Below are 144,179 nucleotides of genomic sequence, written 5' to 3'. Positions count from 1 at the left end.
CTGAAATGAAGCAACATAATGTTTTTTGAGAACAGGGTGAATTCTAGATGCTGCTCTGCGTCACTGGAATCCCGGTAGCTGTTGCAAACTTGCATCACTTCAGACAAATCTATTTGCATTAAAAGTTTTTATTGAACAAGTGTTGCAACTGCAAATTGGAATTGCTGTGGTATGAAATATTTCACAATATGTCTTTAATTCATGACGCCCCTGGTGTGTGCCTTAAGGTCTAGCAAATGGTCAATTACTAATGCATCAGTTAACATCAGTCATTTGGAACAGTTTATAGATAACATTAAAAGCTGGTGTTTTGTGAATGAGATTTTGCATCTCCACTGGAGGATGGAGGGAGGACTACCTGGCAGATTTTGTGTATGTGGACAGTAAAAGACCCTCTTTGTGATGTAATGCATGCACACTCCTATGTATGCGCACACACACACACCCACGCCACCATCCCCCTCCCTTTGAATTCACCATGCTCTGGCCTTAAGAGGAGTTCTGTTGTCGTGTATAATGAAGAGGAGGGAGGCGGCGAGGCAGGTGCTGCTGCTGGGGGAACAGTGGGCCACTTGTGGCTCTTTTGAGTGTCTCTCCACACTCGTCCATCTCTGTGGTTCCCCCCCACCCCCAACCTCCTCCACATTCACTTCATCTCACATGGTTCACCCCCACCATCATCACAAACAGGTGTGAGTGTCATTCCTCCTGCCTGTCAGTTCTCCCACTCATCTTCATCATTTTCTTTTTTTAACCTTTACCTACAGAGTCTATCTACGACTGAACACATCTGAATTCTGATTAGCACATTTACATACAAGACAAAGACAGTCTAATTTCAGTCCCTGGACCACGTGGCTAGGTCAGATCCTGAGGTGTGCAACCTGTGTGCAACTCAGCTTATGTTCTAATGTTACATTGTTTTTACAGCCGGCTATATTTTCATGCCCACTGCTTGGCTGTTTTCTTGGAGGATTATGGAAAATGCAAAGAAAAGGAAGCTAATAAAATCTTTAGAAATAGTTGGCAGTCATAGTTTTTAGCTCTTAAAGTATGCACCGATTCAGCACAGACTAGAAATCATTAAGCTTCACAGACACTAAGCAAGATTCCCTCAGAGACTTGACTTTATTTGAATTTTTTACCGCTGCATTGTATTCTCTCTCGGTCAATGTGAGCAACACCTGCTCTGCAGATGAGCCTTTCACCACCATGACAATTCTCTCAAGGGTAATGGGCTCTGAAAGAGGCGATGAACTATTAAGAAGTGATCAAACTCCCATTTAGACCATCAGTACAGCTCATTTCTCTGTGCTTTGTCTCACCACAGATGGATAGCTCTGCCAAAACAAAACCCATGTCACATTTTGACTGGCGCATGAAGTCTTCTTTTTTTTTCTCTCAAAGATGCCATTTGACATTTTAACGTCAGCAAATCAATATCACATCCATTCTGTGTAGTAAGGTCATCCCGTGTGGAGTATTTATTTGATTATAATTTATATTAAATTGTCGACCTTCATACACTGTAAACACAATAACAATGACCTATACACCAATTATACCATATCTGCTTATGCATAAATAATGCAGTGTTAAAGGAGCACTTTGGGATTTTAAGAAAATGTCACACTATTCCTTTCAACAATGGAGGTACATTGTTTTATCTGCATATTAAGCCTCTGTTGTGTATCATTACACCTGATCAATGAACTGTGTTGAAACTGATTATCTCTATGTGTTGTGGAACTGTGTAAAACATCTACGCGGTTCACTTGTCTTTAAAAACAACTGAATGTCACTGAATATCTTTTACAGCTTATAATGCTTCATGAGAAAACACATTTAATGTCTAGATGTAATTTAGTGACATAGAAAACTGTGCTAACAGTTTCCACTAGATGAACCAAGAAGCCTGGAGAGAAATCTTTACATATTCATGAAGTTAAAAAATTGATAAGCACATTTTTATCACCTACTGCTGCGCTTGAAATTTGATGGCATTATCAATATTAATATATTTACAGACTGCTGGTACTTATATTTGCATTATCCTATCACTCTCACAGGGTGGTATCAGATAATTTTAAACCAAGTTTAAGACAGATTATTGGACAACTCATCTTTTTCTTATTCAAGCATTGCAGGTTAGTGTAAAAGTAAGTAGTAAGCTATATATGTAGTACATGCAGAGGTAGGTTTTATGTAGTAATATCATTACTGGAGTGAGTCAGGTTAATCTATATTTTGCCAACAGATAAGTAAAGGTATAAAGATAAAATACCATATTTCAGTCAGGACTTAAGCCACTTTAGTCAAAGAAAGCGTTATTTCCATTTGTAGTATTATATTTGGCAGTATGGCTCTGTTCTGGGGCCTTTCTTCTTTTAATCGGGCCTACACAGAAAGCCTCTTCCACGCACCTACTGTACATGGAAAGCCTAAGGGCACACCTCTCTGCCCTTCCACACGCAAACGAGGAAAGCCTGAGGCAGAGGGAGCAAACCTCCCTGCCCTTTCATGTGCCTATGCGGAAAGCCTAAGGTAGGGAGAGCAGCAACAAAGACTCAGTTCATGATTTTTGTGATTATTAGAATTATTTTCTATTGAAGAGATCATGACCTGTTTAGGACTCATAACCTAAAGTTTAGGACTTGGGACTTGAGTGCAAGGACCTGAGACTTACTTGTGACTTGCAAAATAATAACTTAGTCCCACCTTTGGTTCTCTGCCTCCATAGTTTTAGCTTTGGCAGATAATTTTCTGTCCATGTAAAACTGCATTGCTCATAGTAAAAAGATAATTGAACAAACAGATTTTTGGGGCCTTTTTGGACCTGTATTTCCATAAGATTTGCAAAAAAGAGGAAAAAAACTACACCATGACCATAACACAACCCTCCAAAACTTTTTAATTCATGCCGCAGCACACACCGATAATTAATGTGTCATCGTCCATCCAGGATGTTCAATTAAGGCCCTTCCACTCTCCAGCCAATAGAGAGTTGTCTTGATTGTATTTTCCCATGGCTAACACTTGAGATGACTCACACTACAGTAATTTCAAGGTCGTTTGCCATTGCGGGGATATGACAATTATCGGTGTGACATATACAGAAAAGAGCACGTCCGTGAACGCTGCTCTGAACAGTCTGAACCTCGAGCCCAGCGAGGAGCTCTCACTCACAGGGCGGCCTTGAATCAAATGCCCTCTCATCTCCAGCGACCAGGCAGCAATCTATTTCTCATTCTCTTCTCATTGTTGACACACTGTCATTGCGGGGTCTTGCTGCCTAGCAACAAAATCCGGGCGGACGTTTTTCCAATCTTCTGTCAGGGGGAAGCTCCGCCTCTCTCCGTCCCTGGAGGAATGATTGAAAGGTCACTTCACTCCTCGCCTTGTCTGACAGAGCACAGATTGTCTTTCCTGAAAACACTGAGGAGTATGTGTGTATGTTGGTGGTGGTGGTGGAGGGGGGGCACTTCACTGTGGGTACAAAACACTCAGTGATGATGAGTGGGCAGAGCGGCAGTGGTTTGCTCCCCCCCCCCCCCCCCCCCACAGGCCCGCTGATCGAAGTGCTGAAGGGGGGTTTGCGACCAGATCGATGATGCCACACTTTCCTCATCACAGACTGAATGTGACCCCCATCGGATTGCCCCATTGTTGTTCTTGGAGAGGTCAGAGGCCCCGTGGAGTGGCATTAAAGGAAAAGTCTGTTTCTGTTTTTTGTGTGGTTGTTACAAACTGAGTCATAGTATTGTATTTTTGGCCATCTTTTATATCAGCTATAGGAACGTTTTACTCACCTCCTTCATGCTGAGATGTGAGAACACGCTGACTACTCTTGAAACAGCTTTACAGTGGAGCCCACGGAACTACCCACACGAGAGATCAGGCAGGTTTGAAGGGAAAATATAGAATCTGCTCACTGTTTTATGCTCTCAAAATAACTGTCAGTATATATTATAGATGCTATGTTTGTCATAGATCTTCATCCAGCTCAAAACATTGTATTTCATGAAGGACACATGGATAGTAAGGCAGGTAGTCAGGAGTAGTAGTATAGCAGGATTTATACTTTTGCATTAAATCAATGCCATACCCACGGCGTAGACTCTGCACCTCCCCAGAGATTTAATTACACATTGTGGCAATGCAGGCCTCTTATTTATTTTTGTAAACTAAAAAAAACATTTTCCTCAATGGAAACAAAACTTGTATTTTCTTTGATTTCACAGATAAAAAACAATAAATTGTGAAGACAAGAAAGCCCCCGCGAAATAGGATTTTAAGTCTTGAATGTGATTCATATGAGCTGAAGAAAGTCCACTAGCCACTAGGCTAGTTTATGCGATGTAAAATGTTACAGGTGCATGCTAATAATGTTAGCGGAAAACAAGTCTAGTATAAGGCCGTTGTTTTTTATGGTGAAGCATATGAGCAGCGTCTGAAATTAACTTTTTGACTCATCGACCAAGGGGGTCGGTAGATGAAAAAATCCATCAGCCATCATATTTTTTTTTCACAGAGTAAAATAATATATCGTGCCTTTTTGTGTCACATATACATTTGTTTCGGTGCATTTAACTGATATAATTAAGTATTATGTTGAATACAAAAACCTTCCATACTGACAGCGGCAATGCATTAGCTTCACTTCTTCTGTTTTTACCTTTCACAATAAAAGCCCTAGACATATACACTGCTTCACTGCTTCACAGAGGGAACTCATTCACATTCTGAGGCTGTGGTGATGAGCTGTTCAGTATGTCATATTCATTTTGCTTCAGATTGTGCTCAGGCCTCTTCTGTAAGTTTGTTTTCATGCTAAGGTTGTTAGCATAAGCCTATGACATTTTACATTGCATAAATTAGCCTAGTGGCTAGTGGACTTTCTTTTGTTCACTTTCTTCTGTTTCATTCTTAATTCTTCATACTTCTTCATTCATATGCATTTTCAAGCAGTTATTTTAATATTGCAACAATGTATTAAAAAGGAAAATATACTTTTGCATATTAAAGTGAAAATTTGTTAAATGAAGTAATATTTGACCAGGAGTATCTACACTTTGACTCAAGTAATGAAGGTGTGTACTTTTTTCACCACTGCAGGTAGTAAATAACAGAGATGGGGACTCGAGTCATTGTGACTTGGACTCGAGTCGACTCGAGTCACTGTTTTGATGACTTGTGACTTGACTTGACTTGAAACACAGTTTGGTGGAACTTGTTTTTAATTTATTTGCTAACATTAACCCCAGAAAACGTGAGCGAACATTCCGGCCGGTTCATCACAAGACCGGCTGTACGTTTTATGAACGAGCAACACAGGGTTATATGAGCTAAATGGGTGATTTTGGCCACTGCCTTGGTTAGTGTGTGTGTGTGTGTGTGTGTGTATGTGTGTGTGTGTGCGCGCACACGCATGGGGGTCATCCCTGCAAAGTAAACATTGCAGCGATGAAGTCAATGTTTACTGACAGTTACTTATATCTTGTCTTTTCACTTTATTAAGATCAGATTCCACAGGTAAAATTACGATAATAAGGTGACTTGACTTGGACTTGACTTGACCTATTACAGGACTTGACTTGACTTGACTTGACATAACCTGTGACTTGACTTGACTTGACTTGCCCAAGAAAAAATGACTTGAGACTTACTTGAGACTTGCACGTGTGACTTGGTCCCATCTCTGGTAAATAATGATGCTTTACTGCTACCTGCCACATGTTGATGACAGAAACCGTCTTACTGATCATGTGTAAAGGTCCTAGCAGCATGTGTCCACTCTGAAAAGCCATTAGCTGCAACAAAAAATAACCATGAATTAATTTTCACCAGACAATGACTCATGATTGCTCGGTTGCCAATTAGACAGATTTTAAACTACAAACTCTTACCATGTTCTTTAAACCACTTATTTCAAGGACAACATAAATGTGAATCTTAATGTTGATGATGAAAGAAAAGGGCTGCACTCAGCATGAAGCAGGAGCTGCTTTCCGGCATCAGGCCTTAATAAATGCACATCCTCATTTTGAAGCATTTACTGAACAAGTCAGGCAGACACGTGCACAGATAGACCCCAGGTGGTCCTCAAGCACCTTACCCTCTGTCTGGATAAGTGCCCTTTTTGTAAGATGGGTTTTTTTTTCTTTTCCTTTTAATAATTTTAGTTTTTATTTTTTGAATTTGGCCCATGGCATCAATTCTTAGTTAAAACTTTGTTGTATGCCCGACAACTGCATTTGAGCCAAGCCCCTACCCATTCCTGTTCAACTTCCCTTGTGGCAGCTGCACACAAATCAAGCGACCTGCCTTCATAGACAGCCAGGTAATGATACTGTTTGCCCTAAGCCTCAGCTTTGTTTGTCACTATTGTGAAATTAAACTACAATTAAAACCTCCCAGTACAGCCAGACTAATTTAGGCAATAACCCACTATTAACAACAAGCAAACCAGTCTGGCATAAAATCACAAAGTCTCCCTCCAACTCTGCCAGATTCGGGTTCACCAACTGCCCTCTGCAAGCATAGACTGACGCCGAATTGCATTCCCACTTCCACATGTCTTTTTAAACTAAAACTCAGTTTGAAATGTAGTTTTATATCTCCCATGTTGCATCTCTGATAATTAATTTTCAATAAAATGACACGCGGTTTGGGGCTGCGGTGCGTAAAGAGCGCAGAGGAGGAGAGGAGGAGCTGTACACATCCATTCTGTGGGACTCTTCAAGGATATTTAAAGCTTATTTAGAAGATTATTATAAGAACAAAAGTGGGACTATTTAAGACAAAAAAGAGGAAAAGAGACAGAGGAGAGGAGAGGAGAGGAGAAGAGAGGAGAGAACACCCTTAGCCTGTTGCAGCTGAACACAGGCCTGCCTTGTGGTTTGGAGGGTACATTGGTTGGTTTATTTCATTAATTCAGAGAAAAGCGTTTTTCAGTTTTGTGTAAAGATCTGTTGACTGTAATAGTTTTTATATCGACCACACAAGTGTACACAATGTGGCATTGTTTTCTTTGTTGTTGCCTGCTATAAATAAATGATACATGTAGAGAGTAAGCTAGACAGACATTTCCCTGCTCATTACTGTGCACAAATGTATTGTATATACTGAGGCCTCAAGCTGAAGAAACTCTCTGGTGCTGGCAGAAAAAAACCTCCTGGCAAGGTGCACGTAGTGTACACACACACTTGTTCATATGTGCACAGCACTAGTCAGGTGCTTGCAATCAAGTGAGTAGCCTCTGGTATAGAACTGGATCATCTGGAGTCAGTAGATTAACATCCCTTTCAGAATGACAATCAGTGTATACATACATAAACACAAAAATAGTGTGTTCAAGACCAGGAAAATATCTTTATAACTGCTTGTTTGTTTACTGTTTGATCCACAACAGCTAAGGTGGTAAATGTTGAGGGGAAAAAAATAATTTTCCTGAGGTTTTACATCAATACCTCAATTTCATATTTTTGGAACAAGAGTGGAATGACTCACGTGTGAAAATGATGAGGCGGAAATTAAAACAAAATGAGATTTATCTTTGTCTGTGGTGCTGCGGTACAATCTGACCCACACCATTAACTGCACTGTGTTTTCTCTGAAACAGCAGTGACGTGAACATACAGCAGTGAGGGTCACGATGAAGGGAAAAAGAAGGACGGGTCTGTGGAGGTGGAGAGCTACATGTTTATTCAACAGCAACAGAGTGACTGTATGATAGGAGACGTGATGTGACTGAACTTCCAACCATGTGCTTATTGCTGGCAGGGAACACAGATTGATACGGTTTGACTTTCTGCTCGGGGAGTTAAGTTATGTACTATAATTTATGTCCACAATTCTTTTCCATTACAGTAGATTATTGACCAATTATTGACCAAAACTGGTTTAATAAAGTTGCAGTTTGTGTCAGATGATGCAATGAATGTCAGATAAATTGTAGAACTAAAATGTGAGTAGAAAAAAAAGATGCAAGCAGAGAGAGATTTATTCATTTGTAGCAAAACAATTATGTTTAATAGTGGCCAAACTGCAGAATTACAACTTCTGGATCTGTAATGTGATGCCATTGCACCCCACACATTTTCCACACTAATGGATCATTTATTTTAGGTGGATCAGCTTCCCAGTGAAACAGCCCTTATTTAAATTAGTATGTCCTAAAAAGTTACTGTCACACATGTGAACAAGCCCAAAACAGTGGTTGGGAGGTGGAATGACAGAAAATGCTAACGCGTTAGCTCTATGGGCCCAGCGATGTGGAAGATCTGGATAATTTTATGCCTGCAAGTCAAACATTTTTGGCTTCATGCGCCACTGAGGAACTTTCATAGAAATTTGGGCCCTGCCTCCAACGCTGTATCCAGTTCTCTTTATACATCCATGTTTACGGCCAGGGAAAAGAGGGCAACATGAAATGCAGATTCTGCAAAGCAAGTTTGAGGTAAAAGTGTTTTAGCAGTAGCATTATGCTAGCTCGCCAGTGTGTTCCAAGAGTACCCAGCTGCAGACAAGATGGCGGACAAGGGCACCGCCATATATCCAATCCATACCGGAAGTCCATACCGGAAGTTAATCTTTTTCGTGTCTACGATCCTGGAAGTCCATACCGGAAGTTGCATACTGGAAGTCAGGGGGGGTTTTTTCTCCTCAGAAGTCGGTTTTTAAGTCTGTCTTTTTAATATTATTTATGTTAGCAATACATTTACAAACTTTGAAGCAGTCAACAATTATAAATATATTGACCTCAACAAGTTAAACCTACAAAAATGGCAGAAAATCAGCAAACATGAATTTTAGTTGAATTAATTTTTAACAAAGATTAAATAATATGAGCACTTTCATTTATTGGGCTACAGTTGCAACATGCAGATTATTATCAGGTCATTCAAAACAACTGAAAACCATGGACACCACAAATGTCATACTTACTCTTACATCAGTATGGTTAATTGTTTATTTAACTATTAAATGAACGTAATAATTAGATTGTCATATTGTCAGATGTATTCTATTATATTTCAGGAACACGTAAACAGAATATTACACTGTTGTACTGGCAACATAAAGAAGTAGACTGGGAGTTATCTTTTTTATGAACAAGTTTTTATTCCAGATATTTAATTTTTGGTCTATAAAATGTAAGAAAATGGTATAAAATGTCAACCACTGTTCCAGAAATCACAAGATCCCAAGATGCAGCCTAAAATGTCTTGTTTTGTCCCAGACAAATATCATTAAACATTACTGCTATATGTAGAAGTATATGATCTCAAACAGATACTTCTCATCAACATACCATGGAAATGAACTGCATTTTCCATATGGTTTTTCAGGTGCCTCTGGATCGCGCTCTCGTTTTTGGTTTTAAATTTGGGGCAGAGAGGACACCCAAACTCAGATGGTGAAAGGGTTGTGTGCCCCAGACTGGCTGCGTCACTCAAAATAGAGGGGTGCATCTAAAAAAAGGAGAAGTCAATCAACATTGATAGCTGGAAAACATACTGAACATCAACCATATTTTACCGATCTAAAGGACTTATGGTGGAGGAAGCACTACAGCTATTTATGTATCCACACGTGTATGTGTATTAGTGCTCTGCATTACTAAAACATAATACAAATGCATTTTTCGCAGACACCCAGGGCTATGTATATGTTATTTATCTGACGCGGTTAACCCTCGGGGGTCGCTCATGTCGAATACCACATGAGACGACTCTTGTTACTATTTTTAGAATATCTCCGGAAAAAAAAGATGTATAGGACTTGATCGAGCAGTGCAGGGTTGTGGTTATACAAGCATTAATACACAAGGTGACCAGGCGAACCAAAAATTGGGAAAAAAATGTCTTGTGTGCAGTGAGTGTGTGCACAGATGTTTTACACCACAACACACCAAAAAGCAGAGGAACACACATTAACCCCGCTGCAAACTACACATCTAAATTAACCAACACATCAAGTGAGGGCAGTGATAGTCTCTGGCCAACATTAACACTGTTTACACACAGACATTGATGAAAGGGAGCACACAGACCTTGAGCAGCTAACGTTAAGTTAATACCAATCATGCCCTCGTTTTTACACAACAAATGTAGCTAAACCCACCATCCGGTGGTAGTAATTTGTGCATGCCGAGATTCCCCACATAGACGTCCCCCTAATGATTCGATACATTGCGTAGAATTGCATCTTAGAGAACATAACACATGTGTAAAAATATAATGAAGATGACAGCGTTTATAAACGCAGCAGCTTGGTACTCTATGCTAGTGCTAGCTACTAGCTAGTACTGCTAGTGCTAAGTGCCGAACAGAATTTTGTTGTACAATGTACAATGACAATAAAGTTGTCTAATTCTAATAATTAAAAGACTCGTTCCCTTACCGCTCTTCTCTTAGTCGTGCGTGTATTGTTTGCATTCTTCTCTTCGTCTTCTCCGTTGTCTTCTTCCTCTTCTTCTTCGGCGAATAATACACACACAGGCCAACTTCCAGTATGGACTTCTGGTATGGATTGGATATATGGTGGCGCTCATGTCCGCCATCATGTCTGCAGCTGGGTCCCTCTCATGTGTTCTGGGGCATTTAATGTTATATTCTGATTAGTTGGTTTGTAAACCTTGGTTGTAGCAACATTTACATTTTAGGAATTTAGTCCTAAATTTTGGACATCATCAAAATTTAAAATCATTTGAAGGACTAAGCTTTGTGCAAAAAAATAAGAATAAAAAAATAAATAACAGAAGCTCTCTGAAGCCCCTCTCACCCCTTAGAAGGTGCAAAATGGTTTAGTCCGCCCCTGCAATAGGATTCATCTCTAAACACAGCTAAAGCAGAGTGAGTGACATGTTGCTGGAACATGAACCTACACTGTCATGTTGTTCCCCAAGAAAGGGAAAAATATGTTCCAAAATAGAAAGGAAAGGAAAGGAAAGGAAAGCATAGTGACTGTATGGATCAATAGAGAAGGGGCTGGGGGCCCACAGAGACTGCCCAGAATTTGATGCTACACCCCTGTTTGTAAAGCCCAGTTCAGACCAAAGATTCACAACAAAAGAAGTTGAAACAGGCAACTACTTGCAATGTGTCATTCTACAATGTTCCAAAAACCTGCCGGTTCACACCAATGTAACTAGATGAGACGGTGTATCATCTCCATGCAGCAACTCTCTGCACCTCCGCTCTGTTTGCAGCTTTTCGGGATTATTTTGTGGCTGAATATAATTAGTAGCTTCTTAAAATATGAATGAGGATAGTGATAGTGAGATGCTGGCTACAGTTGCATTTGTAGTAGTGATGGAACAGCAATAAACAAACTAAACAAGCATCAAATGGACTGTGTTCATAATAGATATGCCACAATAACATAAATAACCAGCGCCAATTAATCAGTCAGTGAGAATGTGTGTGTGTGTGAGGGGGCATCAGTACATACAGCGAGCAGGAGCAATCAACTGTCCAACACCAGCTCACCCTGAGGACAGAAACAGAGGGCTTGGCGGGTGAGCACCTGCCGCAGCAAGCACACACGCCAACTGCGGTCACTTTGGCATGACCGGCGGACTACACTACAAGCCAACTGGCTGTTGAAAGAGTTTGTGAGCTTTATGTTCAAACACCAGCCAATTTGACGAGTTGCAGATGACACCATTAGCTGGCTTGAGTCGAGCTCAGACCGGCCAGTTCACACCACTTAACTTAAGACTTAACATAAGACTTAAGACAAAACATGCTAAGATTTGGTCAAAATATAATGAAACAGTAAAAGTTGCCAAAAAAATCCAGAAGCAAACAATGCATACTTTTTATTCACTATGTCTAAATCCAGTCTTTTTACTCTAAATCATTCTATTCAGTAGGAGTAGCGAATGATTCTTCCCAAAGTTCAAATGGTTGCACAGCTTTTTATATTATACACGTTCAATGTATTAAAAACACTTAATACATATTATTTGCACTATACATAAAAAATGGTTAGAAAAGAAGTTATAAATGTCACGCAAGTTACAGACTTAAGCATCTTTGCTGAAAATAGACCTTTTTCACAGCACTCATTTGGCCATATCATAGTACAGGTAGTTGTAGTAGTAGTACAGGTGGTGAGCCATTGTTTATGTTACCTGTTTCACCTGTTCTTCTCCTACTATGACAAGTCAAAAGGTCTGCTATGAAAAAGGTCCATTTCACTTGACTTGGACCAGTGAAATATGTTAGGTAAGGAATGTCATAAAAAATAAAAAACATCATGACATCAAACACTTTAGCGATTTTGGCCACTGGTTTAGTGCTCCTGCTGCATCACCACTCAACTAGGTAGAACATTTTTTAATGTAAAAGTTCTATCGTCAAAAAGAAAACATCAGTGTTATGAAAAAGTTTAATTCAAAACTACTTCTGTGAATGTTCTTCTATCTTTAGATCCACTTTTCTGCTTTTCTGACCTGATCAATAAAACCTCACATAATTACCAGACGAAGAACGCTAAGTCCCCTGGATGTATAATGGAAGAGAACTAAAGAGCCCGTCTCTCATTAACATTCCCCACAGTCACCTTCAACAATACATTCGCCTTACTGCGAGTGGCCGTGCTCAGCAGGGAGATGAATTTCTCACTTCTCATGTCAGAATATTTTAATGTGTCATCAAAGTGGCAGCTCATTTCTGGCACGGCGAAACACTAAGCCCGAGCCAAACACTGGAACGAGAAGTCTGTCTGTGGGATAATATTAGCATACTGCCTCCGCGGCTTGATACGAGAACCAATTCAGACACGACTTTCATTTATGGTGCAGTGATTGTGGACCTTTGTGTCACTGGCATGAAATAGAGATTGCAGCACAGGGTGCGGATGCATGTAGTGCATGTGAGAAACAGGGTGGATTCTTTTTTCTTCTGATTCAAGCAGAGCACTGTGACAAGTCTCTTAAATCCCAGTTCTGTTTAAACGCACCTGGCTTATCAGGCCTGTATTCCTCAGAGCATTCAAGAAACAGGCCTTTTCTCATATTTCAATCTGAGCACGAAAAAGTGCAAACTCAGAGAGCATTTAGATGCAAAAGTTAAAAGAACAATTTGACATTTTGGGGAACATGTCAGAGTGAGATAAGGAGATCGATATTCATTTAATCTTTGTGCTCCTTTTAAAGAAATCAGTTTGGGGGGGTTAGCACAAAGACCAGAGGGAAACATTTCAAAAAGTTGCAGAGAAATAAACTTGTCAGACATTCCTAATTTGTCCCATTCACATTAATCAGTGTCTGAAAACGTAAACATGGCACTGTGGTTTTAGCAGTAGGCAGTTTGTGCAGTATGTTTTCCTCTTGTACGTGGCAAATCAGAAGTACAAAAAAAAAAAGTTATTTCCTCATCTAAGTTTTCCTCCTTTAAACCAATCCCACAGAAAAGGACTCTAATCTCAGAAAAGTTTTTAACTTTTTTTGGACTGTGTAACAATTTTGGCTCGGTGGCCAGAGCTGGAACTGCTAGCTGTGTGACACCCTGAGGCACCAAAGCATTTTGCCAAACATATCCGTTACAAAATTCATGGTAATAAAAATAAATTTTACTCTCTGTCTGAAATTTTAAACAAGCATATTATTTATTTTAAAATTGTTCATTTATTTCAACCCACAAAATTAATGATTGCGTGTTCATAGTGTAGGTATAACTCGTGACCTGCCCTCTAGCTACATGACTCGCCCACCATACCTACACGTCAGTCCACGATCAGCTCCCTTCCCTCCTTGGTCTGGAAGTCCCAAGGAAATTGCTAAGTTAGCAATTAGCTAGCTATGACATGTAATGTTATAAGAGAGGCAGTTAAGGTTAGGAAAGGGGAAATGGGAAAGCTACATCTTGTCACTTATGCTAATGCTAAGCTACCAAGTAGCTAGCTATGAAGTGTATATTTAAAAGAGAGTTAAGGGTAAGGCGCATAGGAAGGCTACATCTCGTGACTTATGCTAATGCTATCTTAGCAATTAGCTAGCTATGAAGTGTAATGTTAAGAGAGGCGGTTGAGGTTAGGGTAAGGCTAATGGGAAGGCTTCATGTCGTTACTTATACTAATGCTAAGTTAGCGATTTGCTAGCCATGAAGTGTGATGTTAAAATAGAGGCAGCTAAGGGTAAGGCTAATGGGAAGGCTACATCTCGTTACTTATGCTAATGTTAAGGTAGCAAATAGCTAGCTATAAAGTTTAACATTAAAAGATAAGCACTTAAGGTTAGGGTAAGGCTAATGGGAAGGCTACATCTCGTTACTTATGCTAATGTTAAGGTAGTGAATAGCTAGCTATAAAGTTTAACATTAAAAGATAAGCGGTTAAGGTTGGGGTAAGGCTAATGGGAAGGCTTTATCTCGTTACTTATGCTAATACTAAGTTAGCGATTAGCTAGCCATGAAGTGTGATGTTAAAATAGAGGCAGTTTAGGGTAAGGCTAATGGGAAGGCTACATCTCGTTACTTATCTAATGTTAAGTAAGCAATTAGCTAGCTATGAAGTTTAACATTAAAAGAGAAGCGGTTAAGGTTAGGGTAAGGCTAATGGGAAGGCAACATCTTCTTACTTATTAAGTAAATCACACCTCATTGATTATGAATTATTACGTGGATTATTGCTACATTTGGTCTCATAGTACGTCAGACAGTGTTGCATTGTAGCACAGTTCAGATAACTGTCGTGTTGGGGGGTTGTCTTGCACTAGTGGTTGGCACAGTTTGTGGGAATGTGTCATGTACGCTTCAAACAATGTGTCTGGAGCTGTCTATGGAAAGTTGGAGGAACCTCACCAACACCGACCTCAAAATCCAAAATGGCTACTCCTCACATCAACAGTGCTGAAAGCTGTAATAATTTACTGTTTATCAGCCCTTCTGTCTTATTTGTGTGCACAAAATACTGATATTGCTAACAATGGCTTACCTGGTCAGAACTGGTATCACTAACAACATCTTGGTTTGCCTGCTTGTTGTACTGGAAGGCCAAGGTAAAAGGAACGCAGCATGATCCAAGTCTCAACAATGCAGGGCTGCGTGTCGAGTTTAGGCCTAAGTTGGAAGTGCAGGTCATGTGACACCCTGGGATCTGTGTTTTGCATGTGTTTTTGCTGTACAACCATTACACAACATACTGTAACTAAGAACAAAGATTACTGGCATTTAAAAAAAATGTTCACTATGTCTAAAATTAGGTAAGCCTGTCTGCAGAGGGTGCAGATCAACATGCAGTCTAACCTGTTAGAGAGCCATGTGGCAAAAAAAAGAAAAGAAAAATGCTTATTGGTGTTCACCCCCCTTTCGTGCATCATGTTCTGTATGTACCCTGTACACTCTTAAAACTATAACATTACACATGGCAGACTATGATTAAAGCTGCTTGTCATGAACTGGCTCATGGTCCAGACAAAAGAAGGGGGACCACACAGAAGGGTGGAGGTCAGAAATAAAACTATTTATTACATAATGTTATTTACAAAACAAATAAATGAGATGTGAATTATCAGTAACAGCAGTGCTGTGTGTGAGTGCCAGGGTGAGTGAAATGTATGACAGTGTTGCATGCCAAAAGAAAAGACAAAACAAAGGACCATGTGGGAGCTGAGAGAACTGCCAACCAGCTTGCTTGCTTATTAGCCCAGGTGAGCCAGCTCCCTAATTGTGAAAGAACGTTAGTAATTGTCATCTGACTCTGCAGCAAAACTGCTCTGATAAACCCACTACATATACCCTACTTACTGGTAGAGAAAACTGAGTATTTAGCAGCTAAATAACCAGATATTTCCTTTGGGAGTTGGCGGAGACCAAACAAGAGGGTAAATATTGAGCTTATATTCCTCAGGTGACCAAAAAGGAGACTCCAAATGAATGCTAATGTTGCTACGTGTCTGCTGAATGTATAAATAGGCAACTCTGTTAAAGGAATACTTCAACCACAACATGACATTGTATAGCAATTTCAATCAGGAGAGACATAAGAATTAAGTAAAGATACTATTTGATACGGAATATGAGCGTGCAGATTAACAGATGATTTGCGCTGAATAAAATTTAACAGGAGTCTTTGGCGCTTGGACACCAGAGGGAGATATTTTGTGATCGAGAGCGGCAGCAAGATAAATCCCCCCATGTAGGGGTGCTGAGGCAGATGAGGCTGAAGAATCCGTGAATACTAGATGGTGATGGGGAGGTGGAGGGCGTGCATGACTGCAGCAAGAAAGAACTACGGCAGAGAAAGAACCATATTTAAAATGAGGAGCAGTGAGAAAATAAGGCTGACACAGAAGTTGTGTCGCTGTGCTGTTAGTTGATTGCGAACCAGCTGAAAACAGCTGATGACTCGATTGAAAGACACAGACAATGACACCTGGAGATAGTGAGTGAGCATGCGTGCAGAGTGGATGGCAGGGTGAGAAAAAGAACTTTCAGCTTAAGCATGGTCTTCATTACTCACTGTTTTACATTAAATTCTTGAAGAAAACTTTGTTTTCCTCAGTCATGATGAACAGAAGTAATCAGCGGCTGAGTTTAACAACAGAAAAACTAAATTGAAACATCTGTTAACAAACTCACACAACTCATGCAATATAATCCAAGTCCCATTTATCCAGTCTTGTGCTTAGTACTTCCCAAGCACATGCACTTTTACTAAAATATTAGGATTTAAAACACGGTAGTAGAAACAGTCTCATGCAGGCCGAGTGGCGTGCCTTGGCACATGCATACATTTGATCTCTGTTCAAGCAGCGCTTATTGTTCGCAAGTTTTCAGCCAGGCTCAGGACATGCTACTCCTAGGAGGAAGTGTTTAAATTGTTAAATTTTTAACGAATGTGTCTGGGAAGTACTGAGCATACCAGTGGATAAATGAGACTTCAATTATACTGCACGAGTTGCGTGTGTATTTGATATAGATTTTGTTAAATGTGGCCCCTAACAATTTTGATTTGTGAAGAATGTTCACGTATTTTGGATTCTCCATTCTTGGTGGAGGCATGTGACAAGAACAATGTTTTCTTTACAAACTGAACTTAACATGCGAGTGACTGAACTACAAATTATCAGTTTGAAGGTGAAATATCTTTTTAACATTTTTCGCAACCCTATAAAGTGATAATATGTCAGTGTTGTGTTGAAGGTCTAAAGGCCCGGACTCACCAAACCAACTTCATAGATCTAGCAGCGACGACAGCCTCCACTGCATTGCCTCACGTCATCTGAGTCTTCGCCAAAGATTTGCACATGAACACACCACAAAGACTTCAGATGATGGCCAACCAGTACATTTTGCACCTGCGTGAGAGGAAATAACTCTCCACAACAGCAGACAGCGGTCACCCGTAATCGTCATACAAAAAGGGAAACGGGAAGACCATCTCGATGCTAGTTAGCCAGTTAGCATTTTAACAACACAAGCCAATGCTGACAGAACAAAGGCTATTTACCGTGCGCTAGTGAACAATCATGCAAACCATCAGGAAACGTTTCTGCTTAAGAATAATCTTACATTATACAACAAGTTTGTGTTGGTTTCACTCCCTCTTGACACTAGTTGTTTGTTTACTTTCCTCACTTCCATTTCTCTTCTCTTACACTGAGCTGAACTGCCAATCAGAGTGATTTCATTTACCGACGGGCGCCGCAGTCATTGATGCTGATGAATCGGTGGGAAAAAGCTAACTACCGCTGATGAGGGCCACGGATGCTCACCAAAGGTCCAACGCTGACAAACAGCTGACCTTCGGCTTGGTGTGTCAGGGCCTTAAAAGGAACCCTGACAACTTTTGAGGCATGTAACCTGGATAGGTAACTTTCTGTGGAATCAATGATTTAGATTTTCGTATATCGAGGTATAGAAGTGCTGGCAGGCAGATTTTGACATTTTTTCACCACCCAAGCAAAGCTAATTGCAACTGACAAATGTGAGAGGTATCAATGTTCTCATCTAATTCTTGGCAAGAAACCCAAATGTCACAGTTTCTTTCACACGTATGTATTAAGAAAGTAAACACATGGGATTCTCATCTAGGCGCTGCAGTGGTACATTATCTCTCATATCACAGCATTCAGACTGAAACCATCTCACCTGTGGTTAACAGTCAGCACTAGCAGCTCGTCACCCTCTCATTTCCCTGAACTGCTGTGTGAGAAAAAGCTTCACTTTTGCTGCCACTGCTTCAAACCTCACTGTCCACACAGCCTGTGTGACTCATTTCCTTTGCAGAAGGTTTGAGCACTACAAAGCCTGCACGGGGCCACAGCCAATGCCACTGCACTGCCTCCAGTATTTTCACAGCAGCAGACAGGAAAAATCAAATTCAACATGCTTGGCAGTGTCTATCTAAAAATCCAAATTCTGCTCCCCTTGTCCTGACTTGTAATTAAGTGTGCATGTCAATTCCTGTTCTTGAAAGTGGAGTCACCTTGCACAGAACCAGGGTGTCAGTCGCCACTGCCTGAACCGCTGCCTCCGGCCTCACACCTGTTGTCTGAGACCGCAGGGAGCGTGAGCGCTGTTTACAGGTCTGCCTCTCCGCCTGTCCAATCACAACCCAGATTGCGACATCTGATCCAGTGGTGGCCAACAGCTGCACCATGTTTTTGGCACCACCATGCCTGTCAGGCCTTTATATCCCCCTGCTTGAATGCGTCATGGATGCAGAGGAATCTGTTTGCAAAAGCCAAAAGACTTTTTTCTTTTTTTAGGTAAACATGCAACTTTGAATAAACTCTCCTGCTGAGAACGTGACCCGAGATGACAAGTTACTCAACAGTGAAAAAAATAAAACCTGGTCGCCTTCTGGTCTGCAAGAGTGGACATTAACCTTCACACGTGCTTAGTTTCCATTACAGACCAAATTATAGCTGAGAGAAAGAGAAAGAAGCTGCAGACTCTTGTTTGCACACACATAAGTCATTTCAGGAGAAAAAAAATTGTGTAGTGAGTTTAATGGAAAAATACCAAGATATGAGCAACAGTTCCCCAGAAGACATCAGTGATTTATTTCCTCCACAAAGCTACTGTTAACACCCAGAAAAGTTGATGAGAAAAACAACTTTATTTCAGGTCTGCACCAAAATCCCTCAGTCTGGTAATGAGGAAGCATGTGGCAGGGTTAACGCCCACCCTGCAGATTGCGAGGTGGGCCAGTTGTCTTACTGCTGACTGATTTCTCTTCTCCAACATAAATAATCTGAGGCTGAATAATGCTGGCAGTGCTCCAGCAGAGCGAAATTGGAAAACTTGGTAGTAATTTGGCCTCTGATGGGAAAGTGATATCTATACAGCTGAGTTGCTACAGGGAATTTGTGTTGGTTTGTTCTTCCTGAGACACTGATGCAGAACAAACTGTAAAGTGTTTCAGATGTGCAGCTCCACCTTACAGGACCACCGCTGTGACTAATTAACACATTACATCCAGTTGTTTTTTAATACATACAGAAACAGAATAATAACTGGGGTTTATGTGCTAGACTAGCCAGCCATAGCTAGTTAATGGTTTCCCTCTGCTTCCAATATTTATTCTAAGCTAAGCTAACTGACTGCTGACTGTAGCCTACACCTTGCTAGTACTGGGTTGGACCCCTTTTGCCTTCAAAACCACTCATAGAGTGGCATAGATTCAACAAGGTGCTGGAAACATTCCTCCGAGATTTTGGTCCATATTGACATGATAGCAAGTTGCTGCAGATTTGTCAGCAAAAATACTCAGGTAGGCTGTGGTGTTTAAATGAGTGAGTGAGTGTATATTTACAGGACTGATTTGGGAGTGGTATCTTCTCTTCAAACTATCAGTAAAAGTGAATATGTAGGTTTCCTAAAATGTTGGGCTATGCTTTTTTTTAAGATATTTTTTTGGGCATTTTTTGCCTTTAATGGACAGGACAGTTAAGTGCGAAATGGGGAGAGAGAGAGAGAGAGAGGGGATGACATGCAGCAAACTGCCACAGGCTGGACTGGAACCTGGGCCGCTGCGGCAACAGCCTTGTACATGGGGCGCCTGCTCTACCACTAAGCCACCGACGCCCCGGGCTATGCTTTTAAACATATTTTTGAGAGCTGTGATCTCCACGAACCAAATAGCATTGAGGTGAAGAGAAAAATCTCAGAGATGGATACTATGGTCAGGGCTCCCACACATTTATGCCAATGGATTTTCCAAGCCCCATCTCAATTACTTTTATGTAAATACTACAATGGCCTGGAGTGCTACAGTGATGGCTTTTTTTTTGTAGGCTGACGTGAAAGTTAACATTGCCCAGGGTCCTTTGGCCTATAGGATCTTTCCATTGGATTTTGGATTATTGCAGATAATAAGCTCTGTGGCAACCAATAGTTTATGACACCTACACATTTGTTTAGCAAGCTGATCTTCACAAATAAACACCACTTTTATGAGGCAAGACAAGACCAAAACATCAAAGTCTCTTTAGCTTGTGTGTGACCTTTTTCAGCCATCTAATCAAAAACCCATTAAAAAAAAAAATCTATTGACTGACGAGAGAACTAGGAGTGCTAAAATGCTAACTCATTTCTGGGTTTTAGGACTCATTCCTGCTCGACTTTACAACAGTGAAGCCATAAATGATTAAACACACTCCAGGACTTAACAGATAGCGCTTGCTAACTTTACTCACTCGTTAGACATTCCTGCCACCAACTAGCTGCGTTTGCCCACAGATGAGATCTGCACATACAGTCACTTTGCAAAACAGCCAGGCCACGCCACTTTTTGGGGGATAGAAGTTGAGATGCGTTTGGATTGTAAGTTGTATGCACTTATTTGTTAAACATATTTATGGACTTGTCTAATGATTTTATTGTGACCTTGTCTGAACAGAAACACTCAGGTTCAGCACAGTGGCCGGACATGGACAATACCAGGTGATTCAATCAAATATGTAGATTTGATTAAATCACCGGTATGGTTAGACTAAGTGTTGTCTGTAATTAACCAACCTGTTAACAGCCAACTGTTTGATCTACAGGCTGAGATTTAGCTGTGAAGTCTGATGTTCTGTACTTCTGTACCCCACTCAAGCTAATGTTAGCTCTCCATCAGTAGTAACTCTCACCAGCATCATTAAGTGATATACCACACTGACAATGAATATTCACAGATATTATGTGGCTAAAATCTTACAGTGAAGGCCTCAGTTAACCAGTTAACAGGTTTTCACATTTTGTGGTCTTGGCGATGATGCGAGGCCAGTCTAGTCTATGTGTATCATGTGATATGAGTTTCCACTGTCATACAGCGCAGCGCTAGACTGTAAATTAGCAATACTGGACCGGATTTCATTTCACGTGTTTTGGGATTTTTATGAACAGATTTTAGACAACAGCCAAAACAAAGTAAATTCAAAACTTTTCCAAAACATTCTGTTACCATAACACTTCAATTAAATGCCTAGTCCCTATTACTACCCCGGTGTGGCTACATATTTGACAAATAAACACCTGTCTCAGGGTGCTTTCAGACCTAGAGTTTGCTTGCTTTGGTCTGAATCAGGGACTAATTTTGTTACAAAGTTGCCTAGAGTTGGTTTGTGTTCTCACGGCAGCATTTACAAGCTGACCAGATCAAATGCCTGCGTGAGAAAGCTGCTCTTGATTGGTCAGAATATCCATGCGGGAAAAATGTAGGAAGTAAACAAAATCTTGAAAAAGAGTACTCTCGAAAATTGAAGACTCTCAAAATTTAATTTGTCCAACAAAACATTACAGCGGTTTCAATCTGCTTGACCAAGAACAGTGATTTATCAATGACGAGAAATCTTCTTTTCTACAGACTAGAACAGGAGTACCTCAGGGTTCTGTTCTTGGTCCACTCCTTCTTAGCTTGTACATTAATGACTTACCACAATCATGTGTTGGAGCAGGTTTTCAGATGTATGCAGATGATACAGTCATACATGTCTGTGAAAACTGCTCTGGCAGCTTCCAAACAGCTGTTATGTCATTTAGAGTCCATAGCAGCGTGGTTTGAAAAGTCACATCTTTAACTTAATATTAAGAAAACAGTGTCAGTTTGCTTTTCTATCAGGGCAAACTCATCAGCAGAAGCTGATGTGTTAAATCTAAATATTAATGGACAACATATCAAACAGGTCTCAGAGGTAAAATACCTTGGCCTCATGTTAGATTCACAGCTAAAATTCGAGAAGCACGTTAAGATGGTGAGCAGGGTGGCAAAAGCAAACTTACATACATTTAGACTTATCAGGGACTGTCTGCCATTTCACACTGCAAACAGTTTCATGCATGCTATGATTTTTTCACATTTAAGTTACTGTGTAACCTCTTGGTCACAAGCAGCATCAACAAAAATTTAGCCTCTTATGATAACATATAATCGAGAAATTCAAATTTTCCTGATTTCAATCACTTTAAACTCAAACTAAAACACTTTTTGAATAGGAATCAGTCATGCAGTCATAAATAATTTGGTGCTTCCTATTCTATGGGGCTAATTATGTATTGCAGTTTGTGTCTTTTAGTGTTCCATCTGTATTTTTATGTGTGTGTACTTTACACCGTCACTTGTGTTTTTGTTGCTGAGTCTTTTGGATTTTAAGGCCCAGCTCGGGATGGGCATTCCAAATTAGCCTAGGCTATAAATGATGTAGTGTGTGGCATTTATGTATGCTATATACTTGTCCCTATACAAATAAACATTAAATAAATAAATAAAATAGTCTGTAAGAGTCCTCTGATCAAAATAATCTATAGGGTTTTTCATAAAAATTTATTCAAATTGTGAGTATTGTTTGAACAGGACAAAGTGGTGTGTTTGTGTGTCAGGGGCCATAATCCTGGAGTGCCATAACTTTCTCTGTTGCACTGTCACAGTAATGACTGATTCATAACTGATGTTATCAGAAGCCAATTTTTTATACAAGTAATATTCATACTGCTTTAAAAGAACAATTAGATTGTAATTCCTAATCTTTGCTGAGCAACAGTTTTTGTGTGAAAGGAATTAAAGGCCTGTCCCAAATAGACACCTGTCCTTAATACAGGCCTGTTGATTTCAGTGATTTAAGCAAATAATAGCCTGGGCTATTAATTGAAGTTTTACGGTAATTTCCAACCATTTCCAGGTGTGGAAGACAAGTTTTCCAGGACAGTGGTAACCCTGTATAGTGCACCTAGTTTCAGATCTGTGTGGACACTCTCTCACAGACACACACCCACACACAAACACACGCATAAATGACACAGAGTCCGAATGATTCACATTTAATGCCCTGGGCTTTATTGTCTTATTTTAGTGAGAGTTCTGTCACATTTTTTTTAGTCTTTTCAGCCTCCAGGTGGGACAAGTAAACCTCAAGGATATATCCTGCCATTGGACTGGGCATTCAGATTCTGACAAAGACGAGAAGCACTACTAAGTAATGCTGCCTTTGTGCCTAACTCTTCACAGAAGAGAGTACATAAAATTCCCCAAAGGAAGGCACCCAAATACTTGTGGTTTTTGGCCTTGCAGCCGTCTGGAGATTATTTTTTCAAAGAAAAAAAGAACAAAGAAAAAGGGGAAGAGAGAGGAGAAAACATGTTTTCCCAACACCCCTCCGTCCCCTCATTAGCATTTTTTTTTTTGTTATTAAAAACTGGAATGATGAAACACGTACAGCGATTACTGCCCATTCACCTCCCTTATCACCTATGCATGAACAAGTAACAAAAGAACCAAAGAATGAAGTCTTTCATTGAACAAAAAGCAAGTTACAATCAAGTTTACCACAAGGAAAAAAAAAAAAAAAAAAAAAAAAAAAAAACTGAATTTTTGTTTTACAAAAATGTTTGTGGGATAAAACAAATACAAAGGGGACTCCGCTTGCATGAAAATGAAGAACCCTTTTAAAAACAAACAAAATACAAAAGCAGCATTAATATTTTATCAAAACCATGGAAAAAAAAAAAAAAAAAAAAAAAACACATCACAAAAAAATAGTGCTTTAATCAGAAGCAGAAGAGGCTTCTGGGAAGAGACTTCATCCCTGTTTTGTTACTTGTGTTTGGGACAATGTTAATGGAAGCTCCCAGGAAGAGAGGAGCGCCTCTCTTCAAGTGAACTGCAGTCACCCGCCAACACACTGCCTCATCTTCTTCATCCTCCTCCTCCTCCTGGTTCTCCTGGCCTCCCGGTCTGTATGTATGTCACCATTGATTTTCACATGATCCACAGAGAGAAGCACAGGGACCCAAAATAAATGTGGGGGGGAACCTGCTTGGTGTTCACAATATACAAAAATACCCAGGAGTCCGTAGCTACCTAACATTTACTACAGCACAGGAACCAACAAAGGTACAGTGTACAAATAAAAAAACAAAACAAAACCAAAAACAAAACAAAAAAACTGTAAACACAGCACAATAAATAGATAAAAACAGCAGGCTCCGCACCATGCACATGATGTGATAAAACTCTTCTCTATACAACTCCCACATCTCTCACACTCGCCACAAGTTACTTGGCTTACTTTTTTTTCCTTTAAGTTTGACTCCCAAGTGCAAAACATCACAAATGGACAGTTCTGTATTCAAGTAATATATACAAGGGGGATATTACAAATATGTAGTTACTGTACAGATACTAATTTTGCCATATTCATAATTTACAGATGTCATCTTTTACTTTTAACAGTAACAAAAAAAAAAAAGGTTTAAAAAGTATGAGAGATGAGAATTGCAAGCGAGCGGCCGCGGCCACTCGTCATTCTGTCAGTCTGCATCAGAGTCCTGCTGTCCCTTTTGCATTCCCGATGCTACGATGCACAGCACCTAAAGAGCGGACTCTTCACTGCACCGCTACTACGTCACCTCCATGGCCACTGTGTTATCTGCTATACTGTTCAGTGCTGGCTTGTCTTCGTCATGATTATCCCTGTGGAGGAGAGCAGAGCCAAGATTAGCGCTGATGTTCTTTCATGTTTTATCTCCTGTGTGCCGTTACTTTGTCAAAACTATATCTTTAACTGTCCCAGATCTCACTCAACACATCTCCTCTGTGTGTGTGAATAGTGAAGAGCTGTGACGTAACATTATTTCAGCTCCTCTTTCAGGCAGATTTATGTGGATCCTCAGTTATCTCTGGCAGACACCGCTTTGGCAATATTTAGGTCCAACTGAATACTCCAACCAGGGATTGCATGTTGATGCAAAGGCTTAACTCTTACTTATCCACAAACAAACATTACATAAAATGTAATCTGTTACTGCTACAACAAAGTTCTCTTCTTCTGCATATTTAAATATATATATATATATATATATATATATATATATATATATATATATATATATATATATATATTCTTGTTTTTCTTTATTAATGTGTGTCTTCTGTTGTGTCTGGGACACGGAGGCGTTGTTTGAGACAATGCCATAAGGAACTATCGTCTCATCGCCCACAACTGTGTGGAGGATTTAAGTCTTTGCAGCTTTAGTTTTAGTGTGAACTAATTACAGCCTGCGGCCAAACGTCTGTTTATTCTACATCAGTATGAAGTCAATCAAAACAAATATCTCGTTTTGTCATTTCACATAGCCGGGGCGCTATGATGCAGTAAACACAGGACCTGTGGTATCTGGTAATAAAAATGGAACCCACTGTAATACCTGGAATATTGTGCTATTTGCCAAAATGTGGATGAAATAAAAAAACAAAACAAAAAAAAAACAAAAAAAAAAACCACACACACAGGGTTTTCCTGACCATAAGTGTTCTTTCACAGCACCTACAAAAAAAGGACTATGCTGCTATATTTTGGTGTCATATTCAGGCTTGCTGCTTCTGACCTCTGCTCCATGTTAAGCAGGATTTAGTTTCTGCTTCGAATCGACCCTGTACCTATGGCACAGACTCTTTAACCACGTCAACGCGATGCAGACCTGCTGTTGATTTTGTAGAGTTCAGCTTTGGTTTATACAATCAGCAAGCTGATTGGGCCAATGCATGAAAAAATTATAAAAATTTAATTTGAATAATTTCAAGGCATTGCTTCATGATTTAACGTTACTGCTTTACTCTGCGAGACTTCTGTGTCTGTCTCCAATTTGAGTGACAGCTAGCTTGACTGCAGTATTTTGGTTAGCCAAATCCTGTTTTCCGTGATTCTCATGTCACCTCGAGGCAGCATCTGATGTTTCTGCATCAAGCTAGCTGTCACTTGCATCTCCATGGTCAAACTGACCACTGCTAAATTCGGAGTGCCCCTGTATTCTGACCTGTAAATGTACTGAAACGTCTTGGCATACCCATGACTACCTCGTTCTGATGAAAGAATTCAGGAGTCTGGAAAAAATTAAAATGGATTACACAGGGCCTGACTCATGGCGATGCCATACTGGTGTAACAAAGGCTCACCTTGAGCCCATGTCCATAGACGATGCTCCGGAGACTTTGGGCATCTGCAGGTTGGTGGTGGCGGACAGCTTTAAGGCAGAGGGTGGCACGTTGCCGAGGGTCCGGGGAATGTGGCGTCCGGCCAGGCTGGCGGCTGACGGCACGCTCAGACAGATGTTGTTCCCGATGAGGACCTGAGTGGTGGCGGGGGTGGCGTTGGCGGCGCTGCATCCTAGGATCCCCAGCGCTGCTGCTGCATGGGCGCTGGGGGTGGAGGTGAGGGAGGCGGGGACGGCGTTGGCGGGTGAAGGGGTGGCCGAGTTGGAGGAGGGCTGGAGGAAGGTCGGGGCCATGGAGGTGGTAGTGTGTGTCGACTGGTTGGTCTGGTGAAGAGCTGTGGTGGTGCTGGAGAGGTGCAAGCCTTTGAAAACACCTGACGAACAGAGAAACAGGGAAAAGCTCCCATTAATGCAAATGAAAACAAGAACACCACATGAATATGAATGTAGTAAAACCAACTTACGGCATATTCAGTGATAACACATGAGTTTGAGGGGCGCCTGTACAAGCTAATGCAATCTAATATAACTGCCAAACAATAAATCCTATCTTTGCGAAAGTTATTATGGTCAGTTTTTGTTGATTCTGAGGTAAATCTGAAGACATTTACTAATGGTGCTAGCTGCAAAAGTGTTTTTAGTTTAGGTTTTTCCAAAAACTAGGCCACTAAGATACATTTTCCTCCTATTATTTTCCCTCAAGTTGCTTTCAGGATCTTTTAATTAGTAGTTCCAGGCTGTTTTTCCTTGTGATAATGTGTAATTATCACAAGTTAAAGGATAAGTTTGACTAAGTGACTTTTGCACTGCAGCAAAACAGGCCGCATTGTAATTTTTTTTTTTTACTTAAAGAACGTGGTTTTGCCACTGACAGGCTCAGAGTGTTATTTAGGTGTCTGATAACATTTGGAAAGCATCCCTACAGAGATAGAGCATTTTGTTTCAGAGCAAGATTTTTATAACAACAACAAAAGCCCAAAGGTCACCATTACCAGCTCCACCAGTCTCCATTTAAATAAACATTTATTTTAGTGTGTATAGAGCCAGTATATTTTCACATCTAACCAGGTAAATTGAAGGTTTATTTCAAGCAAACCAGAGTTGGTGATTGTTAAACACTGGGAAGATGACACAAGATGGGGTTTGTGAGTTTAATTTTGTTTCTGTCAACTGTGAATGAAGTGTGCATCACAATGATAAAATTACTGTTTATTCGAATGGAGTCTGGTGGGATTGGTCATGGTGATTTTGGGACTGTTTCTGGTTAAGCAAAAAGGATGTTACTCTTTAAAAAAACTGAAAGCATTATGGAAAGGACCCCTACAGAGAGACACTTAAAATAATAATCTGAGCCAGTTGGTGGCAAAAACAAGCACTTTCAGTGGACGTAAACTGACAGTGTAAACATGCCCCGAGTGGTGACACTGCAGCCTGTTTTGTGGCTGCCTGCTGCAGCCTTCTGGCTGAATCTTGGATCACTTTCAAAAAGCACTGTTCCCATTAGTCACTTAGACAAAAAGAAACATGAGCAAATAGGGTCCAGGTTGGAAAATACTGAACTTAGCCTTTCTGGCCTCATTGTGAACATGAGTTGAGGGAGTTAAACTATAAACTATAAACTATATACTAGAGTGACTTTTTTAGAAGCCTCAAAAGGCAAAAATAATTAAGAAAAACAAAAGGAGACAAGGGATAAAAAAAAAAAATCACTTCATGTAAGAGAAATATTTTCATTAATAAAATAAATGACACTCACCTGCACCTGCCAGGACCCCGTTGACTCCACTTGCCAGCACCAGCTCCTCTTTGGACTTGAAGGCCAGCAGCTGGTCCGTGGTGACGAGAGCCGAAGCAGCGAACTGGGCGCTGGCCTGGTCCAGCGTCTTGGACACGAGTGCCTAGATGGAACCACATAAAAAACATGTGGGTCCGTGCCAAAGACTTGACCGCTCTGCAAAAATGTATGAAAACTGCTGAAAGTACCGAGTCAGCACTGCTGCTGCCTGACAGGAACTGAGCCAGTGGCATTAATACTGCTCATGGGAATGAGGATGTGTCCCATTTCCTAAGGATGGGTGCACCGACCTTCAACTGTAAATGATTTCCATATTGGAAGAACTCTGGCTGATTCAGTTTAACAAAGCTCCCATTAACCTCCAATTGGTCATAACAACACACTTGTCATGCACAAAAAAGGCCTTTCAACACCTGCTGGATAAAACCTTTGACAAAACATTTACACCTGATATCGATCTGCTTTTTGGTTTTCAGTAAGTTTCCCTGTGAGCGCAGGTGGAGTGAGGGCTCTCAGTTGTGTGTCCATCCCTACTGACCTGTGTGTTGGTATTTGTTGCAGGGTTGTTGGCTTGTTGCTGCTGTTGACTCTGCTCCAGCTGCTGTTTCTGCATGAGGGCCAGCTGCTCCTGGTGCTGCTGGTACTGCTCTGCTGTGTACACTGTGGACAGAAAAGAGAAGATGGCACCGCTCAAAACCAGAATTTAGACACTGTTTTTATTTGTTGGTTTACTTGGCATTCAGCTGAGACTGACCCAGAGAAAACAACACTGACAACAGACAAAACAAGCAGGGTATTTGATGTGTATGAATTTTACACAGCCAATAGAAGAACTTTTGTTCAGATATTTAGCAACTTTTCAGGAGGGAAAAACCTCTGACATAGATCAGTAATACAGTAAAGCAGTAACTGTGAAGCTGGCAGCTTTTTAAGACAGGACAACCTCTATTTGAAAATGTGAGAAACATCTGGCGACATTTAGCTGTATCAAACTGCATTCCTAATCAACATGCTCCCAGGATGCTTGTCAATTCAAACAGCAGTCACTGACACAAACTGATTTTCTGTGTGGATACAACAGCGATGCCTCAGTGGGCTTTAGACAGAAAGAGCACCGTGGCACAACAACACATGGGTCTGGTTGATGTGGGCGTGTTGCCACGGGGTTCACGGTAAAGAAAATACAACACGAGCAGGAAATTCGAGTTTGCAGGCTTATCAAACACAAAGTCACAAACACACGGCGGTTTATGCTCCTGAGGCCTAATTGTACAGCCGTCAATCAAATTTGAACAATGGTGCAAAGTAAATGGTACGAGGTATTTTACCTGTAGGGTTATCTTGAGTGGTCAAAACTAAGTGTTGCTTTGTGTCGGGGAGGAGTTAAGCCAGAGCCAAACAACAAATGGGATGGGAGCATGTTTCATGTGTATTTCACTATCAGAAATAGAACTCCTATACTGTGTCCACACAGTGAGCAACACAGCAACAGGCTCATGAAACAACAAACTCACACCAAACACTTCAACTCACCTCACCTCAACTTTTTTCAGCACTCCAATAACGTGGTGATGCATCGACCAACCATGTTTTTGTTTCTAGCTGTGCCACTGTGTTATTTAGCTAAGTTAGGTGATGCTATGCTAGCTTTCTGTGAATTGCTCAACACATGGGGATGCAATGGGTGAATGAAATGTAATGTAACGTTAAAATGAGAATCAGTCATTGATCAAAAGCTTAGATAAGTTTAAAAGTTGATACAAAATTAAGATGAAAAATCATTCTGGGGCTTTGTCGCAAGGAGCACACACACACACACACACACACACAGACACACAGACACACAGACACAGACACAGACACACACACAAGCTATAAGTGACACTTCAACAGCGACTCTGCAATAATGTAGTTTGCCATGCTGTTCTGATGTGACACAGCATTAGGCTAGAGCAATAAACTAATAACAAATCACCAATCTGACATTACTACAAATGTGAACATCTACACAAAGAGATTTCAAAATGGTATCAGAATCAGGGCTGGGTATTAAACCTCAGTAAACGAGCCTGTTTGTCTTTTTGTATCATTCTGTGTCCTGTGTCTAAATTCTGTTCTGTGCGTCCACGAACGCAGCACAGCACAATGTAGTGCCACAAATAATCGCACAGTTAATATATTCCAACAGTGCTGTTAATTAGGGATGTCCCGATCACAATTTTTTATTTTTTTTTCTATCTGATCCGATACTGAGTCCTTTATATTGAAACCGAGTCCGATACGGAGTCTGATCCGATACTTTGCAAAGCATTAAGAAAGAAAGAAAGAAAAAAAAAAAAGATTGTCCCATAAGGTTTGTTTTTTATTTAAATAGTATCCAAAAAGCTTATCGGTGGTTCAGCAGCACAAAATGTAAACAAATTCAATATCTTCTTCTTGTCTTCAACAAACAAAATAGGCCTATATTTTTATACATTGGAAAGCGGAGGCAACAATGAACAACATAGATGAAAAACTTGGCCATTTTTGTTGTTTTGATTCCTCCGATCTTTTATTACCAATTCCGATTTTGTAAAAATAAAGTGATCAGAGCCGATACCCGATCCGACATCCCTACTGTTAATGAATGGTCCACCTCCAACAATTCATGGATGTTTTAATCGTGGCAAGCTGCAACAAATAAATTAATGTGTGGGAAACCTTGTTATGTGACAGTAAGCGAGCTTGCACAATAATTAATTACATTAATTTTATCACTTAGCCTGCATCCATTTTCCCCTTATGTTGCATGTCAACTTGTCTTTCACAAAAGGCATAAAAATACCCAGTTATCAATTTCAGAACCCATTGGCTATCATCTGACGAAGCTAAAGCCTCTGGGGGCAATGGACAATATTTCCAGACATCTGGTGTAGCCAGCAGATATCCAGGCCAGCAATTCCTCTTCGGTGCACCAGTCATTGTTTACAGTTTGATAAGCATCTTGAGACAGGTCCAGACAAACATTTCAGTTAGTCACAACATGGAGATAAATTGGAAAAAAAAAGCTAATAAAAACCCAGATCTTCATCAGATGATAGCCGATGGGTTTCAAGATTGCATTCTGACCGATGTGTTCCGCCTCTTTTGCTCTCCACCGTTTACCTGCAGGCAAACAAAGCCCACTCAAACTTGAATGTTCAATACTACTTGGACTACGAACAGAAACCACAAAGCTTCCAATACCAGAATCTTGTACCATTGCCTCAACATGTCAGAGGAAATCTTTCAGTGCACTCTGAGGAAAATACTAGCCAGTAGTTTTTCAAATTATTCAAAAAACAATAGGCTGAAATCCACTGTTGTTAACAACATGGACAAGGACCAACCAAAAGCATGATGCAACAGAGAAGTCTTCACTGACAGCTAGAATTCACCTGCTCCAACCAAGGGAGGAAAGGAAGAAAAATACTTCATTCCTACATCAGTATGTGATAAAATTAGGCCTGAGATAAATGGCTCTCTTTAGAAAACCTCCGAAACAAAGCAACACCCACTCATGACTCCATGCTGTGGGCTTAATCTACAACAAATTATATATTTTCAACCCCATTTCACTTTAATTACTGAAATAACCCTCAAGGCAGCAACTATTTATTATTTCTCTAAATGCAGACATTGATCACAAAGATGAAAAACATAAATAAGTTGCCTTCTAATCCTTAACACTTATTCCTAAACTTGATACCTTTAGCAGCAAACAATTTCATAACTTTATCGCAAAGTGAAATACGTTAGCAGCAATACAAAATAACTGGGAAAACAAATTCTACACATATTCCTCACTTATTACACTATGAAGATTTATGTAGAAAACCCATAATGTCTGACTGCACTGACACCAAGGGAATAATGAAACCTAAACAAAAGTAAATGTAAAAGTATCCAGAGACTAAAAAGTTATGGGCCACGTTTTAGATAACTTAATGTCCCTTGAAATTGCTCGACATCCTGCTATTGTCCTGAACCAGCCCAGTGTGGTTCAAATATTCACTAAGTTACCCTTTCTACAGCCACCAGCCCAGACTCACACCAGCGCACTCATGAATCTATTTATACACAACCATTTCTAATTGACTCCCCCAAGCCATGGGAGCAGGAATTAATGTATTATAATATGGAGAGAGGGCTGAAAGCAAAGAGTTCATGTGATTTACCAGCAGCATGGGAGCCCGGCTGGAGCACAGCAATCTACCTTTGAGGTGCCTCATCAAAATGTGTTGCACAAGAGCAGCAGCAAGCCTCAACTAGACAACAACTGAGCTGGATTTTAAATCAAACATTTTTTTTTTCTAACCATTGAATATTCACATGCAGAAAATCAATAAAACAATAGCACCTCACATAATTTTATGCATGGAGAATTTTTTCAATTACAGCCCTCCACATGCACACCACAAAGGCAGTTCCCTGTGTTTTCTGTTCTCTGTACAAAGAGATGAAGAGCTGAAGTCCTACAGAGAGGATCCTCTAATGGTCAGAGCAGGCAGCCTGTCCTGCCACACCATCTGACTGCGCTCTTAACAGTCTATATACCTGACACTATGAGGCTGTCATTATTTATTCATTGAGCCTCTATAAGTGTTGGCTGTTATGACAATATGTCCCATGAGACGTTAGAGGTTTTGCTATGTCATTCGTACTGAGGCAGTTACACCTTTTAAGGGGTATACTGTGGAGTTTTTGACTATTAGCAGCGCTATGGAGCAATGTTTTTACAAGTGGATGCACTCATACAATGAAGCACAAGCACACAGGTGATGCAATATAAATTCCTGCGGCCGTTTCACACAGTTCTGCCAATGACAGTTGCTTTGCTATGCAGCGAAGCATATCAATACGTCAAAGGCAAAGAAGAAAAGGAGGAAGAGAGCTAGTAAACATGTGTTAACAACGCAGGATTTTATATATTCAAAGCACTGGGATTACCACCTCACGGTTGTATACCTTTGCCAACAAGTTAAGTTGCAGTTGCAGTTACAGTTTACATCCATGTGTGTCCAGACTCATACGTACAGTAGACAATGCTTCAAATATGGATGTTTCTGCAAAGAAACTACAAATTCTACAACATGGTTGCTTCCACATATCTTCAACCAAACACTATACAATCAGCACAGTTCCAAAGTGGATACCCAAGATTAGTGTCACCAATTAATTAATTAATTAATCTGTCCAAATGTCTCCCCTTCTGCTCCTGAGTTATGACGTTGAATAATGACCAAAGACGTGCAGAACATTATGATGTCACAGAGAAGCTGACCTTTTGCATATTAAAATGTCATCACTTTATCGTTTTATCATATTAGACATTTGTGTGAAATTTTGCCATGATTACCGTATGAATTACTGAGTTCTGGCCGACAACATGCTCTGTGAGACCACAATGACCCTTGACTCCCATGATCTAATGAGTTCATCTTTGAGCTCAGGTGGAAGTATGTACCCAATCTGAGGAATCCCCTATAAACTGTTCTTGAGATGTTGAGCTCACAAGGATAGGGTGCTCAAAGGAACATATGACTGTACGAATACATAACCCAATAATATAAGGCTTCGGGCCACAGCTGTGCAGAGGCAAAGAACCCCAGCTTTGCAAGGAAATACATTTATCACATGTGTAAGGCCTTGAGGATACACACAACGCATTTGGTAAGAAACGCTGAATGTAAACACAACGTCTGTTGGCTTGGAAGAAAACTCCATTGAGCACCTTTAATCTGTCTGGTTTTACTAGGCTATTGTAGACATTGTTGCTAATTAGTGAGCAGGCAACTTCTTTTCCAAGCGTGTAGGCCAATATAGGCAGCAATATTACAAGTTCCCATAACAGATCACACTCTAAAACAAACTATAAGACAACCTGAAAGCGCTCTAAAACAATATAAAATCAATAAAAATTAGCAAGGCTCATCTAATCCTCCATACAATAAATAAAGAAGACAGAATCCAGAGTCATAACATGGCCTAAAGTGTACTGGACCACAGGCCCTGAGAAAGCACCTTGAGTTCAAAGAGATTGATGTTGACATCTGATAGCAGCAGTTGCAAAACGAACTGAAGACAAACTGTATTTCTGACTGGTGTTCAGACTGATTCAGCTACTTTAATTACAGCATAGAGTGCACAAAGGGCGATCAGGCTTTGCTAAATTTACTCCCAGAAAGTGCTGCCAGAATCACCAACCTCAAAGACTGACAGCTTATCAACACTATATTAAATTCGATCCTTGTGATGCCAAGCCGCCTTTGCTTACATCGCAATAAAGCAACAAAATTAACTGTTCCACTTGGTGTTCAGACCAATGAAAACATTTAGCTGTACAACTTCAGGACGTACAATGCCAAAGTAAAAGAAAACAGTGAGCAGCATGGCAGAGGAAACAACTGACTCACCATTGACAGGGGTGGGGGCTGGGCCGGTGCGGTTCTGGGAGCTGGCTCCTCCAGACAGGGTCCGGGTTAGTCCTGACGCTGTCCGGCTAAAATCCCTAAATCCTCTGCGAGACAAGTCTCCTCCACCCAAGGGGTGATGGGATAGCGTCCGTGGTCTGAAGTGCCTCCAGCGGCAAGATTTAATGTTCAAAAGAATCTGGCTGAGGTCCATAGGTGTTGGCGATGATGACGACAGGGGTGATGAGGAGGAGGGAAGGTGGGAGGAGCTGGTTGGGTCCGAGGTATTGGTTTCTGAGGTACTGGCGTTGGAGTTGCGGAGCGGAGAACTTGGAAGTGGTGAGGCAAGTGGTTCGGGCTCCGGGTCAGAGTCCAGGCTCTGACAGATGCTGTCGAGATCTGTGTGCGCTCTGTCCAACAAGATCCTGAAACAAACCCAAAACTCATTAAAATAAATCCCCATCAGCGAGCTGTTAAAAACCATTAGAGTCATCTGAGGTCAGATACAATGGAAAACATGCTGTAGTCATTATCAGCACATAACAACATCCTCATCCTTTGGTTATGGAGTATTGCACAAGTGTAGCTATTTCCTGCATACCATTCATGTAATTATAACGTCCACTGGGCCAGTACCAAGTATAGCTGGGTATTGCACAAAAAAAAAAAAAAAAAAAAACAGGACAAAAACATGCAGTTCTGCCATGAGTACAGAACACTTATGTAAGGGAACAAGACAAAGATTACAGCTGCACTGATGTGCTTTGTAAAATCCAGAAAAAACAGCCAACATTGCTGAGGGGGGCAGTTCTGCAAACATGCACTTGCAAAGCTCAGTACCGGGACCAACCTGATACCCGTTACTATGACTAAGACAAATCAAGACCAGCCCTGACATGTTGATAAAATTTCCGTAAGCCGACACGTGATTAGATACACTGCTGTGCCATTACAATATTTTGCGAAAGACACTATCGCATTCAGACATGAAAAGCACACTCTCAATGAGCTCCAACTTGTTGCTGACATAATGCAAAGTAACACACACTTCGAAAAGAAATAATAATTTTGCTGCTGTGTCTAAAGTAAACTTCTGGCCTCATCGGCCAAGGGGATCGGTAGGTGAAAAAAATCCACGTGCCAAGTGCCTGTGAATCTATATAAATGCATTTTGTACTTGTTACACAACTTTTGTGGACACCTGACCCGGTGAAGGACTCTGTAGTCTGGCTAAAATCTTTTTCAGTTAGGCATGAGACTGGTACCTTAGCAAAACTGTCCAGTAAGATTTTTAGGTGTTGAACAATTGTAAATTGTGCAGTGCTGGCTGAAACCTCAGGGAATAACTAAAGCCATAAGAATGTCTGTGCTAGATTTTATGGAGATCTGTGTTAAGATATTTAACTCTGGACCCATGTTGGAAAGAACAACAAATAGAACAACCAATAGAGCACAGACACACTGCTCCTTTGCCTAACCAAACATACCAAGCTCCCTGTATTCTAACATTATCAAGTATTGCTATCATAAGTACACCTCATATTGAAGTGGACTTTTAAATTCAGAGATAGACCAGTCCATCAGTCTCCCTAAGGGCAGGTGAGAAAGTTGACTGCAGAGAGAAGCAGAACATTGCTAATCTCATGTGCGCCTGTGAAACAGATACTGCCTCGACAACACCTGGCACCGTGGAAGCCGCTGGCTAACTCCTCCAGTCAGTGTGTTTTATTCAATCGTCTGTGTAATTACTGAGGAGATATGAGACAAAGCTGCAGGACGTGCTGCTGCTTGAACTCAGCGGTAGCAAAGTTTTCTGATTTGTCTGCAGGCCACAGTGACAGGTGAATCCCAAAATGGGACTGTCATGTTCATCACTTTACCAGCCAGCTTGATATTCATAAAAGAATGTGCCCGCCAAATGATCGCTGGTAACCTGCCAAAGAGCTGGTATGGTAAACAACCGCAGCAGATACAGCCAACGCTTGGCTGAATTTCCCCTGCTCAGTATTGGTACTGGCAGCATTCCTACACACATTTCATTTCAAATTTCAACATTTTCTCAGACTTCATTTTCTTCACTGAAATTGTAGTTTTCATGAATGTAATGAATACATAGTGACAGAGGTACATGCTGATTATATCATACTTAATCTTTACATCACAAATGACAAAAATGTGAAAGAGTGGATTTAAAGCTCCACTAAATATAAAGTCTTGCACACATCAGAATTTTCAATTGAGCCAAACTTCCACGATTTGGAAACAATCCACTTTTAATCTGCTTCTGTACCTGTGGAGGAATCCAAGCATTACTAATCAAATCAAGTGTGAGGAAGCCAAAACAGCCACATGGAACTCACCTGCCCCCTCTGCCCACACGGCGCCGTGCCAAACCTATGCAGCGCCGTGGCATGTTCAGCGAGGTCAGACAGAAGCGGAAGCGTGGGTCGCCAAGCCCACCCTCTGACGGGCTTACCCAGGGCCAGTTGCCATTCTTGTCTGGACGAGACTGTGGGAAGATGAAGAGGAGATGCAGGGAGAGAAAACAGGGGAGAGAAGATGTCACATATTTAAACAGAGAGAAAGGAGAGACATTGGGAAGAGAAAAAGGGGAGTCTTTGTTATTGCATTGTTGTGTCCAGCAGAGTGTGGAAGACTAACAGCCAGGGCAGCCAGACTGGCCAGCCTGCTGTTGGCACTATAAATAGAAGCACGGGGAGTCACAGGAGGGCACTCACAGCATAGTACTGACAGCCGGCCTTCCTCCTAAACGCATAGCAGCCATCTGGGTCATTCTCCTCTTCTGCCTCTGAGGAACCTGAATGGATCTATACAAGAAAAACAAAATAAATGAATATTTTAGGATGTGAAATTACACCCTTTTAATGCTTGACAAAATCAGCATGATGTTTAGAGTTGCTTTACAACAAATAGTTTTTGGGTGGGTGATGGCAGCTCTTGTTTTCTGTTCCTTGTTTGTTCATTTTTGATATTAGTACCCACATGAAAAGTGAAACCATGTCATAACAAAATCAACTCACACTCATCTGAAAATAATTACCTGTGAGAAGGGTTCTTCATCTGAGCTGGGGAAATCATACTGGTTGAGGTCCTTGGGATTAAACACCGAGGGCCCTGAATGTTGAGGTGCCGACAAAGGAGGGATCTTGGGTTTCTTTACATATTGCCTTTTGGTTCGTACTGCCTCCGTCTTCTCCGGCTGTGAGGACAAGTGGGAAACCGTGCTTAGTGTTTATACTACAGTCCGCGTAATCAGAAAGGCATTTCAAGATGCAGAGCAATACTGTTAGTGGCAGCGTGGTGTTGGTGGTCTATGCACAGGCGAGGAGTGTGTGCAGAAACAACAGTGAGTAAAAGAGGCATTGATATGCAGATGGCAGCATGTGCCAGATGCCGCTGCTGAGCCAGATGGCTGCCCCCCCCCCCCCCCCCCCCAATCCAACCCGTGCCACCGTTCACCCCAACTTCCCCAGTGGGACGACCCCTCCCTGTCTGAACAGACTCCAACTCTACGAGGATTAGTCAAATCCTATTCAGTCCTTAGACGAAGGGGACAAAGCAAACACAGAGGCAGGGACTCTACAGCGTAGAACTGCTGTGTCAAATCAGCGCAAGGAGTGAGGGTTAGAGTGATGAGTGAGGAGGGGGCAGAGTTAAACCAAATCTGAGCGTCAGTAAACAAAAGGGAAAAGTCAACCAGCTGGTAGAGGAAAAGGGGGTGGAATGAAAAAGGGAGAAATAGTTGCCTCCCTGCAGGGCGGGGGGAGGGTTGTTGGACACAGGAGCTAATGAAGTTATAATGAGAAGAGGTGACGCAGAGTTCACAGTACTGCTGTGTAATGAAGTGCTACATTGTCGAAGCATATGGCAACTTAACATGAAATGTTTCGAGTTTGAAGGAGTCAGCAGATTAAGTATGTACCCTACTGCCTCAATGACATAACTCTGATTATCAGAATGTACATAACTTCATGCACAACTGTCAGTCTTTTTGTCCGAGGGGCCTGATAAAACTAATTCGTCATAAATGTGCACTACTATATCTAAAAAAAGTGAAAAAAAGTGAAACCATTTTCCTGAGGAAATTTACACATACATGAGAAAACTTGAACTGTACATGGTGAGGCATACAGTAACATTTATTTCTATATATATATATATATATATATATATATATATATATATATATATATACACACACACACACACAAAAAACTATGTATCCCAATGACTCTCAGTGTAGCAATGGTTTTCAATAATTTGTATCTAGCTGCTGTTTAAAAGGGTCCTATTATGCAAATTTTCAGGTTTATACTTGTATTTTGGGCCTCTACTGGAAATGTTTACATGCTTTAGTGTTCAAAAACCACTTCATTTTCCTCATACTGTCTGTGCTACAACACCTGTATTCATCCACTGTCTGAGACGCTGTTTAACACCCTTCTCTTTATGTTCTTCCTGGAAAAGCCCAGCCTGCTCTGATTGGTTTCTACCGTATAAAAAACAGTGTGTGTTGCAGCAAGATGATCCTGTGATGATCCTAAATCAAGGAGATATTAACATCGGCAACCAAGATTACACGTTTCCCTGACGCTAGCATGTAGCTTCATGTAGCAGTTTTGGCTACATAATGTAAACACTTGCAGTAACTTGTTAGAGCAGGTGACAATATAAAGAAATCTGTCAAAAGCTGATGTAATTTGGTAGGCAAAGTGGAAAAAACAGACAGACAGAGTATTCAGAGCAGGCTGAAACTTGAGGTTTCTGCTCACAGGGATTACATTTACATACCATTACCTCATTATTTGAAACTTTGCCCACATTTACTATGAGCATCTGACAAAGGAAAAGCATAATAGGCCCCTATAAATTATCCATCTTGCCAACAATGACAATGTCAAGATCTCCTGTGAGTCAGTGCTCAATGACAAGTACAGTTTACAGCATTATACAGCTCCCCACTTCAATCCATCATCAACGTGTGAATTGAATCAAGTGAAGGACAAATGTGAAGTCAATAATATTTTCTCTGGAAATCATTTCCCATTCTCTTCCTGACATTATTAGGAGGGAGCCACTGTGTTGTGAATGCAGGCGGCCTTACTTTCTTGTAGTCCTTCATATCCAAGTGGTCCTGGTGTCTGTACTGGTTACTGCTGGACGGGGGAATGATGGGGATGGTGTAGACAGGCTTCACCAGAGCTCGCTGTGCAAGTGCCTCTGCCATCACCTCGCTGCCAAAGTCTGGCATTGCATTCCTGGGGGACACAGAGAAAAGGAGTGATACTTACAAATCAACTGCAGGACGGATTTAGAGATTATTTCATGGTTAAATTTAACCACTACTTATGAATTCACAGAAACAGGTCCCAGTACTATAAGTACAGGTACAAAAATACCTTTTACATTAACAGTCCAGTATGAAATCTGGACTAAAACTTGTGCATACTGTATTGTGATTCATACTGCAACTGACAAAAAGTACCCCAAAAGTACCCCAACGTCAGTGCGTAGGGACATGGCAAAACACGCTACTGTCAGGCTACATACACACCATGCTGTACACCTGGGTCACTATCTACACCAGCATAATATCATGAAGTGGGCTGGAGAAGCTATCTATTGAGAATAGAGTGGTCCAATCTGGGAGTGAACACTGGCAGTGATGCGCAGGCAGAAACCAGGCTGGGATAACAAGAGGAAATTGAAATGTCACTACAAATCAAAAGCACTTCAAGGAGAGGGGTCCAATTTAAGCTCACACTGACAGCTACTTTCAGAGCAAATTCATTCTATTCGCATGTCATGTTTAGATGGCTCACAAAGGCTCCACTGGGGGAAACAAAGAACAATTCATAGAGGAGCTTGGAAAAGGAAAGGAAAGAAAATGATTACAACACAAAATAATACAAACATGTAGTCTAGTGTACTTCTGAACAGACTGGGAGGAAAGATTCCAGCAGCCGCAGAGAAGTCAATAAGCTAATTTGCTCCTGACACTACTGAATAAAACAGGGTGAACTCTAAATTGATAATGCATGCAAAACAGTGTGTGCATAACTGTGCCCCTAATTAACACAAGCAGCAGAGCCTGACTTTACAGAAAATATGTGGTTGACTCTTTTACACTATCAATCTTGCAGACAAGTGTCCTAATGGCCTCTACTTGGGATTTCAGCTTGACGAGTAAACAAAAGCCTAATCAAACATGAAGGTTAACCACATAAGCCATCCAAAACACCGCACGCAGTTAAAGGTCTGACACAGTCACCTTCTCAGCTTTCTGGAGTTGAACAATTAGTGCTTTAAAACCTTATCAGAAACCATTTCCAAAACACTGCTGGGGAGAACAGGAGCACAGCTGCATCAAACAATATTATATCAAAAAAAAAGGATATCTGTTCATGAACATCTGTCATCTAATCAGACAAGTGAAGCATGCCTTTATCACACTCTTGCATTATAAATCCCAGTGAAAAAGCCTCCTAATAGCAACTACTTGCCTAACAAGGTAGCTGATGCAGTTCAGACAACCCTAACAACCGCTGCCAAACTCTCTCTGGGCCAATTTCACTCGCTGGTCTTTCTTACCTCTTCTCCACTATCTCCAGTGTGAGGTGCAGCAGTTCCCTCTTGCTCTTTTCCCTCCTCTTGATCATCTCCAGGATGGTGACAGCTCGGCTCAGGTCCCTGCGCAGTTTCAGCATCTTCTCATATGACGCCTCGTCATTCTTTCGGTTCTGAAAATGGAACAGTGATAATTCAGGCATAAAGTGATCCCATTGATGCTGAAACTTTTTCAGACATCAAGTTACAGAGTCTCCTGCTACTAGGCCACCAAGACAGCACAATTTCCCCTATATGCCTTGTTGTCTGCCTCATTATCCTGGCTGCTGATTCCTACCTTCCTAGTCTGCATCTTCTCCGTCCGTCGGCGGAAGGCCACATAGGGGTCGCTGGTGCTAGAGCCATCCCGCTTCTCCTGCTTGACGTTGGGGATGAGGGAGCCACCCTTGCAGGTTTTCCTCTTTCGGCTCCAGTAGTCAAACACCTCCTTGATCAGCTCGTCGTCCTCCTTCAGCAGCAGTTTGGCCTCCTGGAGACTGACGAGCTGCAGAGTAACACAGGAGAGACCAAGTCAGTGCAACGCTCAGAGCCTCAGAACTGTGACGATTGATGGGACTCATTTGTTGCATGTATAATAACATAATAAACAGTACAGAGGAACCCAGCATTTTAAACAAGCTGCAGTCATTTCAAACAGCCATAAATACTACAAAACAATCCTTTTTTGGCTTTCAGCAGTGTGGAGGAGTTGCGTTGCCTTCAGGCACATGTCATAAACTCATACTTCTAAGTTTGACAGTTGTATGACTTTAAGTAGCCTACGTATTAGTCAGAGATGACAAGAACTCCATGCAACAGCTCAGTGCACAAATGCAGTAGCTTTTCATAACTATTAAAGAAACCAACCACTAAGGCAATGACCCACCTCTTGAATTACTAAATTACAGGGTCAAAACCAGAGAGTAAAGCACAGTCTGACTCAGTTAGCTTACTTAGTCTGTGTAAAAGCAAAACCAGAGATGTGTTTGTGCAAATACCGTGCAAACCAGTTCCTTCCCCCACACAGACTGACAAATACCTGCTGTCCGCTGCCTTTCTCCAGTCGGTCGATCATTTCTTCAAACTGCAGCGCCGTGATTTCCATTTTCTTCTTCAGCTTATTCACAAACGTCTCATCCTCTGAATCTAGGTCGTAGTCTGGCTGCTCTGTATCCAAACTGAAAGCTGTGAGATGGAGAGGAGTTTGTTACTAAAGAGACAGACACAGACACATTAATTCAAAGGCATTGCCAGGAACAGGACTGCCTGAAGTAGACACAACAGCGCTTCTGTAAACAATGCCTGAGCAGGCTGCACTGTGCATGAACCTGATGATGTATTACTAAATAATTATGACATATTGAAGCATATTTAACATACTTCATTACTCAGCTCTTTACCTTACACGGACAAATTCACAATGTGCAGAAATTCTGTAGCATTTGTTGAATAAGATGAGTTGGATGGAAATAAATAAAAAAGTGTGTTTTGAGAACAAAAGTGAAAAAGTGCCATGTCATGATTTCATAATGCATAGTCATTTTGGACTTAAGAAGCAGTACATTTCAGGCAAAGTCAATAAACACAGGCCACTGGGTATGAAATGCAGACGCCTTTATCTTCAGACTACTGCCAACCTTCAAAAAATAAGCACACTATTTTAATCATGACAAAGCACTGTGCCTGTGCATGGTCATGTGCCCTCACCAACGCAATGAAGCAGTGCTTCAGGACAAACACCAGGATCCAGGCCGGGAACTTAACCAGCCACTTGCTCATAAATACTGCCTGTGGCTAAGGTTTTCTGCCCTACCAGTCAGTCTTGCCAGAATTTCCAGCCATGGCCTGGAGATTCTCCAGACCGTAACATATTAGCCTGATATAATGTGGAAAATGACTGTCTGTTGTAATCCATCAGCTATTGTGATCACTGGACAAAAAGCATATGTTTACTGCACTGTCACTCTCAGAGCTGCACTCTAATAAACACATTAACCTGTCAAAACCTGAAGCATTTGGAAAGGTATGCATTCCCTCTCACCACCCCATATTTAAACTGTTAGATAACAGAAAGAGTGAGTGAGCTGAAAATTATAGTGAAAATATCTGCTAGAGCAGTCCCTGGGTTTACATGTTGCGAAATCAGACACAGCGCATTTAATGGCTGCAGTATACAGCAAAACACACCGGATTTGTTCTCATATGTAGAATACATCTTTGTTTAATGCCATCCCTGCAGATGAGGGAACTTTTGTAATCATTGTAGGAACCAGAAAACAAACCACTCTTGCACAAACTGCCACGAGTATCATGTCACTGTTGACCAGATGCTGGTAACAGCATTTGAGTGTGTGTAAAATATTTGCACAGACGGATGTGTCAAGTATTAGGCAGTAACACTGGTGATAGACAGCACACGCAGCACTTCATTTTGGTTGCAAACGTATTATTTCGCCTGTGCCAATATGCCAAATTCATTTTTGAACAGGGCGTTCTGTTGGTGCACTTCTCCTTTCAATCTCCCCCAATAACCTACTGACCTTTAATTTGTCTCACCCGTGGAGACTGCTCAAACACATTCAAACATTTTCTGAAATCACAGATCTGCTATCATACTCTCTGGGGACAACAACAGTTCCAATGTAGCACACGGTTGTGTGTCGAGACTAGGGTTGGGACTCGTTAGGATTTTAACGATTCCGATTCCTTACCGATTCCTTCTTAACGGTCCAATTCCTTACCGATTCCTTCTTAACGCTCCAAATTCTTAGCGATTCCTCTTACCGATTCCTACATTATATTCATTATACGTGCTAAGTATATAAGAAACACAAATGCAATCATACAAATACAAAAACTTTATTCTAACTGATGCACAGTACAATTAGATGAAAATAGGCTACAGATTTGTGTGTGGTGTGTATTTCAGATTTAGAGCTTGTATCATCTCCCTGAGAATATATAACAACAAAAAGTGATTCTCTGATTTCTACAGTAACACTATTAAAATTAACCACAACAATGTAATAAAAAATAGCCTACTTATATGCATTCATGCTTTGGCACTGTTATTTACGTGACAACACCTGAACATAACACACACAGACACACACTGGCTGTTTGTTTCTACCGCTCCCCTCGCTGGAAGCGGATCTCCAGCCGCCCGCCTCCGCTTTGATTAAACGCTGAAAATTAAATAAAAGAGGGAGACAGGTGTCTCCTATTTTATCTTATTTTGTTATATTCCTCCCTCTCCCCACGCTGGAAGTGTCGGACCTCCCACCGCCCGCTCCCGTCTCAAACACGGAGGTCTCTCTCTGCTGAGCACCCACGGTACACGCCTGGCCTGTTAAATAGCCTGTAACCATGACAACTGTGTAACACAAACTCAGTGCTTTAGTGATTAGATAATGTTGCGCTTGGTCGGGTTCGGACAGAAATATGCGGCCCGTGCCGCACTCTAATGGAAATGCACGTGACGTTTTTTGTTTTTTTTTGTTTTTTTTTAAAACAATCTAGGAACCGTTTGCAGGAACCGTTACGCCAAATGTGATGGAACCGGTTCCGGAACTTTTGACCCGGTTCCAAAAAAGAACCAGATCCGGATCCCAACCCTAGTCGAGACAGACATGCAGATGTCCCTTTCCCACATGAAATCTGCAACACTGCTGTGTTTGATTACCCACACATGCTAGTGATATCCACAAGTGTCCACACTGAGACTCTATATGACAGCTCTACTTCTTTTTTTTTTTAAGCACATGATCTGACACAAATGCTGCATTTAGCAGCCAGGTGCACTGACCTCACAACCACAATAACTAACTGCTCTACAAACCCCAAACTCAAACACAAATCTCTCCATCAGCAGCACAAACCCCCTGAAACCATCTCCCAGTGCATCCAAACAGCAACAACATCACCACGTGCTCACAGGCCACTAACACAGCTAAGAGGATAATCCTGTTGCAAGCGGCCCGCTACTCACGCTGTATGTGAATAAGCTGCTTTGGCATCTTGAACTCCCCGGGGTAGAGGGACTCGTAGTGCGTGATGTTGCGCTCTGCCTCGGGGACGGGGATAACCATGTTGTCCCGCTTCTCGCCATATACCTGCTGCGCCGAGATGGCCCGCTGGAGATGGTGCTCCTGCAAGAGAGACAGAAAACAGCTGTTTACAATAGACTGCTATTTAAGGAGCTCTGCAGACTTTGCTAATTTAGTCTTATAGTGTTCTTTTTCTCCCAGAGACATCCTCACACTCCCAAGGCAAAATGAACATCAGATTTATCAACCAGTAGACCAAGACTGTTTTTGATAAATATTGCTTCATTACACGGATATGTATTGAGGAATAAAACACTGGTGTATGATGGGAATAAAAAGGAACAAGACTGATTTAGCTGGTGAAAAAATACAGCTGGAGTTTAATACATGCTTTATTTGTTTCCAGATGTTTTGAATACCCAGTCTCACTCAGAGAGGACCATCAACCACAGAACAACCCAATATTCCATATTACAAACATTAAAGTACAGGATTTAACAGCACAGGTTTGCCGTTTTAGTAATGTGGGTCTTCCACACAAATTTCAGCACAATCACAAATGACATCTCACAACAGGAGGGATTACAATCCCAAACTCTCATTGGACTTGCAGGATAGTTTATGAGCACAATATGTTGCAGAAGCTATGAGGAAATAGTTGCACAATGTTTAAGAAATATAAATCATAAATAACTGATTAAAAAAACCCATGAATTTCCTTTCTTTGCAGTTTTTTTTTTTAACTTCCCAGTATGAGTCCTGAAGCCTGCTAAAACGAGTGCAAAACGTGCTGGCAATTATCCAAAAAGCAAGCATTGCAAAACAGGATCAGGCTGCCACAGTCACATATCATCCTAAATCCTTTTCCCTTCCTTTACTAATCATCTTCGCAATGTTTTTCCTGGCATTTCTTAGCTCTTATTTTTCAACCCTATCTCTAATCATTTGTCTAGGCTTGTCTAACCAGGCAGAACACACTATTTGTCACAATATGATATGCTTCTATATACCATCAGATCTCAGTGCTGTTTCTCAGGAGAAATGAGTCACTGGAAGAAAAATCGTGTAGGATTTGGGGAGCTGAGGGGGGCCTGTGAGATACAAGGAGCATCAGCAAGTGCACTGGTGTGTCAATCCACTGCCAACACACAGAAGTGAGATTCACTCAGCGTAGTTGTACTTCAAAGCATGTGCTTTCTGGCAAAGACGTCATTTGGAGCCCTGCACAGGTAACCCTACTATCACAACAGTGACTCACTGTTTTCATTTGCTGCAACTGCCAGCTCGAGCCAGTCGCGAAGTTAGTTGAAGAAGTAAAAAAGTTTATGAAAATGCTGTTGCGCATTCTGAGCCACAGGATCATAGATTAAATACCTGCAACTTTCTCCAGCAGCAAATCTGGTACTTTAACTAACTTGGCAACACAAGCAAGGACGTTGGCAAATGAGTCACATAGTTTGACTCTTGAACTTGGCGAGCACAGAATGTTTTTACATTATGCAATCTGATACGAACACCTAAAAAATGTGCTGCTGAGAGAAATCCCACACCATTAAATCACATACTGTTGAAATATGCCTGAATAGCATATTACTTGAGGGTCTTTAAAAGCACCCTTATTATTGAGTGATGAGAATGTAATGGTTGACTTTCATTAAAGAGACAGCTCATCCCAAAATCAAAAATACATTTTTTCCCCTCTTACCTACTTTTCAGTCTAGACTGTTTTGGTGTGATATGCTGAGCGTTGGGGATATTGGCCATCAAGATGTCTGCCTTCTCTCAAATATAGTAAAACTAGATGGCACTTGGCTTGTGGAGCTCAAAGTGCCCAAAAAATATATTTGAGAAACACAACAGCAATGTCTTCTTCCAAAAAACATGATCTCATTACTCAAGACAAATCACAGACCTTGTTGTGAGCAGTTGCATACAGGAACTGTTTTTATTCCCCTGAACAACAGCTGTATCATGAGTATAAAGAGTGCTTATTAGCGCAATACTGCTAGCTCACCTGAGCTAGCTAAGGTTACAGCTAAGCTGTGGATTACTCCATAAATGTTCACACTGTGCAATGCTATGAACACAAGCCTCTTATCCATTAGTAGTGTGTGGTGATATGGAAGAAGGGTGAAGTTTGGCAGAAAGAAAACAGCTCCTACATGACACTGCTGACAACGAGGTCTGTGGATTATCTTGAGTAACTGGGAGGTGATTTCTGTAGGGGGGCAGAGTGGACGAGTGACATCTTGTTCCATTATTACGGGTGTGTATCACTAGTTTCATCCTGATGTGAAATGATGTTGATTTCCTTGGACAAAGGTACGATATTTGGAGATATCAGAAAGTCTGCCACAATACAATTTTGATTCTAATCAATTCAGGGGTCTACAATTGATTTGATTATGACAGTCAGTATCCTTATTATATATATATATATTTTTTTTTTTTTGGCTGCTTACCATTATCTGCCTGGCACTAGGCTGCTAGCACTAATTAAATGTTTAGGAGGGAGGTTTTGCTTGGACAGAAGTGGTGACAATTTCAAAAATAAAGACGTATCTTAAAAGACAACATTAGGGGTGGGGGAAAAACGATTTTTAGATGCATCAAGATTCTGTCTTGAACGATGCAAGCATCGATGTGGAAAACTCATAAATCGATTTTAATTTTATTTTTGTATTTATTTTTCAAATTACTGCAACTCCTCGACCATTCACGCTATCAACGTAATTCCAACAGATTCTGAAAGCTGAGAAGTGGTGATATACGGTACATTACAGTAGTGATGTCATTACCTGTGGAGCAGGGGAGGGAAGTGAGCACAGCAGGAGGAGAGTTTGGGTGGCGTTTTCTTTGTAAATAATATTTAGTGTTGGAAATAATAGTATTTGTGGTTTTTTGAGAGGTTTTGAGTTTTTTATGCCGTGTTTTTTGACGTGTTTTCGTCATGTTTTCACCATAGTCCGTAGTTTTGCCATCGTTCGTCTTTTTGCAATAGTTCGTTTTTTTATAGTTCATAGATAGTTATAGTCAGGTATAGTTTTGTAAATACTGGAGGAGAAATGTCGAGGAGGTCGACGAGGGACAGGAGAGTCCTGTTGAGATTTGTGGATGAGGAGGATGGACCGGAGGAGACTGGTGGAGTGTAGTCATCTCAACCACAGTAAGTAATACAGTTTGTATGCACTGGATATGTATTCCCAGCTTTATTACAATAATGTTTTTCTGTTTTATAATCTAAATCGTTGCCCTTGGAATCGGAATTGAATCGAATTGTGAGCTGCCTAGAGATTCCCACCCCTAAACAACATGTATTGACGTTTTCACTTTGCATCAACAATACTGGATTGTTAATTATTTCATTGATATATTGGTCCAGATTGATAAAACGCTGTAGCACTATCCAGTATATTATGGAAAAGGCAGCCGTCTCTGCAGCCAATATCTCCAATACTTGGCAACTCACACCAACACAGTATGGATTGATAAGAGGCACCACAGGTAAAAGGAAAATATTTTTATGATTCGGGGTAAACCACGTAAACCCTAGTAACATTTCCATCAAATAAATTGCAGCTTATTACAAATGTATGCTCACTCTGTAGAGCACAATCTTTGAAGGCCTTCTCTTGGTGGTTGATGCAACAGATGGCCAATCCAGTCAAACTAACAGACCCATCTTGCTCTAACAAGTATTTTAACAGGGCTCCTACTCACTTTACACGTTACACACTTTCTTTTCACAGCCACAGTTTATTGGGTGGATTCTGAGATATGGGTCAGTGTTCAGTGACATACCAATTGAGGCTGGCAAATATGGCCATCGACGAAACCGCGTCTGTGCATGGCTAATTTTCATTACCCGGAAACCATTCAATTTTAGACACTTCCACACTTGCGTGGGAGCTTTAAGTGGTTAGGGCCTTAAGTATAATCCAAAGCCATGAGGAGCTCTGCATGGAGTAACAGGAGAACCATATCAGCGCTGTGAGCTGGCATGAAAGGACACAGCGTGTGTCCAGAGCTGAACCATCTGCCCCTGGTAAGCTTATCAACAAGCCGAGCGTTGTACACTTTCTCTGCAACCAATGCACAAAGAAAACAGCTTATTGCGTGATCCAGACTATTTTAAGTTTACCTCGAGGAGCTTGGGACTTAAGTGAAAGTGTTCACTCAAGAGGTTTCAGGCAGCATCCATCACCAAATGCCTGCTTGTTAAAGGCTGTAAATGATTTGGGATGTAAACCACAAACAAAACAGCCATCTATTCACAAATCACTAGTAAATTGTCACCAATGTGAGCTGGCGTGTTACTTTAAACACAACTGAATTTGGCATGTTCACACATGCAAATCACAGGTTTTGGAGGAAAGAAAGTGCCTCATTTGGCTTCGATTGTTGCAGTGTGTGCAGACAGTCAAGCCAAGCTCACTGAAACTTTCGCACAGCCCTGTTCACTGCCCACAAACACACAACCACCCGCAATAAGCCAACAGTTTCGTGTGATCCTACATTTGACAACCCCTTGCTTAGCCAGTATAAAACTGCAGCCACTGTGGTTCTCTGTCCCCACATCTCAGCAACTTTTGACTTTAAATGTAAAAAATATATAAATATATATATTTTAAAAAACAAACTCTGAACACTTAGTTGGGACTGCATTTTTGCAGTTCCTTCAGCTCTTTATTTAATGGCACTTTGACAACTGAGAACACAGCAAAATCAATTTTATTTATTTTTTTAATTATTGTTTGTGGGCTTTTTGCCTTTAATGACAGGACAGTTAGTGAACGGGGGAGACAGAGAGAGAGTGGGGGCTGACATGCAGCAAAGGGCCGTGAGCCGGATTCGAACCCACAGCCGCTGCAGTGCAATGCCTCTGTACATGGGGCGCCGGCACTATCCTCTACGCTACCGACACCCCAGCAACAGTACACCGTCAGCCTTAACCAATGACTACAAGCAAAAGCTACTGTACATCTATGTTGACAGCAATTGCTACTTTTAATAGAGAAACATTTAAATGGCATGTATGTATGGGTCAGTACTGACATAATAACATGGTTTATTATGAGTAAAGATTACATTGTGTACATAAAAATAATAGCCCTGGTTTAGCTTCACATTATATAATGAGGCAGAAGTCTAAACAGGAGCATCCAAAGGAAACCAACCATATTTTGAAAGCCTAAATGTAAAATATGTTTCTTCCAAAACATCCATAAATATTGTATGCGCCATTACTCAGCGACAGCCACCTGGCATGACTGTGTGGACAGTAGTTACAGAGCTCTGATGACAAACAGACGCTGGCAAACACAAGGACAGATTCCTGCTTCATTAAGGAGTTGTCAGCCGATATGACATGACCTTATGTAAACTCTGTGAACCGACGCTTAACCGACACGGCGCTGGGGTTTGTTCTCTCATGTAGCTTGTCAAACACATCCTCAGACCTCGCCCTCTGTGAACCCCACTGTCTGACACGCTGATGAACCTTGAGATTTGTGAGTTAAGGAACCTGCATAAAGAGTGAGCGTAAGGAACCAATTAAACCTGAGCCTGGCCCAGACTTCCTTTCGCATACTTCTGTAGAGGATATCAGCCTGGCAGATTTGCAGCAGGCTACCCTGAGCTGCCTCTGACTTAAAGATATCCTGATCTTTCGCAGCTGTGATCCTCACAACCAAGGTGCACAGCCTGGGATTTCCTCTGTTGAGAAATTGGGTGAGTAGGGATAAAAGGGCTTTTGAGAATGGCACATGGGAAATAGTACACTAGGCTATTCTAGGACCTCTAGCAACTGTCTGTTTTAATCGAATTAAAAGCTGACAAGTCACTACTGTATGTTTGTTTCTGAAAAAATCTACATTTTAAGATTGTTCAGGCTGAAACGCTGACTTCTCTTTATTCTCATTCTCCCCAAACAAACAAAAAACAGGAGGCAAGAGTTCAAGGACACTTCCAAGAGAAAACGCAACTGAGTGTTAATGCTGGCCAGATACACAGCGGGCACAAATGTTACAACGCCTCAGCAACAGAGTAGTTCCTAACTGCTCTGCCTCTCACCCCAGAAAACACAAATTAATATCGAACCTACAATTCTCTCTTCTTTCTACACAAAATGTTCTGGGACTGTGGAGACTTCACAGTGGCAGTGCTGCTTTCTGTCACGGCCACAGATGCAGATAGAGGAGAGACAAATGAAAATCTATTTTTCACAGCACCACGCGTTCCTTCCATTAAATGTTCCCAAGAAAAATAGATGACTCCAACAAAAGTTGCCATGGCAACAAAAGTGTGGCCTCCAGCAGGTGTTTTCAGCTCATGCTGACCAGAGGAAGGCAATCTGCTCAGTGAGTCAAGGCATAAACCCTATCTAAAATCCACAAAGCACAGCCACGCATGCCATGACACTATCAGGCAGCCAAAACACAAGACAGGCTACCACTACATTCTTTCACAGCAAAATCAGAAGACATGTCTGATGTTTTACATTATCTATAATTAAAATGTAATGTAATGTTTAATAAACCACCACAAAACACCAAAATGACATAATCTAAGTAGCAAAACATGCATCACACTGTTGCTGGGGCATGAGAGCTACGCAACTTTAATAAGGGTGTGTTCCTTCATAAGCTCATGCAGTCGCTGTGGCAAGTTGTCGCTATTTTGAGCACTAAAATGATTTTATAATTTAGATCACATATATGCATGTTTTCATCTAATTACCAGAGGATAGCTAGCATATATCTGAGCGACAATTTGTGTGAAACAGAGTTCATCTTCGCTGTTTGCGTTTTCTGATCTCTATTAGATCATGGAGAGCTAGGACTGCAGCAATAACCAAAATACTGCAACACTGCGCCACTGACAAGCCAACCAGAGGGTATGGCAAGCAACCATCACGACCATTATGTTCATCTTATTTTTTTCCATGGGACTGCTGAATATTTACACTATGCAATTAATGTCAGTGGCGTGATGAGGCACTGAGCGTCTATCCACTGAACACTTGCATTTTGTTTTCTGGTTGCCAAAAGTTGAAAAATATTAACTTTGGGTAACACGCTGCAGCTGCTTGTCACTGTCGCTTTTTACCTAGCCCTCCAATCCCAGTGGCGAAGAGGCGAGGGACCAGGGTTTACGTACCAGGCATATGCAGGCTTTTTGTTGGTATCACATGCAGCTGTCCGACAAAGAAAATATCAACGGCCTTTTAGAAGCTAAATCATTTATGCTGTTTGCAAAATTGTATCGCGCTTGATGTGAATTAAACAGGCAGTTACGTCGAAATTACGTCTCTGGGCAAGCATGTCATCATTGAAATGGATCATATAATGTTGTGGTGGTGACTTTAAAACTTCAGCATAGAGGACTTTTATTGCAACTTTCGTTTCTGTCTGGTTTCTGTTACCTTACCTTCAAAATTACCGCTGGCTTACCGGAGCCTCTCCTGCTCCATCTGAGCTCTGAGTCTCAATGTGACATGATGTGAAAGCATGCACAGGCATCAGTGTTGATTGGCTATCACTTGTGCCGTGTAACCAATCAGAGGGGGCTGTAGGCGGGACATTGTTACAAAGCCCAGTGAAGCGGGGACTGCAGGCAGGAAGCGAGACGGCTGTATCAGAGCCAAAGGAGGGAGTTTCAAAATACATTTATTTGATTGGTTATCGATGAAAAAAACGTCCGATGCCAATTACGGTAAACAGTAGGTTGTGTTTACTCGCACACTGTGCGCCTAAATCATTTTCCCGGTTCACACATATATTTTTAGGGGCTCGCACTGCAGAGCACTTCTGCCCGTGCCGGACAGAAACTTCGCCACGCCGGAAATCCGGCGCTGTGCGGGAGAACTTTAATCCCTGATTATATCGAATGAGCTATAATAAATTTGGGCAATACAGCTCAAATATAAACCCAGATAATGCAGATCAGATTTTAGGATGTTAATTACAGACTCATCTATTTATCCACCAAAGCTGTAGAGAGTGCCTCCTTGCCTCTTCAGAGCACACACCATACTCACAACAGTCACAGTCTCCCTTTTAGAGTTCTCTGTGCGGTTAGGTGGCGGCATCAGGGATAAATTCTCCACAAAGACCTTTAACACACCGCAAGTCTCCTCGTAGAACACACTGGCGATACACTTCACTCTACCACAGCAAGCCCGACAGTGGATAGTGGGGTGATTTACAATAATGACGCGATTAGTCACTTTGCTCAATAGGCTGCTTCTTAATTAAACTTGTATTTAAGTAATTTAATTTGAAGTGATTTATTGCTGTTTAAATGTAACCATAGGCTTTTAAATGGCTATTTAAAACATTTGTCCGGTAGCTGTTCAATATGGCGGGAATATTAAGGACCACATTGGCCATCACAAAAAACAAAACAAAAGTCTAATGTAAATCCCAGGTGGGACTAAAAGTCTACCACAAAGACCAACCATCACAGCACTGAACTCTACCTTGTACAGACAGTTTAACTAATGTGGATATTTTGTATCATAGCAACCAGACGCAACCAAAGCGTCTCAGCTGGAAAAACACTGCGCCCCTTAACAAGTGTTTACTTTGTTTTACAACTTATCTTTTTTATTTAAAAAGCATTAATACACCTCTTAACAGCCTCACAATAAAGCTTATTTATAAAGCACTAAACTCAGGATAAACTAAATAATTTACAACAACAAAAAATATAGGTAATGCCACATTTTGCGCTATTGAGCCACCCTTAATCACTGCAACAACCCCGACAACAGCAGTTAATATTGTAATCAACATACTTATTTATGACATACTTTATTTCTTCTTGTGCCCTTCCTAAACTGCACATTGTAAGACTTTGCTGAGACCACGGTGACCCTTGTAATTCCTGACACGCTACATCTGCTCCTCTGAACATGACTTGATGAATATCTGCATATCTACGAGTGCAATTGTAACAATCACAGACTCCCTGATTAGGCGATGGGACAAAATGTCCTTGTTGGCTATTGTCTTGGCGATGCATGTACTAACTCTACTGCTTCTATAAACTGCAACATAGCACTGACAAACAAAGCCTTACAACAGAAAATAAACCCATGTGATGTCTGTGAAGGAGCCACTGTGGAGCTCAGCAGGTGAATTGTTTTATGCTGAGCAGAACATTGTGTAAGTACAGATTAATAGTGAATGAAGTGCAATATTTCCAGTTTCACTGCAGCTACTGATGGCGCACAAATTGTGCTTTTAGAGGTTAATTATTTCTGTCAGCTTTGACACCATGAATGCTGATGAGGCACACATACAAAGGCACTTATTTTGGTGATTCAAATGAGCCTAAAAAGCAGCCTGTAAGCTATAGATTCAGCTTATCGCTGACACCAGGTGTATTCTGTCACCAAACTGTATACCCCGAAGAGGACAACCTGTCAGCACCATTAGTGTGAAACAAAAAGATGTTACTTCCTATGTGTGAGAGCACCTCATCAACATCACAACATGTGCTTACTCGCTTCATAAATAGACATTCTCAGGTCAGCATGTGGTCACTCAGTCAGTTCAGCACAGCAAGAATCCATTGTTGCTGGACAGGAAGTGGGTCAGGGAGCTAAGCCATGCACAGCCTTGTAGTAAAACTGTCCTCTTTATCTCTTCCGTCACTCTGTTATGTAATGCCGCTGTGTGTATGTGTACAGTAGGTGGGGGAGGGCCGGCAGGGGGGCAGGATTTCTGCTGACTTTGCGGGCCCCCGTATGTGCTTTCCTAGTGTTTGTGTCTGCTGAGGCATCTCGGCGGCATAGAGGGGCTCTCCTGCTGATCCGGTGACAGTGAGAAATTCAGCAGAGCGGGCCAGGAGGGGTAATAAACACTGGCCAATACACTATTTTTTTTTTTTTTAGTTACAACCAGATATGTACTACAACAACATCTTGGTTCAAACAAATCTTAAGGCAGAACAAGTATGAAGTCTAAACATAGAGGGCTAGTTGGACAGGTTTTTCTACAGTGTGTTCAGCAAGTAAGAGTGAATTGAAAGGACTGACCCTGTTTGACTTGTGCTGCAAATTCAGTATCTGAGCTGTAGCCAAAGTAACAAGCTGTGATCCCAACGGGTTATACTTATGTGGCTTTGCATGATCCATCTACAGGCACAATGCAAATCATGACTATATTTAGACATGATTTGAATGTGAGTAATGTATAATACAGACCTACCCTACTACACACAAGAGTAAACAACCTAGAAAGACAGCACAGATTCAACGAAAAATTCTGACCAGCTAAAACACACTGTAGATAACAGGAATACTATCTGAAAAAACGACCTGAAAAGTAATTAAAGTCAAGCTTTAAGTGACGATCTGAGCACCCAGAGTGTTGCAGAACACCTGAATTATGTTGCAGATAAACAAATAAACTCTATGTGACAGTGAGACGACATTCTGCAAATGCCTGAAAACAGCAAATAAAGCCCTTGATTCATATGCCATCAGCACTACAAAATAAATTCCCTAATTTTACAATTGTTTACACACCACACATTGAATAACACACCCTGAACTGTTACATGTTGCAATTAGGTGACCCTCCTCAATTTTCAATAATGCATACACATTTGAAAATATGGCTACATCAGTCGAGACTCCTATCACCATCAGTCCAGAGACCAAAACAGATGTCATGCTGAAAACACGAATACAGCCGCCTCTAGGATAACACCATCATCGCCATACCGTGCATGTCAGAACACATTATGCTCCCAAGACACTGTGCAACTCTGCAAGTGTGTGTTATGATTAAATACAGGGCAGGATCTGCAGGATTCTTCCCCCCTCTGCGTTCTCCGCCAAACTAGCGGCGGCAAGTGCAGGCAGTGTGCAGCACACATGGCAGAGCTGGAGCTGTCAACACGCAACACCTAGCTGTCAAACCGGGCTGGGGGGCTCACTGTCTCCCCCTGGCATTTGTTCACGGAAAGTACACCACGTCCAAGGCCTGTCCCCGCTTGCCTTTACCAAAGAGAAAGTCAACAAAATGGTGGAACAGATACAAGTCACGTGACTTCTTTGTGCTTTCGGGTGCAACTTGAAGTGAAACAAACGGACACAACACGGCTTACGAATACAATATCGCACCGCTGCGACCTTATGATAACACCTGTGGTGGAGCGGGGTCGTAATATTCAGTATTCGTCGAGATCCGTCGTGTGCACTAAAGAGAAGACATGGCGGCCATTTTGCACAAGCTTGCGCAGGCAACATAGTGGCGCCCCTCGATATGAAAACACAGCCAAAGTGATCCAGCACCAGTCGGACAGCAATAAAAAAACATACCGATTCCTCCTCTTTTTCCATCCCAGTCGGCATCTGCGGCACTGCCCGGTTGATTGAGGCATACTCGTGCAGGTCCGGCAAATCCTCGCAGCGGAAGACGGGTAGAGGCTTACTAGCATCCAGCGCCCGTGCCCGAAACGACAATTTACTCATTTTTATAGTAAAAGATGCAGCATAAATCTATTCGATCTGCTCGGAATAACAGCAGGTTTGCCTCGAGTTCTCATGGATGAATCTGTGACGGTCTCTAGGAGTCAGCCGGTCGATTGAGGGCAGGCTTGGGTCCGTAGCAGCGCGAACAGAGCCGGGCAGGCCCGGGTCTCGGTCGCTCTCTGTCGGTCTCTTTTTTTCGTAGGCTCCGCTGTTCCTCCCCGGTTCAATACGCCATGGCCAACATGGCGGACATTACAAACTCATGCAGCTCTCAGCTCGCTCCAAGCGGCCCAACCCCCTCGATCACACAAACAGCCATTCCCACGCAGTTTCGCACGCGTGCGCGCTCGCGAGACCCTTGGGGTACGGGGGAAGGAGGGAGGGGTGTACCCGACGGTGGGGGCAAGATGCTGGATGCTGATGAAGGGATGTGAACTTCCCAGGCTCGGGATGTTCTCATCCTGTAATACGCCAGGCTGATGCTGACGTACGAAAACATATTTATTCTCGGTGTTAAATAAATAAATAATAAAAAAAAATAGCAATAAAAAAAATAAAAACTGAACACCTGTGGGCAGCACCACAGCAATAAAACAGATGACATTTATGAGTTAAACACAATCACCACAAGTTATGTTAGATTGCTTTTTAACCTTGAAAGGACACAAAATAATTAACTTCCATCGTGTGTTAAAATTAACATGCAACCAAAAATAGGACACGTTCTGCCGGTTAGGTTCAATTGTTTTGCAAATAGCGCCACCCTATGGTACAAGCTCTAACACACTATAACGCTCTATTATGATTACAGGAGAGCTGTCTCTGCTTTCCTTTTCTGTTAATGCAAAACACATATTAACAGGGTCAGACAGAGCTAGAAACGTGGGCAAACATTTCCCTCTTCACAACTGTGCTGTCATCACTACCGTTTTTTAAACAAATAAATACAAAGATTGTTTACTCACACACTGTACATGCACCTGCTGAGGCTGGACACTAACAGAAACACACCACAATAACAGGCTGAGCAATAAATACTAATCTAGTGAGGCTATGTAATTTAAATTTTGGATAATATCATATATATTGGCCACATCCAAGTTAATTTATTTTAATTATACCTCTACTCAAACAGCACCATAAAACAGTATTGCAAATTGTAAACATAATGTGCTTGCAGTTAAGAAATTGATTGTTCACATACAGCAAGGCTGAAAATACTTAAGTTGATTTATTCTTTAATTTACTTAACAGTACAAACGATGTGGAAATCTCCAGGCACTTCATAATTTGATTTAGAGGGCAAAGATTCAATTGCAAAATGATTATCAATGCATCAAAATTTTTCTCACTGTGACTACTTTTAAAACATAGCATATTGTATTTGAGATGACCCATATTTAAACAAAGTGATGAGTTTACGTGCATACAGTATAGCTCTTGTCCAGGTCTCTTTTCCATTCAACTTCATAGAAGCCAAAATGCTTCCATACCCTAGCTTTTGAACCAGAGGTGTCAGTCAGGTTGTATCCCTGTGCAGTTGCTTGTGCTAACCTTTTGTCGGATATTTATGCCGGCGTAGTGTCCAGAGTTTGCATACTGTAATACTTTACTGGCAACATTATGCAATTTACATACTGTTGAATAATAAATGGTCCACAGCCTTTTTATTTTAACACATGAAGTGCATTAATGACACACTAAGAAAGCCAGAAGCAGGGTTTTTGAGGTGAACAGACTAAGCATAGTTATTTCTTCACCACAGAGGTGTTTGAAGTTGGTTAATGCTACAGTGTCTGTTGGTCAGCTGGTCACATTCGTTTACTTACTGTCGACCGCTGCAGCGCTCAGTTAACATTGGTCTCTATTAGGGTTGGGCCGATGTCAAAATGTTCAGACCGGTTTGAAATAAAGCCAAACACCTGACCAGACTGGCATAACCCAATTTTACAGGTGTCACCGCTCCCAAGTGGAACATAATGACACTGTGGGCAGCAGACTGTCGTCTCACATCATGCAACATCAGAGCTCTCTGTCCATACTAAATCCATTAAATATGCACTTCTGTTACTTCATGTTAACAAACCATTTGAATATCAGCTATTTGCTTGAGATCAGACTAGAGATATAACCACTTAAAAGATGACTTGCTATCCTTGTACATTACTTTTTAAACAGAAAACACACATTATGTTGTGATATTTAATGGAAATGACAAATGATATAGCCAGCAGCAAGTTGCCTAGCTTGCAAGGGTCATTTAGCTCATCAGGAACTTTCCTCTCCCTGGTGATCTTCGTCCATCCAGCCTCCACCTGATGTAGGTTTTTGTAGTGAAGTTACCTTAACTTCATGATTCAGCTGTTCTTGTCCACTGCAGTGCTTTCAAAGTGAGCGACAGATATAAATGAAAAACACACCTACCAACAAAAGTTCAGCTGACAACAGCAGCACTGTGTCACTTGCATGTACTTAGGACACCTCTCATGTCAGCTTCAAACCCCAAACGTTGCCATATTAGTGCAGTTTAATTTTTTTTTGCCGCATCTTCTCTCGTCACCCCAAAAAACCCACAAATTTTGTTGTAAACAAACACAGCCTGTGCTGCTCTGCCCCTGCAATCTCTTAAATTGTGATCTCCTTCATGTTGCTGACACTGGCCAATCAGATACTGTTAGCTCCATTTATAAACATAATATTAAGTTGATAACATTGTTATATTGCTTGTTATTGATGCAATACATGTTGAATTTAGCGCAGTGAAGCCATCAGCAAAGGTTGCAGATGTACACTACTTTTCAATTAGCCATTAGGCGTTATAGTAACAAATGCCATTTCGCATAAAATCAATCCGGTTTAAGCTCGTACAGCAGGCCGGACAGGACCAGCAAAACCTGAGATCGTCCCAACTCTAGTCTCTAGGTAATGGCGTAGAAAAGTATTCACAATATACTTCACATTCACCTCGCAAATGTAATCATTTAGACATTAAATTAAAACCTAGTTGCGACCTCTGCCTTTTGGATCGATAAATTATAATGAAAATACACTCTAGCGTGTTCACTCTGTAGACTGTCTGGGGGATGCACTGCCCACACAGTTGAGCTGCATCTCTTCATTCTGTCTGTTAACAAACATTTAGATTTGTAAACTGATGCTGAATTGTCCATGTCCACTTGCAATGCATCTATGAATCAATTATTTCCCCAACCCCTACTCACATAAAATTACTGATTCTGTTTTGTAATTCTTGACAATGTGCTTGGCCGATAACAAATTGTGTGCTATTGTGGTGGTTCTAATGGTCCTTGAAGGATATTATGACCACAAAAAGAGCAGAATAGATCCATGGATTCACACCTTGTCAAGCAACAGTAATCAAGATTCGCTCAGACTGGCAACACTGTTTAATTTATCAGCTGTCAACAAGTGTTGGTTCATCCCAGTGTAGCTTCATCTTCTTGTTCGTAACTGTCAGATGTGGAAACCAGCACAGTCTTCTGCTGCTGTAGCCCAAAAGTGTCAAGGATGGGCACTGCATGTCTTGATGGGTCCTTCTGCACATTACTGATGAACTGTCATGTTATTTACATATGATCGCTCATTAGATGATGTATGTCTTGCCTTTCTCAGCTGACATCTTTTGACAATGTGCCATTTTTTTTAGTCACAGGAGTGCAACTGCAGGGCTTGATGCTACCTTTTTTCCCAAGGAGCACATGTGCTCCTAAGTTTAAAAAGTAAGGAGCGCATAATGAATTTGTATACAAAATGTACAGAAAGGTAAAATCATCAAGTTTTGAAAAAGTATTGCAATTTAATTTTGTCTTTACTGTTATTATCTCATATATATTATCTTTGCAATATGATTATCTTATATAATGTTACTACTATCCTTAAACATTCTCCAGGTCCTCTGAAACTCTGCAGGACTTATTTCCACCCTGCCCAGTGGTGGTACCGTGGCGAACGGTCCCTAACTGTGGGGAGAACGGAGCAGGCTTCCCCGGAGGTCCGCCGCTTTTCCGCCACACTTTGACTTATTCCCACCCAGCCGACAGCCTGGCCATGGAGAACAGTCCCTAACTGCGGGGAGAACGGAGCAGGCTTCCCCGGAGGTCCGTCACTTAACCCGGTCCGTCTCCTCCGCCACACTTTGACTTATTTCCACCCGGCCGACAGTGGGACTTATATTCATTGTGCCGACAGTGGCTTGGAAAACCACCCATAACCGTGTCACACGGGAAAGAGGGAAGGCGGCTGGAGTTCCTCCCACATTTGCGGTTAGATTATCATATTTTTTTATTGACAAAAATATAGGCTGCTTCGGCTGATTTTTTTTATGCGCACATGTGCCCCTAAATATTTTTTACAGTTCGCACACACCTATTTTTAGTCGCAAATGCGAGTGAAACGCTCGCACTGTCGAGCGCTGAACTGCCTGTCTTTCAATCAAATCATTCTTGGTTATATTACATCAATCACAGTAGTCACTAAACTCAAATGTTTAAAAGGTGATGTGTTTTGCACAAATGATCTAACGACACTCTAAGTCACCAAAATCATATGCTTTGTCCATTTGTGCGATCTAGGCCAACAGCTGCTTAACATCTTCACACAAAACTTAATATTTATGTTTGATTTAAATTAGGCCCTAACGAGTGTCAAGAAGACCCTAAGACACATGACTATACACACATAAGTGCAATTACTGTCACATTAGTGTTACAGTTCAAAGCTCCTTTCTTCAGATGTAAAAGTAAAAAGCCTTATTATGTCATTATAGTAACTCTAAAACCTCACTCAAGGCAAACTTCCTTCTGCAGGACAAGAGCAAGCCTCATTATAAATGTTTCAAAGTATAATAATTTGCATTCTCGGGCTTTACCACTAACTATCTAACTGTTTGCACGCTACCCCTGTCTACACACATTTTGTGCTTATGATGCAAGTCAGCTCAAGTGTTTATGTCCACACAGACAAACTCATTGGATATATTCATCTTTACAACACGTGCGTAAAGATTGACATTGCAGCACATACTGTTAGTGCCACATGATTGTGTAAATACTGGTTTTCTCCATATGCAACACTGAGAAATAAGAAATGCACATGCAGACATTTTTAAGGCGGATCCTGAACACCACCCTGATTTTTACATTGTGATATATAAGAGTACAAAAAAAACCTAAATTATATATATTTCACTGTGTTATCAAAAAAGAATTAGAAAGATAAGAAATGCAAATAACCTGTAGGGGTGGATGAGAATTCCTGTAAGTGAGTGATACAGATGTGGGAGGCTGACATGATAATCATCATCCATTTGGGAGCAATAGGCTCGCAGCTGTAGACCATAATGGAGACCTGTGAAACAGAGAGTTGCAAGAAAGACATACTAATATAAAACACATCATTAACAGACTCTAATGTGTTAAAAAAAACAGGGTTAATATGATTTATTAGCCAGATAAATGCACCATGTCTTAGCAATTACTGTCTAATTGTTATTTTCTTCTCTGTTGGGCAATAATTACAATGATAAACTGAAATATGTGGGATCACTGGGGGGGGGCAAGACATGACAATTATCAACACACACCCACAATAGCGTTCACAAATCAGCATTGGCTCTTTTTATGTTCAAATGACAGTATGAATTAGTCAGGGAGGCGACTGCCTTTGGACTGTCTTTAATAATGTAGAACAAGTTTTGTTGCTACAACACCAGAGTGCCCATTAGTGCAAACCCATACATGGTAGAGTGGAGGGGTAAATACAACAGGACACGACAGGAAAAGAGAGTCAAAAACCATCTTAGCAAATGTGGACGACAACCATGCGCCGCTACGAAGCCGATTACCAAGCAGCTTTTAACGGGTTTGTAATTTGCTTCGAGCCCAAAGATCACACACAGCTGTGTTTGCACAAGGAACAGCGACACCGAGGCTAGCTGACAGGCTGCTAACGCTAGCTTAGCCCAGTTACCCTGACCCTGCGCCATTTACCAGCCAGCTAACAGTTTGCGGACAGGCTGCCAACAGTTTCATTTCAACTCGCAACTTACTTGTCCGCAACTGAAACGCGACACGCTCGATTTCCACGGAGACAACATGGGGAAAACTAGCTTGAGCCGGAGTTACAACTTACCTGCTGCTAGCAAAGCCACAGGGGAGGATGATGATGGCAGTTCTTCTTCGGGTTGTCATGCTAGCTCGATGCTAACGCTGGTTAGCTCCCTTCAGGACGCCTCAGAGGAAAACGATTTTAGAGGTTTTGTGTTTCAAAGTGCGGTGAACTCGCGGTGAGAGGTCGCTGGAGACAAAAGCTGCGGCGGAGAACGTGTTATCCTGGCGGCGACGGTAAACTTGGAGAGTTCGCTAAGGTTACTTCGACAAAAAAAAAAGATCCAAACTGACCACCAAGCCACTTTGCAGGCGAATTGTGATTGGAGGGTGAATGCCACCAATCACCTGTGGAGAGCTCGGGGAGGATGAGCTCACTGGTCCCCCGCCCACCATGAACAATAATAATAATAATAATAATAATGATGATAATAATCATAATAATGAGTACATAATTATGATATGGTTAATCTTCTATAATATTCTTTGTTCAAATTATGTATTCAAGTAACTAGAAGATGGTTACACATAAAAAATAAGTGGTACAGAGGCACTTAAAAGGCAGCCACAGACAAAATGTCACTAATTTATTTAAACCACTCACACACCAACAAGTGATGAGATGCAACAGCTTCAGTGTTTTTCCAACATGATTGCAGTATTTGTTATGTAACTGTCTCCAGGGCTGGTCCCCCCCCGCCCCCCCCCCCCCCCCCCCCAATCTCTGCCCCCTTAACACGAGCCTTGTCGCAGGGCAGGGCTGCCTCTGCTGCCTCCTCTGAAGCAGGGATATTTCCTATTTCCACTGCACATTTTTTATGATCAGACACAGATGAAAGAGAATGCTGCATAGTGGAAGCATATGGAGTCATTTTCTCTGATGCTCCACCACCACTACCTCCCACTGGCTGTTAAAGCTGCATGCACGCCTGCCCAGTGGCTCTGGGAGTGGAGGAGGCACCGCTATGATTAATATCGCTTTGCTCAACTCTCCCAGCAAGGTCATCAGCAGCCATCTGTAGGCAGTGGAAAAACCCTAATATCCATTTAGATTTGAACATCCCATTGTTTCTCTGCGCTTACACGATTCAGCCCAGTGCACTGGCAAAGTGGCTGGCACGTACACTGGCTGCTCTTTTTAAAGTTGTACAGTACACTGCACCACATGAAGCCTGCAGAGTTCCACGTGATGAATTCACAGGTGTCTGCTGGAATACAAAAGCACCCAGGAGTCTGGGTTGCATGTTGGTGTCCAAAATAGCATCCTCTCCGATTATGCTTAACTGTAAATGAATGTGAAGCTGCTTCATCATTTCCAGCAGGATGTCAGTTTCTTCCCCTCTCGTCTAGAGGGCAGTGGAGACCCACGTAAAGACCCGTGTCTCCACTGGGATTACAGTGCATAATGCAGAATGCTCACCTCACTATCTCTTTGCCTTCTGAGACCCAAGTTACACAGCTGAGCCAACCAGTCAGCATGTATAGGAGAGCTTCATTGCATATGCCTTGCAAAATATTACACTGTATGTAATTAGCTTTTGTGGATTTAATGTTAATAATATATAGTAAAGTGAGGACATTAACTTTGCATGCATCCCACAGACAACCTTGTGTAAGAAGCAGCTTATATAGGGGATGCTGTTTGAGTTTGTGTGCATGCAGTGCATGCAGGGCAAGGCAAGGTTGGCGACTAGCAGTCCAGGGTTGCATATTGAGATCAAAGGACAGCAAGTCAGACATCAACATCCATCCCCCAATCTCCCTCGCCAAACAAGTTCGACCAACTGCTGACAACAATTCAGATGAAGGATGTTGTTGCATTGTGCTTCACAACAGGGATCCTGATTGAAAAGTAGATCTGTTTCCGGGGCTATTACTGATCTTTATATTCCGTGCTGACAGTTGTGATGGCACTCTTGGAGATGGGGTTGTCCCTCTGCAACAGAGTGGGAACAACATAGTTATTCTTAGACACATATTATGTGTCACGTTACCACTGATGACTTGCTATTTTAATGTATTTTTTCCATCAGAGTTGTTATGACATGTATGCAAACAATGCTGCATGTTTATTTTTTAAAGAATATGTATATGTCGCGATCTTTAAAATATGTCTTGTGCCTTTCCACAGCTCTTACTGTAATTTCCTGTTCCCTCTGTACCACGTTTACCTCTATGCTCTTGTTCTACTCTGTTAGTTGTCAAAATGTCCCTGCAGCAATGTCACCAAGACAAATTCCTGCATTTATTGTACAGCCTCTGACTGACAGCTACTGACAGAAGGGTTTGTTTGGGCAGGGCTCACCCTGTTCCAGTGTCTCGGCTCCAGTTCTCTGTGGAAACGGCAAACTCCCTCCGGTCATGGATGCTGGTGAGTAGTTTCCATAGCAGCAAACCAAGCCACACCCAGAACCACAACAGAGGCTGATAGCACTGCAGTGATCAAGATCACGTTCGGACCTGATGGGTATTCTTGAGAGACAGAGGAGGCGGTATCTCTTTATTGGAAACAGATTGTCGTTATTCATTCCAAACATTTAGTTCAGATTAAATTAATACGTTTATTAAATTTCACGGTGGTGAGCGAGCACAGCATTAAATAACTTTTTGAGAAAAAAAAGTGGATTAATATATACAGATTAATTTGCACTGCACATGATACACCAATCCAATCTGCCCAAAAACTGATGAGACAGGCAGATGGATCAAATAATGCTCACTCTATTCTCTGAACAGACTGCAGTTTGCGCTTTTATTCAATTTCACAATTTGTGTGGGTGTAGAAGGAACCATACCTGAGCAAAAAGGGGACTGAGAGGTTTAGTCTAAAAAATAAATTCAGATGATTCACAGAGCTCTTCTTTGTGATTCGTCATTATGACATACAGAAGATACATTTTTACATTAGGATATAAAATCACTAGTGCTGCTTTAACTGACAAAATATATAGAATTGTTCTATTGTTGTAGATATATTGGTGCAGTCATAAAAAATATAAAATCTGGTTCTCAAACCTTGTTCAAGAGCTACATCGTTGTGAACATAGTATCCTTTTTGTCCAGTCCACAGCAGGAAGTGTACTCTCCAGCCCTCTGTGTTCACTTCCATAAAGGTGTGAAGGCCTGAAGAAATGGGCACAGTTGCTAAGACACCAGTCTCAGAGAGGTTCAGGTGGGGACACCTCGTCTCGCACTCCTTTGGATTGAAGCCTGTTGAGAAGGCCCTGTACAAGATGAATTCTCTGTGGAAAAGAAACATCACTGTAATCAGAACTGAAGCAGTATTTGGTAAGGTGGTAAAGGAAAGACTTCTCTTGTACCTTTTTGTCATATATCCAGTACATACTTTCATACTCCATTTGAGTTTTCACCCAATTTGTAAGGATTAAAAAGGTCATGGTACCTGTGCAAGGTGCAGAGGCTGGGGCAAGGAGGGCAAAGCTCATAAGGTGGGCCTTGAAAGTGGTTGTCATGGCAAATGCAGGTGCCACGGTGACAGTCCCCTCTGCCTGCACACATCTTTTTTATCCTGAGACAGACAAGACTCCAAGCTGAGAGGGCACTAACATGCTTGACCAGTGACCGCTGGGAAACATATACACACCATAGGCTGTATAAAGATAATGGACGTAGCCTCCGTGATGCCATCCCTTGGTTTGTGGACTCCTGTCTTGAAGCCTCAAGTTTGGAATTTTCACCATCACTATCTTGGATTTTTGGAGAAAGAAGTGACAAGAAAAGACCATATTTGGATGAGAGGGTTGAACTAATGCTGCGTTACATTTACCTTGGAAGTCAGAAGTTGCAGCTGGGAATGACGTCACCCCCAAGTAGACTGTTTTTCACTACAACAAATTGAAAAACTACGATTTCTTTTCATTAGGGTGACCATATTTTGATTTTCAAAAAAGAGGACACTCGGCCGGCCACGACATAGCCTACTTAAATGATACTCACAGTTTACTCAAAGATGCCTTATAATTTTAATATATTTAAAATGTATATACAGATAGAAAATTCAGTTATATTACAAAATAATATCTCTCAAAGACAGAAATTCAGATAGGCCCCAACAGGGGACACATACACACACTAGAGTGTGGTGATCTGAGCCCGACGGTACCCGACGGGTCGGCTGGGTTTGGTCAGAAATGTAGCTATAAATTGTATTCGTGCTCGAGTCGGATTCGGTCAGCTTTCAGTGAAAATGTAGTGTAAAAATAAATAAAATCCTATTGTCTGTCCTGTTTATTGCTTGGGCACTGTTATTTATGTGACAACACCTGAACATAACACACACAGACACACATTGGCTGTTTGTTTCTACCTCTCCCCTCTCTGGAAGCCTCGGACCTCCAGCCGCCCGCCTCCACCTTGATTAAACGCTGAAAATAAAATAAAAGAGGGAGACAGGTTTTTCCTATTTTATCTTATTTTGTTTTATTTCTCCCTCTCCTCTCGCTAGAAGCGTCGGACATCCCGCCTCCCGCTCCTGTCTCAAACATGGAGGTTTCCCTCTCTGCTGAGCACGCCCGGCCTGTTAAATAGCCTGTAACCGTAACCACTGTGTGACACAAACTCAGTGCTTTGGTCATTAAATAATGTCGGGCTCGGTTCGGGTTCGAACAGAAATATGCTGCCCGTGCCGCACTCTAACACACACACACACACAAACACACGGAAAACCGGACATTATCATCAGTTTGTAAAAACCCCCCGGATGCCCCGGACGGGACGTGAAAAGTGGACGTGTCCGGGCAAAAGAGGACGTTTAGTCAGCCTACATAATACCAATTCAAGCCAGGCTGACCATTGTTAGCAATACCAGTTGATAACAATGCATCACTGTGTATTAACACTTTAGCATCATGTACACAGATAGATGTTGGACAGTACTGTGTGTACAACTGTTTGAATTACACACAAACAACACAGGAATGCTAACAAACAGTAGCCTATATTGATACAGCTTTCACTACTGTTGATGCATGGATTGGCCATCTTGAATTTTTGAGTTTGGGGTTGGTGAGGTTCTCTTGACTTCCTGAGTTGGAAATCCGACTTCAAGGGGTGTTGCAGTTGAAATTTCCGACTGGGAACTCGAAAATACCGACTTCCAAGGGCAAATGGAATGCACCATAACCCTGATGCTAGCTGCTAGTTTCTTGGTTAGCATGTTGCATTTACAGTCGATGGTTAACTGTGATGATGCTAATGCTAATTTGCACTGTCAAAAAACAGGCTTAAAACCATTAAGACAAAAGGTACTTACTGTAAAAACTTAACAGCTTAAAGGACTCTTTTAGAGAAGACCAAAATGCTACAATTAAGTTTCATGAACTGAAAACAAACTTAAAGCAATAGCTATGGCTGCTGTTATGCTCTGTGAATCTGGAATTATGTCATGGTTATGTTACCTTATCAACGTCGCCATAGCCCATCTACATTCCAACCCTCACCTCACCTATGGTCAGGAGCTTTGGGGAGTGACCCGAAGAATGAGGTCACAGATACAAGCAGCCAGACGAGGCAACCGGAAGTCCATTCATTTCTATGGGAATTTCTGTCATATCCGATGTGCCAGTAAAATCTCCCCTCCCCTCTATAATATTTCGGTCCGCAATTTGCCATATGTTAAAAAATTGAACTCCTGTGGTGGATTTCAGAGAGACTGTATGACAGTGTGCTAGCTTAGCTAACAGGCTGCTAACTCGCTAACAGGCTATTTCCTTAAGTTCAGTTGCTTGTGTTGATTGTCAAGTGTGTTTGTGTGATTAAAAACAATTTGTTGATCTAGTTTTGTCACATTGTGACTCTAAGTTATGTTATTCTGCTAAATTATGGTTATATATTATATACAGTCAGATTGTCAGTATGACTTGCTCAGCCGTATATGCATCTTTTTACTTAAATATATCACAAAACATGCCACGTACTTGGCAGGTCCTGTTTCTGTCCTGGTAATGTTCCAAGCGCATATTCCAAACTACTGGATGGCTACCTGGCTATAGGTTTCTATCCATCCGAAAAGAAATGCACTTCCTTGCATTGGACACTAGAGGCATCATCCGTATATTTGCGGATCTACAGACACCAGTCACATATGTCAGTGGAAACGAGGCGTCACTCTTATAGATAGGGTGAGCACCAATCCCAAAAGGAGTGCGGAGTAGAGCCACTGCACAATCATGTCGAAAGGGGCCAGTTGAGGTGGTTTGGGCAATTGATTAGGATGCCTTTTAGGTGCCTCCCGTGACTGTTTTCTGGGCATGTCTAACTGGTAGGAGGCCCTGAGGTGGACAGAACACGCTGGAAGGCTTTTACATATCTCATCTGACCTGGGAACGGCTCAGGATCCCTCAGGAGGAGCTGGAAAGCATTGCTGAGGAGAGGGATGTCTGGAATACCTTGCTCAGCCTGCTGTCCCTGTGACTAAGTCCCAGATAAGCGGATGAATGGATGGAAGTCTTTCTCTGGTTTTAAAGGCTGCATTACTATAACATTGTGTAATATTTTAACCTACCCCACTGTTGTAGCCTTTCTATTATTTGCTTTTGCCCATTTAGTCATAATAGCCACATTACATAAGATTATTTCTCAAAAATCTCATTGCGTTAATATTTTGTGAAAGCACCAGTAGTCAACTCTACAATTTCGTAGCAATATTGATATCAAGGTATTTGGTCAAAGCCATATTTTCTAGCCACCATAATGTCAAACAATGATGTATTTATACCATCTATTCAGAGAGGCAGATACATTGCAAGCTTCATCTGATTGTTCATTTGATTTTGATTTTCGTTTATTTGATATATTTTGGGGCAATTCAGAGTTTCCAATCAGCCTAAAGTGCTTATCTTTGGATTGCAGGAGGAAACCTGAGGACCAGGAGAAAACCCACACAGACACAGGGAGGACATACAAACTCCACACAGAAGGCCTGTTTCCACCGCAGGAACTTCGGGGTAATTTTACGGGGCCGGGGCCATTGGTGCGTGTCTCCACCGCAGGAACCACCCCCGAAGGACAGAGTTCCGGAACTTTTACGGGGGCTAAACAAGTCCCTGCCTTGGGGTAGGTACTCAGAACGGCCCTGAAAGACTCCCGGCTGGGGCTTGGGGATTACTTGGTGCTGATTGGATATACTCAAGGAGGGATGTGATGTCAACAGAAAGCAACAAAATAGCCGGCATTTTTAAAACTCAGCAGACGAGGATTAGCTTGATCATATAGCGTCCTCCGCCATGTAAAAAAAACTCACTAAATGGCCCGTGAAAAAAATATTCTTTCCAGCGGATATCTTAGTTACAACATGATTGAGCTAGCAAAGCAGTTTTGTGTTGCTATGTGTGGTATTTATTCAGTTTTGGGAAATCACGATGTCTAGAAAGCATCAGTGGCTGCCGCTGACAGGGACAGCTAACAGCAGCAGCAAAACTAACATCAGGACGTCTGTTAAAAGCCTCCCATTGTCGGATACGACATGAAACTACTCCAGTTAGCTCAATCATGTTGTAACTAAGACATCCGCTGGAATTTTTTTTTTCACGGGCCATTTAGTGAGTTATTACAGACACTGCTAAGGGCTATCAGCTAATGCCGTCCCTACGTCGCACCGGTAAATGGTCCAGAGCCCTTAACTTTACAGGAACCTTCCTCCTACTCCGCTCTCTCAGTCTCTCAGACACGGCGGTTGAGAGGGCCGAGCGAGAGGACGTTCCTGTAGTAGTTCCTGCCCCCCAAATAGTACCAGGAACTTCTTCAGTGGAAACGGGCCTAAAGACAGGAGGAGGTGTCTCTGTGAGGTTGCAGTGCTAATCACTGAGCCACTGTGCTGCCCTGAACAGGAGGGATTTACTTCTTCTTGTGCATCCAGCTCCAAAATCCCTTCTTCTTTTTCTTCTCCTTTTCTTTCTCCGCCATCTCGTGCTTGTCTTTTTCTTTCATCTCAGTCATCTCCTCCTTTTGTTTCTCTGCCTTCTCCTCCTTTTCTCTCTTCTGCTGCATTTTGCTTTTCATCCTCTCCAACTCTGTCTGTCTTTCCTCTGTCTTCTTGCGAAACAAGAAACCTCTTTTCTTCTTCTTCATTTCCAGACAGAGCTCCTCCAGTTCATTCTTCTCTTCCTCCAGTTGCTTGTTCTCTCCCTCCATCTGTTATACCTCCATCTCCCAGGTCTTTTTTTTCTCAGCCATGAGAGACAGGAGTTCACCTACTTTGCTCCACAGCTGCTTTGAGAGCTCAGTGAACTTCAGAGAGAGATTGTCCCTCTCCTTCATGAGGTCCAGGATTCTGGTGTCCCTGTCATGGATCTGCTCCTCCACCTGTTTCAGTTTTTTCTTGAAATCAAGCTGCCGCTTCTGACACTCAGACATCACCATCAACACCTGGTTGTTTTATCAGAGACTTTTTGTTTCTCTGCCTTGTGGTGACTATCTCGTCGTGCTTCAGCTTCTTCAGGTGCTGAGCTGCATCCATTTTGTCCGCCTGGAATCGGAGCCTTGTCTTGAGATTTCTAAATTGTGCTCTCTGATGGTCTCCTGGCTCCTTTTGTGTTCTTCTGCCTACTCTCTCTCCCTGATTTCCAGAAGTTCCTCCAGTCTGCTTATTTTCTGCTGACCGTTGTCGATGGTGTGGCAAAGGCTCGCCCTTTCCTTCAGGGATTCTTTTTTGAAATTCACCACATCTTGTATCTCTTTTTCATCTGGTAGACCTGCTCCTGAGCACAGTCAAGTTCAGCTTGCAGATGGAGGGGGACATATATATTGCATATATATTTTTAAATAAAAAGTCAAATGGTACAAGAGGCCTGTGAGCATTAAGAAGAAACTGAAGAAGAGAGGTCAGCTATAACTCCCACTTACTGCATTAAAATCCAATCGCAAAGCTTTAAAATTCTGTTTCATGCACTCTAATGGTGGGTTACAGTGACAAGAAAACTGATTTCATGAGCTGCATTTTAAATCAATTGACTTTCAGACTGAGGGGAAACTGATTTAATGAAAAATAAATAAATAAATCAAATGTGTGATGCTTTTAGGCAACACTTAATAACTGAATGCTTCATTCCTTCATGGTGGATTTCCGTTTGAAATACTAATTTTCTTTGGAAGTAAATGCTGTTTATTTGAGTTTCTTTTCTTACAGTACACCACTCTGGTATATTTTGGTAGTCAGCAAAGATTTTAGACAATCTACAGTTTCTTTTAATGTCAACATATCCTTTTAATATACTCTCAGTAATTGAATGTGTGCCGTATTTAATTTTGATTAATCACTTTACAACTCAGTCAGTACTCATACTGGAGGTCTTAAGCACTTTAGTGCACATTGAAACGCCACCAGGTAGCAAGAAAATTAGTCTCCCGTCAGAGTACACTTCACCAAGACATGATGCATACTACTCAGTCAGCACACTTAAGTAACACATTCAGAGCCAAGTGTATCCCACATTGCATTGCATGTAAGACCGGGTCACCTGCTGGTGGAAAAGTTGTCAGACAGACACTGCAGTTATGTCATAGATTGCCATGAAATTTTGGTTCAGACATGGGTCCACCTCTGAATGAACTGTAACAACAAACATGTTCTCATCCCAGCTCATCAAATATTGCTGCTTTGCTTTGGGCTCTCACGTCTATATATGATGCGCTGGTATATCTCTGTGTCTGTTCTGATTGTTTTGGGATGCTATGTCAATTTCTGCTTGTTACATTTCAAAATAAACTTACAATGTCAGTAAAAAAACTCTTATTTACATTCATTTCCTTTTGCAACAAAATCATGTGGTTAGGTTTAGGAAAAAACTATCATGGTTTGGCTCAACATTCATAAATAACAGCACGCTCCCAGGTTAAAGTCCTGGGTTTGTTGGACCCATCCACCTCCCCTCATGCCTGCCCTTCAAGGACGTTCCAGCTCCTTAAATAACATTGTTACTGGTAGCGTAACAAACCGCTGCCAGCCAGTGTGTTTAATAGCGCCCAAAAGTTGCCTTTGTGTGTTGGTATCTTACATGGACGTCCACTGGCAACTTCGGTTGGTGGCTGCTGTGTTTACAACTGCCGCCACCTGATGCGTATTATTCCTATCTGTGTCTAACGCCCAGATCACTGACAAAGCAGTGATATTTGATGAGTTTGACGGAATGAAAACGGGCTGTAGTAACTGTTGCTATCCAGGTCAGAATCATCAGGTCAGATTTTTCAATTTGTGCGATACTGCGATTTATGGCAAAACAACTAAATACATTTCCATCAGCCCTTCGCTAAACATAGCCAACAGTGAGTTATATAAAAATTCAACCTCCGTATAGTTGTTATGTATGGAGAAATAAGCTATAGAGGTCTAAACCACTTTTTGTTCCAGGCTGTTAACATGTTTATTTCTTCTGGGCATTTTTACATGGTGGTTGAAGTGGATTGACTTACTTTTAGAGCAGGCCTCAAGTGGCCATTCAAGGAATTGCCATTTTTGACACTTCTGCGTTGGCTGCATTTTTTTTGTTTGTTTTTGCCCTGAGGGCTGTCATTCTTGGATTATTCAATAAATATTTGACAGTACATGTCCATGTGCTACCCATACCTTCACACTTGGTAATATTCACAGCTGAAAGCACTGCATTCACAAAACGGCCTGTGGTAAGCTTGATTGGACCTTTTGCTGCTCTTACGACAAACACACTTCCCACAAACACAATCTCCATGTCCACTGCACACTTCTGAAGCATTATCACGTTGGCACAGTGTGAGTCAGCTGTCTTGTCTGACTGCTTGATTGCATTTGTTCAGAGTTCCCACTCTCCCGTTTTCACACCTGTAACACAGAAACAAAGATCTGTTGCTTGCTTTTTATCCCTGTATTACCAGAAATTAAGCTTGTTAGCAAAATTGATGCCATCAAGCCACTTCAACTACCTGCATGTGCCACACTCCAGAGCGCCGTTGCCATGGCTACAGGAAGGACTGTAAGGGACCATGTCCTTTTGACATGAACACTCACAAATGGGGCTCAGCAAGACCTCAACCTCTTCACTACAGCTTGGGGCTTAATAATAACACGTGATGGTCTTTGTGAAGCAGTCACGCACAGAGGTGCTGTAATGCTTACATTAAAACTCACCTAGAGGGGACATGAGAATTCCTTCAGCACAATTATAATGCTCCACTAATGAGATAATCATAATTAGCATTACCGTGGCTTCAGCTGTGAACGGCCACATGCTAACAGCAGCACTTACCACACACAGAGCCAGGCACGTGACTACACACCTCGTCACCTAAGGTGATGTTGGAGCACTTCCTCCACTGCTCACCGTGCCTCTGTTAGCGGCCCTTAGCTACAGTGTGATGTATAGGAGAGGTGATACCATAGTGGCAGCGTGCTGTTCTCCATAGCAACCTCAGAGGTCAGTGTCGGCAGTCAATAGAGCAGTTAACCTCTTAAACTGGAGACGGTGTCAGCATGCTACACATGAGGCTAATGACCTTTGCAGGAAGGGTGCCTCACTTGCATTATACGCTTCAACTATTATCTGCAGGATGTTGTGGGAGTTGTTGGAAAGGGTTCCGACTGCACATTTTGGGATGATGCTTCTTAGGCCCTGCAGCGAAGCAACAATATCCTCAACACAGATGAATGAATGTGCTTATTGACAGTCTGCCAGCTGATTTATATGCTACTCTTTCTAGCAATCCTTTTATTATGGTGGCATAGACAAACTGAAGATTTTGTCAAAGCATGGATGCTTGAATTAGTGGTGGACGAAAATTTCCCCCTCTGATGGAAGAAGGTATGGGTTGGGATGTCAGTTTCAGTTAATTTCACTTTTAAAAGACCGCCACCCATTAACCAGTAACTACCCACATAAATTCTAATTAAAAAAGAAAAAAAAGTGAAATACAAGAGGCCTTTTATAGTGTAGATGATGATGGTGACCTCCAGCACTCCACTGGTTCAGTGAGCTTTAGCACTGCATTTCAAAGAGCTATCCATTAAGAGGTGAAATTTGTTGTGTGTTGTAAATGTTTTGGCTTTTTTTTTTTGGTTTCTATTGGCTTTGCTGACACACAGCCGGCTATGGGGTGCCGTTTGTAAAGTGTCTCACGCTGAAAATAACATCAACATTTTGCCACATTTAGCTTCAAACAATGTTTAAAAAAGTATTGTGAATTTTTTAATGTCACCTTTTACCACATTTACAGCAATATTTGTTAACTTAGAAATATATTAAATAGTTAAATCTAAATATTAAATGTGGCACCTAAATGTTAAATGTTAAATCTAAATATTAAACCTAAATGTTAAATGTTAAATCTAAATATTAAATCTAAATCTAAATCTAAATGTTAAATCTAAATATTAAATATAAATATAAATATAAATGTTAAATCTAAATCTAAATGTTAAATCTAAATGCTAAATATAAATATAAATATAAATGCCAAATATAAATATAAATGTTAAATCTAAATATTAAATCTAAATCTAAATCTAAATGTTAAATCTAAATGCTAAATATAAATCTAAATGTTATATGTTAAATCTAAATGTTCTGGGTGAAACTAAATATTTAGCTAATATGCAAATTCACACTGCCGGTCATCGGAAGTACCAAAATAAAAGTTCGAGATGATCAGACTGTATTTATAGAATCAAATAACGAATTAAAACCAACTTATTGGGGGAAATGAACACTTGAACATACATTAGCGTGATAATAACTACCTAAAATAACAAGAAACATGTTTGGAGAAATTTTATTTGATGTGTACTTTGAGTTGTTAGTGTCCCTTTGGAGGGACTAACAACCTAGGCTAAGCTAACAACCGTTAGCTCTTAGCATCATTAGCAGTGTCTGTAATGACTCATTAACTCTTAAACGGTCCATGAAAAAAATATTTTTTTCCAGCGGACGTCTTAGTTACAACATGATTGAGCTAGCAAAGCAGTTTTGTGTTGCGATGTGTGGTATTTATTCAGTTTTGGGAAATCACGATGTCTAGAAAGCATCAGTGGCTGCAGCAGCAGCAAAGCTAACATCAGGACATCATCTGTTAAAAGCCTCCCGTTGTCAGATACAACATGAAACTACTCCAGTTAGCTCAATCATGTCGTAACTAAGACATCCACTGGAAAAAAATTTTTTTTTTTCACAGAGTGTTTAGAGTTAATGAGTCCTTACAGACACCGCTAACGGGGCTAACAGCTAACGGTTAGCCCCGCTAATCTACGATAACCATGTTATTAATTTCAGAACGTGATAGTAATGTTTGTTCAATCATTGTGTTTATAGACTTTACAAACACCAGATTAGACTAAACGGTGATATAGTGACGTGAAAAATGTGAGATATTCATATATATATGTAGCTAAACTCCGCTGGTTTTCTACCCGGCAGTATTTGTAAACAACAAGGTGATTCCCTCCGAAGGGACACTAACAACTCAAAGTACACATCAAATAAAATTTCTCCAAACACGTTTCTTGTTATTTTAGGTAGTTATTATCACGCTAATGTATGTTCAAGTGTCCATTTCCCCCGATAAGTTGGTTTTAATTCGTTATTTGATTCTATAAACACAGTCTGACCATCTCGAGCTTTTATTTTGGTACTTCCGGTGACCGGCAGTGTGAATTTGCATATTAGCTAAATATTTAGTTTCACCCAGAACATTTAGATTTAACATTTAACGTTTAGATTTATATCTAGCATTTAGATTTATATTTAATATTTAGATTTAACATTTATATTTATATTTAGCATTTAGATTTAACATTTATATTTATATTTATATTTAGCATTTAGATTTAACATTTATATTTAGATTTAGCATTTAGATTTAACATTTATATTTAGATTTAATATTTAGATTTAACATTTAACATTTAGGTGCCACATTTAATATTTAGATTTAACTATTTAATATATTTCTAAGTTAACAAATATTGCTGTAAATGTGGTAAAAGGTGACGTTAAAAAATTCACAACACTTTTTTAAACACTGTTTGAAGCTAAATGTGGCAAAATGTTGATGTTATTTTCAGCGTGAGCCACTTTACAAACGGCACCCCATAGCCGGCCAGCTGCATTAAAATGGAAACAATGTGTCCACTGCCGAGCCTCCAGTCTCCGCTGCTTTCTTGGCCACTTTGCAGTGCACACCATGCCGGGTCAGGAGGGAGCTAATGTTAGCTAGCTAGCTGCGCTGCTTGTTTGGCTATTACATTCCATTCCATTGGCGGAACCTGTTCCTGCAGAAGCATTGTACCCACCCTCCAGTCTTCCCAGGGTTGCCCCATTGAGCTACATTTTGAAACACAAAACCCTTTCAGCATTATTTACAATGTTAGCACCACTATCCATGCTGACACTGCTAACGGTGATAACATCGTTAGCAATGCTAAAGGGGTTTTATGGCTGAAAACTGAACTGCTTATTTACCATGGTGAGCTGGGGGGGAGACTGGAGAGTGGACAGTGTTTCCACAGCAATGTTGTTGTGTTGAGACAATACTACTAGCAGTAATGGCTTGATGAGCGGTGCCACTCATGTTAGCTAGCTTCCATTGGACCTGGGTGGTGTACAGTGAACTGAACAGAAGCAAAATTAAACTACAGACTGACATGTGTCATATTCTCAGCAGTTAACAGATTAACTGTTTACATCCCTATCCATAGGAAAATGGTCGAATTAAAAAAATTAACGAACAAAACAACTTAATATCTAACCACCAGACTGTATGAAACAATATACAACAGTTGGTTCTGACTGAGCATTTTGACTGGACAGGAGACATTCCATGAGTGCTGATATACAGTGTAACAGCACTGGGACTTTGAACTGTGGTCGTTGTAACAAACTTTGCACCGCAAAATGAAACATATTACCCAAATGACATTTGAGTTAAATAATGAATGGTCAGAAAAGGACAAAGGAATGGAAAGAAGCCTGGACACTTCACTGCACATCTCCAGTGTGCTCATATGACAGCAGGAGACGACGCAACGTAGTGATTAATTTTTTCATTCATCAAGAATGAAAGACACACAGATGTAGCCTATGTGATACTACTTGATTACTGTTGTATAAAAGCAATATCACACTCGAGGTCACAAGGTCATATCAGCTCAGCTGTGACAGTCTTTTACAACCAAATCACAGCCAGGCTGATATACAGTTCATTTTGACATTGTTTAAATGAAGGAAACCCCCGTGACGACACCCATTGGTTTGTGGACTCCTGTTTTGAAGCTTCAAGTTTAGCATTTTGGTCATTACCACTCTGGATTTATGGAGCTCAAAGTGATAAAAAGTGACAATATTGGGAGAGGTGACACCAAACAGACAGCCTGTCCTTCTAAGTGGCAACCACTTTAAATATGTGTAACTTTAAGCCTTATTAAAATTTAAACGGTTGAGTTATGTAAAAATTCACCCCCCCTACAGTTGTCATGAGGGGAAAATAGAGACCCAAAATGTTTTTTTTTTTGCATCAGGCTGCATACATGTTTATTTGTGCTGTAAATTTGGGCATTTTAGGATTGACTTATTTATGGATCCATCCTCAAGTGGCCATTTGAGGAACTGCACTGTTTCTGGCACTATACGTTGGCTTTATTTTTCAGCCCCAGAGGTTACTGCTTGGTTACTACTTTTGATTGACCTCAGGGTACACATTAATTATGAAGGATAAGTCTGTTGATATTCTATAAAGTTCTAATTGTTAGCAAATACCCAATTAAAGGCCAAAACCAACAACTCATTGATCTAAACATGTGTTGCTTGTATTGTCAAAGCTCATATATCTTATTTCTGGGTGCCACAGTCCTCCACTGTTGTCCAGAACCTATTAAAAACAAATCAATGAGCCACACCATTGCAGTGGGTGACATTTTTCTTCATTACAATGTACTCGGGCACTGTATAGTTTGAGCCGATCCTAGTTGCACTCTCCATCTGCCGTTAATACTCACCAGCACCAAATCCACAGCTGAAAACAGTTATCAACAAACACACCATTTACTCCTGTTTGCTATAAACTACAGTGCTCTGCTCTTTTAGGATTTTAAAAAAGTATTAAGACATTGTTATTTGTGATCTTTTCCTTATATTTATTTGACAGTAACAAAAATGCAGAATATCATGAGATTAAACCTTTGATGTAACATGATTTGAGGCTTAGTCAGTATTGGTTTCAGACTTATCATCATCTAATCATTTCCTTAAAGGTCCAGTGTGAAGGGTTTAGGGGGATATATATTGGCAGAAATGGAATATAATAAAATAAGTATGTTTTCTTTGGTGTACAATCACCTGAAAATAAGAATTGTAGTGTTATTACCTTAGAACAAGCTGTTCATATTAACATAGGGAGCAGATCGCCATGTTGTAGTGCCATGTTTCTACAGTAGCCCAGAATGGACAAACCAAACACTGGCTCTACATAGGGCCATTTGCATTGCCATGTTTTTTCGAGTCGGCCACCATAGTTAGCAGGCCATCTGCGATGTAAAACAATGAATTTAATATGAACCTGCTTAAATCACTGGGTCCATTTTTTTGGAGAGGAAGAGACCTTTGCAGATAATTCGGCTATCACTAAAAACCTCCATAACATTTGGATATTAAGTTATCCGAGAAAAAAGGTGAGTGTACATCAGCATGTGGTGGGTGAGCAACCCATTTGTGACAAGCCAAACAACGTCAGAGAAACACTGATTTGTAAAGCAATGCTGATTTATTCAGTTTTTAATGGTTTTAATAACCTGGTGTGCTTGTTTTTGAGAGGAGGAGACCTCTGTGCATAATTTGGCTCCTGGTGAAATCCTTCTGAACGTTTGGATCATTATTATTATTATTAGGTATCAGAGCGAAAAGGTGAGCACAAATTAGCAGATGCTAGGCTAGCGGCTTGTCTCCAACATGCCAAATCAGCATTGGAGAAATGCTGATTTATAATACAAATCACTGTTTGAAAAGGTGAGCACCCATTATCAGGGGCATGGCTAGCAGCCTGACAGCCTATTTCCACCAGATGCGTGTTGGTTGCGTCTCCACTCCGGCACGGCAGCGGAGCCGATAGGATTCAATTCTAGTCAATGTGTGTGTTTCCACCGGCTGCGGCTGTGCTGCGTTCCGGCTCTGTCACAGCTCCGGCACTCCAGAGCCCTCCGCATCAGATACGCAGGACTTCTATTTTTGCCGGACACCGGAGCACAATGCAGCAATTCAGCACAGAGCAGATCGTGCGCGGCAGGAAGTCGTGCACAGATACACAATAAAACATCCGGTTAATTTTCAAAACAAAATACACAGTGTTCACGGCGGATCATATTTCCCTGCACTACACCTTGAAAACTACATAATGGGTGGAGGCAGGCCTGAAGTCAACAGGTCAGAGGTTTTCAGACGTCATTTCACCCTGTGAACACCATGGACGAGGAGATATTAATCATGGCAGCGCACCAAGATGTCTTCTGGCAGAGCTGCACCGCTCCGCACAGCAAACGCAGCCGGTGGGTATTGACAGACGGCGGAGCATGCAGCGGATAACCAGCGCTGTCGTTCCGCAACGGACACGCATCCAGTGGAAATCCGGCGTGACTGCGATGAGCCAAACAGCTTGATAGAAACACTGATTTGTAATGTATACTGTTTTATTCAGTGTTTTTACAGGTTTAAATTACCTTAAGCACCTTAAGTTTGCTCCTTAAGTATGACACCTGAGGCTTACATGAAATACCTCACCAATAACTGACTGGAAAGATCCTGTTGCATAAAACCGCAGAGCAGTCATTAGCCCTTTTTAAATAGGAATTGTGCAAATTTGCAGGAAAGCCCAATCAGTCTTCTTTCAGCATTGGCAGTATAAAAACAAAATCGGGGAGTGCAGCAAAATGCCGCCTACCTACTTTTGTTCATACAGAATGCGCCTTTTTCAGGGCAATGGGGGGCGTGAGCAAGTAACAAAACGTGTAGCTCAGCGTGTGACGTAAACAGTGACATACTCCGAAGGAAGCAGCAGCTGGTGAGTCCTTCGGCAATTCTCTCTTAAGTTGGCCCGTCCTTCACTGTCCCCGTCACTTGATGATTAATGGCCTCTTCGTCTGCGAGGGCAAGGAGGGTGCGCAATTGACCTATGGCTAAGCCATGCCCCCCTCCACTCACTCGGACAAAATATCAACATTCAGTGACTGGCGCTATGGCAGGTGTCACAGTACACGGCATTTCGCTGGAGTCAATTGATAATTTTTGGAGACATAATGATCACGTCATTGAGAAGTAACCAAAAGGGCCTAAACTACACATTGGAGGGATATATTAATCATTTTATTGTTGAGAAGGTCGATGAAGAGTTTAAATTACAAGCCAAAATTTACAGGTCCCAGCGTAAGCGTGCTAAACCGCATCTTGTTGCCGTCACCATTAAAGACAACAAGATAGAGGATCAGCATTGAAAGGATAACGGCCTTTTAACCATCTTTACCAAGAGTGTCTCTCCGTTAGTTTGGTGCTACAGTTCAAATAAACACAAGAAGTTTGTGCTCTAGAAAAGGATCAGCACTCAGTGAATAACCTCCTAAGCCCTATGATAAGCTATTATGGCAAGGCTTAACTATACAGACCAGTGAGCAGTGATAACTAATATGTCTTTGGGGTCATCAGGTGGGAACCTCCTTTCACCAGTGTTTCGTCTAGTTGGTCCCACGACACCTCCAGGAGGCTAGACAGTGATCTCTGGCGTCCCAGAGACACTCCCCTAATGCCAGGTCTCACTGCTCCCCGCACCAACCCAATAACCTCCTTTACCTTACTTACACATGGCTTTCTCAGCCCAAACAGCACCGCCACCTTCAACCAAACCCAGGCTCTGTACATGTGAGTTCCAGGTAGAAGCAATGCTGATACTACCTTTCCTAGCACATTCACCATACTCTGTTTCACATGCTACATAGCATAACTCCAATATAAGCTAAAGTTAAAGGAGATAAATAAACTTACAGGATCAGCAAACACACTCACCTTTCAGCATGGTCTCAAACAAAAGGGATTCAAATAGGCCACTCACACACTTAAATAACCTTCCTCTTCCTGGATTTCCTCCTTACTTACACATGGCTTTCTCAGCCCAAACAGCACTGCCACCTTCAACCAAACCCAGGCTCCGTACATGCAAGCTCCAGGTAGAAGTAGTGCTGATACTACCTTTCCTAGCACATTCACCATACTCTATTTCACACGCTACATAGCATAACTCCAATATAAGCTAAAGTTAAAGGAGATAAATAAACTTACAGGATCAGCAAACACACTCACCTTGCAGCATGGTCTCAAAAAAAATGGATTCAAATAGGCCACTCCCACACTTAAATAGCCTTCCTCTTCCTGGATTTCCTCCTAAGAGGAAGTGGATCTCTCCACCTGATCTCAAGGAGTTATGTACTCTGCTTAGTAGTTCCCCCTGCTGGCCCCCAACTGACATTATTTCTTCTCTTATAGATAAACTGACTAGCTCTGGCTGCTTCATCTGACATTTCCCTCACTGTCTTCCTCAAACTCTGTCCCCGCACTCCGAGTTCCCCTAGAAGCGAGACAGCTGATCTTGCTATGAATCCCCTACACCCCACTTCCACTGGACAAATCCTAGTCTTCCATCCTCACTGCTCAGCTTCTGCTCCTAAGTCTGCATATCTAAGCTTCTTTCTTTCATAGGCTTCTTCCACTGAGTCTTCCCAAGGAACTGTCAGCTCAATGAAATAAACTATCTGTTGACTCAGTGACCACAACACTATGTCAGGCCTCTGCTTGGTACAAACTATTTCCTGGGGAGCAACAAGCTTTCCCCCTAAATCTACTTGCATTTCCCAATCACAAGCACCTTCTAGGCGGCCACACCCTTGCCTCCTTACTAACTTATCCCTTTTGTATTTCTCTCCCTCACGGACAAACTGAATTGCTAAACTCCTATCCTTAACACCTTCTGAATTCACCTGTCTTCGTTTCCCTTCGATTCTTGCAGCTAAACATTTCAGCACCTGGTTATGTCACCATGTATATCGGCCTTGTGACAAGCTAACTTTACAGCCTGACAAGATATGCTTTAAAGTTGTGGTACCTGAACACACTGGGCATGATGGGTCCTCATTTACCCACAGTTTTAGTTTCTGGGGGGTTGGTAACACATCGTATGTAGCCCCTACCAGGAATCTAATACGATTCTCCTCCATACTCCACAGGTCCCTCCAACTAAGCTTCCTCTTATCTACACTTTCCCAATTCAACCACTGTCCCTGTTTAGCCTGGGCCACTACCTTTGCACCCCTTACTATCTCTTCCTGTCTACGTATCTGTTCCACAACCAGCTTTCTTTTATCTTTGAGACCTGCTGTATTCCATACCGGTTTGCCTGAGCCAAGCCCCAGGCCTCCCCGGCCAAACTGAACATTACCTACAATCTCTGCATGTCTAAGAGCTGCCTCTGCCTCCTGAACTGCCGATCTTGGGTTCCACTTCCTCCCCTTGGTTGGATTTGGAACCACACTCCTAACTACCACGTCCTTACTCCCAGATAACAAGAGCTCTGTCCTGACCTTGGTACATTTAAATTCCTCTGTTAAACTAGATACTGGCAGCTGAAGTATCCCTTTTCCATACAATGCAATGCTACTTAGGCACCTAGGAGTGCCCAACCACTTCCTAATATAGGAGCTAACCGACCTTTCAATTCTCTCCACAACGGATATTGGAATTTCATAAATTGACAATGGCCACATTAACCTAGGATATAGCCCAAATTGCAAACACCACAACTTCAGCTTTCCTGGAAGTTCTGATTTATCTATTCTATCCAATCCTTCAGCCACATCTTTTCTAAATTTCACCACCTGTTCCTTATCATTCAACTCTACATTGGACCATCTACCTAAGCTCTTTGCTGACTTTTCCCTAATTGTTGGGATGTCCTCATCATCTATGACAAACTTCCTATCACTTAACTTCCCTCTACATATCGAGATGCTTCTAGATTTACTAGGCTTGATCTTCATGCTGGCCCACTTGAGGTTCTTATTTACCTTCTCTAGTAGCTCTAGTATTTACATTGAATCATTCAACATAACGTTTGCCAACCTTTGTTATCTCTGCGATTACTATTAGCTAACTTTAGCTAACGTTAGCTAGAGATGTTAAAGATACCTTTATATTTCTTTCCAGCAAAGTGACAATATGTTGCCTCAGACACGATGTTGACTTACCTTAGAACAGATGTAGACATCCTTGTTAATCTTATTCACGTTTAGTTGATGTTGTGGTCTAACATTACCACACAACTTTATCCAAAGGAGACACTTTCCTCAGTTGAGATGTGGTTTTGGAAAGGGTCAAAAATACACCCCGTCGCCCAGCCTCTCAGGATACCTTGTGTCAGAGTTGCATGTACTCTATGCATGCCGTTTGACCATTTTTAGACTTCAAATCTAAAAAAAAAAGCTCATAAAAACCAACAAAACTGACTTTCTGTAATGCATTACAATGGACGTCCAGGTAGAGAATGTCCGAGTGTATGGGAATGGCTATATGCACTGTGACTGGCTCATCGCATTCGAGGGCGGGGCTTGGCCATAGGTCAATTCCTTGTCTCCCCAGTTGCTCATCTTTACAGTGTTGCTCAGATTTGCGTTTCCCTCTTGCTACTAGCTGCTCATTCCTGCTATCAGCTGTTTCCTGTTTATCCACTGCCAGTGGGTCGCATGTGCAGCGTCATCAACAGCTCCTCCCACAAGTCATCAACAGGTGCCTCATTCTTTTTAAACCAAAAAGGTTCCGCCAATATGTCTACCCTACGAGGCGGAAAATTGGGCACCGCGGATCAACTCGCTAATCCGGCTCTGTGTGTCTAAACGCTTGCAGCTTGCCGGCAAAATGGCCCAACATTCACTGACAATCTGGAAGTGTAAAAGGGGCTATTCATTGTAAAAGGACTGCAGAGAGGTGCAGCTTTGGAGAGTTGAGTGATCCAACTCCAGACATTCACAATCATAAATTGACTTCTGGTAAAATTTTAAATGCAAAATCAGCTGCTCATCAAGTGTGTCCATGGGGTTCTTCCAATCATGGAACACTCTTCTTGGGATGCCTTAATTTTTCTCATTTATCTCCATAAACTCAACCATGTTGCAGTTAAGATGGAGTCAGAAGTACTTTATCTTGTATTTTCCTTACTTGAAGTGACTAGGGTTCTTTGTGCAACAGTTGAACAAATTTTAAGCAATTCCTTAAGTGTAGGACCAAAATAAGGAGAAACTTAAAATCCTTAACTATTTTAAGGAAACCTTAAGGAAAAGATCTGAGAATGTTTTTGTGCAACCGTTTTTTTTTTTGTTCGTTGTTGGTGGGGTTTTTTTAACAAGGAAATCTTAAAAATTTCAACTTAAGGTGCGTTGTGCAACTGGCCCCAGGTCCTGTGTTTTGGAGAAGAGACCTCTGCAGATCATTTAGCTTTCTGTAAAAATCTTCTGATCAATGAACACTGATCCAACTGGGAGGTCAAGCTTAGCACATGTGAGAAATTTTTGCTGATTGCAATCTGAGATCCTCACCGCAAGATGCCTCTAAATCGTACACAGTGCTCCTGTTCAAAGAGTGTGGTTCAGATGGCGCATTAGATGAAGATTTCATGGAGGGGAGGCTTGTGAATTCAGCATATTTCTTGGGAAAAGCTCCATAAAAGTCGTTAAAAGTGAAATTCTTAAATGGCATTTTGCAAGTTTACAACCGTGGGGCCAGCACTGTAATGGCAGCATTACTTCAGCTGGACTAGTATATTACAGTAAAGTTATAGTATATAATATAGTATATTGACAGCAACTCTTCATAGCTCTCTTAAAAAAAAGGATGAATAATGAATGACTATAGAGTCTCTGCTGTGCCTCATACAAGTGTGTGACGTCTGCAGTGACAGCGAAGACAACTTGGATGTTCTCCTGTCTCACTGTTTCGGCAATATGAGCCACCGAGGGACAGAGTGGAATTCGGGGCAGATGCAAAATGCAATGCATAACACTCTAGCAAGTGTATATATGTGTAATCAGTAGTTAAGCATGCTCTCCCTTTTCCCTTGATCCCTGTCCTCCCCCTCTCCCTCCCATCTAACAACACTTTCTATCACTCATTTCATTCACTCTCCCTGACAGACTTTCCATTTCCTCCAAATAGATAAATAAGTACCATTCAGAGAGAAGCAGCACCTGCATCTCTCACATCCATTTTCAGCCTTGGGTGTCCATTTATCCAGACAGAAATAGATTAATAATGTATCTATATTCACTCCACCTGTCAACTGCCTGGACTGCAATGAGGTCAGGATACATAACACCCTCATGAACCCAGTGAGAGTGTAATGTGGATGTTTAACACACAGGGACAAAGACATACAATGCATACACAAGCAGATAAGCAAGCACACGTTCAGACACCCTATAGCCGTATATACAGAAACACAGTGAGATTAAGAGATGAAAGCTTGGGTTTGGATTACTCCACAAACACTCCAGCTGTTTCCCATCAGGGTGTGCCTGTCAGCATCTTCTTTACCCAGGGGACTGTGCTGTTGATTCTGACCTTTAAATCACTGTCTTTGACTTCTGTCTGCAGAAGCCTGGGACTCTATTTCGCTGCTAGGATTGCTGACGGGAATCAATTTAGCACACACTGCAATATCTGGTCTATAGGATAAACATCGTACACTCCTCAGGACCACTGCAACCCCATGGATGCTACAAACAGAATGAAAAGACACACACACGCAGATGTGGTGGCTTGTTCTGCTGAGCTAAAGCTTTGGTCTTTGTGCGTGAGTATTAGCATGAGATATCACAAAGCTACATCAATAATTTTTCCACAAAGGAGAGGAACTTGAAAACAAATAGACAACAGCCCTGAGCAGCATTATCATTATCCCATTAAAATCCTGTTTATGTCCACTGAATGAATGGAAGTCTGATTACTCTGCTCTTAGCTGTTGTTTGGACTCAGGTTCTCAAGTTAGATGCTCAAGTTCTTTTTAAAGGGATATTTAGGATTTTTTGAAGTAGGGTTGTATGAGTGACCAAGCCATAGTCAGTGTTTTGCCTACAGTAGATGTCAGTCGGCCTGCTACCACTTTGGAGAAGCAGACAGGAGTACTGCCATGGAAGCTAAGCTATGTACTGCTGTGGATGGAGGTTAGCAGCAAAACGTACAGTACAGGCCAAAAGTTTGGACACACCTTCTCATTCAATGCGTTTTCTTTATTTTCATGACTATTTACATTGTAGATTCTCACTGAAGGCATCAAAACTATGAATGAACACATGTGGAGTTATGTACTTAACAAAAAAAGGTGAAATAACTGAAAACATGTTTTATATTCTAGTTTCTTCAAAATAGCCACCCTTTGCTCTGATTACTGCTTTGCACACTCTTGGCATTCTCTCCATGAGCTTCAAGAGGTAGTCACCTGAAATGGTTTCCACTTCACAGGTGTGCCTTATCAGGGTTAATTAGTGGAATTTCTTGCTTTATCAATGGGGTTGGGACCATCAGTTGTGTTGTGCAGAAGTCAGGTTAATACACAGCCGACAGCCCTACTGGACAACTGTTAAAATTCATATTATGGCAAGAACCAATCAGCTAACTAAAGAAAAACGAGTGGCCATCATTACTTTAAGAAATGAAGGTCAGTCAGTCCGGAAAATTGCAAAAACTATAATGTGTCCCCAAGTGGAGTCGCAAAAACCATCAAGCGCTACAACGAAACTGGCACACATGAGGACCGACCCAGGAAAGGAAGACCAAGAGTCACCTCTGCTTCTGAGGATAAGTTCATCTGAGTCACCAGCCTCAGAAATCGCAAGTTAACAGCAGCTCAGATCAGAGACCAGATGAATGCCACACAGAGTTCTAGCAGCAGACCCATCTCTAGAACAACTGTTAAGAGGAGACTGCGCGAATCAGGCCTTCATGGTCAAATAGCTGCTAGGAAACCACTGCTAAGGAGAGGCAACAAGCAGAAGAGATTTGTTTGGGCCAAGAAACACAAGGAATGGACATTAGACCAGTGGAAATCTGTGCTTTGGTCTGATGAGTCCAAATTTGAGATCTTTGGTTCCAACCGTCTTTGTCAGTCTTTGTGAGACGCAGAAAAGGTGAACGGATGGATTCCACATGCCTGGTTCCCACTGTGAAGCATGGAGGAGGAGGTGTGATGGTGTGGGGGTGTTTTGCTGGTGACACTGTTGGGGATTTATTCAAAATTGAAGGCACACTGAACCAGCATGGCTACCACAGCATCCTGCAGCGACATGCCATCCCATCCAGTTTGCGTTTAGTTGGACGATCATTTATTTTTCAACAGGACAATGACCCCAAACACACCTCCAGGCTGTGTAAGGGCTATTTGACCAAGAAGGAGAGTGATGGAGTGCTGCGGCAGATGACCTGGCCTCCACAGTCACCGGACCTGAACCCAATCGAGATGGTTTGGGGTGAGCTGGACCGCAGAGTGAAGGCAAAGGGGCCAACAAGTGCTAAACACCTCTGGGAACTCCTTCAAGACTGTTGGAAAACCATTTCAGGTGACTACCTCTTGAAGCTCATGGAGAGAATGCCAAGAGTGTGCAAAGCAGTAATCAGAGCAAAGGGTGGCTATTTTGAAGAAACTAGAATATAAAACATGTTTTCAGTTATTTCACCTTTTTTTGTTAAGTACATAACTCCACATGTGTTCATTCATAGTTTTGATGCCTTCAGTGAGAATCTACAATGTAAATAGTCATGAAAATAAAGAAAACGCATTGAATGAGAAGGTGTGTCCAAACTTTTGGCCTGTACTGTATGTCGGCCACTTAATAAAATCAATATCATATCTCTCTTTTGGCTGTTCAGTCTCCCTCTGCAAAAGTTCTTCTTTTGTATACTCTGGTTTATAAAGGTATCCTCTTGTCTCCACAGTGAACAGCATTTCATTGTCCCTGTCATCATCTCCATTTTTATTTTTATTTTCTTGTATTTGTTGTCTCTTCCATGAACTACTGTCTGACCCAAACAGCTGTGTGGCACAATTGCGCTTTTGCGTAGGAATACAGAAGCTCTGCAGTTGAGAAAATGTAGTGTCCAAGGACAGGTGCTGTCTGATGGCAAGGTGAAAATATTTTTTATATAATGTAACATATAGCATCAGGTTGGTGGATAAACAGAGGACTTTTATTTCTGTGATTGGTATGTGCAGGGCTGGAATTATTTTCAATGTTGATTATTCTGTTGATTACTCTTTTGATTAACTACTTAGTTATATGGCCTAAAAATGTAAGAAAATGATGAAAAATGTTGATCTGTATTTCTAAAAGCCTAAGATGACATCATCAGATGTATTAATGTACTCAACACAAACATATCCTTCATATAGCATTTACCGTCATACAGTGGTAAAAAAACAAACAAAAAAATTATAGAATATATTCACATATAAGAAGCTAGAATCAGAATTTTTAATTTTTAAAATGTTTTACTCAAATCTATTGATCGATTATCAAATTAGTTGGCGATTAGTATAATAGTATAATAAGTGTTGCAGTTACACCTATATTGATTCTTTTAGGTGGGACTTTTATTAGGTGGCTAAGGATGCTTTCAGACCTAGAGTTTGCTTGCTTTGGTCCGAATCAGGGACTAATTTCGTTTCAAAGTTGCATAATTGCCTAGAGTTAGTTTGTGTTCTTACAGCAGCAATATCAAGCAGGCAAAATTTTGCAAGCGGACCAGATAAAATGCCTTGCGTGAGAAATGTGTTCTTGACTGATCAGAATTTCCATGTGGGAAAAATCCAGGAAGTAAAAAAAAGTTGAAGAAGAGTACACTTGCAAGATAAATGTGACACTTTCTAATGTCACAATGGAGGGACAACTACGCAGGTTGATCTTAGCACTGGTCATCGTGTATTATATTGCTGTAATTTTTCATTTTAGGCAAACCATACAGTTTGAAAATGAGGCACGACTCCAACTAGAAAACAATGTTTTGATGTATTGGATATGCTGATTGTATTAAGGCAGTACAGGAGGTGCACAATAATAATCCTCTGGGGCTCTAACATGCTCATGTTGTTTAACCCAAACAATGTGTAATGTGACTGCAGTTGGTTGGGATCAAGGTCAGAACATGTTCCCCACAAATGAACCACAGAGTTTGTTTGTAACCGGACCAAGACCACCCTAAAATATATTCAAAATCAGTAGCCATGTTGGTTGTTTACAAAATGCATTCACTCCGTTCTTGTCCCTCCTATTCTGATGATAATAAATGGTTGTGATTGGCCCGGTAAGCTTTAACCAATGCCAGAATGCGCCTTAATGATTGCATGGCCAGACAGACAGAAATCGAATATGAGCTTGCGAGATCAGGATGGTTTCACCAGGCTACTCAAACAGTCCCACTTTAAAAAAAAATCCAAACTATCCCTTTAAGCTAGTTGCTAACTTTGTTTTTCTGTTTGGCGCCTGGCAGCCCAGATAGTAAAATCTGATTGAATCAAGATTGAAATATTGTCAGCCAGAAGTACTGAATCTACACTGATGCCTGACACTGAAACCAAACTGAATCAATACTGATTTACTCATCACCTAAGAGGATGCCTGGGATTTGATTTTAATTGATTTTGTTATACTGAGACAAAACACAAGTCAACCAGACATTGTTTTGGAAACATTTGTATTGTTCTCAAAATGTAAATAAAGTTCAAGAAAACTTTTTCTTCCATAGAAAAATAGTTAACTCATACACATTTCCAAAAAGTAAGACCAATATGATCAAGTTAAATTCACATAATGTTTCTGACACAATGATTTAAGTGTGCCTTATGAAACTACACTTCAAGATCAAATATATAAAGTGAAATATAATATCACAACATGTCTTACAAATTAGAACAGTGAGTAAAACACTCCTACAATCTTAAAATAATCACCTCAGGTCAGATCAGACTCGTGGAAATTAAATTATTTTTCATCTGAAGTTGTTCCTTTGTCGTTCCTCCTGTTCTCTTTGTCTCAGCGTCTCTCTTTCTCCAGTGCACTTCCTTTCTGAAACCCTGAAGGTCAGCCTCAATATATTTTTGTGCTGCAGTGAAGTTAGAGGACAAAAACAAAAAAAGATATAAACCTATTTTAAGATGAGTGCAGAGGGAATAAAAATGAGTAAACCCTGCAAATGCCAGGGAAAGAATATAACATTGATAGATATGAAATTATATTATAACAAAGATAATGTTTATACACATTTTCAAATGCCTCTGTTTTTTACATTTAAGACAGTTTGTATTCAAAACAAGACATAGTGATCACTAATTAAGTTTTTATGGTCAACACATAGGTCATTCAGGTTTTCAGGAGTTAGTGTATCTTGTTGAAATGAAGTATGTAAGTAAGTAAGTTAGTAAATGAGTATCAATAACGTTCTTCCTAACAAATTGAAGACCTTATTTTATTATCATGATAATGGATGACATTAGCCTAGCTGGCATAGTTTTGTTAAATAAATAAATACCACGTTACAATAGTTTACAAGACAATAATATAGTGGCACTTGTTCAGGTGATTGTTTTTTTCAAGGGTTTCTAGAAAAATCTGTTTTACATTCCTCAAAGTGAGGTATCTAGGGAAAAAAAGTATTATTTAGGTATTGCTTGGTAGTGTCTTCCCCCCTGGCAGGACAGAAGATCTATACAATCAACACAATTTCCAGATTAGTGTCACCAATTCAGTGTCTGACCAAGTGTCTCCCCGTCTGTTCCTGAGATATGACATTGAATGATGATGTCATAATCAAGTTGACCTTGGACTTGGATTTAATCGCTACATCAGTATATTCTTAGACATTTGTGGGAATTTTTTGTCATAATTGTCATAAAGTCTTGACTTATGGCTGAAAATGTGTTTTATGTGGTCACACTGACCTTTGACCACCAAGATCTAATCAGTTCTTTCTTGACTCAAATTGGATGTTTGCGCCAAATTTCAAGAAATTCCCTCAAGGTGTTTTTTAGATATTGCGTTCCCCAGAACGAGATGGATGCAAGGTCACGTGCACTTTACTTTTGACCCTTGACCACCAAAATCATATCAATTCATCCTTGAGTTCAAGTGAACGTTTGTGCCAAATTTGAAAAAAAAAAAAAAAAATCCCTCTAGGCATTCTTGAGGTTTTTTGCCTATGAGAATGAGAAGGATGAAGTCACAGTGACAACCAAAAAATAATGAGCTCGTCATTGAGTCCAAGTAGACATTTGTGCCAAATTTGAAGAATTTCCCTTGAGGCGGTCTTGAGATATCGCATATGGACAAATGTATGTGGGTACATATGGATGGACATCAGGACGGATGGATGGACAGATGGACAACCCAAAAACATTATGCCTCCGACCACGACTATCGACAACGCAGAGGCATACAAATGAGGGTGAAAAGGTTAAAAAGTTGTGTGGAGCTGCAGGGCTTGGTGATAATTTTCTGTAGGTTTGTCAGTTCCATATGACTCCACTCAATTTGCCCAGAGATAATTCTGCGTTAATATAAAAAAAAAATATATATATATAAGATCTTTCAAAAACTGTCTAAGCTTAATATAATATCTGTGAATTTCCTGTGGTGCACACATTTTTATGCAAGTCACACTTCTATCATTGGGATCTAAGATGTTGCCCAATTTACTGTCTCCAGCAAAGCTGAAACCAGCGTCTGAAGAAAACACCAGCAGATGAGCCACATTCCTCCAGCTGATCTGCTCCTGCAAGGGAGGAACATCAAACAGTCAATGAACAGCCAACTGGCAGCAAATATAGCACTGTGACTGATATAAGTGTTTCTGACAGGCTTTGGGAATAGAATTACCTTTCTGCTTTTGCATGAAATCAAATGACTACGGATGAGTAATACTTTATGCATTCACGCTCTGTAGGGCTGAAATCTAAAACCTGTCATTATGAAATTATTGAAGTCAAATTTTCAAATTGGAAAACTCAATAATGAGTTTAAAATCCACCCAAAACTGACTGGTGTGGTTTCCCAAAGGAAGCTTAGTATTCTAAAACACCCCTCACATCTATTGTCTGCAGTCTTTTCACTTCCTCCACATAACGCCCACCCAAACCAAAACAACAATCTCTGTATTGCAGTCCTGCTCCCTGCTGGGCTTCCACACACACGGCTGCGTGCATCGGGACATTCAGCCCCCCCTCTGGTAAACCCAGGTTACTAGAGATCTGCTGCTCCCCTACAAGCTCTGTGAAGAGGCTTCTGTAGGTGTAAGGCTCAAGATGTGGTGCTAGGTCAAAAGAGGGATGCAGGGGCGGGGCTTAGTCGTCTTACAGTGTTTCCTGAGCATGTCCCTGCAGTACTGATGTATGGCATCGCCGTCTTATCCACAAATGTCCCAAAGCCTTTTGGAGTGGGAATGAATGGAGGGGAGTAAGAAGTAGTACAAAGTTTTGAGAAGTAATTTTGAGACTGAAGGGTGGAAAGTGAATAACTAATACTCTCCATTCTCTCCAAAGCTACCAGTTGTCCTTGAGCAAAGCGCTTAATCCCCAATCGCTACTAGCAGCACTGCTCAGTGGCCGGTAGTAAGATTATGATTGTACCGGGCAGCTCCCAGGTGTGTAACTCTGTGAATGTGACAAAAGGGTATACCATATAAAGGAGTATGGAGGTATAAAAAAGAGAAAAAAATTATGTTAGCCTACATTTCAGGTGAGAAGGAAATGGAAATTGAGGCAGACAGACCCATTCTGCAAGTCACTAGTAGTATTCTTCATTTCTTCAGCTCCCAGCTTCTTGACATTGGCCACGTCGCCCTCCATGGAGAATGACAGATCCATCACATAGTACAGGTTTATAAGAAGTAAATGAAATGTGGTCATTCTACAGCTATGCACATGGAAACACATTTTAGCCAGGGGGTGCTGTGCAGTTATGTGTGCACGACTATGTATGTACATGCACTAAGACGAGATGGATGCCAGCTGAGGACCACTGTTCCAGGCATACTTTCATCAGACCAAACAACTGGCACAGACACATTTTCTCTCTGGACTGCATATGCCAAAATATCTAATATTTCTTTTGAATGGTGTCAGACATCCAGTTGTCCATTTGGTGAAGCAACTCACATCCGCTAGGCAGTATTATAACATAAAGTCCACTTGTCTGGTGCTTTGTCAGTAGCTAGCTATAAAACTTGTAAGTCCCTCATGTCCAAGATAATGGTCTAAAAAGAAGCTCCCAAACTCTCCTGCTGAAGTTGTCATGTCTGATCAGAGAAATTAATTCAATTCACTCATTTTAACAGCTTTTCATGTATTTTCTCACAGTCACCGAATCACACGCTGCTTGAAATTTAAAACAAATGTTTAGATAGCCCATGAGCACCCAGAGCTCACCTGGCAAAATTCCACTGGGTGACAGTAAAGGTGTCATCAAAGTAAAAGTGTCATCAAAGCCGGCAAATGAGCAGGGAGTTCTGGGTGCTCCAAACACCACTCACCTGCACACATAATGACACAGAGCTTGTTGAAAATTGGTAAGGTTTCCCTTTCAATATTTTTTTTTTCACAATTACATTTTTAAAGGGAAGCAAAGTTCCCTTTTAGGAATTTGTTTTGTGGTAGCTTGTTTCTTTGGAGGCTTCTGGGGTATTTGGAATTCATGACCATAGTATTTCTACCTATGGTCCTACATTATGGTTTTTACAAGTAAGATTGAAATCCCAAACTACATACTTCCCCATGAGTATGCTACATGTATCATTTTGAAATCACACAGCAAAACAAATAACAGCTTGTTTATGCTGCTGTGCACCTTCTATCTATACCAGCAGTACCACGCTTCCCACAAAGGCCACTGCTTCTGTTTGCAAACAGGACCTTTGCCTTATGTGCCACTGCCAAAAACTCTCTGCTGTTTTTTTTTTGTTCCCTGAAAGAACAGTTCACTTCACTGAGGTCTGGAGCAAAGCACATCACAACTGCGATTAAAAGACTTTGGAATTCCTGAGACATCACAGCCTCTGTGTCTGGACTTTTCTAAGTGTGTGTTTGAATGTCACCAGACCTCTGTCACCTTAATGAAACAATGTGGAAGATATTTACTACCATCTGGAAAACAGGAGAAATGTGTTCTAATTTATACGAGAACAAAAACATATTTTTTTTTAACCAGCATTGATGATAAGATACCCCACCTGGCCTGAGGTGCAGTTGCACAGTCTGAGCCTGGAGTTGCGTGACCAGTCTGTGCTGCTGTTGATGTCTTTGTTCTTAAGGGTGGAAGGTGATTTTTCAGTCCTTTAGAAAAACAGTGGAACCTCTGGGGTACTCCAAGCGATCAAAAGGACAGCCCCTCCTCTGCAGTGCCCTGGCTGTGTCACAGTGCTCCCATACGTGCTGGCCCACTTCTAGAAAGTTCTTGACACAGGTTTAGGTTGACTTCAACCCTTTATATAAACATTCACCCACAGAAACATCACACTAAGACAGCTACTTAAAAGACTAACTGACACAACATTTATTCAACTATAGAGCTCAGCAGTCATTTGCATAAAGAAATATCACTGATTGAGAAGGTGTGAATGTGATAATGAAAAACAGTGTGTGTGTATGTTCTGTCTCTCACAACATGGCTGCATCTTTTAATGTACAAATTAACTTAATGAAAAATTACACAAACATTTAACACATTTATGATGGTTTACTTCAACACTTGCTTTTATGGTATTTATGTTGGGACAAAATTCAGCAAGCAAATATGACTGGTCAACACAACATGTTAACAACAACAGAAGATGTGTCAAATGTAATGTAAATCATTTTGACCATATAGCATTGGACATATGTTGCTAGCACATAGGGAATGTGTTTTTCTAGGTTTTAAAACTAGATTTCTGCAGTTTTGAAACATCACAACTGCCTTTTTATAGTACGCAGAAAATCTTGTTTTTCCCCACAATTTTATTTCAGTCAGGACCACTTTAGTCAAAGAAAACTTTATTTCCATTTGCAGTATTATATTTGGCAGTATGGCTCTGATCTGGGGCCTCTCTGCTTTTCCTTGGGCCTACGCAGAAAGCCTCTTCCACATGCAAAGAGGAAAGCCTAAGGTGGAGAGAGCACATGTCTCTGCCCTTCCACGTGCAAAGAGGAAAGCCTGAGGCAGAGAGAGCAAACCTCCCTGCCCTTCTATGTGCCTTCATGGAAAGCCTAAGGCAGGGAGAGCAGCAGCAAAGACCCCTGGGAACAGAACAGACAAGCATCAATGACAAACAGAAATCTGGGGGGGTCCCATTCTCACCCCCGGACTGGAGTTCTAGGGGTATCCAAGTTTTAGCTGATGTATATAACGAGAATGGGCTTCGTGACTTTAATGATTTGAGACTGTCTTACCAGTTGCCTGGAACATCTTTATTTCTGTACTTTCAACTGCGATCATCTATGAAAGCATATGGAGTGCCATGGAGTTCTCCTATTACTACCCACCCTTTGCACTCCATTCTGTACAATAGAGGATGAAAAACAGGTTTGGTCTCCCAAATATATTCACTTATCCGGGATGCCTCTTGTAAAACCCTCCCTATTTTGCATGTATGGTTTAGTGAACTGGAGCACTACATTGGAGGTGATTCACTGGACTGGAAAAAGATTTGGTCCTTGATTGTCTCTGCCTCTAAAAACCCAGATCATCAACAGATCCATTTCAATTATATTCACAGGACTTACCTTACTCCAAGAAGAAACTTTCTCATGAAACGTTTAACATCTCCACTAGGTTTCTTTTCTTTCTTTTTCTATATTTTTGATTGCAAAGTACCTGTAATGTTGTCTGACTACTGTACTTGTTTACATTTAAAAACAATAAAAAGTTGTTCACAAAAAAATGACAAACAGAAATGACATTGATAAGTCAGACACAACATCAAAAGGAGGAGCTAGGGTGGAGGCAGGTTGCAAAGCGGCTTGCAGAGGAAGCAGCAACAGTGGGCATGTCAGAGCAGTTTAAATATGTTTTTTTTTAAATTTTTTTATCATAACAAGGTCCAAATAGTTCATTTCCTATGGCTAAATGCTATCTCATGGATATATATATATATATATATATATATATATATATATATATATATATATATATATAGATATAGATATATAGATATAGATAGACATATATATAGATATATATAGATATAGATATATAGATATAGATAGACATATATATAGATATATATAGATATATATAGATATAGATATATAGATATATATAGATATAGATATATAGATATAGATAGACATATATATAGATATATATAGATATAGATATATAGATATAGATAGACATATATAGATATAGATATATAGATATAGATAGACATATATATAGATATAGATAGACATATATATATATATATATATATATATATATATATATATATATATATATATATATATATATATATATATATATATATATATATATATATATATACAGTACAGGCCAAAAGTTTGGACACACCTTCTCATTCAATGCGTTTTCTTTATTTTCATGACTATTTACATTGTAGATTCTCACTGAAGGCATCAAAACTATGAATGAACACATGTGGAGTTATGTACTTAACAAAAAAAGGTGAAATAACTGAAAACATGTTTTATATTCTAGTTTCTTCAAAATAGCCACCCTTTGCTCTGATTACTGCTTTGCACAATCTTGGCATTCTCTCCATGAGCTTCAAGAGGTAGTGACCTGGAATGGTTTTCCAACAGTCTTGAAGGAGTTCCCAGAGGTGTTCAGCACTTGTTGGCCCCTTTGCCTTCACTCTGCGGTCCAGCTCACCCCAAACCATCTCGATTGGGTTCAGGTCCGGTGACAGTGGAGGCCAGGTCATCTGCCGCAGCATTCCATCACTCTCCTTCTTGGTCAAATAGCCCTTACACAGCCTGGAGGTGTGTTTGGGGTCATTGTCCTGTTGAAAAATAAATGATCGTCCAACTAAACGCAAACCGGATGGGATGGCATGTCGCTGCAGGATGCTGTGGTAGCCATGCTGGTTCAGTGTGCCTTCAATTTTGAATAAATCCCCAACAGTGTCACCAGCAAAACACCCCCACACCATCACACCTCCTCCTCCATGCTTCACAGTGGGAACCAGCCATGTGGAATCCATCCGTTCACCTTTTCTGCGTCTCACAAAGACACGGCGGTTGGGACCAAAGATCTCAAATTTGGACTCATCAGACCAAAGCACAGATTTCCACTGGTCTAATGTCCATTCCTTGTGTTTCTTGGCCCAAACAAATCTCTTCTGCTTGTTGCCTCTCCTTAGCAGTGGTTTCCTAGCAGCTATTTGACCATGAAGGCCTAATTCGCGCAGTCTCCTCTTAACAGTTGTTCTAGAGATGGGTCTGCTGCTAGAACTCTGTGTGGCATTCATCTGGTCTCTGATCTGAGCTGCTGTTTACTTGCGATTTCTGAGGCTGGTGACTCGGATGAACTTATCCTCAGAAGCAGAGGTGACTCTTGGTCTTCCTTTCCTGGGTCGGTCCTCATGTGTGCCAGTTTCCTTGTAGCGCTTGATGGTTTTTGCGACTCCACTTGGGGACACATTTAAAGTTTTTGCAATTTTCCGGACTGACTGACCTTCATTTCTTAAAGTAATGATGGCCACTGGTTTTTCTTTAGTTAGCTGATTGGCTCTTGCCATAATATGAATTTTAACAGTTGTCCAATAGGGCTGTCGGCTGTGTATTAACCTGACTTCTGCACAACACAACTGATGGTCCCAACCCCATTGATAAAGCAAGAAATTCCACTAATTAACCCTGATAAGGCACACCTGTGAAGTGGAAACTATTTCAGGTGACTACCTCTTGAAGCTCATGGAGAGAATGCCAAGAGTGTGCAAAGCAGTAATCAGAGCAAAGGGTGGCTATTTTGAAGAAACTAGAATATAAAACATGTTTTCAGTTATTTCACCTTTTTTTGTTAAGTACATAACTCCACATGTGTTCATTCATAGTTTTGATGCCTTCAGTGAGAATCTACAATGTAAATAGTCATGAAAATAAAGAAAACGCATTGAATGAGAAGGTGTGTCCAAACTTTTGGCCTGTATTGTATATATATATATATCTCATGGACCTTTACTTAATTGTCTAGGGCAGGGGTTGGCAACCTGTGGCTCCAGAGCCCTGTCCAGTGGCTCCTTGAGCCTTTGAGAAAAGAAGTCTATGGAAATTCATTCTATGAATCCAAATGTTGCTGAACCTCGATAGCAGTGGCTGGTTAGCTATGGATGCCAAATCCAAAAAAGGGTAAATTGAATAAAATAGAGATGTAGTGCGTGGACAGATTGTTTGCTCTCACTGCCAGCTCTGCAAAATTTAAGTACCAGATAATTATTAATAGTGCCCTGCACAGTGGCCACCTTGTGGTAAAACATATTAACAAATGCTTATTTAGACCATAAGTATACACTAATTTAGACTTAATAGGCTATTTACCTTGATTATAAGGCTCAAACATGTTTTGCGGCTCCACACAGATTTTTTCAAATTATTTTTGGTCAAAAATGGCTCTTTTAATGGCAAAGGTTGCAGACCCCTGGGCTAGGGGAACACAGGGTGTAAAACCTGAAACAAATTGACAAGTGAGGCTTCTGAAAAACTTTGTAAAATGTAAAAAACAAACGAAATTAAACAACTAACAAAAGCAGAAATGGAAGCAAGTAAGGCATCAGGGTCTCTAAGGTAAATAAACTAAACTCAACACTAACTGGGAAATAAAAATGCACTTTACCTGTGGAAACAAACAAAAAGACAATAGCCTAATAAGCTCCCCGAGTAGCCACAAAACAGGAGAAAAGTGAAGCAAAAATAAAAAGGTAGAGAACCCCTCCTGGGCTTCCCTAGTCAGCATAGACAAAGGCTTCAGACAGATTAAACAGAGCTGTAGCACTAGTATCTCCAAATCAGAGTTTTACCAGAAACAAACAGCAGCAACAGCCCAACAAACAGCTCTGTGGCCAAAAGCAATGAACAGTGGTCTTGGAGTTTATATACTGCTCCACTGACGACTGAATGCAGGTCAGGTGTGATTAAACGGGCAGAGGTGTGGGTGATCAGGAACTCAGAAAAGGGGTGTGTCAGATTTAGAACACAGAAGGTATTTCCAAAACTACTCCAAAACCCTGCTCGCTCCCATTCCGTCTCAGAGTGTTACTCCGTTTGTAGTCACATTCACAGCTGAATGAAGCACCCTACATCGAGGTGTAGGGTGTAAACACAGTGGCAAGCTTTGGGACACACTTACAGCTTGGAAAGGAGCTGTTGTCATACTTGGTTACTAGGGAGAAAAGTAAAATTACCGGAATTTCGATTCGCCATTGAAATCAATAAAAGAATCAATAAATATGTAAACAAATAACCACATACATAATTAATACATAAAGGGGAATAAAACATACCCCTGAGATTTATTGGTGAGATTTCTTGTCTTTTACTTTTGTAAACAGCTTCTCATTTTTCACTATGATGTTTATCAGCTGCTCATTTTTGTTACAGTTCCTGTTACAAAATAAACACAACTACCGTTTTATAGAGACTAGAGAGGCGTATATTGATCCTAAATACAATGTAGCATTCAAGTTGTTAACATCTGTATGACAATATTAAATGTCTATTTTAGTTTAAACAGTTTACATTCCTATGGGCAGTCATGTGGAACTTTATTTGTACGGAGCTTCTTCCATGATGACCACAATTCTGCGTTGCACATGGTCAGTAAGTCAGCATTGGTGCAGGGTCGCTGTTTGAGGGTTTAATGACCCACTTCAACTCCACACCAATTGGTTTGAGACGGCACTTAATGTGGCACACTCTCAGTGTAAATGGTGAAACAGAGTGGAAATGGATAGGGAGAGGGTAGTTAAGGGGGTGGTTTGGGAAAGACCCAAAGAGACAGCTCTCTTCTAAAAGACAGAGGCCAGTGAAAATCAGTGGATGTAACACACACTCTTTCCACACTCACCAAAATACTGACTGTCTGAAGGTCAAATTCTACAACTGTAATGTAATTTATATGGAATGATAAACTAGTGATTTGGCCTTTAAAGGCAGCCCAGTCGCCAGGAGAAAATAGTGGTATTGTACATTTCTGCAAACCACAAATACATTACATTTTGGACTTTTCATATGTTTCTTATTAACGTTCCAAAAGGAAACAAATATGTGAGCTGACTTTGTCACTCGGAGGTGGATGGGATGGTGGATGGTGTGTCACCTAGGTGAGATGCCTGCCACTACTGCAGACCACTGTTCAAAATCAACAAATAACCAAACCGGTTGTGATATAGTTAGTCATGGCTGTCTTTTAGCAGCTTTTTAGGCGCCAAATTTAGTTGTTTTATAGCGACCCATCACTGTGTTTCCACAGTGTTTTGGGCACGGAAAGTGTTTTATTTTTAAACGACACATTGCTGCTTTTCCCTCTGGAAGTGTGTCCCCCAGATCAGGTATTTTAGGCCAACACATGATCTTCTCCTAACCATAATCAAGTGTTTACATACACACACACACACACACACACCCACACACACACACACACACACACACGTTAGCCACAGCACTGTTGAAGTGTACAGTTTCATCGAATCAGCCACATAATAACGTATAAATGTAACATATCTGTGGTTTGTAGGAATGTAAAATGCCAACATTTTTTTTTGGCGATATGCAGCATTCAGTGCATATAGCCCTTTTTAAACAGGAATTGCGCAAATTTACAGGAAAGCCCAATCAGTCTTCTTTCAGCATTGGCAGTATAAAAACAAAATCGGGGAGTGCGGCAAAATGTCGCCTACCTACTTTTGTTCATACAGAATGCGCCTTTTTCGGGGCAATGGGAGGCGTGAACAAGTAACAAAACATGTAGCTCAGCATGTGACGTAAACAGTGAAGTGGGAGGGAAGCCACAGCTGGTCAGTCCTTCTGCGATTCTCTTGTAAATCAGCCCGTTCTTCACCGTCCCTGTCACTTGACGGTTAATGGCCTCTTCGTTTGCAAGGGCAATGAGGGTGCGCAATTCTTTGTCTCCCCAGTTGCTCATCTTTACAGTGTCTGACAGGCGTTTCCCTCTTGCTGCTAGCTGCTCGCTAATTCCTGCTATCAGCTGTTTCCTGTTTATCCACTGCCAGTGGCTCGCACGTGCGGCGTCATCAACAGCTCCTCCCACAAGTCTTCAACAGCCCCTCCCGTTGTGGAAGGCCGCCTCTGTCTTTTTAAACTAAAAGGGTTCCGCCAGTATGTCTACCCTACGAGGCGGAAAATTGGGCACCTTGGATAAACTTGCCAATCCGGCTCTGTGTGTCTAAACGCTCGCAGCTTGCCGGCAAAATGGCCCAACATTCGCAGAAAATCTGGCAGTGTAACTGTGCATTCACACAGAGCGCAAATTCGCAAATTCGTGCGTCGAGATTACATACAAAGTCAATGCAAAGACGTGATTAGACGCGAATTTGCGCCGGGTGGCGCGATGGATGCGTCTAGTACGACACGATGGACGCGATGGACGCGATAGACGCGTAGGTGCTGCGCGATAGCTGCGAAATTCGTGTCCATCGCCTCATCGCTCGAGTTGAAAATATTGAACTTTTGAGGCACATTTGCGTAACGCTGTGCCGTGAAAGCCAATCAACGTTGAGATTCTCCCGACGTCTTGACGCCCTGACGTCCAGTTGTTGACACAACAATAAACTGCTACTCACCGGACACAGATGGACAGGCGCTCTGCAGCTGAAATCGAGCGCCTGTTGTTGGTGTCCTGCCGGGAGATTCTGGCGCCAACCCTTGCCAACAGGTCCTCAAACTGGGCCCCAGTCAGCCTGAAGTACCGCTGAAAGCAGCTATCATCCAGACGGAGTTCCTGGAGGAGGTGGTGAAACTCGCCGAGCTGGATGCGCTTCTGCAGGATAGGGTGAACCCAAAAACGACGGCGTTTGGCCCTCCGACGCATCTCAGACTTCCAAAGCAGGTACAAAGCAGCGATGGTGGTTATCTCAGCCATGGTTGAGGAGAGAATGGCGGGCCAGATGTTGTTATCTAGTGAAAATGGGTGGGCTCGCTACTTGCGCGACTGACGCAATAACGTGAATTAACAAAATGGTCCGGCGTCCGAACTCACGTGATACGCGCGAGTAATTCGCTTCACTCGCGCCCGGTGTGAACGTACAGTAAAAGGGGCTTATGAGTCAGAGTCTGACCCACAGTGTCTGCACACAGTTCTCAACATGGAGGTGACTGAATCAGCAGCCTGCAGTGAGCAGCTAATGGTGCTAATAGCTCGAACAGCCTTGACAATGGTAACAGTGCTGACGGAGCTTATGGTGTTAACTGAAGGTGGAAGCATAGGGTGGGTGCTACACTTCTGTGACAACGTTGTGGGTCGGGACAGGGTTATCAGCAGTAAGTGCTGTATGAGCGCAATGCTGAGCGATGGTGATTAGCTAGCCAGTAGAATACACACACACAGGGATTCTAAAATGCACCCGCTGCCAGACTATCACCACAACAAAGAACAGAGATGCTCAAATTACAACAAAGAAAGAGGGAGCACGACTTCATTCTCTGCTCAGGATGGTTTTACTTGCTGCTGTATTACTGCTCTGAAAGACGTATACAGAATAAATACACAAACAATATATAGCATTTCCCAATAAGAATCATTCTGACAAAAGACCTGAGCACTGAGAAGCGTCTTCATATTCCCAGATGGAACAAAGGGTTGTGTTAACAGTGCTCCCTTCGAAGAAGAAGGCAGAGTGTGTTTCCGAGGCCACTCACCTCTTCAGCACACCAAGCACAGTGTGGCCCTGCTGCTAGACACTCTCCACAGCTCCTGACCCCCTGACTTTGGCATCCGTGAGCTGAATGGTCTGGAGGTGGAACAGAAACCAGCAGAAAGTTAGACTTTTCCTCCACATAAATGTACCGTATCATATTTGTGAAGGTGAAGTTTCATATTCTTGTTTGGTATGACAGAGTTGACTTTGGGAGCAAAGTTACTTTAGTTTTTCTTTTCCTCTCATTTTTTGTTTCTTAACAATACAATTATCAGTCAGCAATGTCTGTTTCTGATGTCAGGTGCCCAGTAACAGCGCCCTTACTGTTTACACCTTGAAAACCATGTATCTTGTACTCGAATTTCCATATCAGAAATACAACCTTAAAAATTCCATTTGAAGGCAGCCTGTGATCTGTATCCTCCTGCTGGCAGTCTGGAGGCCAACCAGCCATGCTAGACATCTTGACACATCTATACCACCAAACTCACACGCACTGGGCACAGAATTTAAAGAAATACAACCATTGGAGATTCTTTCAGTCCATTTTCAGGCCACAAAGGGATTTTGAGTCATCAAGGAAATTCCTATTCATATTTTCACTCAGACTTATGATAACTAAGTAGGTGGGGGCTCAGTGCCTTGCCAGAACACATTATGTTCCAGACTGTTTCTTGGCCGGGAGCAGTGACTTCCTAGAGCCTTGTCTTCACCCTGAGGTTGCCAGGCAACCAGTGGAGACTTCAGGAAGCGACTGCTCTCTCCGGCAAGAAATAATTTGGCACATAACCTCCTGTAAAATCACACATTTTTACACACTTGTACGGATTGAACAAATGAGATATGTATGTGTTAGTGAGCTTTAGCTGTGTTGGCAGGCACCTTGTTGTTTTCCACCTGTTTCCAGTCTTTCTGTGAAACCAAGCTAACCCCCTGTGGGCTATAGCTTCAGATTTAACAGACAGGCATGTTGAGCTCCTCACCTAACTGTCGAAAAGAAAGCCAAATGAAGCCCAAAATGTCCAACTATCCTTTGACGTATCATTCAAATCCAACCTGTTTCGTTTGATCAACACGACACTGCCTCGCAGAGGTGAATACTCGTCCACCTGCTGTCCCATCACGTCCGAATCTACATTGAAAGCAGAGCCACTCAGGCCCGAGGAGATGACAAGTGCAAAATTTAAGTGGCAAACAACTGGTGGGATCCAGGCTACAATCTAAATGAGAATTTCTGAGTAGGAAGAATAATGAGACGGTTTACTTTTATTGCATCCTCAATGAGAAAAGTATTGACCCACCTCGTGTTCCTGTGGCGCTGTATCTGCAGCACAATAACAGGACAGCGGCAAATAGCAGGCTCATCTGGAAAAAAAAAAAAAAAAAGAAGAAGGAAAGCAATTTACTGACTGAAAATGTGAACCATTCTTTCCTCTCAAATCATTAAGGTGGAGTGCAGCTGTAATTGCTGTTTAAGGAAAATAATCTCTACACAGAGCAGCTCACAATAGCCCCCGATATTTGATCTACTGGGTGCTTGGTTTATACAATAGAAATAATAAGGGGCACTTACCTCGAATGATTCAACTGTATGGAGCAGGGCCGTAATCATCTATTTAACATTGCAGGGGTGAGGGGTGGGTGGGGGGGCAGTTTCAATCTACACCTTCTTCGAGTGGGTAAGGAGAAATTTTTAGAAACATAACAGCTAAATTGACCACTGTAGAGCATTTTAAATCTAAACTCTGAGGTAAGGGTTTTGAAACTGACTGCCATTTTTGCCGCACAGGAAAAGTGCACATGCTGTGACTTTTTGAATATTTTTTAAGACATATTATGACATTGTTAATGACTTTGACTGACATACTAAAGTGTGATTTTTCTGACATACTTTAATTTAATTTAATTTAATATACTTTATTAATCCCCGAGGGGAAATTCAATTTTTCACTCTGTTGTCAATTACACACAGGTCCGAACACACACATGCACAAACTGGACCTATACATGCACTAAGTGGAGAGGTGTCAGAGTGGGCTGCCCATGACAGGCACTCTGAGCGGTTAGGGGGTTCGGTGCCTTGTTCAGGGGCACCTCGGCAGTGCCCAGGAGGTGAACTGGCACCTCTCCAGCTACCAGTCCACGCTCCATATTTTGGTCCGGACGGGGACTTGAACAGGCGACCCTCCGGTTCCCAACCCAAGTCCCTATGGACTGAGCTACTGCCGCCCCAACTACTATGACTTTTTATGACATACTATACTATGACTTTTCATGACATACTATGTTATGACTTTTAATGACATACTATACTATGACTTTTTATGACAAACTACACTCTGACTTTTTATGACATACTGGGCTCTAGTTTCCCGGCTCAGCGCAGGGTGACGCAGGGTGGCGAACCCTGCGCATAGCTAGTTTCGAGTAGCACAACCCGAGGCGCGCGCAGTTTGGTAGTTTGGCAGACCGAGGTGCGCTGAGATGGGTGTGGGGGCGCAGCAGGGGGAGGTGCCGACAGATCCAGCTTGGCGCAGTGACAGTTTCATGCCAAAAGACTTCGCCGAAGGTGCGCTAAAAGCTCGCCAGCTGAAACCACGTCTACTGTCAGCGCAGGCGGAGCGCAGCCGGTGTAAGCCGAAGTTTGGCTGACTGGTGGACAGTGCGCACATGTCACCAAAACCTCACAGGCAGGTTTCCAGAATATCAGGCACATTAACGATGCAATAAATACCCAAAAAAAACCCACTATTCAATGCAACTATCTGCAATCAGCACATAACTGTATCTCTATATCAACTGTCCCGTCACATCTGATGTCAGATCAAAGGGGATTGGCACCGTTTGGCACGTTTGGCACGCATAATGGAAACCCAACCTGATTTGATTAACAAAACTAATGAGTTCACATCCCTCTCAGCCAACCACAAACAGCCACAGGATCAGATAGGGAGTATATATTCTGCATCTCTCATCTTAGAAAAGTCAAAAGAAAAGAAACAGAGTGAGACTGCGAGAGAGAAAGAGAGAGCGCGTGTGCACGAGAGAAATGCAACACTGATTTACGATCGTGGTGACATGACATAATGTGGAGGTCTGCTCGCAGTTCCGTTTATTGGGACACTGGGAGCTTGGACCTCCCGAACCAAAACATCAGTTTCCTCCTGGGAGAAGTTTGGCCATCTGATGCTGCTGCTCTCTTCTGCCACGAGAGTAAATTCTCATTACGCCTTCACACGGCACATTTAAGGGTGAGGAGAGGGGCTTATTTGATTGGTGTGATGTGTGTAAAACCCACTCCACGCCTTCTCTCCTCCCTCTTTCCGACTTGTGCAGGTAGGAGGGACGGAGGTGGGAAAGAGGAGTAGCTGCGCCAGGCGCACAGTGTGCCAAACTTGCAAAATCCGCCTGGCCACACCCAGTTGGCGAAGCGCAGGTGCGCTGCGCCCCCGCCTCTGCGCTGTGCCCCCGCCTCTGCGCCCCTGCCTCTGACATACTATGTTATGACTTTTTATGACATACTATGTTATGACTTTTTATGACATACTATATTATGACTTTTCATGACATACTATGTTATGACTTTTTATGACATACTTTATGACTTTTTATGACATACTATGTTATGACATACTATAGTATGACTTTTCATGACTTACTATACTGTGACTTTTCATGACATACTATGTTATGACTTTTCATGACATACTATAGTATTACTTTTCATGATTTTCTATACTGTGACTTTTCATGACATACTATGTTATGACTTTTCATGACATACTATACTATGACTTTTCATGACATACTATGTTATGACTTTATGACATACTATGTTATGACTTTTCATGACATACTATGTTATGACTTTTCATGACATACTATGTTATGACTTTTCATGACATACTATACTATGACTTTTCATGACATACTATGTTATGACTTTTCATGACATACTATGTTATGACTTTATGACATACTATGTTATGACTTTTCATGACATACTATGTTATGACTTTATGACATACTATGTTATGACTTTTTATGACAAACTATACTATGACTTTTTATGACATACTACTGTATACTATTACCTTTTATGACATACTATGTCATGAATTTATGACATACTATACTATGACTTTTTATGACATACTTTATGACTTTTTATGACATATTATGTTATGACTTTTTATGACATACTATGTTATGACTTTTCATGACATACTATGTTATGACTTTATGACATACTATGTTATGACTTTTCATGACATAATATACTATGACTTTTTATGACATACTTTATGACTTTTTATGACATACTATGTTATGACTTTTCATGACATAATATACTATGACTTTTTATGACATACTTTATGACTTTTTATGACATACTATGTTATGACTTTTTATGACATACTATGTTATGACATACTATAGTATGACTTTTCATGACTTACTATACTGTGACTTTTCATGACATACTATGTTATGACTTTTCATGACATACTATAGTATTACTTTTCATGACTTACTATACTATGACTTTTCATGACATACTATGTTATGACTTTATGACATACTATGTTATTACTTTTTATGACATACTATACTATGACTTTTTATGACAAACTATGTCATGACTTTTTATGACATACTATGTCATGAATTTATGACATACTATACTATGATTTTTTATGACATATTATGTTATCACTTTTTATGACATACTGTTATCACTTTTTATGACACACTATATGACTTTTTATGACATACTATACTATGATTTTTTATGACATACTATGTTATGACTTTTTATGACATACTATACTATGACTTTTTATGACATACTATACTATGCCTTTTCATGACATACTATCGTATGAAAAATAGAAAAATGCCCGTGCACGGCTGAAGTCAAGGTGCTGGTACTGTGGCAAAAGTCTAAACGTGTAAAGAAAAAAACACACATATGTTGTGGCTACATACCGCACACCAGACAGGACTTTGAAAGAGGATCAAGGATCTAATAGAGCAACGCGTTTCGCTTACAGCTCCATCAGGCTCATACTGAGCACAGTAAAACAGTGGTTTAAATAGGAAACATCACTCTAAGAATTTACATATATAATTGAACAACAAAAATACATTGTATGAATGGCAAAAATATCATTATACCATATAAAATATGGAAAAGTCTCACAAAGTCAAATACATTCAAATAGTAATACAAATTCAGGTCAACATCACTTCTGCAAGAGAGATAATTACAGCACATCATATCAGATGTAAGGTAATCTCAGAGTTTTAAGAACAGATTATTTCTGAATATTAAGAATGACATCATCGCAGCCACAAGATAATATCAGACCTATAAGAACAGCAATATCACAACCATAATCATCATCACTTTAAGCCTCAAGAACAACAAAATCACATCTGCAAGTAACACTAAAGGAATGAACTCAGATCCAGTGTTTCATTAAGTCCATGAGATTCCATACTGTTGAGTGTGAAAATCCAAAAGGACTCTCTTTGTAATAGTTTTTTAACAATATCTCCCCCTCTTGGAGAGGGAGAGATTTTCTGAAGGCCCACAAATTTGAGGGATGCCGCTGAGCCGTGAGCCCTCTCTTTGTAATGCCTTGCTATGGCATAGTCTACGTTTCCATTCCTGATCGCTGCCTTGTGTTCTGCAATACGTAGCTTGAGCTAACATTTAGTTTGTCCAACATAAATTTTTCCACAGGGGCAAATCAGTTTGTAGATCACATCTGTTCTTACAACTCTGAGATTACCTTATTTCTGATATGATGTGCTGTAATTATCTCTTTGCAGAAGTGATGTTGACCTGACTTTGTTTTACTATTTGAATGTATTTGACTTTGTGAGACTATGTACATTCTTAGAGTGCTGTTTCCTATTTAAACCACTGTTTTCCTGTGCTCAGTATGAGCCTGATGAAGCTGTAAGCAAAACGCGTTACTCTATTAAATCCTTGATCCTCTTTCAAAATCCTGTCTGGTTTGCGGTATGTAGCCACAACATATGTGTTTTTTTTTCTTTACACGTTTATACTATAGTATGACTTTTCATGACATACTATACTATGACTTTATATGACATACTATGTTATGACTTTTTATGACATACTATAGAATAACTTTTCATGACATACAATACATACTATGACTTTTTATGACATACTATGGAGGTGGGAAAGAGGAGTAGCTGCGCCAGGCGCACAGTGTGCCAAACTTGCAAAATCCGCCTGGCCACACCCAGTTGGCGAAGCGCAGGTGCGCTGCACCCCCGCCTCACCCGGTCTGCAAAACTAGAGCCCACTATACTATGACTTTTTATGACATACTATGTTATGACTTTTCATGACACTATACTATGACTTTTTATGACATACTATGTTATGACTTTTCATGACACTATACTATGACTCTTTATGACATACTATGTTATGACTTTTCATGACACTATACTATGACTTTTTATGACATAATATAATATGACTTTTCATGACATACTATAGTATAACTTTTTATGACATACTGTATTATGACTTTTTATGACATTAACATGTTTTTATGGAATATTCAATTGCCATTCACATACTAACAAATATCAGAAATATAAATATACAGAAGAAAAACATCAGTGTGTACGGGGTTACTAATTCCTGTGTGAGCGTGTTTTTAACATTTTTTTAATTACTAATCTTTATATTACTTTTAATATTTATTTAAATATTTATTGTTTTTTTAGCAGTTATGAATGCATTGATCACTAACGTACAAGCTGATAATACTTTCTTCTATATTTATCTAATAAAACGTGAATCTGCAATTTTCAATTGGCATATTAACTCTTAATAGTATAATTTTAATTTTGTCAATATTTTATGGGGTGACTGTATATTTAACTGTGCTTAATATCAATAAACTATCTTGTGTAGGAGCTGTGTAAACCCAGGAAATATTTTGTGAGAACCCACACTCCTCCACCCATCCTGAGCTGTAGAGTTTTTTTTTATCTATGACTCAAGCATGGCTTTAACAAAGAATCATTTTAAAGTATATTTTATATTTATGCCTCCTGTGCCTACTCCCCATGTAACAGTCATCTAGACTGTTGTGCTTTTAACCATACTATGACTTTTTGTGACCATTTCTATGACTTTTTCCTTCAGGGAGTAAAGTTAGTAAACTTGAGTAAACTTACAATCTCTACTAAGACTAAGTGACATGTTTTATGGATATATCATATTATATTCAGTGCATAATAACTGATAAACTGTACAATTAACCCAAATAGTGTACACAATAACTGCAGTTTGTGTAAAATGAGTCATTTGGATGAATTTTGAGCAGATTTTTTCCTGTGAATATTACATCAGGGGTGAGTTTTCCTGATATTTTTAGAAACTTTTTTTTATGATTTTCTGTCTGTATTACGTATTCTTTTATTTATATATTTACACAACAGTTGGACAAATTCAGTGTTTTCTTCTCTTTCCCACCTCCGTCCCTCCTACCTGCGGAAGTCGGAAAGAGGGAGGAGAGAAGGCGTGGAGTGGGTTTTACACAGCCCATTCACATCACACCAATCAAATGAGCCCCTCTCCTCGCCCTTAAATGCGCTGCGCGAAGGCGTAATGAGAGTTTACTCAATTCGTCATGGCAGAAGAGAGCAGCAGCGTCAGACGGCCAAACTTCTCCCAGGAGGAAACTCATGTTTTGGTCCAGGAGGTCCAAGCTCGCAGTGTCTGAATATATGGAACTGTGAGCAGACCTCCATGGGCTGATGATGCAAAGGTAGCCTGGGAGGAGGTCACCACAATTGTAAATCAATGTTGCGTTTCTCTCGTGCGCGCGCGCTCTCTCTTTCTCTCTCGCAGTCTCACTCTGTTTCTTTTCTTTTGACTTTTCTAAGATGACAGATTGATTGCATTGAATAGTGGTTTTTGGGTATTTATTGCATCGTTAATGTGCCTGATATTCTGGAAACCTGCCTGTGAGGTTTTGGTGACGTGTGCGCACTGTCCACCAGTCAGCCAAACTTCGGCTTACACCGGCTGCGCTCCGCCTGCGCTGACAGTAGACCTGGTTTCAGCTGGCGAGCATTTAGCGCACCTTCGGCGAAGCCTTTTGGCACGAAACTGTCACTGCGCCAAGCTGGATCTGTCGACACCTCCCCCTGCTGCGCAGCCACACCCATCTCAGCGCACCTCGGTCTGCCAAACTACCAAACCGAGCGCGCCTTGGGTTGCGCTGCTCGAAACTAGCTCTGCGCGGGCTTCGCCACCCTGCGCCACGCCGGGAAACTAGAGGCCTAAGACTGTAAAAATAATGGACGCAGCTACTGAGACATCACCCACTGGTTTGTGGACTCCCGTTTTGAAGCCTCAAGTTTGACATTTCATCTGTCACCATCTTGATGTTTTGCACCCAGGAGAGACAATACTTGGACGAGAGGCTGGGGCTGTGCAGGAGTAAGGGGTGTGGCTGACTGACAAAAGGAGGGTGCTATTGGCAGACAGCCTGTCACTCAACACGACCACGCCCTTAATTATGCATAACTTTAAGCCTTAATAGAATATAAATGGATGACTTACATAAACATCCATGTACAGTTGCCATGAAGAGGGGATTTAGCTAAGGAGACCAAAACCATTTTTTGTACAAGGCTGTAAACATGTTTAGTTCTGCTGTAAAGTTGGCCATTTTAACATGGGGTCTGTGGGGATTGACTCGCTACAGAAGTCAGCCTCTGGTGGCTATTCAGGGAACTACAGTTTTTGGCACTTCGTGTTGGCTTCAGTTTTCATTCCCAATGGGTTGCCACTTGATTGTACGTACCAACAGCAGTCAAGCAATGGCTTTTTGGGGTACAGCAACGCCACTTGCACAGACCATACGCAGAACTGCAGTACATCCTAATACTAAAACTAGAACTTGTTACATTTATTTACAATTATTAATGACGATTATTTTGCAGATTGGTGTGTAGTTGCCTGTTGTAGCAAAGCCAAATTTTTAAAAATATATTTTTTTATCAATATATTAGGGGGACATTTTGAGCATATCTGAATATTGGGGGATGCGTCCCTCCCATTATATACTCTGATTACTGCCAAGGTGTGGAGACCACTTTGCAGGCAAGACAGGGTGTCTTTCCTCTGGGGGAAGGACCAGATGGGTCCTCTGCACATTCTGTGCAGGAGCTGCAGGACTCTACCATCACTCCCTCTGTTACCCCCCCTTTTTTTATTACAGCAGCCACAAGTGGATCTGCCAGCTTATGTTTCAGGGTCCTGAGCAGCAAATGATCTCTTCAAGTAAGGCCAAAGATAAAGCGAATAAGTCCTTGGTTTTCTGCTGAGAGAAGCTGAAGAAAAGAAAAAGACACTTTCTGTCATTCTTGTCCTCATGTAGCACAGGGCTGGTGCTAGAGAGCAAACGCTATCTGCTGCAATCTTTGCTATGCTTTGCTTTCTCAATTGTTCGGCCTTGCTGACCACTGCATGAGACTAAAGCCTATGCGGAAAGATATTGACCCAGCTGCACACAAGCCAAATGAGTTTTGAGGATGCATTTTTTTTGGCTCAGAATCCACCATACCTATGCAGAAGCTTGGGAGTTTCCTCGAGCAAGAGCAGAGCCTTTAAACCTTTGTGGTCAGATCTGCCATCCTGCAATGCAGATGAGTCAATTAATACGAAAGCTGATCCACAGCTAATGGCAGGTTTATTTGCATCTGGTGGGATTGCAGTTTTATCCCACGGAGGAGTCAGTTCCCAGGGCTATGTTGAAATAAACTGCCCAATGATCACACAGCATCAGACTAAAATAATAGAAGGATTATGTGCAGCACTCTATTAAAGACTTGAAGTAAATATGTGGTGAATTTCTTCAAGATCAAGCAGCTTTCACTGCCCACTCTAAACCCACTGTAACTGCACAAGACAATGGCATTAGTCAGTGTGCAGAAATGAGATGGACAATACGTCGAAGCGACAGATGGTTTGTTATTCCCTTTTGAAAGATAATGGCACTGAGAATGGAATGATAACAGTTAGAGGAAGGGGGAAAAAAACTCACTTTCCATTATTGCTGACTTCTGTTTGGTTTAATTCAATTCAAATTTCTTTATCAGTCTGTGAGTGGAATTTTGTTTGCAGACAGGGTTTAAAATAAAAATGCATAACAAATCACCTTCTCCTAGACCGTGCAGTCAAACATTTGATAACGCCAGATATGGAGTCAATTGCAGAATGCAGTTCAAAACAATTCGGTAGAAAATATGTTTTCTCACAGCCGCATGTTGTTGTACGTGCAAAAAAAGTTACTGTGACTTCTTTTTTTTTTTTAAAGCAGAATGTGGAGCTCACAGCAAAGCACAAAAGAAGCAGACCACGCACCGTTTACTCCAGCAATTTAAGGAGATTTCCTCTTCGCCCACTAACATCCTACTTTCAGTTTGGTGCCCTCTCTGTATTTCTACTTGCTGACACGTTACTTCCAAAATACACCAGCAGCGCTCATCCCTTCCCCAAAGGGACATTGATCTCAGGTCAGTGAGTATGGGCAGCCATTGAAAGGCATTAACAACTCTCCAAAGCCCCTTGCTAGAGAAATAATGCATGAGCCTCCTCCAAATGACATCATCAGTATTTGCAATTTAGCAAGGCACTAAATAGAGCCTTGTTGAATCAGTGAGACTGAGACTGAGTAAAGTGTTTGCTCTTAGTGGTAACCAACCAAAGTCTGAATTACAGCAGCTGCAAAACCAGTTTGACAAGCACAAAAAAAAAACATCTCAAGGTCCACTTACTCGCCTTTTTCAGTGCTTTCAACAACATCTCACTGTCTTCATTATCAGATGAGCAAACACAATAGCAAGTCGAATTGTTTCCAAGGTCAAGCATGAAAAGCATGACTTTTTCTGCATTTTGCAGTCTTCTGCTAAAGCCTCATTTATGCTCAACTTTAGATCCTAAGACGCATGGAGCCCTCTGTTCGTACACTGCGTTCATTTCTATCTTCTTGCAGGTTTTCTGGAAGCTCACGGATACAGACGAAACAAAGCAGTACCACCCAAGATTGTGGAGGCACTGTAGTGTAGTTCAAGTGACAACGGAAAATTTAAATAATGGCGGAACACAATGAATCGGTAATATAATAATACATAACGCTATCATGATATGTAGTGAAAATAGTTTAAAAATTCTCTGTCCATATGTTGGGATGTATAAAATGGCCTCACAGACCACCTCCATCTACAGTGCTGCCTCCGTCTAAAGGTACAATATGACGACCTCCTCCACCACCACCTGGTTTGTTGTTGTGTGAAACTTTTGACTCCACCCTCTACTGCCATCTATTGGCTGTACCTAGACACATGTATGAGGATGGTGATGTTTACAACGTTTGAAACTGACATATTTTTTTTTTGCACTTAAGTTAGTATAAATGAACCTTAAACGAAAAGCTAGTAAGTGGACCTTAAATTAATATACATAGCCTATTTGTTATTATCAAACTAGAAAATGTGACCGAAGGCTCTGAAAAAAAATAAATAAAAGTAGCCCTTTATATTAGATTATTTTAAAGTTTAAAGGTCAGGCAAGACTTAAGCTTTTGCAGAGCTCTTAAAGTCCCCCTCCAAACCCGTTTTAAAATATGTTAAAGTACTCTGCAGATCTACTCTTTTTCTTTCATTGAGAAATTCTTGATCTGGACTCATGCCCCATCCACTGCTGCTTGCAGTGGTTTTTACTTTCTGCCCTCTCCAGTGCTGAAACGGTGCTAAAACAAGGTTTGGAGATAGGTCTAGCTATGCGAGACTTGCGCTAGGTTGACCAATGATGGAGCAGCGCCCATCAAGATGGCTAGCATTAGTGTAAACATCTGAGACATTCAGCCATACATTTGAGCCTCAGTCAAACCCAGACTCGGATGAGGAGTCTGTTGTGCACCAAAGTATTAGAATAGTAAGTCTAGTTAGCATCTTTATTTGTTTAAGTTGTTTGTTAGCTTGTTAGCTTGTAACTGGCAGTGGCTGAAACAATGTTAAAGATGTGAAACAAACAATAACATCTGGTACGATGGGGTCTTTAATAGATAGTGGAAGGAAGTTCCAGGGTATAGTTTACATCCCAGAACTGCACACTCTACCATGTTTGCTGTCAAAACTTTCATTATGCTAATGCTAATTTCTTCTCCATAATGACAAGGTCGCTCTGCGTTGGAGGTTTCAGTTTTCTTTGCTGGTGAGTCAAAATCTGGTCCCTCATCAATATGTGTTTCCTGTATTAGACGGCGATTAGCTTTTGTATAAGTGACATAGCTAATCTAGCTAGCTAATAAGCTAACATAGCTACTAAAGTGTGCAGACATCCCCTCCTTCACTAGAGGGATGTGAAAACACCTCTCTGGTGACAAACTTTGCATAGATACAAGTTAGTATAGTCAAGGTCAGATATTTTAGGGGCCATACACTTGAGAAAAACTAATTTTCAAGTGGAGGGGGACTTTAGTTTTGCAGTCTCCCACTGGTGAAGATCATGCAAAGTGACTGAAAGCTAAAGAAAAAGCAAGTAAGGGGATCTCGAGTTATGCTTTTTTTTTGTCAAACTATTGTTTCCAAGGTAAAGCATTAACTTTGATGCTATGAATTAGCTGCACCACAACACATTTGGTTGGTTCACTGAATTCAAGTAATTTTTTAAGACTATTTTTTATGGCTTTTGCCTTTATCAGACAGGACGGTATTAACCATGAAAGGGAGAGAAAAAGGGGATGACATGCAGAAAAGGGCTACAGGCTGGCATTGAATCCGTGGCTGCTGTGGCAAGGACATTGCCTTTTACATGGGACGCCTGCTCGGCCCGCTGAGCTACTGGGCACCTCTACTAAGCAATTTCAAAAATACCTACACCTGTTAGCTCAAAAAATGTCAGGAATAGCCCTAAAAATTATATTTTCATCTTGGACTTGACCAGCTGTTGGTGAAATATAATTTCCATTAACACAAAAAATCATTAAATTAATGCTAATCTTGATATTAAAGGAAATGATGATGATGATGTTCTTGAATGACAAAATGACACTTTTCTTGTCAATTTTTCATGAGTTGTTTACATTTACTCCCTTTACTTGTCCTGTTTGAATCTGTCTTGTTCCTAGATATTGTATATCCTTGTATGTAGATCCAGCTCAACACAGCGTGAGTCCAATACATGACTTATCATCTGCAACCAAAAGCATTAATCATAAATGATTAATACAGGGAAAAACCCCACAATACATAATGTGTGATATTGCTAAACACCACTGAACTTCCTTGGTAATTATGTTTTGCATCCTACTCACAGTTTAATGCACTCCTGTTGCATACTAATATTACCGATTTAATTTAAAACTTCTCACTGGAAAAAAGGGTTATTTTGACAATGCTGTTGTTTACAGCTTACATAATATTTGGGGGAGAGTAAAGAGCTCTTTAAACCCAGAGCTTCATTTTTAACTTGACAGAGGCCTGTCACCAAATATCTGGATTGTGCTTTCAGTGGTTGCACAGGGCTGTGGGTGCTGCTATGTAGGAGGAGTGACAACAAAAGAAAAGACTACGGCGTATTTGCTTCTTTCTGCCTCAAAAATGTTAAAAAAGATAAATCTCCCTGCTGTTTGGTGGTGGGGAGTTCAAACTCGTTTTAAAAAAGGAAAAAGATCAGAGCGAGTTTTCTTCTACTTTTACATCATCCTTGCTAAGATTAGCTCCCATTTCTCCAATGATGAATTTCTCATTTTTGGAATGAACCTCTTCACAGGCAGGTAATGTGGTGACTCATAATGATCTAGATGAGACCTTGGACCCATTAGTTTGAGCTGTGTGAATAACCAGGGGCTAGAGACCTTGTGGAGGTGGACAGCTCTGTCTCAATATAAGCCTGGACCTGAAAAAAACACAGAGGGATATTCACTAACAGCTTAACCCCACCACGAGAAACTAATGGAGGATGGAACTTGGCCTTCAGGGGAACCTGGGTTATTAGTCTAGTGGAGAAGTCTGAGTGAAGTCCAGAGAAGGGAGGAAACTTTTTTTTGTCACAACACCTGTCCCAGACACTTTAGCTTCCTGTTTGCAGTTGTGAGGTTTGTTATTGCAATACACACTGAGCTTTGGGCAGCTGGTTCTATCCATTAGCCTTCTTATGAATCTGGTGCTTTAGTTGGATGGGGATGATGCTCCTGGAACCCTCTGGCTGAATGCTGTATGGCTCTCAGAGGAAGAGTCAGTCCAGATGCTCTGCCCTGCTGCTGCTCTTGGTTTTCCTCCAGCGATATTAGCTTTCCCAGGCCCACGCTATTGGACTCGCCGGAGCTCGCAGTGCTGCTCGGGCACCGGGAGGAGCTGCGCGATGCCCGCTGCCTGAGGTTCTGAGAGATAGATCGATGGAGGTTCCTCATGGAGGAGCTGGCTGCCATGGTAACCACCCATGGGTGACGGATGGCTTGGTCAGCGGTCAGACGGGCAGCAGGGTCCAACGGCAGCAGGCGCTGGATAAAGTCTTTGGCCAGGTTGGACACTGAGGGCCAAGGCTGTGGAACAGAGGAAGCAGAGGAGCGATTGCCGTAAGTGTGGATATAAAAACACTAACCCCAGAAGATGTCAATTCAGCCTACACACACAGACACTCTGGAACCCGCAGCTCTCCCAAAGCGGCGGCTGGGTATCTAGACGAGACGCCTGCATGGATTCAAAGCCTCTTCATAGCGGGATGAAAGATTTCATTCTAACAAAGAAATAAAACTATGATCCCTGTGCTCTGCAGGCCTAACAAGCAGAACTAAACTCAAAGGAAAGCTAAATGTCACTGGGCAAAGGGAAGCAGCAGTCTTGGCTGAATGAATACAAAGCCTGGGACGTAGGACAGCCCCGCCGTATGTGTGGGATTTGGGTGCATGTTTATTCTAAGCCTGCATTAGCTTCCCCAATAAAGGCACCACAGATGAGCCTCAGTGGGATCTTTTGCTCTTTGTTAATTCAAACAGCAAATCATTCCCCTTGTCATGACCCAAGCTGACATTCAAGAATGCTTTGAAATCTGCCATGCCATCTTTCCAGTCGGAGAGAAGGCATCAGAATCATTATCATAATTCAGAATCATTAAATTATTCATGAAGGCTTTGGTTCTTTGTCATGAAGACAACATTGTGGAGGCCTGCCTCAGGAAATTGATGACCTTTGTGCTTTCATCTTATTTTATATAAAATATTACTGATACAGACATTGAATTAGATTGATGTGGCATCAGATTAAAAAGATGACAGAGGAACATTGGTTATGGAGACTGGGCCACAACACAATAACCTTTATTACTGTCAAAAAGCATGAATGCTCTCTCTCTACATGATGTTTGGTTGGGACTGTTTGAATCAAGTCAGCTAATGATTATTCAAAGGAACCTAAATTAAAGGGAACCCATTATGCTTTTCCATACTTTGAATAAATAATTCATATATATGTTGGAGTAATCCCTGTGAGCAAAAACCTCAGGCTTTAGACTGTTCTGAATACTCTGTTTCCAATGTTTTTTTTTTCTACTCCAAAAAGTAGATTATGAGCCTATGACTTCATAGTGACCAGGATCTGACATGCTAGAATGAGAACGCTGTTATTCAAAGAAACAGAGTGTTCTGTGTTTATAAGAATTAACAAACCATTAAGTTCATCACACATTGACTCCAGTTGGTGCTCTGCTGCTCCATCTACTCAGACAGAGTGCCCAGAGTACGTTCAGCTTCTCCGAGAGTGTGGTGCTCTTAATTACCCCGCCGGTACATCCCAAAAGTGCTCCGAATCTATAACAGTCAAGTTTGTGCCAGAGTGCTCTGGCTCTGGTACCCAGAGTGTGTATTTACAAAGCCACTTATAGTCACCTGCTCTAGCAATGCTACTGTAAGTGTTTACATTACATAGCCTACACCTCTACAGGAGGCTACATGCTAACGTCAGAAAAACATGTAAATGTGGTTGCAAATGTTATTTTCTCTCCAGTTTCAGATCAAATTCCTGCTGGAATGTGTCTGGTCGTGTTTCATAGCTTTCATTGGTAGTTTTCCATGTAAGTACCACGAGTACACTGCTAGCGTAAATGTAGCTACATGCTAACATCAGGGAAATGTGTAATCTCTGCTACCGATGTTGTAAATTTCTCCCTGATTTTGGATCATATTTCTGCTGGAACATATCCAGTTGTGTGTAGAAGCTTACTTAGCTTATTTGTCATTTTTCATGGTAGAAAGTGCTGCTATTCTCAGTTACAGGCATTCCCCGGCTACAGGTACACTGCTACATGTAGCTACATGCTAATGTCAGGAAAACAAGCAATCTTGGCTATCAATGTTAAAAAATTTCTCCCCATTTTTGGATCATATACCTCCTGGAACATGTCGGCTTGTGTTTAGAAGCTTTTATTAGTGATTTTTCATGGTAGAAACTACCTATCTTCTCTGTTACAGTTATTCCTGCAGCTGCTGTACACTGGTAACGTACACATAGCTACATGCTAACATCAGGGAAACATGTTATCTTGGTGGCTGATGTTGTACACTTCTCCCTGATTTGGGATCATATTCCTGTTGGAGCATGTATGGTTGTGTTTAGAGGCTTCTTTTGGGGACTTTCACCAGGAAATAGTGCTGCTATTCTCCGTTACAGTCATTCCCCCACTGCGAGTACACTGCTAACGTACATGTAGCTGCATGCTGATGTCAGGGAAACATGAAAACGGGCTGCCAATGTTGTAAATTTGTTGCAGATTTTGGATCACACTCATGCTGGAAAATGTACGGTTGTGTTTAGAAGCTTTTATTGGTAACTTTTCATGGTGGAAAGTGCTGCTATTCTCCATTACAGTCATTGCTGCGATGACAGTGCAGAGACATCAAAATATGGCAAACACAAAAAGCCTTACCAATCAGCCAACTTGGCTTTTTTGGGAGGGGAGCTTAAAGAGACAGGTGTTTAACAGAACTTAGGCAGAGGTCTGAATAAAGGTGTTCCAGCACAGAGAATATGAAGGAAAAAAGTGTTTTTTGGACCATTAAAGCCTGTAAAAATATTCAAGTAAAAACCTTAAATACAAGTATAAACCCAAAAATGAGCATAATAGGTCCTCTTTAATCACTTCTCTTACACTTTCTTGTCTTTAAGATGCAAAAATATCCACCAGTAAGCTGTAAAATTCTCCACTGTGTCTGGCTGAGGCGAATAAAGGCTAAATACAGTAAAATCCGTGTGTGCAAAATTCTCTCATTCTTCACTCAACCTCGCACAGACTAAATCTCACTCTTTAGGGAGGTCTCGCTCTCCATTTTAATCCCGAAATGCATTTCTCTCCCCCTTTTTTGTCTCTCGCAGAGTAATGACAATTAATCAAGCATGAAATTGACAATCGTGAGACTGTTGCCGGTGAGAGGAATTCAAAGAAGCAGGGACTCGCTTATTCTCACAGTGCACTGACTGGAAGAGGAGTGTGTGTGCGAGCACAGCTAGCGCGGGGTGCAGAGCCGCCCCACCGAACGAGTCATAAAAATGCCTCTCACTCAAACTTTCTTCTCATTGTGTTGTTATTTCACACCTGAGAGGCAGGCAGAGTGACACTCAGTTTCCCTGGGAAGGAGAGAAAGTGTTTGATTGAGCTCCCAAGACTAACAAGTCTGACTTTCCTCCTCATCTAGTACTGTTGGTGATTCGGTGAGGCTCCTTATTACTGTGCCATGAAAAAAACATTTGATGGCTAGCAGGTGTCTTTTGTTCTTGCTCTGAAATGACGGCGACACATGAGGCTACATAGAAGAAATGGTGAAGCCTTCACGAGGCAGCAATGATGTGGAGAAAAATCTTTAAAGAGGTAGCAAAAGTTTGCTTCCCAACTGCTATCAACATGGCACACCTAAAGAAGAGGAGACATAACTGTGTTGTTTTCCTGGAACCAAGCCACCTGCAGGAAGTTTATCTCTCTGCCTTATTTTGAACATTTTTCACATCAAAATACACAAAGGCTTTATTGTGTTTGGAGGAGGGGGCGAGAGCTGGTGTTATACATCAATGTTGAGCAGACAGAGCTAGCCGAAGAGGAGGGAGAGACAAGTGGAGTGCACATATGGCATAAGCAGTGGAGAAACATACAGGGCTTGGCAACATCTCGTTAGAGTGAATGAGGAGCTGACTGTGTTTGCGGCGCGCTACATCTTTACCTGACAAAGCCGTGATTGCAACAAATGAAGAAAACGCTTGAAGGTTGGATCACGCTAATGTGATCACGAGGATAATGCACTTTTGAGTAATGAACTACTCCACGCAAGAGTCTCCGCCTTTACAATTTACTCCGATCTGATTCGCCTGGCAGCATTTCCTGAGAAACAAAGCCAAGTTTATATATGCCTCGTCATAATGAGTCCAAATGAGAAACGGTGGCCTGTTGCTAATTCAGGTGAAAGTCGCAGCTAAACTGCAGTAATCAAAATATCAATACCCGGATGTAAGAGAGATTGGGCTGTCATGTATAATACACTGTGGCCAAGTGGAGGCTGGGTTTGTTCACATGGAGCTCACTAGGGGGCAGACTGGGCTAACCATTACCCATGTTGCCCTGCTGCTGAGGGATGCAGATGTTTGGGTTGGGCCAGGAAAGTGTGTTTTCAATAACACAGAAGCAGAATGCAGAGGAGGTCACCAGGCTGCTGTCTGGCCTGAACTAATGCACGGATTTGTGCTTTACATACTAAAGTCTGCCGTGACATGAGCACATGCATGCACGCAGACACACACACACAGAAATCCACTTATACGCTTGTACACATCAGATGAGATGCCCTGATTCGGTGCGAGGGAAACGCTTCGTCCTACGTGCGGCGGGCGGATTGAGTGATAAGGTGCAAAAAGCCCCCAAGGCTACACCCGCTCTTCCTCTGCCTTGCTTGTCCTCTGTCCTCTCCTTTCTCTTCCCTCCCATCTCCTCCACCCTGCCATCCATCCCCCTGACTCCTCCAACTCCTCCTCAGCTCCCCTCCACCCTCCCGCTGTTGAGTAAACACATCAGTGTCAGTCTGCACTACAGGTCTTCAGGCCAGGGGCTGTTGCAGCAGTGGTGGTGGGGGGTGGAATGTATGCATGGTGTGTGTGTGTGTTGCTAGTGCATTGGGTAACGGGCGGGGCGGGGGGGGTGCTGGGGAGACAGAGGGACCTGGTTCATGGGCAGGTGCCGGGGGCCGTTTGCATTTCTTAGCGAGTCTCACCTCCATCTTACTGCTGAAAGCCCCCCCCCGGCCCACACACACACACACACACACACACACACACACACACATTTACGGCCTCTCCCCATTCTGCTTCAGTAAACACACAAGGTTACTTATACTTTTGGAAGAATGTCTGTAATTGCAACCCTTGAGTATTAATTTGCATAGCATAGAAGAAGAGTAACTTTCAAAATCTTTATTTGTCCATCTGGAAAAATAATATCTGAAATGAATCCCTTTTTATTACGCTGACAATATTCTGCAGTCCGCTATTGATGAATATCAAATGTGTTGCATAACTGTGCATGCTATTGCCCTAAAGAGTCTTAAATATGGTTATACAGCAATTTGTGTACTCATATTTGACTCTAAATGAATAACTCATTCATATCAATAACTAGACATAAGTTGAAGGAGGTTGTTGGAAGGAGATTGATATGTATGGATTTGTAGAAGAATTTAACAATGCAGCTTTGCAGTCTTTCAAAAGCAAATTACAAGGACTATTTGGGTTTTGATTTACATCTTAATCTACCAGATGGTTTCGCCTTTCCTATTTAATTTATAACAGCTGATATCGCTTGTAGGTCCTTGTTGTGCACTGCTACCTTAGGCCAAAAATGTCCTGGGTTTGAGTCAAGCAGCCAGTTACACCTTCCCGCAAGAAGTCTGCATGTTCTCTTCTGTTTCTTTCCACAATCTAAGAAGAAAGGTCAGAGGTCTGTCTCCAAGAAGCAGATTTACTGAGTAATCTTGTAACTTGGCTGAATAAAATTGTCTACATCATTTTGTGTTCCAGATTCCAGGGCTCTTGTTTTACTGAGGCCACATCCACACTAATACATTAAAACAGGAATTGTTCATCAATTTCAGTTAGTTTTAAAAACTGTATTAAAATGAAAACGATCTCCGTACACACGGGCACATTAGCATCGTTTCAGAAATAATCTGTCTATACTAATACTATAACACATCTGAAAATGCATATTAAATGACCATTCATGTGAGTCCGATCTCACTCCTAAGTTTAACAGTTTTTCTACTCTGCAGTTTGTTGCCTCAGAAAATATTACAGAGGAATAATAGCAATAGTGAAAATTGAAACTGAAACTGTTCCTGAAAGTAACAAGGTAGCCAAGGTGATGGAAAAAATAGACGTTGTCGCAGAGCAAATACACTGACATGTTGGAGCGGTAGCGGGAGCATTAGCCACTGCTGAAAGAAGCCATGGCAATATGAAAGGAATACCCACACAAGATGGATGAAATCACAAAAGGCATGTTTTGGCTTGACATGTAATGAAATGAAAAGACTCTTTTAGGAAGTCTGCTACCTAGCAAAACATGTCTGCTGCTAGGTAACCGTTCATTTACTTGTTTACCGTCTGTTTATGAAAACATTAGTTCTGCCTTCCTACTTGATGCATATCCACAAACTCTACGATAGTCCTGCCACTGTGAGTTGAGCTGGAAAAATGTGAAAAGTGATCTTGCTTCATTAACCATTATTGTGTGGCAGGTCATATATATTTTGAGAGACAAGTTAAGGGCTGTTTAAAATCAGTCTATGGGCCACGATTGGCCCCCGTGCTGACTTTGGATATGCCTGTTATAGACTGTATAAAATAATGGACACATCGACCATGATGTGACGTCACCCTTTGGTTTGTGGACTCCTGTTCTGAAGCCTCGATTCTATATTTTTTGCCGTCGCCATCTTGTATTTTTGGAGCCAGAAGTGACCATTTTTGGATGAAAGGTTGGAGCTGTGGAGGAGCGAGGCATGAATGTGACTAGGACACTATTGGCAGACAGACAAAACTTTAAGCCTTAATAAAATGTGGCCTGTAAGACTATGTTTCGCCTATGCTTCACTGTCGACATTCACAGACGAGACAGCACGGGTGTAAGTAATCAAATGAAAGATGGCTGAATTCCATTCAGCTGCCTTGGTTTCAGGGTCGTAGAACTGCGTGCTGGCTCACTGTCACACTGACTTACTGGGATGCTTGAACAGAACAGAGCCATCATTAGTCATTAGTAACACCTGTGCTTTTCATACAATGACAAGTCAACATGTCCACTGTGAAAAGCCCTATTGACATCTAATTACACTGACAGGTAACATCTTAAATCAAAAAGACACCATTACTATGAAAGGCTTCATGTGCATCATGCAGGTCTCAGTGTCACGTTGCTCAACTGGCAGACAGCTCATTTCAAATGAAACTCTTCAAGTGGAGTTTAATATGTGAAGGGAATTGCTCAGGCTGTTGAAACTGTTCTCACCCCGAGGAGAAGCACCCTTCTGAATGACACGGAGAGCCCTTGCAGTGACAGACGTCCACATTTCGTGGATACTTGTGAACCTTCATCACGCATTACAGCATTATTATCACAGTGTGTCTGTGTTGTCTATCAGAGAGGGCGGAGGCTTGCACATGATGGAGAAGAAGTGTTCTGTCAACATGAAAATATGATTGATGGCTGATACATCAAGCCGTGGACCACTACTCAGCCATGTATGATGCCTTCATATTGTCATCAAGTGAATTTGATGTCTCTACTGTTTCTCAGTGGGATGTAAGATGCTATACGTGAGGTCCTTGAAAATGTAGGTTTCTCTACCAGTGTGGCCTACATATGAGCTGTGTCGAAAGCCACCATGAAAAACGTGAAATAAGCCCTTGCATAAACTCGAGAAGGATTTTGCACTATTGTTCAGTTGGTGGTCAGTGCAGCGGTAAACACAGGGATAATAGTCCAGGGCCTATGTAAGGGAGCCTCTTGTATGCCAGACTAAAATGTCAGACTGCATCCCTGAGAATCGGGCCAGGCTTAAAGCCCAGTGAATAATCCAGCCTTGGGTGTAATCAGCGTGAAAGAACAAGCTCGAACTCACCACTGAGCTCCACAGAATAGGCTGTTAAAAATACCCACTTCAGTTGTATGACAGAAGAAAAGGGGGGGTAGAAAAAAACACGCAGGGCCGCCTTTTCCCCCATTTCGAAGCATCCTCAAAGAGCAAAACCAAGCCGAAACTCGAGACACCACAACAAACTTTCACATATCCATTCTTGTGCTTTACAAGGCTGCAGAGGAAGGGATGAAAACGAGGAAAAATTCACCTTGTTACCACACCTGCACTGCTACATGCTCAGTTGAAAATGTTCTCCTTATACCAGGCAACGATGGAATAATGTAGCTATTTCTGGTAGTTCTAATAGCATAATGATTAAGGTATGACTCACTCTTGTGCAGCGAGTAGATGTAACGGCATATGTGAAGGAATATGGTTCTGGGGTTGGATGATTTGAAAGCATGCACATTATACACAACAAACCAGATTGTGTTGTGGGGAAAAGGTCGGATGTCGAAATGGAATTGGCAGATGGATGATTTACTTAAACTTGTTTATTTATTTATTTACTGACTTATTTTTTGAGGCAGAGATACACTACCAGGCAGAAATAGTCTTAGTAAGTGTGTTAAACCTCAGCTGGCAAAATAATTACACCTGACCATAGAATGTGTTCTTGAGCTTCTGGTTAGAATTCGCAGAACAAAAAAAGTTTCCATTTTGACTGCATGACTGCACAGCGGTGGGAATTATGTGTGAGACTGTCAAAACACTGTCAAAATAGCATCTCTAGAAGCAGAGGTCAAGTCTATATTATGTGAAGGAATCTGTAAGCATTATGAGAATGACAACTTCCACCTTTTCAATGAGGGGATATCTCTGAAAAACAACTTGAACAGTATGTAGTGGCTACTTCTTTTCACTCTTTGCAAGGACAGCTTTTACACACAACACTCTATAAGGATAAACAAAGGCTGTCTAGGTGGTGTAACAGGTAAAAACTGACTTACTGCTACTATATATAAATTTAAGTTTGCATGTCAAAATACTATACTTTCTTGGTTCTGTCTTTTCTAAGCTGGCACCAGATGTCTTTATGACATTATAAAGAGGGACTCTTGTTGGACAGATGTTGAATTTTGGTTAGAATTTGGTGAGACAACATTAGAATTTCACATTGTGTGGATGTTTTGCAGGCTTTGGGTTTACCCATACCTTACAGCTAAATGCCTTCATTCTATGTCAAGAAGACGTTGGCATGACACCTTTGGAAGACATTAGATTTTGGTTACTTGAAACCAACAAAATGTTCTACAAATTGATGCTGTTATTAGACGTTGTTCTGAGATTGAATTTTGGTCACCTGGCTTGACAACATTAGATCAACTCCTAACCACATTGGTGGCCATCTGGGTTGAGTTGTAGCACTATTTGGACCTGCTAAATTTCCCTACATTGGGTCTCCCCCATCCACCACAACCTGTTGCTTTTAACCACAAGTTCACCTTTGCATGATGGCTGCCTTGCGTATCCTGTGTCCGTTGGGAATGTTGGTTGTGCACATCCTTGGAAATTAACACAGCATCCATAAGATGCAATACACACGAACGAAAGAAATATACTGGCTATTGTCACAACGTTCATTCTTCATCTGCTATGGTGCTAATGGCGTTTTTTTGCTGTGATTTGCGATGATCTCAGGATTAAGAATATACTGACCTCCTCAGGTGTTGCCATGTTTATTGTTTACATCAAGCAAGTCAAGAAGTTCTATTGACCAAATCACTGCTAGTTCGACAACACCACAACGACTTTTTGGGTAGGCATCTGGCAGTTGGTTACAACTGCAGAGACGTGAAATCGGCAAACTTGTTGATTTTTGTTGTTGTTTTTTTAGCCGTAACTGTAATGTTGAAAGATATATAGTTAAACATGGTGGTCTGACCTACCCGATGTTTCTGCTGTGCTTATTTTATGTACTTTGTTGCTTTGCTACCATCTTTGATAAACCAAATCTACCACCATGGAAGCCAAGCAATGTACTGCTGTGGACGGGGCCACAGCGAAACATATTCTAGCCACCTAAAAAAATCAGTATCAGTGGAAGTGTATGCTGTATCTGAATATTTGCTCCGCTTTACCTTACACATCATAGATCGATGCCACGATGGACCATCAACTCAGTGTTCTGCTAAGTTGAGTTTGGTGGCTTTGACATAACGGCTTCTGACAGTGAGGTAAACTGCTAAAAATATTCCACACATAGTGTACATTTACACTGATATTGATTTTTTTAGGTGGGCCTTTTCAGGTGGTTAAAAACTAACTGAGGCAGAGTTTGCTCATCACTGTTTGTTATCATATATGTGACACTAGGATTTTCTACCCGGGATTGTAAATTAACAGTAAGATTGGGTCTGTGCATTCTGAGTTATCTGGTGAGCCTTTTTTTGGAATCCTCCTGTAACACTCGCAGAACATATTTCACAAAGTATGAGAGCAATTCTTCTTGTGACGTAGCTGGTTTTCTGTGTGAATGCATGATTAAAAAGCAAATAAATCTTCGGCCTTAGTTTCTGCCTTGCTACATTTAGGGGACAAACTGGCATTCAATATAAGTCTTGGGGTGTAGAATCATGCAACATGCATTTCCAAGGATACTGAGCTGGTATGAGATTATTTTTAGCCTCTAGAACTTTCATGTGTCATAAAGAAATATTCTACAACTTATCTCCAATGTGCAATGAAAAGACCAGTAAACTTACATCTCCATGGAAGCTGTATTTTCCTCTCACAATGGATCTGTAGAGCCGCGTACGACTGTCGTCCTCAAATGGCATGGATCCACTCAGCACAATGTAGGTGATCACCCCCAGGGCCCACATGTCCACTGCACAAGAATAGGGTCTCCTCAGCAACACCTCAGGGGCCATATACTCAGGGGTTCCACAGGTAGTTCTGAGGAACCACATCCTGTCTGCTCTGGTATGATCTCCCCCATCACTTCTGTCAGGGTCTGAAACTTCAGACCCTGTGCCGCCAAAAGTGGCCAGTCCAAAGTCAGTCACGAGCAGCCTGGAGTCGGCACCAGGGTGGTAGTACAGAAGATTCTCAGGCTTCAAGTCTCTGTGGGTGATCCCCAGGTTGTGGAGGTATCCCACCCCAGCCAGCACCATCCGGAGAGCCTGGGTGGCGTCCCTCTCTGTGAAGTGGCCCCTGCTAACGACACGGTCCAACAGTTCCCCTCCTGTGGCCAGTTCCAGCACCATGTAAACCCGCTGTGGGAACTGAAACACCTCGATCAGCTGAATCACATTAGAGTGGCTCACCCGCTGCAGCACTGCCAGCTCCGCGATGCACACCTCACGCCCCTCTGGGGCCTCTACCTCCATCATTTTAATGGCGAAGGGCTGGCGAGTCGTCCTGTGCTCCACACGCACGACGCGGCTGAAGCTTCCTCGACCGATCAGAGCTTTGATGTCGTATCTGACAGGGCAGGAGGGGAAAGATGACTCATTACAGCATAACTATCTCATGATACACTGTTGCAAAGCACTAAGTGTCTCTCACTGCCACTGCAGCTGTGATGTATGGGAAGATATCTACATCTTGTATAGCACACTGGGGCTAGTCGGCCAGGCAAACTCATACAGTAATTTAGATAACCAACAAGGCAATATATAATCTGTGACTAATCAGATGTTGAGGGAGACATGCACTTCCTTTAAAGCCATCACTTTCCTTTCTTTAATTGTCTCTACGCTCTCATCTGACAAGTACAGGAAGCCAGTCTTCAGGTATTACAAGGCGTAGGCCTCTCAAATAAATGTCTGCTGTTACTGATAATAAATTGTATCGCATGAATGCTGGTGCTGGCAGGCTGAGCGAATGAGAAAGCTGGTGACATTAACAGTCTTCCATGAGTGCTGTGAATGCTCTTAATAAGTCACTTCACATTGTGTTGTGCTGAAAAAAAAAATCATTTTTGAATAAATGTTAAAAACTGGCTGCTGACAAGGTTGAGATAATATCACTTGTTTTCAATGCTGCCTCAGTTATTCAGCATTGCTTTTTGTTTTCTTCTTTTTTTTAACACAGTAGGTTACTTAAAATTGTGCAGATAAAAGCAGATCACTCGTCAAGTGGGATTATCTGATTTTTATTTCACTTTATCTCAGCTTTGTTTCCTTTAAAACATGTCTCAGCACTAGTGTAGTTCTAAAATGTTCTTGTATCCTTACTTTCAGTATTTACCTTGCAGTCACACGTGGCTCAAACTTGTCCTTATACTTGGCAACTCTGTCCTGGTGTCGTCCATCTCTGAGTATCCGCTGCTGGCTGTTTGATGCTGGTTGAAGATTCTTAACGCCAGGGGAAAACCACAAACCTCTTTGCTTCTCTGTACGCTTCTTTAGCTCATCATCATCATCACCTCGTGCTTTACTAAAAGCCACAAGTGATTGCACCACACTAACATAGCCCTTCTTAGATGCCTCGGGCAGCACCTTACTGTTCCCACAGCCCATCACTCAGATGCAACATCCCATCACCACAGAGGGAGCAAAGAATTTCCACATCTGCTGTGAGCTGAATGTGGCCTGGAAATAAGAACACAAGCCTACATGCAGCAGCTTTTTTCTGCACTCTGGTATGCATCCAGGCAGGTGTTGTTTAAGGTGTGAAAACAGCAACAGTAAGCTCCACCTACCAAACAGCTTGGAGGTTAGCAGGTGTGTGAACGCACCCTCCTACTCACTTATGTGATAAAACTGTCAGGTAAACAGAAGCTGTTTTGAAGCTATTGTCAGTCCTCTTATAGTAGATTAGCAGAACAAACACAGCATGAAGAAGTAAACTGTGGAGGGAAGAACCCCAACAAAGTCAAGACTTATGTCACACACGAGTACGACAACATGATATGTTTCTTAAATGATTTTAAAAATGCTGGTTGATCAACTACATTGACAATATGGAAGACACTTCACACAAATTTTGGGTGAAGCATTCCATTAATTCTGTATCCAGTGTTTCCAGCAATAAGTACAGTTTTTTAAGGTCTTTATTTATTGTTTGAGCATTTCTATTTAATGCTACTTCATATTTCTTTGCTACCTTTTGGGAAATATTGTACTCGACTACATTGATTTGACAGCTACATTTATGAGTTAATTTCGGTGGGATTAAAGGGGTACTCAAGCAATTTAGAGTTACACTTTCATGCCACGCACGAGACAGATCAACAAAGAGAAGAGCAGAAAGGAGACAAATCAAAGAAGCAGAGACCATGATATGCAGACTTGTTGTCCGTAGTGTGGGTTGGAGAAGCTTGCCTAGGGAAGGAATTTCTTGGTCAAGGTTTGGAAAAAAAGTTGTGGTTTGGGTTAAAATGAAAAGATTTCAAAACCCTCTAGGCAAACTTCCCCCATGTGCCAAAAATACCAGCCAGTTTTCATCCCCAGGCCATCAAATACTGACACTTTGTGGCACCCCTTGGCATGTGATACCAATGCCAAAGGCGCCCTTTGGCATTTCTTTGAGACAGACCAGACTTTCAGCTACTTCCAATGTAAACCCATCCACAACTGACATAGTATACCATACCAGGTGGGTGGCAGGTCATCCAGTTGGCCGCTGTTTGTGTCCTGTGTGAAACCAAAAGTCAATGCTGTTATAACATATCATTGTGTAACTTAACTTGTCCATGAAGTACTGATGTCACTCACGTATTTCATCATGTGACTTACTTATTTTAACCTAAAACATGTTTTTTTTCTAGACCTTATCAAGTACTTTTGTTGCCTAAACCTATAACCATGCCTATTTGACAGCTTCAACCACATGTTACAACAGGTTTCATCCATCACACAGAGACATGAAATAGTGCGTCTCATAGGGACGCCAAAGGGTGCCTTCGGTTTAGGTATCACACATTGAGGGCAAGAGAAAGCAACAGTATTTGACAACCTGGGATGCCAGTGTGCAGACAATACTGGATGCTATACTGGATTCTCATAATACAACTAAGTAGTGTCCAGTGTTGGGTAAGGGTTACTTTAAAAGTAATCAAAGTATGTTACTGTGTTAGTTTTTAAAAAGTAACCAGTTACTTTACTGTGTTACTCCCTGAGAAAAGTAACTCAAGCACTTTTAAAGTACTTTTGCGCTAAGCCTACATTTTTTTGTCTCCAAAATTAAAGTTATGGACCACTTGCCCTTCACTGAGATCCAATTCTCCCATCACAGCCGTCACTCTGACCAGTAGAAACACAGAATGATCTGCTGCCGTAGACAACTGTATGACAACAACACCCCAGCGTTTTTAATATTTCCTCTAGGGATGTTACCACACAGAGTAAAAGGGGGAAATGATGGGGAAATGATGTGCAGAGGCACTTTGTCAACCCGCCGAGTTAACGTTACTGTCATTAGCATCAAGCTAGCAAACAATGGTACATCCTCACGGTCGGACATAAAGTAATAACATTAACAAATAGCGGCGGGGCTTTTACTCACCACAACTGCAGAGGCTCCCAGCTTCATTTGAAACAAACTACATTATAGACGGTCCATTATTTATTAATCCCTCTGTGTGTTTATATATTTACTTTTTATCCGCTCCATTGTCTTTGTAAAGTTAACATATCGCACCGTCATTTCAAACTCAACACTTGTTTCAAATTAAAAGCCCCTTATAACCTCGGCTAGAGAATCCCTCCATTTTCTAAATAGGCTTTTATTCTGAAACATTTGTCAGAACTTCCTGTGGAAGATACAGCAGCTGGACAGTTTACGTGTGGCGCTTCAAATGTAGCTCCTGCCATCTGCTGACGCTTTTAGGTGACTACAACAACATGTCGGCTGGCACATGAACAGACACACAGTAACTCAAATAATAGTAAAAGTGATAAAAACAGGACAAGAATAACCCGATGACATCACACACGCCGTGAAAGACGACCGGGGATAATTGGTGAGTACCAGCGTGTAGCGTGTACCAGGCATAATGCAAGTCCTGATTCTGAAATATGTCTGTCAGCGAGTCCTACTCCACCTATTTAGACTCCACCGTAGACAACGGCAGCATTTCTCCAACCACGTAGCGAGCCACAAGCTCCGTGGCTTCTTTCAGACTGATAGGTTTAACGTTATCTCCGTTATTAGAACCAAACGACAGTCGTTGTTGTTTCGGAGCTGAAGGACCAGCGTTCTAAAAGTAACAGAAGTAACTGATGTCTTATTTGAAAATGTACTTAAGTATTTGATTACTCAAACAGCAAACTAAGGCGTTAGGTTACTCCTTACTGCAAAAAGTATATACCCAACTCTGGTAGTGTCTTATGACATCCTCCAGGTTTGTTTTTTTTTTTTTTAAATCAGAATTTAGAAAGCTCCTCCCTGAGCAATGTAAGACATTCAACTGTTTTCGCAGGCTGACTCCTAATGGGGAGTAAACTAACTTTGATGTGTAAAATTGGTGGAGTGCCCCTTTAAGTTTGCCAGTTTTGCAGGTGTATTTTTAACTTGCGTGTGTATTGCTATTAAGTAAATTTTTCTGCCACCACTGTCAACATAACAGCACATAACACTATGATAAATCAACTTATCTTCAAGTTAAATCCACTCCTGTTATATTTTTGGTGGTGTACTTTGAGTAACACCGAATGACCTTGGAAATGTAGTGTTTGTCTTGTTTTAGCTTTTTACCTGGAGACACAGCACCCACATACAACTCATCCTGTCAAACTGACAGTGGCAACATGAAAAAAATCATCCTCACACAGTTGTATTTGCACTTATTATAGCAAACCCTGAGACACATTTACTTTTCTAAAAGTGAAATATAGTACAAAATGCTGTGTTTTTGACTTTCATCCCCACCGTGTTCCTCACTGGTTGCAGATTATGTCTTATTGTGTCAGGAACTAACGCAGAATGTATACATGTTCATTGTATTGTTTGTATTGTTGAGCCCAGTATGTCATACAGTGTCCCTGTCAAGAGCGCTAAGCTACTTTTCTATTTTCTGCATTATGTTGTGCTGCTGTCATCATGTGTCCATAATCTTCAGAGAATGGAGCAGGGATGGAAAAGAAAATAACATACAGCCTCCTCTGCCTGCCTCTGCCCTGTACATTGTTTAAAAGAGCTAAACCTTGCAGAAACTGGAGACACCACAAAAAAACATGCACATATTTATTCATATGAGACTGCAAAGAGGAAGCAAGGGATCAAAATGAGGAAAGAAGCACCTTTTTACCACAAGTAGTGTGCTGTGCACAGAGTTTCAATTATTCTTTTTCAGTTGAGCAGGGCAGAAATAATGTGGTTATGTGAGGTTTGTATAATGAGTTCATGTTTTTGAATAAATTGTGCAGCATGTTTTTGTATTTAGGAAGATTTGCAGAGCATGCCTCCAAAACAAGGTGTTCTATATTTGAAAAAGAGCTACCTATAGTCTTAAATGGATAATGGTTTTGACATGTGTTGTTTACAAGGCTGCATTGTGTTCATGCCAGGGCAGGAATTAGAATATATATTTGGCAGACATATCCTCCCCAATATTCAAATTTGCTCAAAATGTCCCACTCAATTTATTGATGAAAATCATATATATGTATATATATATATATATATATATGTATATATGTATACATATATATATAAAAACAAACAAACAAAAAAAGAAGCTATGCTATGAGACAACCACACACCACCGTCTAAAATAACCATAAGCAAATGTAATCATAATCTTACTATATAATGACGAAAACTGTGTGTGGGTGTGTGTGTCTGTTCCACGTTTTTCTCCTCACTGACTTGGTCAATCCATGTGAAATTTGGCACAGTGGTAGAGGGTCATGGGAGGATGCGAATGAAGCAATATTACATCCATTGGGGGCACTATAGCAACCGATTTAAATTGCAAACTTTGAATGGGCATATCTCATGCCCCGTATGTCGTAGAGAAATGAAACTTTGCACAGAAATGCCTCTCCTCATGAGGAACAAATTTACCTCAAGAACCCATAACTTCCGGTTATATAGATTTTCCGCCATTTTGAATTTTTTGAAAAACACTTCAAATCGATCTCTTCCTAGGAAGTTTGACCGATCTGCATGAAACTTGGTGAACATGATCTAGGGACCAATATCTAAAGTTCCCTCTTGGCAAAAGTTGGAAAACTTACTAAAACTGAGCTTCTATAAGGCAATGAATGTTGCAGAGGGCTCATGCGTGGCTCATCACATAAAGGTGTATAACATCTCAAGAGTTTCACCGATCACCACGCAACTTTGTAGGCATATGACCACACATAATCTGAGGGGACCCCTCCATTATTGACCCCATCAAACAAAATTGGGGCGCTAGACAGCTAATTTCTTATCTAGGCCTAACCGCCAAATAGATTTTTACTAAACTTGGTAGATATGTAGAACAGGACGCCTCAAGGTGACTGGAGAAATTTAACTCTAATTGGCAACTGGGTGGCGCTGTAACAACAGAAAAATGCTTAAAAATGACTAAAATGCGACCGATCGCTGTGGCTCCCCCTGTGGCCCAATGTTTTGGGGGTTTTTCCTAATTTTTGGTATGACTAAGTCATGGTATGGTATGCTGTACATAATCATGGAAGCTGTCAGTCAGTCATTCTGTCTGTACCACGTTTTTCTACTCACTGACATGGTCAATCTGTGTGAAACTGCACATAGGCATTGAGGACTGGCATAGGTAGAAGGTGACAAAGCTACCAATGGGTATGGACTAGTGATAAATAAATGTAACAAATTGCTATTATTATTACTACCAGTCCTAGTATTACAGTGTATTGCAGTTTGTGTGTGGTTTGTTCCAGTGTACTCCAGCAGATGCCATTGCTCGACTGTTGTGGGTAGGTACAGTACAATCACTGTCAAACACTTCACTGTCCTTCTATTTCATTAGTTTCAGATGTATTAAAAAGTGCAAAACTAGAATGCAATATATATTTTTCGTAGGCAATATCACCAGGGTCAATATGCAAAAGGTCCCCCTACTTCGCTTACATAGGTGCATACAAAGACACACACACTTTACACATTTTGTCATTGTTTTGCATCTGTTTGTGGTCGTAATGCATCTTTTTGTGGTTTTGTACCACTTTGTAGTCGCTTCATGTCTCTTTGAGGTTATTTAAGCCCCATTTCAACTAAGCAGCACGATATGGTTGTTTTGGGTTTAAAGGCAGCGTACCTAAAGTGTTTGGTGAAAAGGGGGCTTTAGTGTCTTTTTTGGTCATTTTGTGTCTCATTGTGGCCTCCTTTCGTAATTATTTTGTGTCCCTTTGCAGTTTCTTTGCATCTCCATATGGTCATTTTGAATGTCTTAATGGTCAGTACAAAGGAGGTTAAATAGAAAAGTCACAGTGTCATATAACACCATATCAACAGGGTACAACACGTGGAGTGAAATCTGGTCTGCACCTGCTGAAAGGCTCAATAGCTGGCGCACTCTCATAGTACATGGGGAAAGATTGATTCATTTCACTGAGGCATCCACAGTCGTCCTTGGGTCAGAATATCTTTATACACAAAAATGAAGATATGGGTAAGAATTACAATTCTGCAGTTATTGAAAAAGTCTGCAATAAAAGACCATAAATAAATAAATACTTTCTATATCCAAATGTTCTATTGTATATTGGCCACGATCAATTTGAGTGTTCCCAAAAGTTTTGTCAGGCCCAAAAGAGGATAAAAAAAAAAGTTGGGTATTTTAACATGGGTGTTTTGTGGGATTATCCATAGATAATATAATTATATAATTCTAATTCTAAAATACCAGACCCCAAGATGGCACCTACGCAGTCCAATAGAACTGCTCACCTGGCGCATATGCCCAAAAAGTTTCCAACGTGCGGGTTTACTTCCACAGTATGCAGCCCACTGAATATGCACAGAAGTCTTTCTACTGCTTGCGGCTGCAAATCCGCGCTTGGCTCATAGACTTTACACTGTATAAAGTAACAGATTTTGAAATTGCTTTTCTCGGCTCGAAAAAAGTTTTGGATCAAATATTCATTATAAAGTCGTAATTCGTTTGCAGTTCAAGGGACTCTGTCAACAAATTTACTGACATCTCTTCTGTTATGGTGGTCTATGGGAAATATGTTCTTTGGTCAACACGACAAGGAGCTTTTTTTTTGCTGCAATAACACAAGTGTCCAGGGAGAAAAATTGCCAGTAAGGTCAACATGTTCTCATTCCAAGTCATCACATATTGCAGCTTTGTCAGTGGCCTATAATGCCTACATACTAGGCTGACCAAACGTCCTCTTTTGCCTGGACATGTCCACTTTTCATGTCCCATCCGGGGCGTCCAGGTTTTTTTATAAACTGATGATAATGTCCGGTTTTCCGTGTGTTTGTGTGTGTGTGTGTTAGAGTGCGGCACGGGCCACATATTTCTGTCCGAACCCGAACCGAGCCCGACATTATTTAATGACCAAAGCACTGAGTTTGTGTCACACAGTTGTTACGGTTACAAGGTATTTAACAGGCTGGGCGTGCACCGTGGGTGCTCAGCGGAGAGGGAGACCTCCGTGTTTGAGACGGGAGCAGGAGGCGGGAGGTCCGACGTTTCCAGCGAGAGGAGAGGGAGAAATAAAACAAAATAAGATAAAATAGGAAAAACCTGACTCCCTCTTTTATTTTATTTTCAGCGTTTAATCAAGGTGGAGGCGGGCGGCTGGAGGTCCCAGACTTCCAGTGAGGGGAGAGGTAGAAACAAACAGCCAATGTGTGTCTGTGTGTGTTATGTTCAGGTGTTGTCACGTAAATAACAGTGTCCAAGCAATAAACAGGACAGACAATAGGATTTTATTTATTTTTACAGTACATTTTCACTGAAAGCTGACCGAATCCGACCCGAGCCCGAATACTATTTATAGCTATATTTTTGACCAAACCCGGCCCGACCTGTCGGGTACTGTCGGGCTCGGATCGCCACACTCTAGTGTGTGTATGTGTCCCCTATTGGGGCCTATCTGAATTTCTGTCTTTGAGAGATATTATTTTGTAATGTAACTGAATTTTCTATCCGTATATAAATTTTAAATATATTAAAATGGTAAGGCATCTTTGAGTAAACTGCGAGTATCATTTAAGTAGGCTATGTCGTGACCGGCCGAGTGTCCTCTTTTTTGGAAATCAAAATATGGTCACCCTACTACATACTATGTGCTAGGTATCCTCCTGTGTCTGCTGTTTATAGTCCAGGATGCTGCTACCAACACCGGGATGGCAACAAAAGCACATGGTTAGGTTTAGACAACAAATGCACATGGCTAGGTCTGGAAAAAAAGATTGTTTGGCACTGAAACAAAAACCAGGCTCCTGGGTGAAAGTCTGGGCTTTTGGATCCATCCACTACCCTTCCCGCCAGCCCTATAGGGACTTCGCAGCTCCTTATATTATGTTGTTACCTGCAGCATTTCAACCTAACACTGTCCACCTGCTGTGACAGGTACCGTCCAGCTGACCAGTGGTGTATCATAACACCGCAAAGTTATGTCTGGCTGCGGTACATCCTGACGCCACCCGGCTGCATATCATACCACCGCCGAAGGTGGTTTTTGGCGTCAGGTGTCTGACACCGAAATTGCTGACAAAACAAACAAGTATTTGACAACTTCGGAATGAGGATGGGCTCGCAAGGTTGAGCTCCTTTTCTGGGGGCCTGAGGTTGAATCCGTTCTGGAGCCAGCCCCGTAGGTTGCTGCTTCATGAAAAGGTAACGTAAAGATCAATACGTCAATTTGCGCTAGAACTATAATTTTAATTGTGACAACTTGGACAATTATGGAGAATTTTTAATTGTCCTCATATTTAAATTTAATTATTTGTAGCTGGGGTGACCCAAAGACCGCACCAGCAGATTTGGTCCCTCTGAATGCTGTGGTTCATGCATCACACTTGTCAGTCAAACTCTTGATTCTTTCTTCCTTTTCTATTTATTTATTAAGTTTAACTTTCTGTAGTCGCTGCTTTGAAAGTGGTAGCTAATGCTGCTTATGCTCAGTTTTTTAATTCCCCACATTTTCTTGTTTTCTTGTTGAAAGATATGTGCTGCTGTTGCAACATGAGAAAAATGCACAATTTCCTGTGTGCCAGGAGGATTATTCCACACTAAAGGCCTACCAGATGCAGAGAAGCAGCAAATGGAAAAGCTTTCATGAAATGAGCAGTGGTTTAATCGCTATTGTGTTATATCCATTGGCAGTTAAGAGGAGGGAAATGTTTATTTATATGAAAATGTCATAGATGCTATTATACAATACTGTGTCTTTTCAAAGGTGTAAATTGTGTTGTCATTGGACAGAGAAATAGGCTGCATCATCAGTTGCTTGTCTGCTGCAGTTTTTTTTTTTCTTTCAGAGAAGCCAAAGGGGATGCTGGGCCTATCAGTCTGTTCTGCTGTCACACAATGTCTATCCCTTCTCAAAGGACTGCACACACACACGCTCAAACACAAGAGAGAGGGAGAGAGAGACTGAGAGAGACATAGAACCCCAACACCCCCCTCCATACACAGACACAAAGAGCCAACAGAGGATAGACATCACATCAGCACTGAGGTGGTAAATCGCCCTTCAGAAGCCTTCCTCAAGGGAGTCAGCAGTTCAGCGTTTATCGAACCACTATCTGATTACTAAAAGGCTGTCCTCGGTTATAAATGAACCCACAACATGTGTGTGGTATTGGTAACGCCGGGGCCTTGGGAGTAAAAGCCATTATGGGCTGCTGTGAATCAGTTTAGGCCAGAGGAGCGGTCAGAGCGCAGCTGTCACTTGCCAGTCAGTTCATTACTGTTGTTATTGTAGTCAGAGGATGTGATACCTGTGTGTGAGAGGAGTGGACTGCAACTAAAGCAAACTAAAAGCTGAAGTAGCTCACAAGCACAGCCGAGTAAAAGGCTGTGAAAGAGCTGTTGTTCCTATGTTGAAAGTATATTTTTAAAAAAAAGTTGGGTTCAGAAAAAAAAAAATGTTTCAATGAACACTTGAACTCTGAAAATGTTAGCTTTGGGTGGGCGAGACAGCATGGAGCCTATTTCTGGTGAGCACTTAACATCAAAACTAGCAAGGATGATTGGAAACAGCATAATAAAAAAAATCTGCATCTCCAGTTGGTTGCATAATTCATGAAGATTTTCCTTTTTTACCTAGCCTGTGCCTGTGTATATAAACGTCACACTCAAAGGCATGTGGTTTGGGTTAATCTTTAGGGAAATCTTAATTCTACAGCATTGAATTATATTTTTGACAATAGTGTGCTTCCGACTTTGTGGTAACAGTTTGGGACCTCTCCCTGTTTTCACATGACAGTTCCCCCATGCACAAAGTCAGGTCTACAAAGACATGTCTTCTCTATTTTGGTGTGGAAGAACTTGACCTGACCTCAACCCCAGCCAACATCTCTGGGATGAATTTGAATTCCCACTGCAAGAAACGTATTATCACCCAACATCAGTCCCTGACTTCACTAATACCCTTGTGGCTCCAAAATTAAATCAGCAGATTAGTGTCCATGGTTTTGCAACAAGACATTCGACAATTACATATAATAATCTGGCATTTGCATTCTTTTGGAAGGGCATTCACCTGCTGTAAAAGAAACATCAGGTCCATATTTTGGAGATTGTTTGGATGTAAAATTTCAGACCGGAAGCCAACAAAGAAAGGACTCCGACACAGGACTCAAAAACACAAGATCTTTTACTGAAAAAAGGTGTCTGCGCAGATAATTAGTCCAAAAAACACAAACAAAGCTTTCCAAAGGCAGTAGGCTTAACCAGAGTCAAAAATGCAAAGATCAGGTCAAATCCAAAGAGAACACTGGGGAAAATGCCAAGAATACACACTAAAACAACTGAGAGCGAACTGGCAACAGACAAACAGCAGCACAAGGACTAAAAACAAGGGAGGAGGGGTAATGAGAGACAGGGTGGGGCAGATAATCACACAAGATGGAAAAACACAGGGGCAGGAAGTAAAGTACCTGAAATGAAAGATAAGTCTGAATATCAAAATAAAACAGGCACAACTGACAAAAACTGAAAACAAGGAAAACATGAACTTAATGGGGACCTCAGAGTGTAATACATGCATTAAAAGGGTCAAACTTCAACATATCCTCATACAGTTTGTATGATATCTTTCAAATTAGTGCCCCACAAATTACGTTGTGTACTGTACATAAAGTGAAGTCGGTTAGATTTAGGAAAAGAAACATGGTGATGACATACCTTAAAAATAACTCAAAGTTCATTTGGTTTCACACAGTTCTGAACACTGGTCTCCTGGAGGAAAGACCTGGGAGAAAGGCCTCTGTTTTGTGATCATCCACCACCCCAACCTGACTCATTACATGTACTACTTCCTGCTTTGCTCCTGTTAGCACATTGACCACATGATCACAGCCTTCCCAAATACATGGATTATACACAAATGCCGGGCTCATGATAACATGGGTTACATATATTAATTGTCTTGCATTACTTCGAATAAAACGGCCTGCAAGTTTTAATATACAGAGAGAGAGAGAGAGAATAAAGGGAATGAAACAGGACCTAAAATAGAGCCTTGTGGTACACCACAGGAGAAGGGAGCAGAGGAAGAACCAACAAGATCAGTCCTAGCTAATGTCTTTGAGGCAAGTGGAAAACCACTGTATAACATGATGCTGAATGTCAACATGAATGAAGATCAAGCCAACAACCAACCAGCATGTACATTCTGTGCCTGCGAGAGAGGAAAGAACCCCCCCCCCCCAGCAGATGGTGGTAGTCTGTATTTGTCATTTAAAAAAGCGAAACTGGGAGAGCGTCTTGACACAAGTGAGCCAGTTAAGCTGATTTAATGTTATTAAAGCTTAAAATGATGCATAATTAAAGGCGTGGCTAGTTGAAGTGATAGTGAATGCTGTCTATTGATAAGTCACTACAACAGGAAACCTAACTATGTAGGAAACCTAACTATATTATAACCGCAGATTCACAGAGTCTAGCTGTAGCCGTAGCTATTCCTATTTCAGTGTGTTTTCAGTTCATGAAAGTTAAATGTAACATTTTGGTTGCTTAAAAAGTTTGGTTGTACTAAAAGACCCTCTAAGGAGTTGGATATTCATTTTTTTTCTAGTAAGTAGGCCTATTATTTTAATAGTTTTGAACCTGTTTTTTTTTTGATAGAAAAAAAATTTGCATTAGCATTATCACAGTTAGCCATAGCTTGTACATTTCTGGGCCAGCATGTATGTTCTGTGCCTGCTCAAGAGGAAATAACTCTCCACCGCAGCAGATGGCGGTAGTCTTTTTTTATCATTCAAAAAGGAAAACCGGAAGAACGTCTTGACTATAGTTAGTAAGTTGGCATATTAACAACATAACTCAATGCTGAAAAAAAACTAAGGATATTTTCTGTGCGCCAGTGAACAATAATACATAACACCAGGAAATGTTTCTGCTTAAGAGCTCGTTGTAAAAGAAAAATAATCTTTCCTTGTATCTCGTTTGTTTTTAACTCACTCCTTTTTGACTTTAGCTTTTTGTTTACTTTCCTCACTTATGTTTTTCTTCTTGTGCGCTGAGCTGAACTACCAATCAGAGTGATTTTGTTCACTGACGAGCTCCGCTGTTGCTAATTCAACATGATGAAAAAAAACAAAACAGATAAGGGCCGGCAGGGGCCTACGTGGGTCAATGGTGCAAGATACTCAGGAGTGACCAGGGAAACAGACACTCACCAATGGCCCAGCATTGACCAATGGTCAACTGTCAGCTTGGTGTGTCAGGGTCTTTACACAGGTAAAAAAAAATCACAATTTCCAGAATGCAATGACACCAGCAAATCATCTATCAGGAGTATTGTGTCAAATTACCATATCCTCTTTGTAAGATCTAAACAAGTCTAGCAATGTCATCTGGAAGTATGTCAGTGCACAAATATGCTCTCAATATCCCTTATACCTCTAAATGGCTTTCTTACTACTAGAAATGGTAGTGACACTGTTTTTTGTTCTGCTCCATGTCCTAAAATCCTGTGCACATACTTGCAGAGAGCCCATGCTGATAAAATAACACTGCTGCTGTTGATCAATCTCTGAGATTTGCTCTCCCATCCATGATGGGCCAAGTCCCCTCATGACCTCTTTTGTCCCCACTGAACTCACATGCAGCATTATCCTGCTGATTAATTAAAGCCATCCACGATTCATCAATGGAACACTGGCCTGCAATTGTTGTTTTGCGGAGAGATACAAATAAGTGGGGAGCTGGACACAAGAAGTATGTTTGCTTATTACAAGCAGTTGAGAGCAGAAGAAATCAATGCTGGAGGAGAATACTTGTTTTTTCATGTCAGGGCATTTAAAGCCAGCCTACTTTAATACAACGCTGTGGAATGAGCCCCGATTGCACACAGCTATGCAGCAATAAAGCAGGGCTGCTGAGCACAATGGTAGCGAAACAAAACTAATTACAGTGACAAGTGAGGCAGGCGCCAGGTCTGTGAACAGGGAGGGAGGATGCTACATCTCCCAAAGGCAGGACCCTTAGGGACGGCTGACGGATACTCTAATTTTCTTTTCTGTGAAGAGCTCGGAGGTGGCCGAGGGATGAAGCACGCCAGACAAATTGTCTGTGACGTCTTGATTGAACAAATCATGAACATTGCGTGAGTTGGTAAAATTGGATTCAGTTGACAGATACAGTCACCTGCCCGGGCAGCGCTCTGATGTCTGGCCTTGGACTCACATGTGTAATTAATGAACAGCTCTGCTAATTACTCTTCAGCAGACAGAAGGATAAAGGAAACAACTGAGGGAGGGTCAAGTGGTCTAATAACTCTTTTTTTTTAAGCAGAGCTACTGCACTGTGCCTTGTAAAGAGATATGGTGACTTGTATACAGAGTAATCTCTGTGGAGATGCTTAAATCACTCCTTAAATTAAGAGTATGAATAACTTACATGATAAATTATATGGGTAATTGTGCCTTAAACATGGATAATGTTTTACTTACATTTGCCGTCAACTTGAGGAAGAGTTAACTCCTCTGGTCACAAACTATCTGACATTTTAGATATATCCTTTAACTTAGAACCTGACCTCTGACAAAAGT

General features: G+C 41.3%; 2 protein-coding genes and 1 pseudogene across 3 annotated transcripts; all 3 read right to left on the bottom strand.

Annotated features, from left to right (window-relative positions):
• Positions 1-24,582: 24,582 nt before the first annotated feature.
• LOC117264721 (enhancer of polycomb 1a) lies at positions 24,583-63,219 on the bottom strand. 2 transcript variants are annotated; one of them, XM_033638917.2, is made up of 15 exons: positions 62,964-63,219; positions 62,066-62,180; positions 45,271-45,430; positions 42,322-42,467; positions 41,581-41,787; positions 41,268-41,416; positions 39,781-39,934; positions 37,717-37,875; positions 37,394-37,483; positions 37,016-37,164; positions 34,659-35,080; positions 28,763-28,884; positions 28,186-28,327; positions 26,392-26,803; positions 24,583-24,909 (listed from the first exon to the last, which is right to left on the bottom strand). In XM_033638917.2, exons 3-15 carry the CDS (start codon positions 45,368-45,370, stop codon positions 24,837-24,839), a joined length of 2,325 nt encoding a protein of 774 aa, XP_033494808.1. In that variant the 5' UTR covers positions 45,371-45,430; positions 62,066-62,180; positions 62,964-63,219; the 3' UTR covers positions 24,583-24,836. The 2 variants fall into 2 exon arrangements, with proteins under 2 accessions (XP_033494808.1, XP_033494807.1); XM_033638916.2 differs by lacking the exons at positions 62,066-62,180; positions 62,964-63,219 and adding an exon at positions 56,661-57,076.
• Positions 63,220-73,687: 10,468 nt separating this feature from the next.
• LOC117264587 (integrin beta-1-like) lies at positions 73,688-85,994 on the bottom strand (annotated as a pseudogene).
• Positions 85,995-118,019: 32,025 nt separating this feature from the next.
• Positions 118,020-130,552, bottom strand: LOC117264588 (serine/threonine-protein kinase H1-like). Its single transcript, XM_033638654.2, has 3 exons — positions 130,281-130,552; positions 128,792-129,512; positions 118,020-118,460 (listed from the first exon to the last, which is right to left on the bottom strand). The coding sequence occupies exons 1-3, from the start codon at positions 130,550-130,552 to the stop codon at positions 118,071-118,073; spliced, it is 1,383 nt and encodes a 460-aa protein (XP_033494545.1). The 3' UTR covers positions 118,020-118,070.
• Between the last annotated feature and the right edge of the window lie 13,627 nt (positions 130,553-144,179).

The sequence above is a fragment of the Epinephelus lanceolatus genome, chromosome 20 (assembly GCF_041903045.1).
Source record: "Epinephelus lanceolatus isolate andai-2023 chromosome 20, ASM4190304v1, whole genome shotgun sequence".
Classification (NCBI taxonomy): domain Eukaryota; kingdom Metazoa; phylum Chordata; class Actinopteri; order Perciformes; family Serranidae; genus Epinephelus; species Epinephelus lanceolatus.
Note: the sequence above shows the minus strand (reverse complement) of the source record. Positions and strands in the feature narration are given on the sequence as shown.

Excerpts from the sequence above, each read along its gene's own strand:
- LOC117264588 (XM_033638654.2), bottom strand. The coding sequence starts at position 130,552 with ATGGGCTGTGGGAACAGTAAGGTGCTGCCCGAGGCATCTAAGAAGGGC. Across the intron at positions 129,513-130,280 it reads GAGCCACGTGTGACTGCAAG|ATACGACATCAAAGCTCTGA; the intron begins GTAAATACTGAA and ends CTGCCCTGTCAG. Across the intron at positions 118,461-128,791 it reads AATACAGCTTCCATGGAGAT|CCTTGGCCCTCAGTGTCCAA; the intron begins GTAAGTTTACTG and ends TCTGTTCCACAG.
- LOC117264721 (XM_033638916.2), bottom strand. The coding sequence starts at position 56,813 with ATGAGTAAATTGTCGTTTCGGGCACGGGCGCTGGATGCTAGTAAGCCT. Across the intron at positions 39,935-41,267 it reads CTGGAGATAGTGGAGAAGAG|GAATGCAATGCCAGACTTTG; the intron begins GTAAGAAAGACC and ends TGTGTCCCCCAG. Across the intron at positions 26,804-28,185 it reads CGGGGTCCTGGCAGGTGCAG|GTGTTTTCAAAGGCTTGCAC; the intron begins GTGAGTGTCATT and ends TCTGTTCGTCAG.